The 122,917-nt window shown below is 46.4% G+C and overlaps 1 protein-coding gene, 1 long non-coding RNA gene and 1 pseudogene across 2 annotated transcripts; all 3 read left to right on the top strand.

The window, feature by feature from the left end:
* The first annotated feature begins 3,346 nt into the window (after window positions 1-3,346).
* Window positions 3,347-49,822, top strand: LOC119443449 (polyphosphoinositide phosphatase-like; annotated as a pseudogene).
* Window positions 49,823-58,265: 8,443 nt separating this feature from the next.
* LOC125942303 (uncharacterized) lies at window positions 58,266-61,816 on the top strand. Its single transcript, XR_007464984.1, has 3 exons — window positions 58,266-58,515; window positions 61,098-61,162; window positions 61,286-61,816. It is a non-coding gene; the product is annotated as an uncharacterized LOC125942303 (long non-coding RNA).
* A 42,298-nt stretch (window positions 61,817-104,114) lies between these two features.
* Window positions 104,115-106,155, top strand: LOC119443433 (uncharacterized). The gene has a single exon (XM_049660464.1). The coding sequence runs from the start codon at window positions 104,193-104,195 to the stop codon at window positions 106,008-106,010; it is 1,818 nt and encodes a 605-aa protein (XP_049516421.1). The 5' UTR covers window positions 104,115-104,192; the 3' UTR covers window positions 106,011-106,155.
* The last annotated feature ends 16,762 nt before the right edge of the window (window positions 106,156-122,917 follow it).

The raw sequence follows: 122,917 nt of genomic DNA, 5'->3' as shown, positions 1-122,917 counted from the left end.
CCAACGCAGATCGCTTTCAAGATACGGCCCGCGTGTACGCAGTTGATGCCAGAGTACAGTACAATGCAGCCCGCTACCCCCCTTCCCTCGCTCCCTCGCCGGTGCCTCGAGCGCAACGGAAGAAGGCGCGCTTCCTCCCTGCTTTTCTTTCGTGCGCGCGCGAGATTTAGACGCAGTCGTCAGCTCCCCTCGCACGTTTTCACTTGCACATACAGCATACGGCGCGCGGCGACTGTGTTATCGCCGCGCGCCGTATGCTGGATGTGCGTAAGTGCAACAAGCTTAAGTTCTTACAAGCTCTACTATTCGCTGCACGACTCCCGCCAACGGCGGCAGAGGAAGATATCGTTTGCACTAACGATCGACACACAGAATATCTTTGTGATCAGCACGTCGAGCTTACAAACGGCCGAAGCGTACGCTAAAGTACGACAAATTGTTCTCATGGAGCGAGTGCATCCAGTATCCGCTTACGTAGTCGCCTCTGGCACCACCAGCCGAGGCGTAGTCCGAGGGGTCGACGCTGACCTTCCAGACTCAGAGCTACAACGCCTGTTCGTCTCATCACACAACCCCACGTTAATGGGGGTACGACGAATCAAGGATACAACCACCATCATCATTCTCTTCGACGGACACAAAGTCCCCAACTATGTGCGCTGCGGCATGCTTCTGCTGCGTTGCACGCTCTACAAGCGACAGATCGACACCTGCCGCAACTGCGGCCGAGTCGGGCATCGACAAGACGTCTGCCCTACTCCATCTGAGAAAGTCTGCGGTATCAAACCCACCGGACCCGACCATGTGTGCGTTACACCCAAGTGCGCGTTGTGCGGCGAGGCCCATATTACGGGCGACCGCACATGCCGAAATCGCTATCAAATCCCTTACGTCGTTCGACGTCGACGCCGCCGCAGACGCCGGCGCAACAACAACCAACAGACCAAAGGAGGCTCGGCCAAGCAACAGCCGACGCCCAAGCAACCAGCCCCGAGTCAACCGACGAAGCACCTGCCTACCACCTTCAAGAGTCCGACTGGAACACCTACCTGGGCCGGCCGAGTCGCCGGTAAAGGTGAGACTCGCGGTTCCGCGCGCACGGGTAACTTGCCACAGCATGAGAAAGATGAGATTCAAGAGCTCAAACGCGAGCTAGCGTTTCTGCTCAAACAAAACGCAGAATTGAAAGCACTTATTCAAAACCTGCAGCAGCCGAGAGAACGCGTTGTCGAGGCACCGACGCCCGTCGCTCCGGCTGTTGAACCCGCCCCCACTACCTCGTCGAACGCCAATCGCGCCGCGAAGCGTCGCGCGGCCGAGGACCCGGCCGACGAGCCCGTTACTATGTCTAACTTCATGGAGGCACTCGCCCGCCTCCGCGCAGACATTGCGGCAGACTGAGCTGCCGATATGACTCCACACACCCTCCAGCTCACCGAGCTCCACGCGCGGTTACATATATTAGAAGGACAGCACGCGGCGGTTCGTGCGCCAACCCCTATGCAGTAATCATGGCTAACACAAGCAATCTTGTAATTTGGCAATGCAATTGCTTCAGCTTTCCCAAGCGGAAGGCAGCTTTGCAACAATTCATTCAATCTAGTACCAATCGGCCTGCCGTAATTCTCTTACAAGAAACGCTAACCGCCGACCCCGTTTTGCGTGCCTATCGCACCGAAGCGGACCATCGAGTGGGAACGCGAGGGATAGCGACGCTCATCTCCAAGAAGTACGCATATGTTCGCGACGAGGCCCGCCCCGATCTCAAGGACGAACACATTATGATAGAGTTAATCCCAAATTCAAAGCTTAAACAGTCAGTTTTTATTCTTAACGTATATAGTACACCCAGAAACACGCAAACTACATTTCAGGTTCTCTTTCAGCGCGCGAGCAAAATTGCAGGGGACCACATGCTCATAATCGGGGGAGACTTTAATGCCACGCATCCAGACTTTGGGTACCGCGGATCTTCCCGTAAGGGCACTGCCCTGGTATCACAAATGCACACACATAGACTCACGCTCCTAACAGATCCCACTTCAGCCACACGGGTAGGTAACTCGGTTACGCGCGATAGCACCCCGGACCTCACGATGGTTAGGCACGCAGGACAACCCACGTGGACTAACCTAGGTGAGAATCTGGGCAGTGATCATTACATTATACAGATGAACGTAAACGTCTCTACAAACAAAATCAGACAGTTTCGCATTACGGACTGGGATCGTTTTCGAGAGCTCAGGAAACGCGACGACACTCACTTCAAAACCCTAGCAGAACTCCTCGCACGACTCAAAGAGGACCTTGCAAACTCGACTCAGGATGTTGAAACCGAACTGGAGGTCGAGCGAATGGATAGCCGGCTAGCTCACCTACTCGAAGCTAAAAAATCACTGCACGCGAAATGGCGCACGCAGAAGCTCAATCGTAACCTTCGTAAAAAGATAGCTGAACTCAATCGTCAAATCGAGGCACATTGCCGTAACCTAGAGCGTCAGCACTGGGACGAAGTGTGTAACTCGGTTGATGGTCAAATGAGAAACGGGGCCACATGGAACCTGTTGAAACACTTACTAGGTGACAAACCGTCGACAGCATCCCAACAACTCACGATAGACAGACTAATCCACAAACTCAAAATCTCGGGTAAGACCGACACTGAAATCACCGACGAGCTAGCTGCGCGTTACCTATGTACCGAACCTAGCTCCCCATCCGATTAACCGCCTGCCCCGGACGCTACGGAGGAGGATCCACTAGGATCCCCATTCACTTTCGCCGAGGTTAAGGCAGTCCTCTCCGAACTCAACTGCCGCTCGGCCCCGTGTCCCGACGGTATACAGAATAAGCTTCTTAAAAATTTCGCCGAGGAGGACATACAACTTCACATCGAGCACATTAACAAAATCTGGGAGACAGGTAACGTCCCGCCTTCATGGCGCGAGGCAACCGTCATACTTATCCCCAAGCCGGGTAAACCCTTAGCGCTAGGCTCACTTTGTCCCATCTCGCTCACGTCCTGTATGGGTAAGGTGGCCGAACACGTAATCTTCAAGTGAGTCACGAAATTCGTAGAGGAGCGTCAGATTCTACCGATCAACCAAATTGGCTTTCGCCCGTCCACGCAGGACGTAATGCTGATGCTCAAATACGAGCTCATGGATAAGATCACCAGAGACACGTGACTAGAGCCATCCTAGCGCTCGACCTCGAGAAGGCGTTCGACCACGTAAACCACTCTCACATCCTCAACTCGATTCGCGAGGCAGGATTAGGTACTCGTTTCTGCAACTACGTTAGCTCTTTTCTACGCGACAGGACAGCTACAATCTAACTCGGCTCGATGGGCTCGAAGCAGTTCAACCTGGGACCGAGGGGCACACCCCAAGGGGCCGTGATCTCTTCGTTCCTGTTCAACCTCTCCATGCGCGCTCTGTCGCGACAACTCTCACAGATCGACGGCATCAGTCACGCCTTCTACGCAGACGATATCACCGTCTGGAGTACGAGCGGCAGTGACGGCCATATCGAGGAGCGACTGCAAGAAGCGGTCAACATGGTACAAACGTTCTTACGGCAGGCCGGTCTCTCGCTATCGGCAGAGAAATCAGAACTACTACTCTACCGCCCGAAATACAAGGCGCGCAGAGACGCATACGCGGAAATCAACGTCCTGACGACGGAGGGTACACCGATCCCCACAGTGGACCAAGTTCGCATTCTAGGCATGGTCATTCAAGCCAACGGCCATAACGACGCCAGTATCACTCACATTTCCAAGAAGGCCGAAGCAATGGCTAAATTAATTAACAGAGTAGCTAACAAGCGCGGGGGACTGTCTGAGGAGAATCTCCGCAGACTATTCCACGCGTTCCTCATGAGCTACATCAACTATGTGGCTCCCGCGCACCTGTGGCAAAAAGGAGATGTACGCCGTCTCGACGTGATCATCCGCTGGTGCGTTAAACAGGTACTCGGGTTACTGGGCAGCACCCGCACGACCAAGCTCAACGAGCTAGGCATTCATAACACATTCAAAGAAATCGTAGAAGCTCAAAAAGTCTCTCAAATTGTAAGGCTGTCTTCCACTGAAGCTGGGCGACGGTTGCTAGCATACCTCGGGCTCCAATCTCCCGTAACCCAAGAAAGCCCGCGACAGCTCCCCGAAGAGCTGCGCACAAAATTTACGGTATTACCGATACCCCGTAACATGCATCCCACACATAACGTGGGGAGACGTCAGGCACGGGCTCGAGCCCTACTCAGTACCGCAGCCGCCATGGAGGATAACGTGGCCTTCGTAGACGCAGCGCAGTACGGATATACGGACCACTTTGTCTCGGTAGTAACAACAATCAAAGGCGAACACTTGTCGTCTATGACTTTATTAAATTCAAACGCTGATCGTGCCGAGCAGGTCGCTGTGGCACTAGCTCTCGCTGCCACCGACCGCACCGCCATTTACACGGATTCGCGCGCAACCGCACGGGCCTTCATGACGGGCTCGGTTTGTCGGGAAGCCGCGTGCGTTCTCTATGCTCCTAATTGGTTATACAAAAAGCACATCATCTGGTTCCCGGCACACGTTGGCCGACACGTACACGGAACCATCCTTAATGCCAACGAGTTGGCTCATTCCCGGGCGCGAGGTCTCACATTCCGCGTCAGGGAGAACCACTCGGAGGCTGAGGACGTTACTAGGTACTTCAGAGATCCGTTGTTAACCTTTAATGAAATCTGCAAACATTACCAATTGGAGCGGCGGAAGTACCCACTCCCGCACCCAAACTTAAACAGAGCTCAGTCTATCACTCTACGTCTGTTACAGACGGAGGCGTATGCATCGCCTCTAAAATGTTCGAAATACATGGATGGCATAGAGCCGGGGTGCCCGCGCTGTGGCCACCCCAAATGTACCTTACAACACATGCTGTGGCAATGCCCTACGTTGCGCGAGATCAGTGAGTCTCCCTCTACGGAGGCGGACTGGAACTATCTTCTCACTAGCCAAGACAAAAGAGACCAGCTTAGGGCCATCCAGAGGGCCCGCGACATGGCCGTGGAGTTTAACCTCCCCGTCCAGTCGTGGGAGTGGCCCACCGGTGTCACCCCCTAATGGGGGTCGAGCGCCGCCTCCGGATAATAATAAAGTTCTTTGCCTGCCTGCCTGTGCCCGTTTCACATGGTGCAATTTTGTAGTGCGTTTTTCACAGCTGCGATTTCCACAGATGCGAAATTCGCAATCCCGTTTCACATGGATCTACGGCAGCTGCGTTTTTCGCATACTTGTTAAGCATTCTGACTGGCGATGACGTATGAGTGAGCCGCTTCCTATTGGTCGTCTGTTTCCAACGCTACAGTGGCTACCACCGCATCTGCGTTTTCACAGAGAAGCACGCCGAACATCAAAAAATTTCACGCACGAAAGGTCTGGCAGCCCATTTCCCACAGCTGCGAATTCACAAGTGCGAATTCGCAGACAAAATCGCACCATGTGAAACGAGCATAGTTAAATATTGTCTAATGTTAGTGTCTCGATGACTTATTTAACTGCACGAGGTTCGCTAGCATCGCGGTTCGTACCACCACATCTTGCATGTGTGAAGGGCATTGTTCGTGGGGTACCCACTAATAATCACTCCTGAGGCCTTCTTGAAGATGCTCTCTCTGGCTGGTGTTGTTTCTGTCTACAGATGCAATAGGTCAGTGGGTGATAGCCACGTGCCAACTGAGAGCGTTATTGTCTCGTTCGCCGGTCCGAGGTGAAGGCATGGCCATATTTATTCCGTGTGGAGAAATGGACACCTAGACCCCTGCAGCAGTGGTGCACCGACGAGGGGGGGAGGGGGAATCCGAGTGTTGTAACCCCCCCCTGAGGCCGAGTTAACCTCCCCCACCTGCCATTACAATTCAGGAGGTGGCTTGAAGTCGAATTTTCCTCATTAACAAAAAACACCCTATCACTGTCTTGTAAATTACTTTGAGTAAAACGCTCAATGAACATCGTCATCATCCTTGGTGTCATAATATTATTATAATTATTAGGAATTTTATTTGGTGTTGGATATCTCTGGCTAAATCAAGGAAATTACATATTATGCAAAGTGATTGCTTCCCCCCCTCACCACAAGAATGCATACCCCCCCCCCCTCTGGCAGAGATCCCTGCAGTGCCGAAACTGCTGGCCATGTGGACACAGTACGAATGCCTGCAGATCTTCAGTGAGATGCTGCAGCTGTGGCGGCTCTCATTCCGCATCAGCCTGTGACGTAGATGCACCGAGGTGTTGCTCGCGCGAGGGCGGGAGATTCAGGTGCTTGAGATTGCAGACAAATGCCACTGTTCCCGTGTGGAATCAATAGCAGAAATTAAAGAGCGTGATGTTGGATACGCAACTGCTGCATCCCGTTCGTCCACATATCTAGAAGCTACAGTTTTGACCGCCGTTTGACCAGTTTTGATCAGTCGTTAATACAGCAACGTCATTGTTTTCCGTAGTCCTTTGTTCTTTCAGTTCAGCTTTTCAAAACGCGTCTTACTTACATGACAACTGTGTGTTTGCATTGAAGCATCTGTCAACGAGAGTTCCTAATGTGTAGCTACTCACTCAAAGTTGTGAAGTGCACATTCTTAACTCTGTCGGGCACTGACATGCATAGCATTCACTCCCCTGACATGCACTCTCTGGTTTTTTACTACTTTACAGAAGTACTACCTCGTTGGCTCGAATAACACGCAGACCAAGTTTCGCGTATTAAAGATTGACCACCTGACGGAAATTAATTAGCTGCTTGTATTTGGTGACAAGGTCTTTACACCGTAAAACACGACCAAATAATTCTTACTTGCCTCGCTGTTCCCGACATGCTTCTAGGTTGAATACAACAATCGGGAAATACGAGAATTCCTCAATGAGATTAGTCAAGGAAAGAAGATGCCAAAAACTGGACAGGAAGGTAGCTCTGGCCCGAATAGGACTGTGTCTGCGTTTGGCATAATGCGTCAGGAGCTTGTTCTGCATAGCTTTGCTCTGGCTTCATTCATGTAACGACTGGTTGCAAAACAAGCGTATAATTTCTAGGTATTGTGAAGTTTTTGTAAGGATAATACATTATACTGATCACAAAGAGAAGACACATTGCTATTGTGGGGCATCATACAATTCACAAAGTGTAGGGCACTCGTATGGTCTACCTCCTAAACAACACTGACCACAATGTTCATCCAGATGAAAGCAGGTGGAGTGGCATTTTAAATTCATGCTATGCATTTTTTGTAGGACTCTGTCTCAGCTATATTTTTATTACATCTGTGCTTTATAGGTATGTGAAGATTTTCCAGAATGTCGACTTGTCCAGCAATTGCTACTTCAGGTAAGTACCTTACTTGATGCGCAAGTAAAGTCATAAGCGTGTGCTTATTTTCAACATTTTTCAAGCGTTCTAATTAGTTCAGTATCTATTTTTATAGTAATATTTACAATATCACTTGCTGGCTATAGCTTGTGCTTCATGCAAAGTGTTATGATATTTAATGACTGAAGGGGACAAATTTAAATAGTTACTCCTGTTAACCATGTAACTGCTCCCATGCGTCACCTGCGCCACTTTTAAGATAGAGGCAGACCATATACGTTTTTCACGTCCTCCTACTAACATAGAGATGACAACAAATGCCTAATTAGTATCATGGGCAAATGAAATGGAGTTTTGTAGTACTTCCACTTTCCACAACTCATTCTTTCCAAGGACTTCTGAGGAGTGGCACCACCTGCCTGCATTCACTGCAGTTATAATAGACCACCAACTTTTAACTAGCAGCAACTAATCGTAAAAATGTTTACTCTATTGGTTCTATGTTGTTTCATCTTGTATTTGTTTTTACCTGTGGTATTCTTTTGCAAATTTATATTATGGTCTGAGTTTTACATCATTTGGTGTATTTCTTGTTCGTTTTGTGCTATCTTTTTTATGTATTTGCTGTAATTCCATTCCCCTCTGTAATGATTCAGCCCTGAGGGTACAGTAACGAAATGTGATCTAGTTACGGCTGATGTATTTTTTGTTCCTACTTCTGACATTTTTTATGATGTTGGCAGAATTTCAGCTTGTATATTTTGTTTGGACTCTATACTGTCGCTGTTAACTAGATACCTAGCTGTGTGAATTCGTGCTCTCTGACTATTGCTGGTAAATAGGGTCCTGCTTTGCACTTTCCTGTTTGTGTTTCATTAGTCTATAACAGTTTACATGTGAGAAAGATAGTATGCACACATAGCGCTCTCAACGTAATTAATTGGACAGCTACACATATATGCAAAATGTATTGTAATCAACTCCATGCGAGGTGCCTGAAACTGTACTCTTTCACAGCATCATAGTGCCATCCAAAAGAAAGTGTGACAGGTGGCATGCACTTTGCACAACAGGTGTTAGCACACTGCCAAACTATTAAAGAGGCAATAAAGGCAATGTACTTATCAAGTCTTCTTAACCCTTTGATTCCTATGTTACTTTTCCCTCTCTTTTTTTCTTGTTTACCACTGTTATTAAAGAAAATGTTTCTTCTTCTTCTTTCTGGGGTTTTACGTGCCAAAACCAGTTCTGATTATGAGGCACGCCGTAGTGGAGGGCTCCGGATTAATTTTGACCACCTGGGGTTCTTTAACGTGCACTACAACGCAAGCACACGGGCGTTTTTGCATTTCGCCTCCATCGAAATGCGGCCGCCGGGGCCGGGATTCGATCCCGCGACCTCGAGCTCAGCAGCACAACGCCTTAGCTGACTGAGCCACCCCGACGGGTAAAAGAAAATGTTTCACTTTTACGGTTATTCATTTTTAATGGTTAATAATAAACACATCAATCTCAAGTGCCGCTTTCCCTCCAGTACATATGTGAGCTTTAACGACATCACTGCTTCAGGCTGTAAAATAGAGGCGCTGAAGCAGAACCTCTGTTATGCCATTAACTTCCATTTCTTATTGCAGTTATGACTTCACGCACACACTACAATACAACCTTACTCCACTTGCCTACATTATCATTTATGCCGAAGAAACCAACAACATTCAAGAGTGAGCCAGAAGACTCTCTGTCCTCGCCAAAGGTTTCTGAATTGAAAGTGGCAGACACCTGGGACTTGCTTCCTGTTGATGTGAGGCTGCGGTTTAGACTTGGAGGAATATTAAGGCAGGCCTACTTAAAGGGACCAATATTAAATTATTTTGCACTGGTGAAGTGGTTATTTAAAGCCCTATATTTATGTATTTGGTAAGAAGGGGTTCATTATAATAGGAAAAAATGAAGTCCAAACTTTCACAAATTACCTGCCAAAAGCTCTTGTCAGTGTGTACGAGTGTTTTCTGTCAAAATGATATAATGAACAAAGATATAACAAATTATTGGATATAGCAAAGCAAACCTAGAATGTTTCTCGCCAAATATCAGCATGCAATGAATATCTGATATATAATGAATGTACTTTCATGTTGGATGCAACTTTGTTATAGCGAGATTTGATTGTACTCGAGTATTTTCTCTTATTCGGGCAGCTTTGGCACATGAAAGGCTCTCGAAACTTACTAGGGTGAGTTATTGGCTTCTCTAAAATGCAACATAATCCGTATTTACCACTAAACAGTTAACTAGAGCCCAGCAGGCACTGTCATTATAACAATGAGCTGGCCCAAAGACTTGCGTGTGGCGTTACTGCTAGTCGCCTTTGCTTTTTTTTATGGCTTCTTTTCTGGTTTCTTTTCTTGATCAGAGTGGGCCTTACCCTATAGCAGAAGTGATATTTACTAATACAGCTTAATCTAATGTTCCTATTGAAAACTATAGAAGAAGACGAGGTTTGGAACGCAGGACAAGGGCTCGCGCCAGCCACCATCGTAGCAGTTGGTCCAATAAACCGCAACCGGCGGACGCGCAGTCGCTTCGTTCCTTACATTTATGGTGCCGTGAAACCCGGGAGACGACTGGCGTCCTGCACCGGACGAGGGACCGACTGCGACGCAGCAGAGGCGTACTTCGAGCCGCTGCTACAAGGCTCATCTCGTCCGCTACCAAAGCGCTACAAGCCGAGCATCCTTCGCCATCTGACCTGCAAGTTATTTTGGATTACCTGCAGGACAAGGACTCGGCGCTAGCAGCACTCAACGTGTGACGATTGCCGACCTCATGGACGACGGTGACGAGTATGAGGCGGAAGCCACCGTCGCTCTGGAGTACCACGACAAGATCCGCGACACCATGAGCCGGGTCTGGTTCATTCTCAATTCTGCTGCACAGAGTGTTCTGAGCGAAACCGCCATCCAAGGCGTCTTCACTCAAGCAAGTTCCCGAGCACCGTTACAGCGAGTTGCCCTACCGAAACTACAGGTACCCGTTATCTCCGGTGAACTTCGCGAGTGGCAGGGCTTCTGGGAACATTTCGAGGCCACGATCCATAACAACCGCGAGTTGTCCGACACCGAGAAATTTTTGTACTTAAGATCATACTTAACCAGAACAGCGAAGCGTGCTATCGAAGGTGTGCGTCTGGCGGAAGCGAACCACACTGTAGCAGTGAAAATGCTCCGAGAGAGGTTCGGCCGTCATACCGCCCTCGTTGACGACCACATCGACTGTTTACTTGCCATCACGCCCATTGATCACTCTTCTCAGGTGTCGCAGCTGCGGGAACTCTACGAAGAGGTGTGCTTTCGTACAAGCTGCCTCAACAGCCTCGGGGTTCCAGCGTCAGAATACGCGGTCATCCTTCATTGCGTCCTTATGCGATCGCTTCCCGAAGATATCGCCATTCTCTACCGTCAACGCATGAAGGAGACTGAGCCCGATGACGGGGCTACTCCGAGGTCGCGGCAAGAGGTGTGACAGGTCATGAAGTTCCTGCAGGTGCAAGTCGAGAGCAGAGAAGAGAATGCACCTCCGTTCAAGGTGCCTACCGAAAACTACCTCCGCGGAACAAGGGCGATGCCGACCTTGTCTACCACCGCCGGTACCGTCAGCATTAGCCTTGGCCGCAGGATCTGCATCGAACGAGCATCCCTGCTGTGTACTGTGCGATAACCGTGACCACACCATAAAGGACTGCCACGTCACATTGTCATCCCACGAGATCAGACACCGGCAAATCAGTGCTCGAAACAGTAGCCCCGAGACCAGCTACAGCACAAAGTCAGCGACCCGACCATACGTGAAAACCCCGACCCGATCGTATGCTACTGCACCGATTTTATCGGCCAAAAGGCTCACCTTCATCGACCAACAGGGCTGCATCGCGCTGACAACGGCAAGTCCACCACCGCCGGAGACGCCCGACGACTCGAACTTCTACTTCAGCCACGGTCAAGTGAAATTGTGCGACATTCTCAACACTGCGGCTCCGCCCATCGCTCGGACGCCGTCGGTTGATTCATGGGCTTCCGTTCCATCCTGGTGGGATGGCAGCAGCAACCGCAACCGCTGGCGCCGGAGCAGCCAGCTTGTTTGGTTGTTGTTGCACACTCGGAAAACGACAAGAGAATGCACCTGTTGCGCCAAAGAAAACATGCCACGAGCGCAACGAAAGTGCGCCCCAACGGCTTTTCTCGTCAAACCTTCAGCAACGAAGCTGGCCACTCCCAGACTACGGTAGCCTTCTGCTGAAGAGGCTCTTCGCGTCTAAAGATCCCACAGAGCCCTCATCGTAGTTCTCGCCGCGCGAGGTCCGTCCGCTGCTACCCTGGCTTATATGGCCAACTTGTTCAAGCGCTTCCTGACCATCTTCGGCTACAAGCTGGACCGCAAGTGAGGCAACTTCAAGGCTCGCGTCAAGAAGACCAACAAAGGCAGTGAGCCGACCTAGAGCAGCGTTCGCTTTCCCATCGATGACCTGCGTCGCAAGAAGAAGATTCGGCAAGTTGGACGACCGCAATGTCGTGCTCCAGGAGTAGCCAGCCTTCAGGGCTTACTGTAACTACTGGCAGGTCCACAGCCCTCCCTTTCGAAGCCTCAAGCCCTTCATCGAAAACCACGTTGCTGCCTTGTTACTGGAAAACCTACCTGTCCTTTCATCTCGCCGTCCTTCCTCGCCTTCCTTCAAGAACCACCCTTCTACCAAAGGACTTCGTACCACACTCCCGTTATACCGAAGTCCTCTTAAGCCCCTGAATTCAGCCAGTTGTTCGCTTACCATTCCTCAATACAGCGCCCGCATCTGTGAACGTCGTTGGATCTAATTCCGGGCACTGCTGTGCCTATGCCAACTCGAAGCGCCAGAAACCCCGACAGCAGCCGTCGTTCACTGCAAATGTGTTATCGTCTCTCTCCTACAAGACCGACTTCTATAACCTCCGCCACGTTCGACATGCTTCCAGCAAATCCAGCGTCGTCTGCTTACTCCAGTTTCTATGTGCCACCCCTCTTCACTGCACTGTGGACCAGGTGTTTTTAAGTGCTCAAAAAAGGTCGTTCCTGATACGTAGTACTGATGATCGACCCGCAGGACCGATGTCCTGTGCAGCGTATCTACCTTCTGAAAGCGCACATGCGCAACGCGGCCGCGGGAGTGTATTGAAAACTATAGAAGAAGAAGAGGCTCAGAACGCAGGGCAAGGGCTCGTGCCAGCCGCCATCGTAGCAGTTGGTCTAATAAACCGCAACCGGTGGACGCGCAGTCGCTTCGTTCCTTACATTCCTATTTAGTGTTCCTTTGATAAACAAAAACCCAACCTTCTAAATATGATGATGGATGCATTTTTAGAGCTGCACGACATAATGCAAAGTGCATACGTCTAGTCAGGTTGCATGTTTAGCCTGCTAGGAAACTCGGCCATTTTCGGGGCTTTACTATTTCAAAGCTTCTGTATTAGCTGCACACTTTACCTGGGCTTTGGAGTGCCTTAAAGGCATCCAACAAAACTGGTGTCATTGCAGAATGCTGACAAGCCTGCATACAAACTTCCTGGCAGACAGTTTCAAAGTGTCGGCAAGGAGGCCAGCATAGAAAATCCATCAAACATTGTGTTGAGTAATTTGTCTGATGGTGAGTACCAGTTCCCTCACATTTTTATTGCTTGTGCATTACCATGTGTACGTTTTTGTGTTAGCTCATTATTATTGCTTAGCCTACATCTATGTGTATGTACCCAAGGTTGCTGTTTAAATTTACTCAAATCACTTTGCTATCATTTGTGTAGCTTGCAACTTTTGCCATAAACTGAGGCAGGCTTTTCAATAAGGGGTGGTTCTGTTTTAAGTTAAAAAGCATGGTTCCTAACACAGATAGTGAGCTCCTTTGCTTTTCTGGCACATATAATGGGTGCACAAGGTACTTGAGGACATGTAATGCGTTCAGGGATGGCAATAATATTTCAGACAAGATTCTATGCATTTGTTCTAAATCTTTTCAGATTGTTTCTTTTACTGCTGTTTTCTACAGCTGTTGAACAAACCGATTCTAAAACCTCAATTATTGACTGAATTTGGCTTCAACAATGCCTGTAATCTTGGATTAGATGGTGTTGATATTGTACAGTGCTTCCACAATAGCAGCCTTTAGCAAGTCTTTAGCATTGTGTGGCTGCTTGTTAGTCTCCATCTCAGTGACACTTTCCATACCTAGAGGCATAGCAGGTTTAATTATCGGAAACTAGGATGACACATTGAGGGCGACATGGCCACAATTCACAGCCAGCCATTATTGGGCCATGCAGGCCGTGTGGGGTAGAGCAAATTCACGACTTAGCAGTGGCACTTAATAACCTCTTCTACAGAAAGCGTGACTGTTGACTCTGCCACCTGAAGCTGCTCGGTAATGGCCTTCATTGGCTCTTCGGGGTTCTTACGGTGGCCTGCACTTGCTGGAGAAACTCAACAACCTGAATGACGTCTGACCACTGTCAGCCCTTATTTCTCTATATCACAGATTGCAATAAGCCAGGGGTTCTCAGGTACGTTCATCCCAGGGAACCCTGCTAAGCTCCATAAAGTGCCAAGGAACCCCCCCCTCCCCCGATTTAACCGAATTATCGAGGGTATCAAGAAAACAAACAAATGCTGCACTACGTCAACACGCTTTTATTTACTCAATGAATCGTCAAATCTTGTTTCTATTTAGCACAAGACCAGTGCGGAAGCTGAAATTCTCTTTATCTCATGACTGATTAGCGCTAGCAGCGGCGAAGGCCTCGCGACATCCTTCGCGGCGCGCGTTTTCATCTGAGACGCGCTTTGCACCAACGGGCGCACATCCCGATTATTTTTTCGCCACTCAGCTGCTCGCCAACAAATTGTCCGTCCATCGCGATGTAGCCGGTGCTTTTTAACTTCGACAGCTTTGCACTGAGTAAAAGCGAAACTACTGCTTGCCGCAACCGCTGTCGACGAAACCGCGGCCGCTATATATCGACACGATCATGGACGGCGACCTTGCGGTTCAGAAGGCAGGCGGCTGATGCACGCGCCAAGTCAAAACGAAACTACCGTTCGCTGCAAGAAGTGTGGACGAAACCGCGGCCGCTATCGACGCGATCATGGACGGCCACTTTACGGTTCAGAAGGCAGGCGGCTGACAGACGCATCGAGTGAAACCGAAACTACCTTTCACTGCAAGAAGTGCGGACGAAACTGCGGTCGCTATCGACGCTGCCATCGGAGGCGACTACGCAGTTGTGAAGGCACGCAGCCGACGCGCGCATCGAGTGAAAACGAAACTACTATTTGCCGCAACCGCTGCGGACGAAGCTGTGGTGGTTATTGGTGGTTATCGACGCGATCAGAGATAGCGACTACGCACTTACGGAGGCACGCGGCTAGCCGCCAACGCGGTGTTACGCGCGGCGATAAACGCAAGAATAAAGGCTTTAAAGGCACAATTAGGCACGAAGTGCTTCGGCGTTGCTGTCAGTCACGTGCCGCGTACGATTGCCGCTGAGGACCACGGCGATGCGGACTGCGCCGCTTCGTTTCGGTTGGACGCTACGCCGTTCTTGCTCTTCTGCGGCGCGCGTTTGCGGTGCTCCGCGTTTTTTTTTTTCCCTCCAACGTATAGGTCAGTGCGCACGCTATCGGCACCTACCCTATCTACAAATAGGAGAAAGGCGCATGGTGGTAAGTTACGGCCTCCGAGATTCAAGTGCGAAAGCTTAGGCGCGTTGCCCGTTCTCAGAGGTTGGGTGGCTACAAGCTGCTTGCGTATTTATTGCGCAGTTCGCGCGTTGCTCTTACGCACTGTGATGTGCTTTTTGACACTCGGGCATGGGTATTGGAGGTTCTTTGGATCAAGCGCACCTCGTGTTCGCCGTTTTAGACACTTGTCGAGAGCGGGACCAGGGAAAATTTATCAGTGGCTCGCGGAACCCCGAGCAGGGGCCTGCGGAACCCGTAGGTTCCGCGGAACCCACTTTGAGAACCCATGAAGCCATTGACTTTTGTTTAAAATTTTTTAAAAAATTCTTAACATTCAAGAAAATGGTGATCTCCATGTTGCTGTGGTTGGTTTGTAAGGTGACTAAGACTGCGTGTATCTTAATTTCCTGTGTCAGACGGGAATTGCTACCCTAGACTAAATGTGCTAGATAGGCGACAGAAAAAGGTTCTTGAAGAAAGGTTGATGTCTGTGGCGATTTGAAGCGATATGCTCAAAAAGCTTGCCCACCTCGCATGTATTCGATCCCAGTAATAGCACTGAAATGTGTTGCATATGTTGCTTATAAGATCTTCACTCACTGAGACCACATGCTGGCCAGCTTATACGTCTAAACAAACTTTCTTATGTTGTATTATATACCCAATTGCAATCATCACTACTTCTACGGCTGTTGTCTGCTAAAGGGCGGGCCAGATTCAGAGCAGTGCAGCAGGGGCCGGTATTGTGTAGCGATGCCTTTTCCTGATGCCAGTGCCTTTCGACACTTTTCGTGTTCGTGAATTGCCGCTTTCGAAGCTCCACCCGAGGCAGAGAGTCGCTTGACCACTCATGAATGCAAAAAGCGCCGAAAGGAATTGTCATTAGGAAAAGGCATTGCTACAAAATATCGGCCCAGTTCTCATAGCCATGAGACAGCATCACAAGGCCAAATTTGCAAATGTGCAGATGTAGACTCTGCTTACACTTGTTTAATTTGCAGTGCAAGTAATACATCTGAAAAAGCATTTTTTGTATTACAAATATAATGGGCAGTAGTGACCAGTGTCATCATAGACATCATTACTTGTTATGCACATGAACATGTTGAGTAAGCTCACACTTTCACACCATTTATGAACTCTCTTGCAGTTTATGACTAAACTTCTCTCATTTAGGCACATGTTTTGCTGGATGCACAAAACCTAACTGGAGGTATGTGTGGAACTCTTACCTTCTAGAACCTGTGGAACTCCACAGACTGGCTTCTTTATGTTACACATGGCTTTGTTGGTCAGACAAGTATCCTTTTGTCTGCAAGGGCTGGAGGGAGAAAGCACTTGCAATCGAAAGTTTTGTAGCGAAAGCTACACTGGCCGCACTCTCGCCGTTTCGCTGTGGCTGGTGGCAGCACCGCGAGCTGAGCCGTTGCCTAGCAGCCGCTGCAGCTGGCTGGCAGCGTTTCTTTCTCTATGGTGTGACCACGCCGCAAGCGGTGTCTGACACGCGTCTTTCACCCGGCGAACTACTTCACTGAAGAGGGTCCGGAATGCCAAGCGCGCGAGGCTAGCGTCAGAGACTGAGGAAGAGCTAGCCGTTCGGCTCGCAAAATGCTTGGACTTGTCGGCTTATAATTTATATGTGGCTTATATCGATGAGTGTATACCTAAGTATAATAATTACAGCTAAATCAAAGGCTAACCAAGTGAAACCAAGACTTAACCAGGCTAAACCAAGCTTTCACTTTGCATATCCAGGATTAGCTGAGCTAAGCTGCAGCAATTTTTTTGAAATGTGGTTGCCACAGAATAGTTAAGTTCCTTCAGCTGTGTGTAGGTCTTTGTGACCTATTAAATGCATATCTCATCCCCAGCACAGTGTCGGTTTGGCAACAAAAATTTATTTATTTATTTATTGGTTTTGCATTGCAGGCAGGTATAACTGCGAGCTTTATGATGTAACTCATACGTCTAGTTGTAAGCCCTCTTGTTTTATTGTAAGCCCTCTAGACATTGTGTCCCTGATATTAGTGTGTACGGCCGTCCCATATATCTTACGCTTATTGCCTGCCATTCCCAGAAGTTTTCAGGTACAAGTTTTCTGGAGAGGGGTGCCAACTGTGAGGTTAGTAAGCCTATGTACCTGTACTTGCTTATTCAAAGCCTGCAAATCAACTGTCAATGCCTACATGATCGTGTGTACTGGGACGCATTTTATTGCACCGCATAACAATGGAAACAAGAAAACAAACATTATCTATTGCAGTGGCTAGGGCATACTGCAACAGAGCATAAGGCCACAGGTTTGATTCTCATCTGCAGAGGCTGCATACTAACGGGGTTGAAGTTTTATTGCATTAATTTAAACGTGTTTGACAGAACCATAAAAAAAGAATATACATTCGAACGAGGTCACTGTACAGTGATGACACCATTCATTGAAATAGTGGTGGCTGGAAATACAACTCCTTGAGGAACAGCACAACTAAAGGACAGCTGGCATACCATTCAGTGTTGGCTGTCTCCACAATTTTTGCATGTGCACCATTCAGTGTCTTAGTGTACTGCAGCTATGACATGTCATTAACTAACCCAGTTGTAAACACTACATATTAAGTAGCTCCAGATGGTCAAGATTAATTCAGCAATTCTCGCTATGCCCATCGACGCCGCAACGCGGGAACGCTAAGGTCGGCACTGCGAAAGACGACAGTTGTCACTCCGACTTAAGAGATGACCGACCCCAGCAACCTACCATCCTCAGGCAACGTTCTGCCTGACGCGGCCTCACGCCCACGAGACGTCACAGCTCTCCAGCTCCACCTGCCCACGTTCTGGCGCTCCACTTCGATCCCTCGGTTCCCGACAATACCTCTATTTAATTCAGGGTACGATGCTACATCGTGCACAGCTAAAGCATAAACTTGAAGCAGAAAAATTATGCTAATTTTATTATTTATTAGAAGAAACTTACGCACACAACACTGGGTCACAACTTTCTTAATCTATAATGTCTGAATAATATATAAGTAAGTATTATTGCTTTGTTTTCATCCAGCAGGGTCACATGGCATATGAAGTCGAAATGGAGCAAATTGTCCATGACTCCTCAGTTTCCTCCTTCACAATTAAGTGGCAATGTCACCTCGTTCATGCAAGTTCCGAGTTCAATTCCTTTAAGCTGGTCACAGGATGTCTAAAGAATGGTGCCTAAGCCAGCCAATAATGGTGCATCACAGTGTTCACTCATAGTATTGTAAGAGAGTCAAAGTGAAAAAATCTGTTATGAAATGACAGGAAGCAGCAATACCATTTTATGCTGTATTGGCAGCAGGTACTTTGACAAGCAGTGATCAGACTTATTCACAAAGTACTGCAGTGAAATTTTACCTTAGCTAAATTCGTTATGAGTATTACTATTGAACCAACTGCGGCAGAGCTGCAAGGCTAGTAATTGTATAATTTTATTGCGATAGCAATTATATGGACACTTCAACCGGATTTCTGCCGTCCCCGTCGCCTTGAGGTTCCCTATAGATAAAATCTTCGCCGCGCGCCGTATGCCCGAGCGGAAGCGTGCGGGGACGCGCGCTATCACGGAGAGCGAACGCACTCATCTCCCACGCGCAAGCAAGGAAGCAGGAAGCCACCCAGTGAACCACAAATATCCATTGGATGTACCACAAAAGACCAAATATCCAAGACATTTAACGACGTCCAGTTTACATCTATAGTATGTTCGACTAGTACGTGGCAGTCAAGGGTCATCCAGAGGACGTCGAATGTCCTTATGATTTGGACATCTCTTGCACATTCAAAGCTCTCGTGCATTGATCGTACATTGTGCGTTATGAGTCGATGCACGCACTATGCCGCAGAAATACAAGCAAATTGTCTCTAATGCCTAACAATGGGAAGCTAGGAGAGCAAAAGCATTAAATTAATTATTTTGCAATTTAGCACGACCTTTGCACGCACTGCTGGAGGTCTATAGTAACGTTGCTGCCGGACACCGCGCGCAAACGCCAATACTTTCGCCATTTTTTCGCTATGCTTTCGGTCTCGGTTACGTCATTTTCTTTCTCCATGCAAAGATGCTTTATTTTTCAGTTATATCTATTAGTACATTGTTGAAAATACGTAACCTTTAACTTGCTGATGTATTACGACATTTTATAAAGAAAAAAAGAAGTTTGAACTTGCAAAAGCTTTGACTTCGCATCGCCACTGATATCAATTCAGCAACACGCGCCTCGATGCAAGTGCGCAGCAATGTTAGGGTGGCTCGCAATGTTCCGGGCGCGAGTAGCGTGTGCTTTATTTGTGTCTTTTCGACTTTTGTGCGGTTGACCATGGCCCAAGTACGTATATACTCGGCAGAACTGTACAGTTGCGTGCTGAAATTTAGAGCTGTGCTTCTGACTGCTATTTGTGGTACGTTTGTTCGTCTAGCGAAGCGCTTACGGGAATGTTCTGGAGGCAATGTTTTGATGGTTAATTTTCGCGCATGTTTGTATCGCTTGGTTTCCAGCGTTCCTCTTCAAGTGTCAGGGATATTTCTCATTTGCAATGCCTATCTCTAAGCCTCTGGCAGCATTATGTTATTGGCACTTTTGTGATCTGAAAAGCTGCCTGACCAAGTTGCCTATCAAGATGAACATTCCATCTCTGGATTCTGCTTGCGTGGAATTTATTTTACCATATATTTTTCAATGCAGCTAGAAAGTACTTGCTTTCTATCTTGAATCCGGTGGCCCCAGAAGCAGGTGCTGGCAAGCAGGTCATGCACTTTTGGTCATTAATTAGTATGTGATACTACCTCTTACTAATCAGTTTTATTGTTAATTATAATTGTGGCACTGTGCCTACTAGTCATTTTCTCGTTACTTGTGTTTTAATAAAGTTCAATTTTCAAGAATCTGTTTTTGATTACGCTTTTTTTTAGATCCGCGTTTAACCTGTTTGTATACAGCGAGAACATGTAATGCATAATTTCATACATGTGCGTGGCTTGGGGCCGATCATTTTTGTAATAAAGCTTTATCAGTTGTATAAATAAAAAAGTAACATTGGTATGACATTGTGAGTTTCACTGGTGTGCTTTACCTAGTGCTTACTGAACTCACTATTTTTCATTTATCCATTGCAGGATTTGTAATGATGCATAATGATCAAAATGCGGATTTACGGTTTTCTTAGCACAGTTTTCGCATTTTAATGAGCGCTAGAACTATATATAAAAGTTGACAGTCACTTTAGCGAACACTGAAGAGAATGAAGGCGGAAGCCTGCGCACTCACGAAGCATTAATTAAATTATTTGTCATTCGCATGCGTTGTTACTTCTATTGTTTTCTCCTACCAAAGTTGTGGGCTTGAGTGCATAATTAACTTCGCCATAATTAACACCAATGGTTGCGGGCTCTACTCCCACCAAAGGTCGAGGGTTTGAGTGCCTTGATTGTATCTTAATGAACTTTGTCTTAATTAACACCAAAAGTCGTGGGTTCGACTTCCACCAAAGTTCGAGAGTTCGAGTGCCTTAATTAACTCTGCCATAATTAACTTGCCTTAAGTAACTTCGCTCTAATGAACACCCAAGGTAGTGGGTGTGACTCTACCTTCACCATGTCAATTGGAATCCAACTTGGAGATAATTTGGAGATGTGGCCGGTTCGCCCATATCTCCAAGTGGTTTCGACTCCCAACAAAGGCCGTTGGTTAGAGTGCCTCAATTAACTCTATCTTAATGAACTGTACCTTAATTTGCTTCGACCTAATTAACACCAAAGGTCGAAGGTTCAATCCCCAATTTTGGTGCTGCGACGCTGGACATCGGATTTTTCGACGATTGAGCCATCTAAGGATTTCACCTTAGTGTTGCAGTTTATATTTTCACATTCACACGTTTACACGTTAACAAAACATTCCAAGCAAAGTCACCAGCTACATGCCGACAATGGGGGTAACTGTGCCATTAGTGTGCCTCAGCAGATGTACCATCGAGGACAAATTAAATGCGAACAGCGGAGTGTGTGGCCTAAGCATAACTAAAGGTATACTGTGCATGTCGTCGGCCAGTCGTTGTGCACGTGCGTGGGGATGTAGTTCGCAAGGAAGAGTGCAGCGCTGCTCGCCCTATTGCGATAAACGTCACCCGTATTTTGTCCGAAAGTTGTTTTCTCATCTCTCCTCGGGCAGTGCCATACCCACCTGGCAGTACAGTGTTATGGTGAATAGCACCATCGCTACATCAGTAGCGTGATATAGCTGGCATGCACCCAGCTTGCTAACGTGCATTGCTTTGCTTTTGTTACCACCATCATAGCTGCCAGTGTCTAATCGTAATTTGAATAGTACGAAAAATGTATTGCATTGGATGCGCAACAACAGTGCTAGCCACCGATAGGAATCACAGATAATCACAGATAGGAATGGCACTGCAATGGCGGGGTGAGAATACAAGCTTCCAACAAAATACAGGTGACGTAATACGCACTAGGACAAGCAGCCCCGCACTCCGCATCGAAACCACATGCATGTGTACAATCATCGCTGGCCGACGCCACACACTGTGCTTTTAGTTACGTTTTGGCCACATTCGCATTTCATTTGTATTCAATAGTACATCTACTGTGGCACTCGCAGGTATACAGCTCATTATAGCGTCAGCAGGAAAGATCCACTAGATGTTCTATGGACCTCCTGCGTCCCCAAAAAGAACATTAGAGGTTACTTATGTCCAGCTGCAACATACTTTCAACGTTAGAGCAACGTGATCTGGATGGGACTTAGATTATCCATGGTACGTATTTGTAACGTTGTTTGGAGAAATATAGATATCTATAGGATGTGTGCAATGTCTCAAACATGACGTTCTATGGACATCTATGGTACATTAATGGTTCACTGGGCAGCGCCTGAGGGAGTGGGGGGGGGGCGCACTTCTACTCTTCCAACAGCCGCGCTCGTCGCTCGTCCGCACCGTCTCTTATCTCCACACGGCTCTGACCTTTATGCGCCGTGCATTCGCCGCTCAGTTTCCGTTGAAGCGATAGACCGCACGTACCTTCGCCCGCTGCGGCGTATGCTTGCTGCCAGCGTTTTGACAGTCGTCTGCAGTCATTCAGTGTGATCTATTCGTGTTTGTTTGTGCGCGCTCACACCACGCTTATTCATTCAGTTGGTAATAGTCGGGCCACATTTTCCAACGCACGCTACACATGCAATGCAGCGCGGATCGGCAGTGCAGCGCTACAGGTGTGTCCCTTCACACGCACTGCCCACGGGAAGCGCTTCTCATCAACACCACCGTTTCACACGCGCCTTCTCGTGGTCATCGAGTCTCTCTTCATGTCGGTCTACTTACGCCGCAGCACACCTGCTTACTTAATCAGCTCATATTTACTACAATTCATATTGCTACCAAAGCCGCTCACCTTACTTCGTATGACATTGCTGTGTTGCTATCGCATTCATTGCTTCGCCCTTAGGGCGAAACTGTGACATTTTTTTCTTATTAACAGCCTTTTACATAGCACCTAAGGAGACGATGCGTGCACCAGAAATAGGCAGATGGTGTTTAGCAGATACGACGCAAATCCCAGACATGGCTTCTGAGATTTTCGGTGCACAGCAAGTGTCGGCCGAATCTCGGGCATCATGCCGATAAGCCATGTGGGTTTTGAACGTTGTGGGTTCTGCATTATTTCCGGCAAGTGGCATCATTAATGGATATTTTTTCTAACTATTAGTGACTCATCCACTCCACTCGCATTTCAACCATAAGGTTTTGCATGAGTTGGCCTTTAACTGAGGTGTCTGCTTGGTGCACGTGCAGTGGACCTGGTGGACCCATACTGCTTTGCAGCGGGTCAGCAATTCAACCTGCTGCTGCGGCAGTATGGTGCACCTGTCGTCGTGCTCAACCTGGTGAAGAAGCGTGAGAAACGCGCCACGAGAGCCTCCTCAGTGACCGCTTTTTGGACAGCATTGGGCCTCTTCGATTATGCAATCCCGGACTGTCCGCAAACCGTCCGCGGCTTCCGGTCTGACTAGCCCTGACAAAAGAGCGCGTCACAGTCACGTGATCCAGCTGTCGGGGACTGTCCGAGATTTCGGTTGAAGCATCGCGACCGGAAGTCACTCTCCTGGCTGCTGTCGTCTGCTCTTTGCTACGCGTAGATAGCCCCCTACCCAGCGTTTTTATTAGCGTGGCCTCCGCAATGGTGCAGTCTCAGAGGCGTACGCGTCGCCGACGCAACCATGAAGCTAGCACAGTGTAATCGTAGCCTGGGCGCGTAGAACGTTTTCGCAAAGTGCAGTTTATTACGTCGATCGCGCTAGCCAGCTCACTGCCTGAGAAATTTAAGTGGAATTCCCACACGGACGTAAGAAAAATCGTGGTGGTGGTGAAATATATTTATTGGCCCCAAAATTGCTGTGGAGAGACTCCGAAATCATGGTCGTGCCACGTCACTGTTCATACAGAAAGCACCCGCCTACATCCTCAAAGCTCGCGAGACCGTCTGCTAATTAAAGGCCCGACGCGTGAGAGAGCGCGTGTACACCGTCTAATAATCCTGCACGTCAAAAATCAAACGCTCGAACTTGGTAGCAGAAGGGATCAACATGTCTGTTAACAGCAATCCGCGAATATCACCCCAGCTACCGGCATGAAATACGCTAGTTTCACTTACCTGAAAAGCAAAATTTACCTGCAATGAGCATGACAGATTTCGTGAAACACAGTAAGAAAAGCAAGCATGTGCACCTGATCGCTGTGCTTCTTTCTTTAAAAAAATGCGAAGACTAAAGCTACAGCAATTAGACGGCTCGTAAAAAACTTGCATGATGGCACACAAAGCACCGATGTAACAGAAGCGATAACTCAATGCACAGTAGTTGCCGTCTGGAGCGCGCAAAGTACGCAGAAGCACACGGAATCTTTCACAACATGGCGTCAAACACCACGCGCGCTGCCGTCGTCTGCTAGCTACTTGCGCTTGTCCGAGCAAACATCTGCTGACAGCTCCAACAGTCCGCGGGCAGTCCGGAACTTCCGGTCCGTCAACAAACGAACGCGCTTCTGACAACATTCGGACTAGTGGGCGGAGCTTCGGAAGCTGTCCGAGCAAAATCGAATGCGGCACAGCAGTCCCAAGCAGTCCGGGACTGTCAGGGACTGATAATCGAAGAGGCCCATTGACTTCCATAACCAGTTCCTCTCTCGTTCACAACCACATTGCCTTCGACATGGCTAGAAACAACAAATCGTTAGTATTCCTGCTGCACTTACCTGCCTCGTTTCTTTACTGAACCTAGTTGTAAAATTTTACCTGCAAAGCTTCATAAAATAAGTTCTTCACGGTGCATTATTGAGTCAGACACAGCTTAACATTTTCAGGGTTTAAAAAATTAACATCAAGTTTCGTAGGCCCTTCCATATTTCTTCAGTCGGTACTTATTAGATATACAAGTATAGTTGTAAGTATAATGTGCACAACACTCATAATCAGTCTTGGGCATTATAAGTAGGGTTGCAAAGGCCTTGAAGGCAGAATGACTGATCTTGATGTTGGTCAAAATGCACTACTGGAACTTCAGACACAGGAACAAAGGGCATTTCTCTGTCTTTGTTGTTCCAGTAGCATGTTTCAGTCAACAGTAACAATGAACTAGCCACAACCTTAGCTCATGTAATGCAATAGAGATCAAGGGAGGAGTGATGCTGATTCATACGAGGCAGCTTTAGTTGCATGTACTTAATGTGCAGAAGGCCTGATGGCATAAAAGGTTTGCATACAGTAGAGGTTAGCCTGCAGTGGGTTGGAAATCTTTTACACAAGCTAAGAATTTGGCGTACACCATTTTCAAAATTTTATCAGTGCCAGTAGGAGGCTGGTTACTTAAGATTTTTGCTGGACCAATACATGGCATTCGCCAATGCAAAAAAGCAGCCAATTTGATGGGTCGCCTGTCAGACATCACGCACCACATCCTGTGCAAGATGGGCATATTCCACACCCATGGCAGCCAGGTTGGTCCCCTGCCTACGCCCTGCACGCTTGGAGGTGCCATGGCCACCTACGGATCACGGCTGTAGACGGATGTTGCCCGTGTCATCGTGTTGACTGATTGGATAACACCAACACAGCCCAGTATGCCCTCGGCGAGTGTGCTTTGGCTTTTCAGGTAGATACTGCATGTACGACAACGGAGCACTGCTGCAAATAGCACACTCTCTTAAGAGGGCCTTGCAGAAATTATGTTCAATGAGTAAATAAATGAGCCCTCTCATCGCAGAAACCAGGGTGACATAGAAAAGAGATAACGTAAGTGCTCGATCTCAACAAAACATTCAAATTTTTTTGTCGCCTAATATTCCACACCCATGGCAGCCAGGCTGGTCCCGTGCCTGGAGGTGCCATGCTGGGAGGTGCCATGGCCACCTACGCACTGGGCCTGATTTTTGTTAGCCCCAACCATATAAGCCAAGGAAAGCATAGGGGGTAGTTATTTGTTGCTTTAATTGAAGTGTAGAAATTATAAAGTAGAGGGAAATGAAAGTGGAGGAAAAATTAACTTGCCGCCAGTGGGAGCTGAACCCGGAAGATGTGGGTTCGGCTTCTACTGGTGGCAAGTTGTTTTTTCGTCCAAGTTAATTTCTGACACAAGTTGAGAGTAAGTGCTTGTGGGAGCTCTTTCACGTTTGTCTATTGTGGTGCTACTTTTCACTCTGTCACCATATTGACCATCGTACCTTCTCAACAGCACATTTGCCTAGGCCCATAATGTGCCTTCACACACGGCAGCACACACAACATTCTACAGAAGTGGTGAATTGTTCTTTCCTGCAGTCATTTGAAATTGCAGCTATTTTAATGCGAAAGCATTATATGCCCCATTACATGAAAATCGTACCAAATTACGGTACCAAAAATGGCCTAATAATACCTTTGAAAAAAAAATTTGGTAAATTGCGATCTGGGTGGGAATCGAACCCAGGCCTCTGGGCTGCGAGATGAGCACACTTCCCCGACACCACAGCGGCTCCACGGTTCTGGTTGACCAAAGGTGTACCTAGTTCGTGCGTCATTGCCCATGTCACGTCATAGCTATCTGGCTGACTAAATGTGTGGCCTAGTGTGTGAGTCGTTGTGCACGCAGGCGAAAGCTCGTGTGCACAAGGAACGTGCGGAAAGGAACATTTCACCAAACGGTCTATAATGCTTTCGCATTCCCACACGTAAGCAGTCTTAAGTGTGCCTGTCGATTATTTTTTTTTTGTCGCGGTTTGGCACAAACCTCAAGTTAAGGCACTAAATTGTGCCTATTACTGAATATATTGTTTGTTAACATTGTAATGACTTTGTTTTAATGTTAGGTACTTGATATTACATATTGGTATCAGAAATTGATTTGTTGAATAGCTGATCATTAAAGGCAAACGAGTATTGTTTCCTGCACTTTCTTTTGAAGATTTTGTTTGTTTCCTTACGAGCAGTCCAGAGATAAACATATTTTATTTGAGCTATTGAAGTGTTCAACGTTTGTCCACAGATACATGTGTGTCTTGTGTGTGAACTTATGCATCTAACTATAATTGTCACATTTTGAAACTAATATTATGTAGTGAGGAAGAATACAGCGCATAGTTTGAATGTATGTTATCAAGCATGCTTGTTTCTTTGCATAATGATCTGTTATGTTTTGTGCAGCTGAATGGTCTTGGTGTCCTGCCAAAGCCTGACCTGTTCTTCGACACCGACAGTGTTCGGTACGGCATAAATTTAATGTTGAATTTGAATTGAAATATCTGAGCCGAACTGGTATGACTTCAGTTTCTCTTGCTGACGGCTGTAAAGCAGGTTTGGTTAGCAATGAACCATCAAAATACCAGCATTACACATTTGATTATCTTTGTTCTGCAATATGTTGGAGGTTCTCTATGTGGACCATGGGTGACACCCTGGCCTTGCAGTGTGGTGGTTCTCAGCTGGTCCACCGAGTCAAGAAATACCGGAAGATTTTGCCGCTATCTTCACACTCGAGGGACATAATGCAGACCTTCTCCCGGTACATCAGTAATACATAATACATTCTCAGGTTAGAACTCCTCATTGTGCACACAGTAATGCACAGTGCAGTTCACTGTCAAAAGGGAACACACAAATTTGCACCTCTCTTTGTTGGTGATCTAGCTACAAATTCCAGCAGAACCTATATCAATGCACAGCACAGGTGTGTAGAAAAGTGACAGTGCCCTAACCGCAATTTATTTACAGCAAAATCGGGCAATTCCCGCTTGCCAGAGGAGAACATTTACATGTGATCTGCACTCACGTGTTCCATTTTAACAGTGGACTACACAGTACAGTACTTACGGCTTATTCTAACTGGAAATAAAACCAATACAACTTGGCCATTTCTTAAATTTTACCAAAAAACAGTTGCTTATAAATGCAGACATCTGTGATTAAAAAATGCTGACTATACCAACTATACTGAAGTGCATAGTGTACCGATACATAATGCACCAGTTACAAGTTGCATGGAATGAGTGTAAGTATATTTATTTTTCGCAGCTCCCATGGTTCTTAATCTTTTGTCTATAATAGTACCTTATCTTAAAATGTGACAGATATTAGTATTAACAGCATGGTTAGTAGTGAACAACATACTTACTGCTGTTTCGTTACTTGGACTCAAATTAATTTGCATTGGCACTCTCCAGCGATAGCTTCCTGTGTGCTCATTCTAGTTACGTAGTCATCCATTGATGTACAGTAGCCGACCGATTTTCTAGACTTCGTGGGGACTGAAAAATATTACGAAAAATCGAACAGTCCCCCAAGAGAAAAAAAATTATGAGGCTTCGAGCGGCTTAAGCAAAATGTTGCAGTTTCGCCCACAAGGCAGAGCACCAATTGCGATAGCAACTTAATAGACAGCGATACGAAGTAAGGATGTTAGTTTATCGGCCGTATAAAGTTGTAAATATGCGCTTACTGACTAAATAAGCACGGTGTCACGCGCGCACAGGTTACATGAACACATCTCGCTCGATGACCGCGGAAACTCGTTAAAACGCTGGAGTGCAAAGTGCACCAAAAGCAGCGGGCAAATTGACCTTCGCGCTGTCTATTCTCTCGCTTCAACGCAAACGTCGAAAAAAAAAGAAAAACAGCGCATACGAAGCTGCTGGCACTCGGCGCACGCCCTTTGTACCCATCGCAGATTGCTTTGAAGATGAGTCCCCCACGGGCGCACACTTCGGCGGCACAGCAGATCGCTTTCAAGATACGGTGCCTTCGCGGCAGCTCCGTCGGCAGCAGCCGCAAGAGCTGAACGCAGCTCCCCACCGTCTCTGTCGCCTTCTCCCCGTGCCCCGCGAACGAACAAAGTCCGCGCGCCTCTTTCACCCGTGCACAGCGTACGGAGCATGTTGCAAGAAGATAGGTGCTCCAACTAGAGTTACTGTATATGCTACCAAAGGGAGCATCGGATCACCTTCCTTCTTGCACCGTGGGACGGAGCAACCGAAACTTGAAAAACAAAACAAAACTGATTCCACTTAAGTGATTATGGTGATAGTGCTGAGGTGACCGGGGAAAAAAAGCAAGTGCCGCTTTTTGGAACGTTTTGTTGACCAGATAGAGTGGGCATGGCCCGCTCTATACGCAGATAGCATGCGTACTGATCTTGAAGGCTATACAGGGGGCCACTGGAAGCCAAGCCAGCAGAAAATCCAACATGGCGGCCCCTAAGGTGGTTTTTTAAGATCGGGTAGCGTTACAGTGTACTACAAGGGGGCAGTGGGCTGAATCTCCGCCGGTTACGCTGGAGGTGGTGGATAAGTACAAATATCTTGTAGTGTGCATAAACAATGGGGCTGAGTACCTAACGGAACATGAAAAATATGTGACGGCTAAAGGTAGCAGAAATGCAGCTGTGATGAAAAATAGGGCACTGTGGAATTACAATAGGTACGAAGTGGTGAGAGGGATTTGGAAAAGGGTGATGGTCCCTAGTTTGACTTTCGGCAATGCGGTCCTGTGCATGAGATCAGAGGTTCGAGCAAGGTTGGAAGTTAAGCACCGAGGGGTAGGTAGACTGGCTCTGGGAGCACACGGAAATACACTAAATCAGGGGGTACAGGGTGACATGGGATGGACGTCATTCGAGGGCAGGGAAGCCAGCAGCAAGATAGAATTTGAGGAGCGATTGAGAGAAATGGCAGAAAAGCGGTGGGCAAGGAGAGTTTTCAGTTATTTGTACATGAGGAATGTTGATACAAAATGGAGGAAGCTGACCAGAAAACTGTCAATCAAATATTTGGACTGCAGGAGGGGTGCAAACCAGGAAACAGCGGTTAAGAAAAAGGTTAAGGAAACAGAGAGGGGTCTGTGGAAAATGGGGATGCAGACGAAATCAGCACTGGGAACATACCGAACTTTCAAGCAAGAAATTGCCAAAGAAAATATCTACGATAATTCTAGGGGAAGCTCTTTGTTGTTTGAAGCCCGGACGGGATTATTGCGGACTAAGATGTACCGAGTCAAGTACCAAGGTTGTGCTGTGCACGTTGTGCTGTGCGTGTGGAGAAGAAGAGGAAACGGCTGAACACCTCATACTTTTCTGTAAAGGGCTTAACCCTACAGTGCAAGGCAACGGGGCTGATATTTATTGCGATAGCAATTATATGGACACTTCCACCGGATTTCTGCCGTCGCCGTCGCCGTGAGGTTCCGTATAGATAAAATCTTCGCCGCGCGCCGTATGCCCGAGCGGAAGCGTGCGGGGATGCACGCTGTCACGGAGAGCGAACGCACTCTATCTTCCACGCGCAAGCAAGGAAGCGGGAAGCGAGCGCCGGAGGGAGCGGGGGGGGGGGCGCATTTCTACTCTGCCCACAACAGCGCTCGTCGCTCGCTCGCACCGTCTCTTATCTCCACACGGCTCTGACCTTTATGCGCTTTGCATTCGCCGCTCAGTTTCCGTTGAAGCGATAGACCGCACGTACCTTCGCCCGCTGCGGCGTATATGCACTTGCTGCCAGCGTTTTGACAGTCGTCTGCAGTCATTCAGTGTGATCTATTCATGCATGCTTGTGCGCGCTCACACCACAGTAAATAACCAAACAGAGGTTATCTGATTGGTGGATAAAATCAAGGCAGGGGTGAAATTTCACCCACCACAAAGTACAAAATAGGTTAATAGTCATGGCTAGGTGGCGTATGCCACCGCCCAGTTTAAAGGGTTCAGCCTCATCCATCTATCCAGCCGGGGGCTATGCGATGCAGCGGCTCCACGAATGTCGCCAATATGAGCTTCTCTGATAGGCCGAGCGGCGGCGCTGGCGTCGGTTTCAATGGAACGTGGGTGCGACGGCGCAACTGCCCAGTGCCCGATCATATTAGTTGGAGTTTCTGAGCTGCGTTGTTTTTCCTGTGGACGTCATCGCGTGGGGTTTTTTTTTCCTTCAGTGTTTTTTTCGCACATAGCCTGCAAGAGAGTAGTATGCCTTACATTAACTGAGCCATGCCGCGGCATCGACACAACCACTGTTACGCGCCTGGGTGCCACACAGGCTATGTTTATGTGAAGGATGGGCCAAAGGTGTCCTTGTTTGGCGTCCCAAAGGATAAAAATAGGCGGAAAGAGTGGGAAAAGAACTTCCATAGAGCTGACAAGCACCTGGACAACACGAGTGCAGTATGCAAGCTCCATTTCGAGCAAATTTTGTGCTCAACTCCAACGCAGTTCCTGATCACTGTGAATTGTCTTTCTTTTTATGGTCTAGTTAGGTCAGTTAGCGAAGGAAACTGCAAGGAAGGTACACTGGCCTCCTTAGTGGAAGTTGACTCTCTCGAAGCATCAGGTGACAGAAATGAGTGCAGTCAAATTGCTGCTAGCGCTACTGCCACAGAGGCCACACAAAACGTGGTACCCCAGCATTGCATGGGCCTGCGTGTTTCAAACGACCATATCCAGCACGTGGCCAGAATCGACTCGAGGCTCACTTACCACATTGCGGGCTATGTTGCGCGGAAGTGTATTGTCAATTCTAGCACAAAATGCCAAGAATGCATAAAGTTGCTTACTATGACGCCACCAGGCGAAAGTTTTCAACTTGTCTGGCTAACAAACTCCTGTGACCGAGGAGGCCTCCTTTATCCCTCCAGTCAGCTGTATGGCTTTGTGAAAAAGCTAGAGGATCTTTTCACAGAATGCTGCTGTCAGAGTGAGCTACACTCTGACTTCCCTCAAGCAGGTTGAGCTAACTTGAGGTAACTACCGTGAGCTTCGTTGCAGACGTTGGTTTAACGTCTCGTACGTCAACAAGTTCCTCGGAGTTCTGACGTGGCCAGGCGGCCCAGGCGATACTGGACAGCACTAGCCCCCCAACGGCTTCTCAGTAGCGCATAGGTTCAGCTTCTAGACTAAATAGCAAGGCCCAAAACCTGCGCTTAAATAGCCTCACCTTTCCCTAGTTCCCTATGTAGGGAAACTGCCGGTATGTAGAGTTCTCCTAATTCACGGCTCCTAGCTCCCAAAAGTCTTGGCCGCGGCCTTTTCACCATGGACGAAAAACGGCCGATTCTCATCTCTCCCCAGGTCAAGGGCCAAGGTCGATCCCTATCACGTGCTCTACCACGCGGACGCGCACGCACACCTCGGGGTCCGTAATCGGCGTGTCGCGTCTTGAATCGAGATCGCACCCTGTGAGGCCACGACGCTTTTGACACCCGTAATTCGGCGTGTCGATGTCGAGTAAATTATGCGCTGCACAGTCAGGAGCCCACGTTTTTGACGCCTGTAATTCGGCGTGTCGTTAATCAGCGTCAAAACCACTCGAAAATATGGCGCTCCGTGACAGCGAGTGTGGGCTCAAATGACCTACTTTTGTTCAGGCTTGTTTATAAAAAAGAAGGGAAACAGAGGCGTCCGATTTTTACAAGTTACAATCATATGAAGCCACCAAATAATGACACTAAGGAAAGCATAAGATGAATTACGTGTTTTAATTGAAATGTAGAAATAGCCATTTCATAAGTGAACCAACGTGCATTGTCTAATTTCATTAAAGGGGTCCTGAGCCACCCCTCGAGCTTGGTGAAATAACATAATAACATAACATAACATACGCTGCTGCGAACAGCTCAGCCAAGTTTTGCTGTCGTACGCAGTGCGTGGAGCTCGCAAGCGTAGCGTGGTCACCTTTCTCTCAAACGCTCTCTTTTCAACAGAAGCCATGTTCCTCACTGTTTTTTGGACGCTTTACTTCGTAATAAAGCAGATTCCCATATGCGACTGCTATTGGTAGCTGCGTTCAGCAACATAGCGTAGATACCACGACCGCCACGAAGTGCCGCCACGAGTCACTGGCTAAGCACACTGCGGCTCGCCGAGTAAAACCGCATTTGGCTTATGTTTAGCGCATCGTAGGCACCAAAATCAGAAGTCATGGCATCTATGTTAACATCCAAAATTAAAATTGAACTGCGTGCCATTGTGACATTTAGAAGGCAGAGCATTGTGGCCACGCTCCACTCCGCCGTAGCCTTCGCAGTGGAAGGCATTGAAGAAGGAACGGGAGCACAACGGAGGCCATGTTTGATTGCCAATAACTCCGCTTCTGCTGAACGCATGGAAGTACTTTTTGCAGCAAAGTATTTCTGAAATAGCCTATTTTCACTTCAAATGCCTTTCTCCACTTCGATAAAAAGTGGTTCAGGGCCCCTTTAATGAGCATTTCGCGCTTTGTTTTACGATAGCACAAGGTACTTACAAGCATGTGCTGTTAACCTTGCCATTCGTATCTTTTTTATCACTTTTAATGTGGAAGCATTTTACAGGAGGAGGTTTGTGGTTCACGATAGGGGCATGTTGAAAAAAACTTTTCCCCACCTTGGTATTGTGGAGGGGAGGCTGCGGGCACTGTTTAAGGAAGAGCACTGCCAGTGTGGATAGGGTTTTGTTGTGCCACTAGTTGACTGCAAGAAGAGGAATGAGGAGGGCAAACAGGGCATTGGAGCAGTGCTGATTGGGTCAAACACCACACTGACGCTGTGTGGAACGATGGGCTAGTGCTCCTTGGAATACTGTGTTGCTCGCTAAAAAAGTTGATTGAGGCAGACAGTGCAGCAGCATTGGAAGGGACACTGCGTAATAACCTGAACAGCTTGTCCTAAGAAGATTCTGACTGAAGCCGATGTGGTCAACCAACACAACCCTGTGGCGAAGCCTCGTCATGTGTCCCAGATTCCCAAGCAGTGGGCGACTTATTTGGTGGATAATTAAACATATGTACTTCCAAACACCACTGTGTAATAACCGTTTGAGTACAATCGAGCGCCGCTACAACAAAATGGCCTGCGTAACAAAGGGATACTTGTGTCCCGGTTCTATTGTGAGCGGTTCAGTGCATGAGCTTTACAACATATAAAAAGTGAATTCGGAGACCCCAAGCACTACTTTATAAAAGTGTTCACCGATACCTACGAATTCTCATGTCGGAGTACGTCATGCACGTAGCCAAGGGGTACACTGCTTCAGTACACATCTCACTCAACGTAACTCAAGGAGCCCCACAAATTCTTACACTTTAAGTTTGGAAAGAAGCCATGATGGTTTGGCAAAGGAGATTTGTATTAATGGCAGCATTGAAAATTTTTGTGTCCGTACTTGCCTAAACAAGTCTATCAAAGGTCTCTTTCATACATGATAGAAAATGTTGCCTAGTGCACCTACACTACTGTTAGCTTTTTAGTTCAAGATATTTGCTCATTTATGCGTAATGCAGATTTCTCTCCATTTTCAGTTACACTTGCTGGTTTGATGAAGTTTCCATGTCTCTGCCTTTTGCTGTTGAAGAAAGTTAATTATTAGACCTTCAGGCTGCCATTTTGTATCAAGACTTAAAGAAGGTGCAGAAGTTTCTTATACTTTACTCCTGAAATATATCAGGCTTAATTACAATTACCCAATGATGGCAGTGGACCATTGAATGCCACCATGTTGCAGTTGCTGAAAAGGTATAGCCTAATCACAGTTTGACATTGAGTGATACATGGGGCTGTTTTCAGGTTCTCTTAGCTCATTTCTTTTGACTGCTAATACGAATGTTGGGTGACAAATTTTCTGATGCTATTTTGCATTTCTTCTCAAACAGAGCTGAAGTACCACGGCAAATCACTTTTGGAAGTGATGAAACTGGAGGTCACCAGTGAGAAAGTAGATGGCTTTGTGGAGCTGTACAGGCCATATGAGATGTCAAGCCTCAACACAGGTTCATGCTTAACCTGAGCCATTCTGTCAGGTAGCGCATCCTTTCTGAACATGCTTACTTAGGCAGGCAGCTGCTTGCGTTTGTGTCGAGAATTACAGTATATAACTTAAAAATAATAAAAGTGTCTTGAATTTTAAGCCTTATACACCTTATAGCCCCATAGTTTATTCTTTCTCTGTGACTACAAATAATCTCTCTAGCTATTGCTTTTACTTAAAATTAGGGGCGTGCCATAATTCAAAACTTTCGAATAGTGAATCAAACAGTGTCTTATTCGATTGGCTTCGAATCGAATAATCACTATTCGTAAATGCGAATATTTTTCCAATACTTTTCGAATATTTCAAAATGTCAAGTGTGCCCAATTAAACATAAAGTTGGAGCAAAAGTACAGTAATTGTTCACCCCGCGGGCATGGCATATAGACATAAAACATGAGAACTTGCGTAGTGGAGCAGGCTACATTGCTTAGGTAGCCATACTTTACAGGGTATATATATATATATATATATATATATACAGCTATCATTTGCACTCTCTGAAGAGTCCTCTGCGCATGAAGGAACTACTTGTTTGCTCCTAATGCTCCATTTGTGCTTTTAATAAACAACACTTCTTAGCATACTATGTAATCACAGAAACTTGCTAACTTTAAGAATACAGTCAAACCTCTTTATTACGTAGTTGGCCGGGAACAACATTTAGGTATGCACGAAACAATGTATGAATTAACCACCACTGCCAGTTTAGCGGCCACTTACCGGCCGGAAAAGAACTACATCACGATGCTCTCAAACACACACACTCAGACAGGCTTTATTTGTGGGTAGGCAGCAAAAAATCGGTAATCTTCACTTGCCGCCATGGCAGCCTTGCCGCGACGACGTCATCATCGATCTCGGTAAGGCCGTGAGCCAGTTTGTCCATGAGGGTCCGATTACGAACTAAATTAACAAGCACGGTGTAACGCGGGCTCAGGTAAACATGAACACGTCTCGCTCGATGATCGTGGAAATTCACTCTCAAAACACTGGAGTGAGGAGGCACGGCAGCAGCAGCGAGCATGCTGCCTCTTGTTCAACGTGAATTAGACGTCGAAAGTACAGCGCATATGAAGCTACCGGCACTAGTTGCACTTTGTCTGCAGCACGATGGTAGAATCACCGTGGTCTGCAGATCGCTTTGAAGATGAGGCCCACGGGGCGTGCACTTTTTCCACGCCACAGATCGCTTTCGAGCCCACACTGCTGCCGCCGAAGTAAACCCCTCCCTTTCGCGCCTCCCCCTTCTTACTTCACGCGCAACAGAAGCAGCGCGCTTCCGCCCCGCCTTTCTCCCTTGCGCGCGCGAGATTGAGTTGGCTGACCCTCACAAGCTTTCACTCGCACATACTACATACGGTGCGCCGCAACGATGTTGCCATGTTTGGACTTTATACGGAACCTCAAAGCGACGTCCAAGGTGACAGCAGAAATGCGCTTCACAATAAAATGTGCTTCTGCGCAGTTACGACTTCAATTCGATGGCGAGAGCGAATTCACAGCTCCTACCGGCGGGTTCTTTGCGTTACCGGGAGCTAATCTCGAAGACCATGCTTCTGTGCGCGGCAATCGGCAGCAGCTGTATGAGTAGGAAATACGTCATGGTGGCCATGTTTCAAGTTCACTATAGCTGGCGACTGTCGTCCGGGCGTCTCAACTCGAGAATCAAACACATAAGATTTTGCCGATTTAGTGCCTGTGCGTGTAGATAAGAAACAAAAATAGTATGCACTAACCGTTTGGTGGGCAGTGAGTTACTACGGCTTACGTGGTCATCCAATACATGGGGTTCAATAGGGGCTGGGTGGGAGAATCTTAGCGACTACGTTTAAACCGCAATTACTCATTAAGCGGGTATGTATTAACGAGGTTTGACTGTACTAGGATGCGAACACTGTTTTATATTAATTGTGATAACGGCTGTTAAATATTCAAAAACTATTGGAAAACTATACGATATTCGATTCGCTTCTGGCACTTTTCGATTAGTAATCGATTCGGTCTCAAAAATCACTACAGTGCAGTCCACTTATAACGATATCGAGAACGAGAGATCCAATCGTTATAACCGATCATCGCTATATCTGGACTGCCAAAAATAAATGCCGAATATATCTTTGCAGTCCCGAAACCGAAACTGCCACTTGCGCTAAAAATCGACGTTGTAGAAAGTAGGCCGTGAAAAATAAAACTTTTATTTATACCTCTAAATAGTGTCTTAATCGTTAGGCACGCTGAAATAGAAATCTGCACTTGCTTTCGAAGAAATTGTGGATTCACAACCCCCGTGTGCATCGCGTCCATCTGCTGCGCGAACACTGGCAGCTATAATTTAGCATGCATGAGTTCAATGAGCGACTTGATCGACGACGTTGTACTTTGGTTGAACCTCGGGGTCGGTGTCAAAGACGGACCATTGTCAACCTCGTCGTCACTGCTGTTGCTGTCGTCGCCTCCGTCGCACAACGCTGCCGTCTGTCGCGACAACGATCGCTCCGTCGGACATCTCTTCGCAGAATGAGGCAGCACTTTTTGCACTCAGAAGCTCCTCCATCGAAGCATCGTCAGTAGCGACGTGCTCCCAGAGTTTGATAACAGAGTTTTAGATTAGGGGGGTGCAAGCATTGGGGCCCCCTAATCTAATACTCTCTAATGTCAGCGGCTTCCACCATGTTAGTTTCACCCATGGAGGTTTCCTCCTGGCGCACAAAGCCCGCCTTTTCGTTTGATCGACATGGCCACTGCTTTTAGCCTTCATGACCCTGGCGCTCCCGGTTTTCATAATCGTCGATATCATCGACTGCGCGACCTCACACTTCTTCGAGTCTTGCAAAATCAGTTTCGTCTCAAGGGGAGCACCTCTCGTTGCTTCCGCGGCACAATCCGCCTTTTTCACGGCCCGACGGCGCATGCGCCCTGCCCTGGCGGATTAGTCGCGAAACGTTTTGAAAGGGTCGCGCGCGCGGCCGTGCGGCCCCATCTCGGGGAAGCGTCCCCCGAAAAAAAAGCGCTCGGACGCGCGCTACTGACAACTCGTGCCGTGTACCGCGTTGAAACTCCACTGGTAGCTCGACGTCAGTGCAGTACTGAAAGTGTGCGTAGCGTAAGACTGACTTTGGTACTGCGACGGGCTTCTTGTCGACGGCACCGAGAAAATCACCGTGCCTATACCATCGTTCGACCGAAACCCGCGCGATAGGCCGTCGAACCGATAACGCGATAGCCGCAACGCCTTCGTTGGTATATATAAATAATCGCGCTCAAAGTGAGTCAAAACATGCCTACGAAGTTGAAAGGTTGAGAGAGAGAGAGAGAAAAACATTTATTTAGACCATTCAGATCGTTGATCTTGAGGACGAGTGGGTGGTGTCCTCATTCCAGGACTCCACTGGCCATGGCTGCTCGACGTACTTGCTGGACGAGAGCTTGTTGTCCCGCCAGGGTATCGCCGGTCAGCTGTACCTCCCACCGCTCAAATGACGTGTTAGGCGTCTTTAAATGTTGAGGTTTGCCCCCGCACCCCCACGAGATGTGAAAGAGTGTAGGGCGTGTGTCGCCGCACCAGGGGCAGATGCCGCGATATGTTTGTGGGTATATTTTGCTGTATCTGTGTAGGTTTGGGAATGTGTTTGTTTGGATAAGACTGAGGGCTATTGCCTCTTCAGTGCTGAGATTTTTGTGAGGGGGAGGATAAATCCTGCGGTTGAGTCGCTAGATTTCGAGTCGGTCGCAGTAATTTGATGGCAGGGTTGAAATGCGCAAGGCTTCGACCCTCTCAAGCCTTGCACATGAAGTTTGAGCCAATGTTGATCCTGTTCATCGAAGGTTAGGCCTGGCTCCGTTGAGTTCGTGCACCCGCTACCGGCGAACCTGTACTTTTGAAAAGTAAGCAAGTTAGGACGAAGGAAACTGCTTTTATAGTTCAGTTCTGGCCTTAGCGATTTGAAATAAACTACTCTTCGCTTCGCAGGGCGCGTACATAATAATCTGCAAGCGGCGACACAGCGCTGTGCCCAACGGCTGTGCCAACATCTGTAGGTCACCTTTCCCGTAGGCTGCCGCTTGTATTCGCAACGTAGATGGGTCGGTTTGTACGTGTTGGTATGCTCACGCATTTCTTAATTAATTCCTGAGATGTACTGTTTATCTCTGCGTCAAACGCGAAACAAGAGACGGTACATTCGGTACAGCAGCATAAACAGCCGCCTCGCTCATTTATATACCAACGACGTGTCAGCGATGGCATCCGCGTTTTTGCGGGAGAACAACACGGCCTTTAAATGAGCGCTTATGTGAGCACATTTTTCTCTAATAATGTTTTATGACACGCGCAAACTAAGTATGATGAAGTTAAAGAAAAGCGAGAATCAGTAATAAATTAACAGCCCGATATTTGTAACTGGATCACAGTCGCCGTTGAGTAGCTCAGGCGCTCATACTGACTCGTCTCACGGTGGAATAACGCGGCTGATATGAGCAGGTATGTGTGTTTTATTCGACATTTTGAAATTTTTTTTCATATGACCGATGCACCTTTTCCCAATGTTTGACGCTAACAACGATCTGTGGCTGTAGATGTCAATGTAAACAAGCGCACCGCTTTGCTAAATCCGACGCGGAAGGCTGCGCGCTCGAAAACTTCTTATTTATGCAAAATGTGTAAAGAATGTGCAAAAAGAATTGAAAGAAAAGCGAGGTGCAAGTGCAGGAGTCAGCGACAACAGCCAAAGCAGCCGCGCCGGCAGAGGGTACTCAGCGTACCTTTGTAGGCCACACTATATATAAACAAAACAGCGCTATCACGCCTGCTCACCCTATATATATAGTTAGTGAGTGCTACATGGCTTCCAGGAACGTCATGCTGCTCCGCGGAAGCCATTAATAATTATTCGCGATCCACGAAATGCACAACCGATGCGCACTCAACAAGGGCGCAGGTTCACAAATCCACCGGCGAAAGCCCCGGCACCCTACCAAAACGTTTCCGGTGGCGTGCGGCAGAGGGCAGCACAGGAAAATGAAAAAGGCGGCACTCGTTGAGAGAGAGTGCGTCAGGCAGCGCAGGCGCCCCTCGCCAGAGGAGGCGTTGCCCTCATATATCGCCTTTCTTCCGCCCCCTCCTCGCGCGACCGCCGGTGACGCGGGCGCAAAGCAGCTGGCGTCATCTGGGGCACGCTGCACCAACTTACGATGCTCTACATGGCTTTCACAATCGTCGCGCGGGCGGGATGCGCTGCGCGGTAATGGCGGCAGATACAAACTCGCGTAGGCTAACTTTTCGCCCCGTCTCGGTTAAGGGAACGCAATTTTCACACTTATTCTGCATGAAAAACACCGCCCAGAAGCAAAATTTCAATCGTTATATCCGATTTGCGGTGAATAACATATCGTTAGATATGTGTGTTTTTTTATGATAGCCCTAATACATAAGTTTATAGTCTTAGCTCGACTCTTCGTTCTAACCGAAATATCGTTATATGTGGTATCGTTATATGTGGACTGCACTGTATTCGTGTACCCCTACTTAAGAGGGTCAGAAAACACAAGTGAACAAGGATTAAAAGATGAATTTGTAAACATTTTTCATGTCAACTAGCACTTAAACATACATATAAATCCACAAGTTCTTCACACCTGTCATTTTTGTCTGTGAGGAGAAATTAAAATGTTGACAGTGCTTCAAGTGACATTTATTATTAATTTAATTAGTAACTGCAAATAAAAGGGTGGCTTTTAAATGACTGTGTTTCAGCAGCAGCAGTGGTGGTGTAGCAGTGTGTGCATGCTTGACTCTTCCGTCTCGGCTTCACAGGTTTGCGCTATCGGCCTGCCTAAACTACTCTTCAGCACCTACTCGCGACCCTGCACATGCAAGTAACTGGCCTAATCGCCAGCAGCGTGCGTCATCGGGCTCCCAGAATGATTTTGACAGCTCACTGCTGCCCTCGGATCTTTGCCTGCGCCTGGTTGCCAGCAGCTTGGCTATATAAACGTCCTACGGACCACTCAACTTCATTCACCAGCAGCAGTGGCGGTGTAGCAGTGTGTGCATGCTTGACTCTTCCGTCTCGGCTTCACAGGTTTGCGCTATCGGCGTGCCTAAACTACTCTTCAGCACCTACTCGCGACCCTGCACATGCAAGTAACTGGCCTAATCGCCAGCAGCGTGCGTCATCGGGCTCCCAGAATGATTTTGACAGCTCACTGCTGCCCTCGGATCTTTGCCTGCGCCTGGTTGCCAGCAGCTTGGCTATATAAACGTCCTACGGACCACTCAACTTCATTCACCAGCAGCAGTGGCGGTGTAGCAGTGTGTGCATGCTTTACTCTTCCGTCTCGGCTTCACAGGTTTGCGCTATCGGCCTGCCTAAACTACTCTTCAGCACCTACTCGCGACCCTGCACATGCAAGTAACTGGCCTAATCGCCAGCAGCGTGCGTCATCGGGCTCCCAGAATGATTTTGACAGCTCACTGCTGCCCTCGGATCTTTGCCTGCGCCTGGTTGCCAGCAGCTTGGCTATATAAACGTCCTACGGACCACTCAACTTCATTCACCAGCAGCAGTGGCGGTGTAGCAGTGTGTGCATGCTTGACTCTTCCGTCTCGGCTTCACAGGTTCATGCACATTTTCTCTGTCTGTATATTGCTATTCATTTAGTTTATAATTTATTGCCACTACTGCTGCTGCTTCCGCTGTTGTCTTTCAACCATGCCAACTGTCGCTAAACTGTCCAAATACGTGGAACAGCTAGAAAATACTTTCAAAGACAAACTTGATAACCTGCTTGACAAGATAACGACAACTGTAGTATCCAAGCTAGATTCCCAGCCTTCCTTGATCAATAAAGGTCTAAAAGATGAGATATAGGGACTAACAAGCAGTCTTGATTTTCTGAACAGAACTGTTGAATCCCTCAAAATAGAAAAGGAAGAACTAACTGCAATGAACAAATCCCTAATCACGCATAACGAATCTTTGGAAAGACGAATTATTGACATTTAACAGTACTCACGAAAAAACAACCTGGAAATCAAAGGTGTTCCATTTACCCAGGGTGAAGGCTGCATGACAATTCTTCAAACTATTGCCTCTAAAATAGAATGTCCTGTTTCTGGTAATGATATTGATGTCATTCATCGTGTTCCGTCTGCTTCTGATACAAAGCACTTGCTTGTCCGATTTCACTCTCGCGCCTTGAAAACCGAGTTCATAGGCAAAGCTGTTTTCGTCAATGACCACGTCACTCCACAGAATAAGCAATTATTCAGCAAGGCCTTGCAACTAAAAAAAGAGAAAAAGTGGCTTTTTTGTGCACTGATGACTGCATCAAGGCGAGGAAATCTACTGATAGCAAAGTTTTTCGCATAAAGAGAGACTCGGACCTTGCGATTTTTGGTTAAATTGACCAGGTTTTCTCTTTTTCTTTTGTTTGTTTTTTCGTTTTTTTTTTCTCGGTTCCTCGTATTTTGATCTGATCGCATGTCGTACATTTCCGTTAACGGTGTCCAAACCTACTTTTCGCATAACTATCATTCAGCGATTCATTTCAATTCACGTAGTCTTTGCAAACATTTTTGCGATTATCAGATACTATTGTGTTCTTCATTCTTTCTCAATTATATGTGTTTCTGAGACATGGCTGAGTGATTTCAATAAAAATCTTTGTGGTTTCCCATCATACAATGCAGAATATTGCAATCGCTTTTCATCGCAACATGGTGGCTCAGCCATGTTTATTCGGTCTGACATTAGATACAAGCGTAGGCTTGATCTTCACTTAAATATCTGTGATTGTGAGTCTGTGTGGATTGAGGTTTACCATTCTGTAATAGGCATTGATAACAATATTGTCTTTGGTACCATTTATCGATCACCACATTCACCAATTCCTGCTTTTTGTGAAGCACTTGATACTATTCTTGATATTCTTTCAAAGGAAAAAAAGTCCGTTATCATCTTGGGTGATATTAACATTAATTTACTTGATGCATCCTCCTCTTATCTAACTCAGTACGTCAGCTGTTTCCAAGGTTATGGTCTTGAATCTCTTCTCTCTCTTCCCACCCGTTGCACTAATAATGGTTTGGGAACACTTATTGACCATGCGCTTTCGAACCTTCTTCATCCTCCTCCGCATTCATTCTTCAAAATAATATTACAAATCATTTCCCAGTTGCACTTTGCTTTGAGAACAGTCCTCGCATTAATAGTGTAAGCTTTGTTAAGATTAAGTTTGATCGCGACAAATTTAAAGAAATGGTATCTAATTCTGATTGGTCTTGTGTCACTTTAATGAATAATGTTGAATCTGCATACACCACTTTCATCTCTGTGATATCCAATTGCGTATCTTTATTGACAACATGTGTACAGTGCCATAAACGTTATTCTTCCCCTATAAGCCCATGGTTAACAAAGAGACTACTTAATAGCCTGCGTAAGAAAGATAACTTATATAAAAAAACAAAAAGACAACCATTTAATGTGCATCTACTTGATCGTTATAAGCAGTATTGTAACACACTGAATGCTGTAATAAAGGATGCGAAAAAGCCATATTATCAAAATGAAATTATTGTACTGGTTCAGACATGAAAAAACAGTGGCGCTTGATCAATTCCTTTCTCAATAAAACCATTATTCCGCCTATAGCCAACATTCATCATGAAGGATCAGTAATATTGTCACAGTGCGTAAGGTGGAAAGAAGAAGACATGGTTGGTGCCCTGGGAGACGACAAAGAAGATTCTGGGTTTTCGCTTCTCTGCGTAGCCATTAAAACCCGTCTGTAAAACCAGTACGTTTCTTCCTTCCCGTAACATTATTGGTGGAGGTGCGGGGTACTCACTTGCGCAAGACGGAGCTCCGCAGCGGACGTAACCTGGCTGCCATGTCATCCGAAGGGGAGTCTTCAACCGCGGCCCCGTCGACGCCACCGACGGTCATCCTAACCCAGCCCCGCGACCCTGGCATGTTTTCTGGGATTGACAACGTTGACGTCGATGACTGGTTGGCAAATTACGAACGGGTCTGCGCCAGCAACAGGTGGGATAACACGCTTATGCTGGCCAACGTAATATACTACCTCAAAAAAACGGCACGAGTCTGGTTCGAGACACATGAAGAAGAGATTACCAGTTGGGAGCAATGCAAACAGAAGCTTCGTGATTTGTTCGGCAAGCCCATCGGCCGCCAACGTGCTGCTCAGAAGGACCTTGGGACCCGTGCACAGACGTCCACTGAATCTTACGTGGCGTACATCCAGGACGTTTTGGCTCTTTGCCGCAAGGTGGATAAGAACATGACAGAGGCAGACAAGGTCAGTCACGTTTTAAAAGGCATAGCGGACGACGCGTTTAACCTTCTCGTGTATAAGAACATCAACACAGTCAATGAGATCATTAACGAATGTCGCCGCTTTGAAGAAGCGAAAAGTCGCCGCATAGTTCAGCAGTTCACGCGCCTACCCAACACCGCTGCTTCATCGACGTGTGAAGACCTTTGTCTTCCGCGTGAGCCCACTCCCTCCGAGAACGTCGTACGTATAGTCCGGCGAGAAATTGAAGCAGCGTCTCCTGCCACACAAGTGACGCAGTGCTTTGACGATTCCCGGCCGCTCGTGTCCCTCATACAATCGGTCGTTCGCCAAGAACTTTCCAATGTGGGTCTGCAATCCATCTGCTCCGCCAACCGTCCTGACTTCGCTTCGTCTGCGGCCTCTGCCCCTGTTTACCGGAACCAGAGCGGTCCTTACCCGAGCTATCGCAACCCGGCCGAATGGCGCACACATGATGACCGACCCATCTGCTTCTATTGTGGACGTGTGGGCCACATCTCTCGCCATTGCCGAAGTTCCTGGCCGGCCCTCTCTCGACCAAGCTTTCCCGCCTACCGCCGCTCCCCACTGAATCCTCGCCCGCCTGCGCCCCCAACCGAGTTCGACGATGCACCTGACAACGCCCGAGTCACTGCGACTAACCGCTCATCGTCACCGCACAGTAGCCGCTCCCGTTCACCCCAGCTGCGTCGTTCCCCGTCCCCTGCTTACCGTCGCCGCTCTCCGACGGGAAACTGATTGGAGCAGCTCCGGGAGGTGACGCTGCTCTAGCACCCCGGCCTGAAATTCCTCTGTTGACCCTGCCTACTGATCGGAACCTTTTGGACGTGGATGTGGATGGTTTGCCTCTTACAGCACTCATCGACACTGGAGCGCAAGTTTCCATCATGAGCGCTGACCTTCGAACGCGCCTGAAGAAAGTCCTTACTCCTGCTCCGACTCGACTGCTACAGGTCGCCGACGGTGGAACTCCGGCTGTGCTCGGAATGTGTGCTGCACGTGTCAGTGTCGCCGGACGCCACACGTCCGTTTTGTTTAGTGTGCTCGAACGCTGCCCCCACGATGTGATCCTCGGCCTCGACTTTTTGACCACCCATTCTGCTCTGATTGACTGTTCAGCCGGTGTTGTCCAACTTGACCTACCCCTTTCCATTGACCTTCCTGCTCAAGCCCCAACTCAGCTTTGTTCTGCGGATTTTATTCGTCTTCTTCCCCAAGCAGCAACCTGCATCACCGTTTTCGCCTCTCCACCTGTTCCAGACGGAGACTATGTCCTCACTCCCGCGACTTCAGTCCTGCTTTCCCACAATGTCTCCTTCCCACACACCGTCATTTCTGTAGCGGCCAATCAGACCTGTCTTCCCATCCTCAATTTCGGCCAGTGCCCTCAGGTACTTCCTCGAGGGATGTCACTTGCCACGTTGTCACCGTCCCACGAGTGCTATATTTCAGTACTATCTCTTGCTACATCTTCGACCAGTGCTCGTTCTGCGCCTTCTGCATCTGCCCCGGCCGACGACATTGCCAAGATGATTGCGCCGGACCTCGACCCCCAATCCGCCGCAGAGCTCCATGACCTCCTCGAGTCCTTCGCCGACATTTTCGACCTGAACGATCGCTCTTTGGGTCAAACTACGGTTGTGAAGCATCGTATAAATACCGGCGATGCGGCACCTGTTCGCCGACGCCCATACCGGGTGTCGCCCTCTGAGCGACAAGTTATCCAGAGCGAAGTTGACAAAATGCTTGCCAAAGGGATTATTGAACACTCTTCCAGTCCGTGGGCTTCCCCTGTTGTGCTCGTCAAAAAGAAGGACAACAGCTGGCGATTCTGCGTGGACTATCGTCATCTAAACCAGATCACCAAGAAAGATGTATACCCGCTTCCACGGATCGACGATGCTCTGGACTGTCTTCACGGTGCCACTTATTTTTCATCAATAGACCTTCGCTCCGGATATTGGCAAATTGCCGTGGATGAAATGGACCGTGAGAAGACCGCATTCGTTACACCTGACGGCCTCTATCAGTTTAGGGTAATGCCTTTCGGCTTGTGCAATGCCCCGGCGACCTTTGAACGCATGATGGACATGCTCTTGCGTGGATTGAAATGGTCCATCTGCTTGTGTTACTTGGATGACGTCATCGTATTCTCTCCAACTTTTGCGGCCCATCTTGAACGACTTTCATCTGTGCTTTCCGTTTTTCGCGCCGCTGGCCTGCAGCTCAACTCGTCCAAGTGCCATTTCGGTCACCGCCAAATAACCATGCTCGGACATCTCGTCGATTCGTCAGGCATTCGCCCCGATCCCGCTAAAGTTCGTGCAGTGCAGAATTTCCCTGTACCGACCTCTGCCAAAGATGTTCGCAGCTTTATCGGTCTTTGTTCTTACTTCCGCCGGTTTGTGCAAAATTTCGCGCATGTTGCTCGTCCCCTGACTGACCTCCTCAAGAAAGATGTTCCTTTCTGCTGGGGCTCTGAACAAGCGACTTCTTTCTCGCGCCTCATCACGCTACTCACCACACCACCTGTTCTCGCCCATTTTGACGCTTCTGCTCCGACAGAAATTCGCACTGACGCCAGTGGATACGGCATCGGCGCAATTTTAGCCCAACGCCAACGTGGGCACAACCGCGTTATCGCCTACGCCAGCCGCCTCCTCTCCCCGTCTGAGCGCAATTATTCGATTACTGAGCGGGAATGTTTCGCCCTCGTTTGGGCTGTGGGCAAGTTCCGACCTTACATATATGGTCGACCATTTACGGTTATAACCGATCACCACGCCCTTTGTTGGCTTTCTTCCCTCAAGGATCCCACCGGACGCCTCGGTCGCTGGGCCCTACGCCTTCAGGAATACACATACACTGTAGTCTACAAGTCGGGTCGTTTACATCAGGACGCCGACTGCCTGTCTCGTCACCCCGTCGACGCACCGAACGATTTAGTGGATGCCGCACCGATCTGCGTCCTCTCGCTTTCCGCCTTGACAGACATAGGGGCTGAACAGCGACGCGATGAATCGTTACGGCAGCTTATCGAACGCCTGCTCTCTGACCCGTCTGACCCATCCCTTCACATGTTCGTACTACAAAATGACACCCTGTATCGCCGCAACATGCACCCAGACGGGCCCGAGCTGCTAATCGTCATTCCGTCTCATCTTCAGCAGACTGTACTCCAGCAACTGCACGACGTTCCCACTGCTGGACACCTTGGCGTCTCTCGGACCTATGACCGAATTCGGCAACGATTTTTCTGGCCCCGTCTCAACCGCTCCGTCCGTCGCTATGTCGCCGCGTGTGAGTCGTGTCAACGCCGAAAACGACCTGCTGTACATCCCGCTGGTCTGCTGCAGCCTCTGGATATACCGACCGACCCTTTTTTTCGCGTTGGCGTTGATCTTCTCGGACCATTCCCTATATCAAACGACGGAAATAAGTGGATTGCCGTCGCTACGGACTATACCACCCGCTATGCCATTACAAGAGCCCTTCCCACCAGTTGCGCTACAGACGTCGCTGACTTCTTGCTTCACGACGTTATCTTACACCACGGCGCACCTCGTCAACTTCTCACCGATCGCGGGCGATACTTTCTTGCCAAAGTCATCGACGACTTACTTCGATCCTGTGCTACTAAACACAAGCTTACTACAGCCTACCATCCTCAAACTAACGGTCTTACTGAACGCCTGAACCGGACAATAACTGACATGCTCGCGATGTATGTTTCCTCCGATCATCGCGACTGGGACACTGCTTTACCATTTGTCACGTTTGCGTACAATTCCTCGCGCCACGACACAGCTGGTTATTCGCCCTTTTACCTTCTATATGGCCGTGAACCGACCTTGCCTTTCGAGACTCTTCTTTCGACCACACTCGACTCGGAGAGGAGGTAAGAAGAACAATTACTAGTGTAAAATCCTCTAGCGCAGGTATCGATAATATTTCTGCTAACCATGTCAAAATGATTGCTGATGATATTGCCGATGTGCTCACCTACATAATCAATCTAATTTTTGAAACCGGTGTATTTTCCCGGGAGTTAAAGATGAGTTAATGTATTCCGGTATTTAAAAAAGGTGACAGGTGCTTAATTTCTAATTATAGGCCGATATCCGTTCTCCCCCTTTTTAGCAAAGTAATTGAAAAACTAATACATGTTTGCCTGTCTAGCTAACTAACAAAATTTAAGCTATTTCATCCGAAACAATTTAGGTTTAGACAAGGATACTCGACTAACCTAGCCCTCATTTACTTCACAGAAAAATGAAAACTAGACATTGACAATGGTAACTTCGTTGGTTCTGTTTTCTTAGATTTTGTGAAAGCCTTTGATACACTTAATCATGACATTCTTTTTTCTAAACTTGCATTTTATGGCATTAGTGGCGCTCTCTCAATCTTTTCCACAGTTACTTATGTGATCGTGAGCAATTAATGTCCATCTCCAGCATCTATGCCACCAAAAAAATAATTTACATCGGCGTTCTACAAGGCTCAATTCTGGGTCCGCTTTTATTTCTACTATACATTAATGACCTTCCACAGTGTCTAACCACACTATCAGAATGCATCTTATATGCTAACAACACGACTTTTTTATGTTCGAGTAATTCTCTAAGCAGCCTTACAACAACCCTTCATGCAGAACTTATTAATGTTAGTGCATGGTATGCTAAAAATAAGCTTTTGATAAATCCCTCCAAAAGTAAGTTTTTAATTTTTAATTCCAGGTCGATAAATAACGCGCAAGTCATGCCCCTCTTTATAAACAAACATCCAATTCATCTATCAGATCATTGTTCCTTCCTTGGTATCGAGCTTGATTCCCGCTTAAAATTTAATTTGCATATTAATGAGCTGCAGCGGAAAACTTCTTATGCTATTAGGGTATTACTAAAAGCTAGATGTTACTTTAACTTGACTACTTTGATCACCTTATATTATGCATTCATTCACAGTCATCTAAAGTATTGTATTGCCTCCTGGGGTCAAACATATCATTGCCACCTTTCTTCCCTTCAACATGTGTAGAATGAAGCCATTCGCATTCTCACCTGGAGAAACCGACGTTCACATGTTACTGATCTATACTGGGAACTGCACATACTGAGTATTGACAATCTAATCAAATTTAATGTCTGCACATTTGCTTATCAAGCAGGGAAAACCATAGTCTTCTGAAATTTGTTCTTATCCAACACCTTACTAATTCAAATATTACGCGCTTTTCCTCCAATAACAATTTTTTACGCCCCAAAATACGAACTAACTATGGTTCTCAAAGAGTAACATTTATTTTAATCAAACTTTGGAATTATTCGCCTTATAACATTAAGTGTGCCTTTTCTATATCGTCATTCAAACATCAGTTTCCCAATTTCATGTTTAACCTATAGCACCGTTTATTGAATAGGTCTTTTAAACTCAACTTCAACTCTGTTGTTTTGTATTTTTAAATTTCGCTGCTTTTCTGCTTTTAAGTAGTATTTGTGTTTTTTTAACATTATAAAAGGTCCCCCTACAGTGTTTACACTATGGGACCTTTTTCTGTACTAAATATCTATACTTTTGTATCTGCACTTAGTATTCAATAAAGACTTGTAATCGACTTGTGTTGCTGTCTGCATGTCAACAACAGGTAGACAAGTAGTAACTCTTTTTTCCCCTTTTTAAGTGGTTGTTTGGTGTATTTGTGTTACTCGTCTAATGTTACATGACTCTACTTTGTATAGGGACATTATGCCAAATTTGGCCAAGGACTACTGCCCCTTTTCAGTGAGGATTAGGCCCTCAAAGCACCAAGAAAGTGCTGGTGGCAACAAACTGCCCAACCCTTCTGTGACTGGCATCTCTTCTACCATGTCCACTTCCAGTGGTGCTAGTGACTCGGACAGCGCCGTTTCGAGCGAGGCAGACCCTGAGTTTATGGTGAAGGGTGACAAGTCATCCTCAAATGATCTGTTGCAAAAGCCTGTCACGTTCGAGGTTGGTTATAGTAAGAGCTCTATCTGGAGTGAAAAGAGATAGGGAAAAGTGTCTCAACTATTTTAAGTATTCTTTACAAAACCTTTGGTCATCATCATCATTAGCCTATATTTATGTCCACTGCAGGACGAAGGCCTCTTCCTGTGATCTCCAATTACCCCTGTCTTGTGCTAGCTGATTCCAACATGCGCCTGCAAATTTCCTAACTTCATCACTCCACCTAGTTTTCTGCCGTCCTCGACTGCGCTTCCCTTCTCTTGGTATCCATTCTGTAACTGTAATGGTCCACCGGTTATCCATCCTATGCATTACATGGCCTGAGCAGCTCCACTTTTTCCGCTTAATTTCAACTAGAATATCGGCTAAGCCTGTTTGTTCTCTGATCCACATCGCTCTCTTCCCGTCTCTTAACATTAGACCTAGCATTTTTCATTTCAAATCTCTTTGTGCAGTCCTTAACTTGTTCTCGAGCTTCTTTGTTAACCTCCAAGTTTCTGCCTCATATGTTAGCACCATTAGAATGCAATGATTGTACACTTTTCTTTTCAACGACAGTGGTAATCTCCCAGACAGGATTTGGTAATGCCTGCCGTATGCACTCCAGCCCAATTTTATTCTTCTATAAATTTCTTTCTCATGATCAGGGTCCCCTGTGAGTAATTGACTTTGATAAACGTACTCCTTTGCAGACTCTAGATACTGACTGGCGATCCTGAATTTTTGTTTCCTTGCCAGGCTATTGAACATTATCTTTGTCTTCTGCATATTAATCTTCAACCCCACTCTTACACTTTCTTGGTTAATGTCCTCAATCATTTGTTGCAATTCGTCCCTGTTGTTGCTGAACAGGACAATGTGAAGGTTGCCGAGATATTCGCCATTGATCCTCACTCCTAAGCCTTCCCAGTCCAAGAGCTTGAATACTTCTTCTAAGCAAGCAGTGAATAGCTTTGGAGAGATTGTGTCTCCTTGCCTGACCCCTTTCTTGATAGGCAATTTTCTACTTTTCTTGTGGAGAACCAGAGTAGCTGTGGAATTCTAGATATTTCCCAAGATATTCACGTATGTCTCCTGTACTTGATTACGCAATGCCTCTATGACTGCTCGTATCTCTATTGAATCAAATGCCTTCTCATAATTTATGAAAGCCATATAGAGAGGTTGATTGTACTCCACAGATTCTCTATTACCTTGTTGATGACATGGATATGATCCATCGTAGAATATCCCTTCCTGAAGCCAGCCTGTTCTCTTGGTTGGCTGAAGTCAAGTGTTGCCCTGATTCTATTTGAAATTATCTTGGTGAATATTTTATACAATACCAGTTTTGCCAGATTTGGCTATATATAGCCAAATTGGGCTACGTGAAAATTTTTTTGGTGCCGACTTGGACGAGTTGGCTATGTGGCTATATTTGGGCTACCGAAAATCTGCGACTTGGCTGTGTTTGGGCTATACATGGCGCCCTAATCTAAGCCCCAGAGATGGCTCTGATCGGGTAGGAGCAAATCTCGAAGGTTGTGTTTTAGCGGGCTGAGCCGGCCGCGTGGCTGTGCGTGTGTGCGTGCGTGAAATGACCCCCCCCCCCACCTTTCCTTCCCTCTCTGCGCGGTTGTCTCAGCCGGTGACTTTGATCTTTCATGCACTTAAACTTACACCCTGCTTGATCGTTAGGCACCCGATTCACCAGCATTGGGATGAACCTGGGGAGTAGTGGGTCTTTCACAGTACACTGTACAAACATGGTTATACTCACGAAGGGAGAGCCGTAACATAGGGTCGGGCGATCGTGGCGCAGACAGGAAAGAACGGGTGGATGACACGCTCCAGTGTGTTCATGGCCATGTCTTCTGGGTGAAGTATCGCGCCGGGCAGCTTCGACCTCCTCCACGTTTCTCGTGCGAAGCTTTACTGCCATTTTCCTTCTCCTGCTAGGTAAATTTTTGTTTGTGCTTACATTCGAGATAAATTTCGATATAGGTTGGACCTAAGATCGGATCCTCCTCAGAGAGGAGAATCCAAGCATGTGGCAGTGGGCCAAGTATGCAAGAACGTATAAAAAAGAATTTGAGTTTTAGAATAGGGGCCTCAAATGTAGTGGCACCCCAAAGAAATAGCGTTGAAGCCACTGCACATGCACAAGACGGTAACTGTGTTTTGGTTTTGCGTGGGGCACGCTATTTAATCGATTAAGTGGAATCCCCAAAAGTTACCCAAAAGCTTTCGTCAGCAAACCTGGCGGCGCCGATCGAAGCGACGGCTCTAACCTAACACAAAACTGGGCTCGATTCGTGGTAACGCGTGAAGTTTGTAAGCTAGAAGAAGTGATTGCGGTTATCGCTTTCCCTCAACTAACATGTGTAATAAAGATTGATTCATTATACGCCGTTGATTCCGAATTCAGTTGTCGATTTTATGGCTCGTACGCCTATCACGGATTGACTTTGCTGGGTGAAGGTGCGTAAAGTTGGTTACTCAAAACTAAGCGCAACAAGCTGCATGCTACAAATAGAATTGGTTCTAAATTGTAATTAAAGACGAAAACACGAAAGTGTAAATTAGTTTTCTTATCATAAAATGATATATTTTCTTTTAATATTTATAACAGCTTTCGTTTGACGCCGTAGTGATGCTGCAAACACAACACGCTATCCGCAACCGCAAAACGCCTATTCCAAAACTCTTCATTCCTCCATGCCCCAATCCAAACACCCGCAAAGCTCTGCGGGGCCCCAAACTTTAGGAGCCCCTATTCTAAAAATTGATTACCCATCAACATGGTTTGCTTTTTGACAGTAACCGGTGTTCACAGCATTACCACTGTTATCAATTTGTTGTTTACCATTGCTCTTTGTGCGCCATCGCGGCTTTTACCATTTCGAGTGAGTTAGTTCGGGACGTGCTCGTCGCCGAAAACGACTGCGCACTTCTTACACTAGTGGGCCGGTTTGCGCAGAAATCTTTTAAAGCTCCGCTTACTCTCATTCAGACAGTGAGTGGCATCTGTTGTCTGTCTGTTTTCTTAACGCATGTTCTTGGCGTGCTAGAGACCTAAGATGGCAGCCACGTTGATGTAAATTGACACTATATAGATAGTGTGTATCCCAGCTAATCCGGGCCAAGCTAATTGAAAAAAAACTAACACATGAGAAAACAAGATAGGATGATGCGACAAATAGCGCGAGATATCATAGCGCGAAAGATTTGTTTTAGCTCATCAAAAAAAGCCGTGAGCATGTCGCCGTCGCAGATCGCTGGACAGCTGAGCATCTACGTCGTAGGCAGGATAACGTGAGAGATCGATGACGCTGAACGTTAATTTGTGTTCACAACAGCTAAAAAGCAGAGTTTGTAGTTATTATTACTATAAATAACTAAAATTATAACTTAGCACTATCTGTCATAAAATAAAAGCACCGATTTCGCCATCTGCAGCGATTCTCTGGAACTTAAGACCTCCCGGGGCCAACCAAAAAGTGTTCTGTGCAAGCAAGATGTCGCTGTTGTTGATGTAAAGGGCCGACCGTCACGGCCGCACGGACATTTTGTTACGACGGGTTGTGCAAAAAAGGACTGCCGTAGTCGAATGTGAAAATGCGTACACACACAAAAAATTGCAAATAAAAAAAGCTATATTCGGCTACGAAATATTTTGCACTTTTTTTCTCTTTGGCTACATTTGGGCTACAACTTCTCTAGCTTTTGTCTACGCCACCTCGTTGGACCTGGCAACACTGTACAATACTGAGAGCAAACTAATGGGTTTATAATTCTTCAATTCTTCAACCTCTCCCTTCTTATGGATGAGTATAATGTTGGCATTCTTCCAGCTTTCTGGTACACTTGAAGTCGTGAGGCATTGCGTATAAAGGTCTGCAAGCTTTTCAAGTATGATATCTCCTCCATCCTTGATTAAATCGACTGTTATTCCATCTCCAGCAGCTTTTCCCTGGTCATGTCTTTCAAGGCCCTTCTAACTTCATCACTAATTATAGAAGGGGCCTCTGTATCCTGTTCATCACTACTTCGAATGAAAGTAGCTTGGCTGCTCTGGGAACTGTACAGGTCAGTATAGAATTCCTCTGCTGGTTTTACTATGTCATCGAAATTGCTGATGATATTACCCTGCTTATCTTTCAGTGCATACATTTTGCCTTGTCCTATGCCTTGTTTTCTTCTCACTGATTTCATGCCGTGTTCTTATTTAACTACTTCCTCAATCTCTTCCATATTATAATTTCGGATACCCCTCACTTTTTTCTTGTTGATCAGTTTCTACAGTTCAGCGAATTCTATCTGACCTCTCGAGTTTGACACTTTCATGTCAATCGCACAAAGAGAACGACTCAGCGCCACACACCAGGGCAGAAAACTACTGCAAAGACAGGGATACCCGCTCACCCCCAATACTGCGGAGACGACACGGTCATCGTACCGATGCACGTACGGGCTGGCATTATTGTGGAACCGGTCCCCAAGAACATGCATCCGCTATACAACCAAAAGAGCCGGCAAGCGCAAGCACAAAAACTCCTCCAGAGAAGGAACGATCCTGCTACGCCAACGCTAACACCACAAGGCCCCAGAAAACTGGCATACGCAACGGCAGTAACTAACAAAAACAAAGTGGTGCCTTCGCATCTATATGCACCAGATCAAGCACCACCGCGGAGGCAGCAGCCATAGCCCTCGCAATCAATGAAGCAGAACGAAGAGGTCGCTCCGCATATATCCCGACGGATTCACAGGCCGCCTGTCGGTTATATCTTAGAGGCACACTTGCCAGGTGCGTCACCGATATCCTGGGCCCCACGCTGACTGAGAACCATGTTGTCGTCTGGTGCCCAGGGCACACAGGCCTGGAAGGCAACGAGGAGGCCTACTGCGTAGCTCGCGGACTTGCTGGCCGAGCCGCACGAGACTCTTCGAGGCCCCTCGCAAACCACCATGAAGATCTCATCCCGAGCAGGCAGATTTTGGAGGACCAACGCCTGACCAGACGGAAGTTTGCTCCTCCACATTTCAAGTTAAGCAGCCAACAAGCCAGTGACTGGCGCCGCCTTCAAACCAACACTTACCCGCATATATCGAGATTGCACGCAATGTTTCCAGAGGTATGCACAACCAGGGTATCATAGGCGTATCTACCGGGGGGGGGGGGGGGGGGCAGGGGGGGCACTTGCCCCCCCACTGTCAGAAGTGGGGGGGGGGCAAAGTATGCCATTTGCCCCCCCCCCCCACTTTTGAAAGCCGACACTTTCGAACAAAACACAGCTGAAGCAAAATTTAATTTCTTCTTTTCGGTGACCGAAGCCGATTGCCAATCTATACTGTATTTTTTCGCGATGCTCCGCCAGTGCGCTTGACACCGTGTACCCTTTGGCTACATCATTGCGGTGCTGTTGTAGGCTTGTTTTTAAGTTCCCAGTTCAGCCTTATAGCACACCTGGCAGTTGGCACGAATTTTTGTAGAACGATGCCAGGGTAATTTCTTTTTTGAGGTGGTCTTTGCATCTGACGAATTGCTGCGTTATTTGCTTGTAGAGATGGGGCAGATTCGCACTTCGTAACCTTCGAAAATCCTTAAAATGACTCGCTCACCTCTCGTGCCTAAGGAAGTGAAGCACGCTTCCTTGTTGTCCTTGCTCTGACAGGAGGGTTAGCAGCACGCCTTTTTTCCGTCGTTATAGGCTGGTCGGGATAGCCATTGTCGAGGAAGTCTTCAGCTCAAGTTTTCGTGTGACAGCAGTGGAGTATAAAAGCGGAATGCGAAATATAAAGGCGAAACTGGGAACTTAAAAGGGAAAACTACAACAGCACCACAATGATGTAACCAAGTGGCACACTGTGTCAAACGCACTGCCAGAGCGTCACGAAAAAACAGGACACGGTATTGATTGGAAATCGACTTTCGTCATCGAAAAGGAGAAGAAATTATCTTTCCGCTTGTTCCTTGAATCATTTTGCATATAATCTACGGCACACGATTGACCGGACACGGGGACTCCCCCTGAGCTATACACAAACGCATTACGTCATTCGGCATGTATATAATAAAGACCGTCATGGTACCTCGTTCATTGTGAACAAGGCATTGGGTATTGGGTGCAAGGTATTGGGTGCAAAAACGCCAAAAACATTATCGTTTTTCTTTTTGTTTTTCGGTTGGCGAGTGCTCGTTTTCTTCAACCATCTCGTAATTTTTATGCGTTACACACAGTATTTAGGTGTTTTTTCCCGGTATCCTCAGCAAACTATGCGAGGAACATTGCTTATATTTCTTTGAAGTATGAAGCAATGTTCTGAGTGAAGAGCGATCAATGTTTATTCTGTGTAGGTTCATTACAGAGTTTGTAGAAAGTTACTCATTCAAGCATTCCAGGGTGCTATACTCCCACAAATGTAAATGTTTTCCAGACTCATAAAACAACTGCACGTTATAAGAACCTGAAATTTTGTCAGAATATGTAGAATGTTGAGCGAGATGTGTTGCTGAACATTCACGTTCCTGCTTTAAATGGAATTACTGCAGATAATTACTAAACCCTTATTTTTCCATGTGCTTCTCATGCATCATATGAGATTCGTAATGTGTTTCACCGGTAGCCTCGGTGAGCTAAACAAGGCATCTTGTTTATATGTGGGGAAATCTAGGGGCATGGTATGGGTAATGTGTAGGGGATGTTTCAAATGAGTAGGTTAAATGCGCATTTTCCAGTAAGTTACGTATGCAAGTGGTCCATAGCGTTATTAGTGTGTTTTACGAGTGGTGTTAAACTTATACTGCTGCACTGGCATAACTACAACCGAGGTCTAATTTTGCGAACATAAGGGGAGCAACACGCCAAGTTTATGTACGATGGTAAATGCGTGTTGATCAAACACAGTTTTGAAACATCGCAAGCAAGCATTTGAAAATATCACAGTACTGTTATTGGAGCAATACCTCTACTACTCCAGGTACAAACCCAGGAAACGCCTGGTTCCACAAATATGACCTTCAAGCTCAGCAAAGGTCAAACTGGGACTACCGGCAGCGGCTGCGTACGCCGCGCCCATATCTTGAAAGCGATGTGGACAAAGTGCGCCGAGTGCTGGTAGCTTCGTATGCGCTCTGCTTTCGACGCTTAGTTCGCGTTGAAGCGAGACGCAGCATGGTCAATTCGCTCGCTGCTGCTGCCGCACCGAGCAGCGGCAGCGTCTGTGTGTTGTATTGTGGTGCAAATACAAATGCAGTAGTTGCTGACCGCGCTGAGCGGTGTGGTTTAACTTGCTTTAACTGCGTTGAACCACGGAAAATCTTTACCCAGGTTTCCCAATGTCCCAAGAGAACTCTGCGTTTCAGAAATTTTATACTTTGAAGGAATAAGCAGCATATTAAATGCAATGTGTCACGAAGTTCTAACGTGAGTGGCTTATTTAGAAGCATTACGAATAATTCTTGAGCTCTCTTCTTTTTCTTGCGTGATATATTAGGCTCGCCTGGTGTTTTCACTGAACTAATTAAGGCAGCTTCTTTATGTTTGGTAACTGTAAGGATCAGGTAATGGGTGATGTGTAGGTAAAGCGTAAAATAGATAGGTAATCAATAAATTTCCTATGCAAGTGCTCTAAAGCGTTACGAGCTTATATAACGAGCGGGGCAGAATTGAGACAGCTACCCTGGCACACTATGGTAAATGTTCTGGCGAAGTCACATGTGTGTTGATGAATTACTGGCCTTTTAAAAATTTACCCCAACACGAAGAGCTCCAAAACATTACACGTGGGCATGATTTCAAACAGAACAGTCATATACGGGCAACGTTTTCAAGCATGCGATTACAGGAAACAGGATTACGCAAGTATAATTACAGGAAACTTAAACTTTTATTGCAACTTCTCGAAAGAAACAGCTTCGCTGGAAATGGGTAGTAATTCTCCAAGGTCGCACACATCTGCTGTCTTTTTCTCTTGTGAATATTGCAAGTAATTTATGTGTATTGTATTTTGTTGCGTATGACCTCAACAATAATATTACGTTAACTAGCCATACATTCGTGCTGTAGACTTCGACACCAAATAGAATTCTTTGTCTAGTTAATAAAATTGTTTGTAGGAAATGTGCTTTTTATTATTGCGCACCGTACTGCTGCTACAGTGCGCGTTCAGAGACCTCTGTGAGGCACTCATTGCCTTAGTACCTGCATCATCTTGAAATTTTGTATAGTTCCGAGAAATAAATGCAAACTAAAATAATTTCTTGGGCCCTCTTGGTTCACCATGTGTGATTGAAAAATACGCCATGTAAAAATAACCAACACACCTTTTCCAGGCTCTATCAGATTATAAAATAGTAATTCGCAATTATAATATATATATATATATAGAGAGAGAGAGGAGCAGGTGGTTTGCGGTTTGCCCCCCCACTCGAGAAATAGTTGGTACGCCACTGCAGGGTATGCCCCTGGTGCAACGACCACACTGACACACATTACCAGTGTACGGAGCACCCAGCCCAGGCAGTATCCAGGCTGGTGAGCTTATCACAGAGACATCGCCGAGCTGGCACTGGGGAAGCCAACTGGCGACATTGGACCACGCCCGGCGAGCCGCCGTGGCCAGTGGGGCTCGACCCGAGATTAACCACACCACTCTTCGTACAATAAAGTTTATTCATCATCATCATGTGGTTACCCCCCCCCTGCACGGCTGGCGCCGCGGATACATGTAGGCGAGCGCCATCTGGTAGTGCTGTAAGGAACTATTTATGTATTCATCATCATCTATGTAAAAAGGTCTCGGGGCATATTCTGCACTAAAATGGCCTGTCGCCTGTATGAGTGTGCATGTGTCTCTTCAGACTACTCTTATGTGGGAAGCTTTGAGGGCATGAAGGGCACTGAAATGGCCTCTCCCCTGTGTGAGTGCGCATGTGTATCTTGACATTACTCGTGCTTATGAACCTCCGAGAGCATGAAGGGCACTGATATGGCCTCTCCCCTGTGTGAGTGCGCAGATGTCTGTTCATATTACTTTTATCTGGGAAACTCTGAGGGCATGATGGGCACTGAAATGGCCTCTCCCCTGTGTGAGTTCGCAGGTGTAGCTTGAGATTACTCGTGCTTATGAAGCTCTGAGGGCATGAAGGGCACTGAAATGGCCTCTTCCCTGTGTGAGTGAGCAGGTGTCTTTTTAGATTACTCTTATCTTGGAATCTCTGAGGGCATGAAGGGCACTGAAATGGCCTCTCCCTTGTGTGAGTACGCAGGTGAACATTAAGTGTGCGCTTTGCAGAGAATGTCTGAGGACACAAATGGCATTCAAATGGCTGCTCGCCCGTATGAACCGTGGTGTGTGCTTTGAGATCAGACATTATATCAGTCTTATAGTCACAGAAGTTACAGTGGTGGCGTCGTCCCTGATATGCACTTTTTTTAGTTGCACCTTGATGGCTGGAAGGCTTCGATACTGCAAAAACAAATTAATACAGGTTAAGAAATTACGAAATGTCAATGAGATAACACAACATAGGTACTAATGCTAACAATCGCTTTTTCCTTCATTCAAGAAGCATTCAGCGGAATTTTGGGTCAGACCAAACAAAGTACGGCTGGTCGATCATTTTTGGTTTGCCTAATATATTTATATACGATGACGCAGTGACCTAGTTGGTGAAATTCACACACATTATTGCAAAGAAAAAAAATTAATAGCAAGAAGATCATAAAGTGAGAGGAAGGGTAGTGCAGTATTAGTACAAGCTGCTGATGCAGGGTTTTGAGTTATGAGAAACCTGACGTTCAATGCCAATTCAAGTAGTCCGGTAGATAAGCCCCTCAGTAAAAAACACAGCTGCTAACTTCACAAAAACACACACTTGGTGTCCCCTTTCTATTGACCGTACAAGAGCAACAACTGCTTCTTAATGGAAGATGTAACGCAGTGTAAGGTTCCTCAGGTGATGAGAATGCTAGCACGATGCAGCTTTGAACCGACACCAGTTACTTTTGGTTGAGTGCACTAAGCTATTACCACTATTGTGGTGGTTTAATGGCAGGTATTTATTCTCTCCATTATTATTGCATAAAACTCTGTAAAATAAAATTTCTGTTGGTAGAATGTGCATCATGACGTGGCTGCTGTTAGACACATTACAACAAGTTGCTATAGTAAATTGTACACACCTCTGCTTGACATCTAGAGCATTTAGAAAACACACCAACATTCATTACAGCTGCATACATAGTCTAGATGTTGCTCTAGCAATGCTCTTGTTCACATATAAAGTGTGCAATGAAGAAAACACTGCTGCTAACTTCACAAGGAGACTGACCCGGATATACTTTTGCTGTGCAAGACAAGCAGTGCACAAAATGAGCACACAAATCAGAAGCTTGCAGTACTTTCATTGCTAATGAGCAGCAATGAGCCATGCACAGGTATGCGTGTACAAAAAAACGATACCACACTAATTATGCAAGACACCATTAATGAGGACAAAGTTTGAAAAATCCTGCCTCACTGACTGCTGTGCAAGAACATGGCTGTTTTGTAGCAACAAACGCAATAAAATTTCAAATTGCAACACCAGAACAGAAAAGGTAATCTATGGAAAAAAGAAACACATTTGGCATAAAAATGTTTTGCTGCCATAGCCTCAGCACTGTTGTCTCGACAATAAATATTGTTTACGTACGCCCATTTTTGGTATATATTTATATAAACATGGCCCATAAAAAAACAATATCAGAACATACTACATCCTGTACAACATAACGTAGAATAAACACTGTCTTGAATCTGCAATTAATGCTTAACCAATGAAAATGGAGAAACGGGGGATGATTCTTTGAAAGGTACCAAAAAAGACAAGCTGTAAAAAGAAGATTAAGAAGAACAAACAGCATTAAAATACCTACCAGGAAACAGAATAATTAAAAAAACACCGCTTCGGAAGGTACCAGTCACAAAGACACACGAAACTTTACAATGTATAGCCACGAATAAAAAGTAACATTGCATATTATCTAGACAGTAGACGGTGGGGGTCACAACATGATGCTCTTCGTCCACCCATGACACACACCTAGAGAGAGAGAAAGAGGGCAACAAAGTGTTATCAACAATGAACAGAATCTCATACATAGTTACCAGCCCCACAAACATTGCAGTTTTGAACTAGTTCAACTAGTTCATGATTTAATGGTGGTTAGTTTTCTGTGTTATTTACTGTATAACACGCAGCATAGTAATATTAGTGCGTGCAGCATATGCACCTTGACATTGTACCAGTTGGTGTTTTTCTGAAACTGGTTTGTTTCCATACATGGTGCAGATCTCTGCCTCAAATCTACACAGACAACCAAGCTTAATGGCGAGATGCTGCTACAGCATTAATCTGTAAATTTTCACAATTTGAGCTGTATCACTATAACACATTTTGTTTTGCTAAGCACAAAAGATGTCAATGACCTTAACAAATGCATTCATAAATAATGTAAACAGCAGAAAACAGTTATGCAGTGCAAGAGCTGGCTCATCTCAACGCAAGTACCACACCCAGTCATTTCTGGAGAATGCCACTAATTCGTTCCATCGACATCACTCCAACACTACATCGTCATCATATGGTCATTGTAATGCCATGATGGTCATGGCTGATACTAGCGAGCGAGTTTCATAGTAAAGAGGGCCGATCCAGAAGACAGTGTATGTCACACATAGCTAAAGCAATGAAACTTTCAAAATGACCACTACAGATTCTAAATAAAGCTGTTTCAGCAATACTAGGTGTCGCTACGTTTATTCAAACCTAATAGCATTAACATTGACAGATGGGAATGCTATTATGTCAGAATACATTACATGGCTTATTTACAGGCATATCAAAATATATGTAATATTGTTTGCAAATGAACGTACGATCAACTGAGGAGCTTGCAAATGAAGAACTGCTTTCAGTTGTCTTGTGCACCATGACAATGACTGTAATGAACAAAGGAACAGCGTGTCCTCAGATGCGCATAGCGTCAAGTTATAGTTCAATTTGCTGATGATAAATGTGGTTTTGTGGTGCAAGGGCCATTGATGGTCCAAGACCAATAAAACATGATATCATGCAGTCTACGAAACGATCAGTGACAAATGGTAGATGTAAATGTACCACGACTGTATAGTGGCCTAAAAATATTCGCTGTAGTGTATCAAATATATTGTATATGTAATAAAAGTATGATAATGGCATCAGAAATGTGCTATAAATAAAAAAGAAACGAAGAATTTTCATCACCACTTTCTCACGTTCATCAGTTTAGTGCCACCTATTTATAAATAAGGTTTAAAACGTGGGCAGCTTGCACTAGTGGTGCAAGGCTGGAGTAATCAGTGGAGCTGGTGATCGACCTAGCTTCTTCCAGGTTTTACTAGGCTTGGCTAAGTTTTGCTTTGAAATGAAAAGTGCTGCTAGGCACGGTATTCTGAATCGGCTCGCCGCCGACGCGGAGATTCCCGCTTGGCTGCGCGACACGCTTCAAGATGAGCGCCTTCATCTTCGGGTGTCCGTATCTTTTTTGGTCGTCCTATGTCAAAGGTACATGTACTCGCCATAGAGTCGACAAGAGTTCTGCCGCTGTCGCGGCGGCTCCAAGCTTCATTTCTCCGGTGACGTCACGGCCAAACTGCGCCTCCACACTTGCCGGGGCGTGGCTGGTCGAAACCTCCCGAGGCTAAGAGCAGGACACCGGTATCGACGAACACAGATCGTTCGAATGCACCACCGTTCGCGTGACTGGAGCTACCGCCAGAGGCACCTGCTGCAGTCACGGACACCACGCGCATTCGGCGCGAACGGGGGGAAACGCGGACGGCGTCGGCAGCAACTCTGCGCGTTGCCTTGTTGGTGCTGCTTCAATCTCTTTCTCTCTCTCGCTGTCATTTTCTCTTTCTCTCTCCCAAGCATAGTGGGCGACGCACACATGCTCTTCTTCCCTCTCCTTAACGTCCCATGTTAAGGCAGTATACGAACGGCATGGAGAGAAGGCGAAGCACACGCCGCTCCGCGAGGTCGTTGCTAGGCAACCCAGGTGACTTATCGCTCAACAATGTTTTTTGATCGAGGAGCACGGTTTTACGGATAGCTTAAACAGCCTCGCTGTTAATATACAACACCAAGTCAAATCATTATGTAGCGTCTATTTTGGGACCACGGAGCCCGGGGAGGGGGGGGGGGCAACTTTCATGTCTGTTTGGGTGGATGTAGAGCTTTTAATTGGCCCCCACAGGTAAAATAACATTTTACCCCCCTAATCACTCCGTCGACCAAGTCGCAGCAGTAATTAGGCGGGTAAAATGTCGGCAAAGTCGCAGCAGTCTCGTGTGATGACTGCGGTAGTGAGAAGACTCTTGAACACCTTCTCTGCGACTGTTCTCAATCGCTACAATTTCCAGAGACGATCGCTTGCAATCGCAATAGTGCGCTTGTACCAAAGACCTTAAACAGAGGAAACCATTTTAGAATACCGACATCACAAAATTAACACATCGCAGCGGAGGGCGACCAGAGCTCTCTTGCAGTTTTCAAAGACTACAGAATTGGACAAGCGGCTGTAGCCTGAACTGATGCTTAGTGCCACAAGTGCTACTGCACTGTGCAGTGATTGTATGCGGTGACAGTGACCGACTGTGGTTGTGTGTCTGGGCTCGCTTTCTTTATCAATACATTCCTGTCACTTTACCTCCCCCACCCCTCTCTCCCCAGCATAGGGTAGAAAACCGGACCTTCCGCTCTGGTTAACCTCCCTGCCTTTCCCTTTCCTCTGTCTCTTAAGTCGCAGCATTGGCGGGGCGGACACTCCCGTAGGACCCTATGGCCGAGCTACTGCATCTACTAAGTGGTTCGTTATGAGAAAAGAAAAGGTTCTTTTCCTGGAAAGGAAAAAGGAAATGAAAAGGTACTGCATTGTAGCTCTAGTGTTCGTGTATATGCTCCCACAGGGAGCTGTTCCCTGTGGGAGCATATACAGGGACCCTACGTAGCTCTGCCCCGCCAGTGCCCCGAGCGGGTGGTCAGACCGCTAATTGTGTCTTCTGAGATTGTAGAGAGGTGGTTTATCTTTGTTTTGGTTTCAATAGCAATGCTTTCAATTCTGGTTTACCTTCGGCTATTAAAAGTTCTTCTACGTCATCTACAGCAGAGCGCAACAGCTTTAATATTTCATTTTAAGCATGCCGTGCACGGAATAAACTTGCGGATCACAACTTATTTACTGGAAAGACCGCCAAGCATTTCTCGATGAACCTAAGCAAGGCTGAATTAGGTCATGCAGATTGGGAAATAATGCTACCAGAGCTGTTCTTATTGCAATTTCTTTCTGTTCTTGAGCCGCTTTTCTCAGTTGCACAAAGTAGGAAGCAATGGTCCCATACAAAAAAAGTATTTTTGTCCTTTACATTAGGAACTACACAGAAACAATCCTGGATCACACACTTGATAAAAACACACACACAGAGACCAAAGACACAGCCCACAACAAGAATGTTTTAGCCATGACAAGCAAAGTGTCAAGTGAAACTTGCACTTGCAAACCGGCCCTGGCACATGCATCATGCATATATAGTGAGGTAAACAGCCTTTACAAAACGATCCCAAATGCATATTACACTGCTCGAGCTGCACCAAATAAAACGTTTGTGCGATGATACGAGCAAACCACAGATAACAAATTCTGTGTGTTAAACCGAATGTGTTAGCGCGACTTTTGGAAAATTACGTGCTGGAAGCACATGCTCTTCCGCAAAAGGAGGGGGCAATAACAAATGGGCGGCTGCACGGTAAACGGACGCAATGACTCATTCTATGCTACACATGCAAAATACACACACCCATTCATAACATACGTCTTGCTAACAATGTTCTTGACACAAGAAACATCAAAATTAAGAATACGTTTGCGATATAGTGGCACTGGTGAACATATCTGCAACCAAATGCTAACCCTAGGAACTTTTTTCTGTTAAGCTGAAGATGGCACGAGTTTCTGTTGTGCACAAAGGAGGTGATCGCAATTCATTTACGAAATATTGTCCCATCTCTGTTTTGTCCGTTTGCTCCAAGGTTGCTGAAAATATTATAAACACACGTTTAGTTTCTTTCCTTGAGAAAATAAATGCAATATCAACCCATCAGTACAGTTTTTCAAAGGGAAAATAAACAGAAAAGGGCGTCATTTGCATGAGGGATGAAATAATTAACAATTTAGAAGACAAACATTTTACAGTGAGATTGTTCTTTGACCTAAAAAAGGCTTTTTCTTCTGTTAATCATTAGGTTCCCTTACTTAAATTACTATACTAGAGAATAAGAGGTGAATAATACTAGAGAATAGTCTTGATTAGGAGCTACTTATCTAGGACACCATGTAGCAGTATTAACGGCGTTTTTTCTAGCTACATGGATATACGTACTGGCATTCTGCAGGATTAAGTTTCAGGACTGCTATTGTTTCTACTGCATATTTACTGCATAGTCAGCATTCCTTGCAGTCTCTCAATGGTGATGTAGGCAGATGACACAAATATTTTCTTTTCTGGGTCTAAATTACACTCTGTAGCGAGAGATGCAAACATGTGGCAGGCTGAACTGTCGAAATGCCTGACAGCAAATTAAATGGAACTTAATGTACACGAGACAAAGTTTCTATTATTCCGACTAAAAAACAAGATCACAGAAAGTGAGCTTACCACTACTTTTCACAATAGTACTCTTTCGTGCATGTTCTCCATTCAACATTTGCTATTAGTTTTAATAAAAAGTTGACATAGACAGATCATGTTAATCATGTATGCTCTAAGGTCTCTAGTTCAGTTGGCATAATGTACAAAATGATAAATTTCTTGCCATTACGGTTAAAGAAGCAAGTGTATTATGCCCTTGTGCAGTCATACCTACATTATTGTTTATTGGTCTGAGGAAGCACAACTCAAGCCAACTGGCAATAACTACATATTTTACAAAAGAAAAAAAGATATTAGAGCCATTCCTAATATTACGTATCAGGCCAGCGCAGAATACTGGAAGAAACTGGGCATACTATACATACATATTTTAAAGACTAAGGTTAGCTCTGGAGAACCATCATTTACTTAACAATGACTGCCTTTTCAACCCCAGAAATAAATTCAATTAAATGCACTTGAATAAAGTCAAAGTATAAAAAGATTCTCACTTTCATTGGTGGTGGAAATGGTGCCTCATGAGCTAGGAGTGGCCTCGGGGAGTGAAAGGAACTGAAATGGCCTCTCGCTGGTGTGCATGCGCAGGTGTACCTTGAGATGACTCTTTCGTGGGAAGCTCCGAGGGCATGAAGGGCACTGAAATGGCCTCTCCCCTGTGTGAGTTCGCAGGTGTAGCTTGAGATTACTCGTGCTTATGAAGCTTTGAGGGCATAAGGGCACTGAAATGGCCTCTCCCCTGTGTGAGTGAGCAGGTGTCTTTTTAGATTACTCTTATCTCGGAAGCTCTGAGGGCATGAAGGGCATTGAAATGGCCTCTCCCCTGTGTGAGTGTGCAGGTGAACATTCAGTGTGCACTTTACAGAGAATTTCTTAGGGCTCAAATGGCACTCAAACGGCCGCTCGCCCGTATGAACCATGGTGTGTGCTTTGAGATTAGACATTATATCAGTCTTATAGTCACAGAAGTTACAGTGTTGGCGTCGTCCCTGATATGCACTTTTTAGTTGCACCTTGATGGCTGGAAGGCTTCGATACTGCAAAAACAAATTAAAACAGGTTAAGAAATTATGAAATGTCAATGAGATAACACAGCATTGATACTAATGCTAACAATCGTTATTTTCATCATTCAACAAGCATTCCGGGTAATTTTGGGTCAGACCAAACAAAGCATGGCTGGTCAATCATTTTTGGCTTGCCTAATATATTCTTATATGCGATTACGCAATGACCTAGTTGGTGAAATTCACACATATTGTTGTGAAGAAAAAATTATAGCAAGAAGATCGTAAATTAGGGGACGAGCAGTGCAGTAATAGGGTTTTGAGTTATGAGAAACCTGAAGTTCAATGCCAATACAAGTAGTCTGGTAGATAAGCCCCTCAGTAAAAACATACCTGCTAACTTCACCGTACAAGAGCAACAACTGCTTTTTAATGGAAGATGCAACACAGTGTAAGGTTCCTCAGGTGAAGAGAATGCCAGCACCATGCAGCTTTGAACCGAGACTGGTTAGTTTTGGTTGAGTGCACTAGCTATTACCACTATTGTGTTGGTTTATTGATAGGTATATTTATTCTCTCTATTATTACTTCATAAAACTCAGTAACATAAAATTTCCGTTGGTAGAATGTGCATCATGACGTGGCGGCTGTTAGACATATAACAGGGTGCTACAGGAGATTGTACACACCTCTGCTTGACATCTAGAACATTTAGAAAACATGCCAACGTCCATTACAGCTGCATAAATAGTCGAGATGTTACTCTAGCAATGCCCTTGTTCACATATAAAAGTGTACAATGAGGAAAAAACTGATGCTAACTTTACAAGGAGGCTGACCCGGCTATACTTTTGCTGTGCAAGACAAGCAGTGCACAAGATGAGCACACAAATCAGAAGCTTGCAGTACTTTCATTGCTAATGAGCAGCAATGAACCATGCACATGTATGTGTGTACAAAACGATACCGCACTAATTATGCAACACACCAATAATGAAGACAAATTTTGAAAAACCCTGCCTCAGTAACTGTTGTGTTGCCTCAGTTACATAGCTGCTGTGCAGCAACGAATGCAATAAAATTTCCAATTGCAACACCAGCACAGAAAAGGTAATCTACGGAAAAAAGAAACACATTTGGCATAAGCATGCTTTGCTGCCATAGCCCCAGTACTGTTGTCTTGACAATAAATATTGTTTATGTACGCCCATTTTTTGTATATATTTTATAAACATGTCTCATAAAAAAACAATATCAGAACATACTACATCCTGTACAACAAAACGTAGAATAAACAGTCTTGAATCTGGAATTAATGCTTAACCAATGAAAATGCAGAAACGAGGGATGATTCTTTGAAAGGTACCAAAAAAGACAAGCTGTAAAAAAAGATTAAGAAGAAAAAACAGCATTATAATACCTAGCAGGATCACAGCCCAATTTTCAGTGATTTCGTTTCTTTTAAGCAGTTTTATAATTAATATTTATTGTTTGTGACACATCAACATCCGAGCGTGATCCCTCAAATTCTCTTTGGGTACCAAGCACAATAAGATGCTAATGATACCGAAACACTACAAACTACAAGTGCAAGGATGAAAATATCATTAAGAATCAAGAATGCATAAGCATTCACTAAACACTGTAATTTATGCAATGAAACAGACTTAATGAACTGCATTCTTAGTCATCATCAAGTAATCAATTACTACTATAAAGGAATGATTACATCAAACACAATGAAAAGGCTAAAACAGAATAATTAAAAAAACACCGCTTCGGAAGGTACCAGTCACAAAGACACATGAAACTTTACAATGTATAGCCACGAATAAAAAGTAACATTGCATATTATCAAGACAGTAGACGGTGAGGGTCATAACATGATGCTCTTCGTCCACCCGTGACACACACCTAGAGAGAGAGAAAGAGGGCAACAAAGTGTTATCAACAATGAACAGAATCTCAAGCATAGTTGCCAGCCCCACAAACATTGCAGTTTTGAAATGAGTTTTAATTTTGAGCGAGAAACTTCGTTGCAACTAGGTCATGATTTAATGGTGGTTAGTTTTCTGTGTTATTTAGTGTATAACACACAGCATAGTAATATTAGTGCGTGCAGCATATGCACCTTGACATTGTACCAGTTGGTGTTTTTCTGAAACTGGTTTGTTTCCATGCATGGTGCAGATCTCTGCCTCAAATCTACACAGACAACCAAGCTTAATGGTGAGATGCTGCTACAGCATTAATCGTGTAAGTTTTCACAATTTGAGCTGTTTCACAACAACGCATTTTGTTTTGCTAAGCACAAAAGATGACCTTTTGATGAACAATGACCTTAACAAACGCATTCATAAATTATGTAAACTGAAGAAAAAGGTTGTACTAACTTTGCAAAGGCTCGAGCTAAACAAAAAATTTTGTCTTGCAGTGTAAGAGCTGGCTCATCTCAGCGCAAACACCACACCCAGTTAGTTTTGGATAATGCCACTAATTCGTTCCATCGACTTCACTCCTTCCTCACTGCGTCATCATACGATCATTGTAATGCCATAATGGTCATGGCTGATACTAGCGAGCGAGTTTCATAGCAAAGAGGGCCGATCCAGGAGACAGTGTATGTACATATAGCTAAAGCAATGAAACTTTAAAAGTTACCACTGCATATCCTAACTAAAGCCGTCTTCAGCAATACGAGGTGTCACTACGTTACACGTTGCTTCAATCCTAATTGCATTAACACCAACAGTCATCGTGAGATGGGAATTGTGTAGGAATTTTTTACATGGCTTATTTACGGGCATATCAAAATGCATGTAATATTGTTTGCAAATGAACATATCATCAACTGAGGAGCTTACAAATGAAGAACAACTACTTTCAGTTGTCTTGTGTACCATGAAAATGACAGTAATGATTAAAGGGACAGTGTGTCCCCAGATGCATGAGAACTGCGATACTACAGCCACGCACATTGCTGATGATGATATATGAGGCATAATGACGCAAGGGCCAATGACAGTAAGAGAGCGCTAAAGCATATCAAGTAGTCTATGATGCGACTAGTGACAAATGGTAGATGTAAATGTACCATGGCTGTATAGTGGCCTAAAAATATTTCCTGTAGAGTGTATCAAATAAATTGTATATGCAATAAAACTATGATAATGGCATCAGAGATGTGCTATGAATACATAATATATGTTGCAAGGCAATTGCAAGATAAAACTGTAAGAATATTCAGGTCACACTAATTGTGTCACCTGGGCCCTTGCAGGAAGCACATGCTTTAAATGCTACAATCACAGCAGCCACCTCCTACAAAGGCTATCCGGGGGTAGGGGCCTTGTCAGCTGGCGTCTGGCCTGGTGTGGCCAACCAGTCCAAGGCCGGGAGGTGGGGCAGGGCTGAAGGGCCTGCGGTGAAAGGAGCCAGCACACATGGATAGTCAAACGGCGCTCGAGCGGCCGGCGCTTTTCCCTCTCCCTATTGGTCGTTTCCACCGAGAGATGGCGCCACCGACGTAGACTAGTTCCTGACTCCTGCCTCTACTCCTGCCGCATGCCCGCGTCTCCGTTACGGTGTCTAGCATGGAGAAAGCCACCTACCCAAGGTCCTACCCATCTAGCCACCTCCATGGTGGCTAGATGGGTAGGTGTGCCGTCCGCCAGGCACGAAGAGTAGTTCAGCGCTTCTCCGCATCATGACATCATTGGCGCTGCGGTCGGCGGTCTATCGCAGGCGGCGCGCGTCGTCTGCTGCTACGGCCACGTTACATTGCAACTGCGGCATATTTGCCATCATATTTAAACTGAAAACCACATTCACAGTGGCATCATAGACAGTTACAAATTTCTGAACGCAGCAGAGCTCTGTCACTTGCGAAGTTAATGGGACACTGAGACTTCCGCCCAAATGTAGCAATTTGCTACAATGGAAACCAACCGGGTTCCTCGAAAGAAAGCCTCGCAGTTGAAGAAAAATTCGTCCTGGTCCGGGACTCGAACCCGGGACCACCGCCTTTTCTTTTTCTTCAACTGCGAGGCTTTCTTTCGAGGAACCCGGTTGGGTTTCACTTGTAGCAAATTGCTACATTTGGGTAGAAGTCTCAGTTTCCCTTTAATTACTTATCTCCACCTAGCGGATTTCCGCTGAACTATTACATCATACACTTGCATTTGCTTCGAGTTGTCGACAAATTCGACTTCGCCCTGCCATCTGCTAGCCGCCTGGTTAGCTCAGATGGTAGAGCGGCTGTCCCGGAAAGGCGGTGGTCCCGGGTTCGAGTCCCGGACCAGGACGAATTTTTCTTCAACTGCGAGGCTTTCTTTCGAGGAACCCGGTTGGGTTTCCATTGTAGCAAATTGCTACATTTGGGTGGAAGTCTCAGTTTCCCTTTAATTGCTTATCTCCACCTAGCGGATTTCCGCTGAACTATTACATCAAGTCACTTGCGAAGGTAACATACTTGCCTTTTCCGTCACCTGTTTGTTTCGCCGTTTGACATTCAAGAATATAATAGCTATTAACGCTGTTTAGTTCGGTAAACACGTTAAACTTGAGTCCACGAGGAGAAGCACAAATTTTGCATGGACGAAATAGCCCTTCATCAGTTCTTCTGAAGCGAGAAAGGCGAAGTTTGCTTTGCAGAATAGATGTAGTATGTAGGGGCTCTACACGAACGTGCAGGGCGTATTCGTCTACCACGGAATGTGCAAGAGAAATGCTTTGGCTTGAAGGGATGTAAAACACAATGGAATAAATATTCATATTCGTACAACTAAAATCCTTTTATTCGATAGCAAATGCGTCAGGAACGCGCTTGGAACGCCGTCGCGCGTGCCAGCCGACGGCGCGTTCCATCGCCGATGACTAGCGCCGTTCGGCCCAGCCCAGCGGCCGACAATGCAACTACGGCTGTCACATTCGCTCCCATTACAACGCGCCCGACGCGGCAGGCCGCACCTTTTTTTATTGCGATAGCAATTATATGGACACTCCAAAGCAGATTTCTGCCGTCGGCGTTGCCGTCGCCGTGAGGTTCCGTATGACGTCAATGGAGATGAAATCGTCGCCGTGCGCCGAACGCTGTATGTGCGCGTGAAAGGGCGCGAGGGACGCACGCTTTCACGGGGAGTGAACCCACGGCGGAGAACAAACGCGCGTTCTGCGCCTTGCTCCCTTAAGGGCTGCAGAAGTAGGCGTCTCTTTCCTCCTTTACAATCACCATATATGTAGAGCAAACGCGCCTTCTTCCGACGCGCGAAAGGCCGTGGGGGGGGGGGGGGGGGGGGAGGAGACGTTTAGCTGCGGCACCAAGTGCCTGTTTATATCAGAGGCTCCGGCAACCGTCACCAACGCCGCACGCATTTTGTGCGAACGCGGGCAAAACGCCGACGGCGTCGACAACAGTTCTGCGCGTTGCTGGTGCTGCTGCATGTCCAAATTTATACAGCTGATAAAACTACTATCCTTACTACGTATAGCTCTCTACAAATTTGCTATCGCAATTGATGCTTCGCCTTTCAGGTGAAACTGCGACAACTTTTTTTTATCCAGCGGCCGTGCTTGTAGCATGAAAAATCATAGTTTGGACTCGTGAAGATGGTATGTATGTATGTATACTTGAATACAATAATAATTTAGGTAATTCTTCGGTCACAGACGCAAACCATGCAGCAACACCAAGCTTTTATTTCAACTATAGCTTTAAATGAAACACTTCACTGCACCACAGCGCTCAAAATGCACGTAGAGTAGCCGCAGCGTAAGGTGCTTTTTATTTTCTGTAGTACGCTCAGGAGCTAAGTTTTGGTCGTCACAAGGAAGTGCAGGCTAGCAATATATTAGCTCGATGATGCTGTTCGTAATTTCGATTTTATGCTATTCACAACCCATGACTCCTGAACGCTTCAGCTGGCGAAAGGAAAAGAAAAGATGCCAGCGGCAGGGCATATCTGCCAGTCGTTGCGTTGTAAACCGCGGCCGCTGCACTTGAAGCTGAATCTTTTGCACACACAAACATTTCGTCGGCCGTCTTTGAGCAGGTTCATGTCTTCACTTGTCTACAAATACTCATTCTTCACCACGCGAACACGCGATATTAATTTGCATTCGCATCCTATTTGCTTGGAGCGTGTGTAAGTTTGGCCAATGTCTCCAGAGGAGTTGCTCGCTGTCTCTTCCGGATTATTTCAACGGCCGACATGCCGTTGGAGCCTCGCTTGTTGTTTTTCTAGAAATGGTCTTCAATATGTAAGGCGCAGCGTCGGGCAGCACCGAAGGAACAGCGTCACTCTAACCGCACATACGCCATCGGAATCTGCACAATCTTCCTGCCGGTCATACGCTCGATGACATGCTCCTTAAAGTGGCGCTGGCCGATGACTAATGCGGTTGAAACATTTTATTGCGATAGCAATTATATGGACACTCAAAAGCAGATTTCTGCCGTCGGCGTCGCCGTCGCCGTCGCCGTTGCCGTCGCCGTCGCCGTCGCCGTCGCCGTGAGGTTCCGTATGACGTCAATGGAGATGAAATCGTCGCCGCGCGCCGCCGAACGCTGTATGTGCGAGTGAAAGGGCACGATGGACGCGCGCTTTCACGGGGAGTGAACGCACGGCGGAGAACAAACGCGCGTTCTGTGCTGTGCTCCCTTAAGGGCTGCAGAAGTAGGCGTCTCTTTCCTCCTTTACCAACACCATATATGTAGAGCAAACGCGCCTTCTTCTGACGCACGAAAGGCCGTGGGGGGGAGGGGGAGGGAAGGGAGGCGACGTTTAGCTGCGGCACCAAGTGCCTATTTATATCAGAGGCTCCGGCAACAGTCACCAACGCCGCACGAATTTTGTGCGAACGCGGGCAAAACGCCGAGGGCGTCGACAACAGTTCTGCGTGTTGCCGGTGCTGCTGCATGTCCAAGTTTATACAGCTGATAAAGCTACTATCATTACTCCGCATAGCTCTCTACAAATTTGCTATCGCAATTGATGCTTCGCCTTTCAGGTGAAACTGCGACAACTTTTTTTTCAGCACGGCGAAGGGCAAGCTGACGTCTCTCGGAAAGTTCGGGCTCTCAGCGCATCGAAACCAATGATTCTTTAGCGCGTGGTTTGCATGTTTGTAGCCGAACTTAAGGCCCAACCGCATGCACGCGATATTCAAGCGACAGCGACAAGCGACGCGACAGGCACACCCTGTCGCGCTGTCGTGTCGCGGCGTGGAGCAACCACATGAACGCGACATCGCGAAAAAGAGTAGCGACGGATTTACATTGTTGTGCGAATAAATGTTATCGTGCGCGCGTAAAGAAATCTCAATTTTATCAAAAGGTCAATGTTTCATGTAGACCTAGCTAAAATATGCTATCATCCCCAGTGAAAATCTGTCCCATGCCGCCAGCGTAAGGTGCCGTGGCGCCATCTGTTGAGTAAAACTTAAAACACTTTCTCGGCTCTCGGTGGCGTCTCAGGCCTAACAGCGTCAAAACAAAACAACCGATCTCAATAATAACGACAAGAGAGCGCCAATACTTTCTCTTCAGCCAGCGATGAGATGAAGCGATGACTGATTGTACTATTTATTTTTTGCTGTCACAGCAGAGAGCAAGTTGCAAGAGCGAATTCAGATCGAAGCGGGCAGAATGATTGCTGCCATGTTGTTGTGCAATCGCTGTCTCCAGCGGATGTCGTCGCGCTGACTTCCGGGCGACAAGCGATATTTTCTGGCTGGCCAGAAACCGGCGACACGACCAGCGACGGATAGCCCTCCGCGACGGCAAAACCTGTCGCTCGTCGCCGTCGCTTGTCGCTGTCGCTCGAAAATCGCGTGCATGCGGTTGGGCCTTTACAGTTTGGCACGGAGCAAGTGGTGCACTTCTGGCTTGTTTTCTTCTGTGCAGGAACACTTTCACTCTGTCCCGGAGTCTCGCGAGCTTGGTATTCACGAATATCACCCACATTCTTCACTTCGCTCCTTAAACGTCCAAGGAAATTGCAAGAATTCGGAGAACTATCATGACTGCGACGCAGCGCTCCGTGCCCTGAGCGTGTTAACAGACGATATAAATGACTGATTTTCAAAATTACTCATTGCAACAAGAAACATCGCACTGTTTCTCTCAGCATAATTTAACCATTTTGTTTCAGGTTTTACTGAGAAAAACCAATTATATTAAATATAACAGGCGCGCAATAACAACACTCTCAGTAGCAGACGACGCGCGCTTCACGGCAAACCTCTGACTGCAGCGCCACTCCTGCTGTCATGATGCGGAGAAGCAGTCAGCTACGCCGGTCGGCACACCTACCAATCTAGCCACCGTATCTCCGTTTCTACGGTACTTCCGCTTGTTCACGTTCAGCAAACGTGAAGTTGTTCACGTTGAGCAACATTGAGCAAAGCATATAGTGACAAAGCATATAGACGGTTTGGACGGTTTCATCCAGCGCCACTGCGCTCTGGCAACGCTGTGCGCCGGCATCCGGCGCCCCTAGGATACTTCCGGTAGCCGTTCCTTTTCTCGTTTTTGCTGGTATTTGTTGGGAGTAGAGTGTACTAGACAATGGTCGAGTGGGCCGAACGGCGCTCTGCCGCTGAGGCTCCGCGTGTGGAAAAATAGTGCGAGGGCGCAGCGAGCGAACTGGATTGGGGCAGAGACGCGCTCCGCGGCATATTCAACGTATTTTCGCTGCGGGCGCCGAGGCCGATTGCGCATAGTACGCTCTTAAAGTAGCGCTTTATTTCAACTGCAACTTTATGTTTGCACCATTTTGCCAAACATATATATTTGAGGCATAGATTTTACAACGCGACGTCTTCAGTTTTGCTGTCGTTGTCAAGCGCGTCGTCTGCTAGCGAACGCGCGTTCGCTACGCGGCCGCTGGCGGACGCCCAGTTTTTCTCGCATAACCTCTGTGCAGTACATTTTTTTAATGGTTTGGTTACTTCGGTGCGCCCATGACTCTTTACAGCCAGTGCCAAATGTAGTTTTAGCCAGGTGAACTGCTGTTTTTACCACTGTCCTCTAAAGGTAACTGGTATCTCCGCACCATGAAGGCTACGTAAGAAAATTTCATTATTGATATCGTGTCATTTTGCACGCGCTTCTTGTTGGTGGATATTGATCAGGGACAGTGATCGAAGAAAACAATCTTAGAGTGAAATAAACCAGGTTTATTAACTGCGTGGCGCGAAGAATGACCAATGTATTCTAGGTAATGAAATCAGAGGGTATATATATATATATATATATATATATATATATATATATATATATATATATATATAAGAAAAAAATACCAGGTATTCTAAATGCAATAATTCAAAAAGTGAGAACTCCCGACCGGAATAAGCGCACGTGTTTGCAGTAACAAACACACTTATTAGTGAATACTGGAAATAAAACTCTCATTCGCAGAAATAATATTCATAGCAGGCAAAACCATCTTATATGTAATGTGTATGTGTGTGCGTAGACCCGCCGGGGTGGCTCAGTGAGCTAAGGCGTTGCGCTGCTGAGCACGAAGTCGCGGGATCGAATCCCGGCCTCGGCAGTCGCATTTCGATGGAGGCGAAATGCAAAAACGCCCGTGTGCTTGCGTTGTAGTGCACGTTAAAGAACCCCAGGTGGTCAAAATTACTCCGGAGCCCTCCACTATGGCGTGCCTCATAATCAGAACTGGTTTTGGCACGTAAAACCCCAGAAAGAAGAAAGATGTGTGTGCGTGCGTGCAAGTGTTATTGATATACTGTACGACGCCGACCATTGAAATCTCAAAGGTGAGTGACTGCATGCAAGTGAGGACTGTTATTCCGAATGATTTTTTGCTGCCGGAGAGTCGTGGCTGTTGCGCAGAGGCGCAGTTCCTGAGAGAATTAACGCACGAGTGTTAATAAGTCCTGCTCAACAAGTTCCTAGCTCTCATTCAATATAAACGCCCCGTTTTGGGGCAGCCTGTAAATCTGATAACTTGATTCAGACAAGAATTTTTGACAGTCTCACCATGTTTGCAACCCATTAAAACTGAGTGCCCCATGTGGTACCACACTTATCTTCTTCAACGAACGCAACAGATCTGCACATATCTCTACCCGTATGTGGGACATGCCGTTCCTTCAATTGTTTCATTATGGTCGTTATGATAGTGCACCGGATAACTGAACGCAGCCGTTTATAATATACAAGCTGCAGAGCATGAGCGGTTATACATTTGGGAACGGCATTACATTTACGCATGAAATATACGATAAGGATAACATGTTTTGCTCGGAAAACAGACTCGAGAATAATTGATGTTGTTTACATCCCCAGAAATAAGCCGAAGAACGCAGCCACCTGCTTTTTCCTTTTTTAATATGAGCAAATTCCTGAGTTTTAGGTGGCAAAACCACGATATGATTATGAGGCACCCGGTTTAGTTTTTGCCACCTGGGGTTCTTTAACGCGCACCTAAATAGAAGTGCACGAGCCTTTTTCCATTTCGTTCCACCCGCATTCCGCGACCTGGATTGAACCCGCGAGCTCCAGTTTAACGGCGCAACGCCGTATCCACGATATAGGCACTAATTAGGCTACCGCGCAGCCTTTCTTTCTTTGTTTTCTTTTTTGAAGTATTGACTGGAAAAAAAATTCCACGTATGGCTAACTAAAACCGTTTTCGGCGCTCGAAGTCCGACTGCAATAAATGACCCAGTACCAATTACTCCGCATTCTGTTAAGCAACAAAGGCGGAAACTTGAATGGAATGTTGCAGTGCAGTTTACTCTTTTTTTTTTTAAATCTATACCAATGCTTCCCGTAAATCTAAGTACAAGGCGCCGGATGGGCCAGATATGCCTTACAATTGTTTGAAGCGGTAAGCAGGAAGGTTACATATGTTGCTTCGTCTGCGTTTCACAAGACCTGATAGAAAACTATATGCGCAACAATACACACGAGAGATACATGCTGCTTGAAGAAGGAGAAAAGTATTTTTTCTCCAAAGGGAACCGTACAATAACATAGTAGAATGAAAGCCGACACTGCGGCCGCAATACACGCGCAATCACCGAGCGGCATTAGAAAATAATAAAAAATAAATAAATAAGAGAAAGAAAAGGAATTTATTCTTAAGGCATATCTGCATGTCATATGCAATTATGAACCCCATTTTATTGGTCTGAACGCAAATGCCAGCGCACGAAGTTGTACGAATGACCCTGCCGAGCAGTATCGCCAGCAGTTTCCAACGGCGTGACCTTGATGTGGCCCAATCCACTTCGACCGCAGCGCCGCCCCAGTATTTTTCCACGTCGGGCGCCTCAGCTGCAAAGCATGCGCCGCCCCAGCCGCTCGTCCCACTCGACCATATTCTACTAGTACACTCTAGTTGGGAGCATGGAGGAAGGAAACAAAACCTCCATGGTTGGGAGTAGAGTGTACTAGACAATGGTCGAGTGGGCCGAATGGCGCTCTGCCGCTGAGGCGCCGCGTGTGGAAAAATAGTGCGAGGGCGCTGCGAGCGAACTGGATTGGGGCGGAGACGCGCTCCGCGGAATATTCAACGTACTTTCGCTGCGGGCGCCGAGGCCTATTGCGCATAGTACGCTCTTAAAATAGCGCTTTATTTCAACTGCAAATGTATGTTTAAACCATTTTGCCAAACATATATATTTGAGGCATAGATTATACAACGCGACGTCTTCAATTTTGCTGTCGTTATCAAGCGCGTCGTCTGCTAGCGATCGCGCGTTCGCTACGCGGACGCTGGCGGCCGCCCAGTTTTTCTCTCAGAACCTCTGTGCAGTACATTTTTTAATGGTTTAGTTGCTTCGGTGCGCCCATGACTCTTCACGGCCGGTGCCAAATGTAGTTTTAGCCAGGTGAACTGCTGTTCTTACCACTGTCCTCTAAAAGTAACTGGTATCTCTGCACCATGAAGGCTACGTAAGAAAATTCTTCTTGTTGGTGGATATTGATCAGGGCCAATGATCGAAGAAAACAATATTAGAGTGAAATAAACCAGATTTATTAACTGCATGGCGCGAAGAATGACCAATGTATTTCTAGGTAATTAAGTCAAAGGGTACATAGACATATATATTTACGATATATATATAGGTAAGGGAAAAATAACAAATATTCTAAATGCAATAATTGAAATGAAAAAGTGAGAACTCGCGACCGGAATAAGCGCACGTGTTTGCAGTAACAAACACACTTATTAGTGAATACTGGAAATAAAACTCTCATTCGCAGCAATAATATTCATAGCAGGCAAAACCATCGTGTGTGTGTGTGTGTGTGTGTGTGTGTGTGTGTGTGTGTGTGTGTGTGTGTGTGTGTGTGTGTGTGTGTGTGTGTGTGTGTGTGTGTGTGTGTGTGTGTGTGTGTGTGTGTGTGTGTGTGTGGTGTGTGTGTGTGTGTGTGTGTGTGTGTGTGTGTGGTGTGTGTGTGTGTGTGTGTGTGTGTGTGTGTGTGTGTGTGTGTGTGTGTGTGTGTGTGTGTGTGTGTGTGTGTGTGTGTGTGTGTGTGTGTGTGTGTGTGTGTGTGTGTGTGTGTGTGTGTGTGTGTGTGTGTGTGTGTGTGTGTGTGTGTGTGTGTGTGTGTGTGTGTGTGTGTGCGTGTGCGTGTGCGTGTGCGTGTGTGTGTGTGTGTGTGACGGGTGTGTGTGACGGGTGTTAATAAGTCCTGCTTAACCAGTTCCTAGCTCTCATTCAATATACACGCCCCGTTTTGGGGCAGGCTGTAAATCTGCTAACTTGATTCAGACAAGGAAAACTTTGTTTGACAGTCTCAACATGTTTGCAACCCATTAAAACTGGGTGCCCCATGCGGTAGGTAAACTTATCTTCTTCAACGAAAGCAACAGATCTGCACATATCTCTACGTGTGTGTGAGACATGCCGTTCCTTTAATTGTTTCATTAGGGTAGTTACGATAGTGCACCGGATAATTGAACGCAGCCGTTTATAATATACAAGCTGCAGAGTTGAGCGGTCATACATTTGGGAACGGCATTACATTTATGCATGCATGCATAAATGTATAATGCCGTTCCCAAATGTATGGCCGCTCAACTCTGCAGCTTGTATATTATAAACATGTAATATAGGATAAGCGTAACATGTTTTTCTCGGAAATCAGACTCGAGAATAATTTACGTTGTTTACACCCCCAGAAATATGCCGAAGAACGCAGCCACCTGCTTTTTTTCTTTTATTAATATAAGCAAATTCTTCGGTTTTATGTGACAAAACCACGATATGATTATGAGGCGCCCGGTTTAGTTTTTGCCACCTGGGGTTATTTAAAGCGCACCTAAATAGAAGTACACGAGTGTTTTCCCATTTCGTTCCCACCTGGATTGAACCCGCGAGCTCCAGTTTAGCAGCGCAAAGCCGTATCCACGATATAGGCACTAATTAGGCTACCGCGCAGGCTTTCTTTCTTTTTTTCTCTTTTTTGAAGTATCGACTGGAAAAAAAATCCACGTACAGCTTATGGCCAAAGATTAGCATATAGAATGGCTAACTATAAAACCGTTTTCGGCGCTCGAGGTCCGACTGCAATAAATAACCCCGTACCAATTACTCCGCGTTCTGTTAAGCGAGAAAGGCGGAAACTTGAATGGAATGTTGCACTGCAGTTTACTCATTTTTTTATCTATATCAATGCTTCCTGTAAATGTACAAGGCGCCGGATGGGGCAGATATGCTTTACTTCTTTGAAGCGGCAAGCAGGAAGGTTACATATGTTGCTTCGTCTGCGTTACGCAAGACCTACTGATAGAAAACTATATGCGTAACAATACACACGAGAGATACATGCTGCTTGAAGAACGAGAAAAGTATTTTTTCTCCAAAGGGAACCGTAAAATAACATAGTAGCATGAAAGCCGACACTGCGGCCGCAATGCACCCGCAATCATCGAGCGGCATTAGAAAATAATAAAAAAATAAATAAAAGAAAGAAAACGAATTTATTCTTAAGGCATAACTACATGTCATATGCAATTATGAACCCCATTTGATCGGTCTGAACGCAAATACCAGCGCGCGAAGTTGTACGAATGACCCTGCCGAGTAGTATCGCCAGCAGTTTCCAACGGCGCGACCTTGATGCGCCCAATCCACTTCGACCGCAGCGCCGCCCCAGTATTTTTCCACGTCGGGCGCCTCACTGCAAAGCATGCGCCGCCCCAGCCGCTCGTCCCACTCGACCATATTCTAGTACACTAGTTGGGAGCGACTAAATCCCCACCAGAACGCACCAGTGTTGCCAGATCTCGTCTTGTGCGGTTCCCTAGATTTGCGTGGCGGAGATGTCCCTAGTGAAGTCACGCGACTGCGTGCCGCGCTCGCCTTCTAATCGCCTCCCCCTTCTCGTACGTGCGTGCGCCAGATTTTAACGTGTGTACACGCAGGAGCTGAACGTGGGCGCAAGGTTTACACTTGCAGCTTATTCTGAAGAGAAATGCTATGTTTCATTTACTTATGAGAAATCTAAGGTGAGCCTCAGCTAGGCGACTGGCCACGGCCGTCTGGTATTGAGCGATCGGGCAGTGACGAGACGCTCTCTCGACTCGTTCTTGACACCTTTTTTGCGCCCCCCCCCCCCCCACCCCCCATTCTTAAAATTATTTTCTGTTACGTTAGTCACTGTTGCACTAAACATTCACCTGAATGTTTAACGGCGTGGCGGCGCCTAGCATTCCGATATTGGTTTCTGTCTGGACTTCGAGGCCATTCACCTACCTGCCCTCCCACCTGTTTGCTGTGGCGGTTTCTTGAGCCGTGCTCCCTATAAGGGCTGCAGAAATATGCATCTTTTCCCACCCCGAACCTCTACTACTACTACTCCCTGGCCCAGCACACCCGTCCTTGACATATCTTGCCGTGCGCAAATCAGCGTTCTGTAAGTCATTCGATCTTGACGGTGCTCAACAAATTTAGCAAATGTAATGCTATCTATTCCGCAAGGCAGTTGCTAAACTTATGGTGGTGCAGTTTATTTTGCAATCAGCATGTCATCAGCACTGCATGGTTCTAGCTAGCAGGCTGACCTGAACCAATTATTGTAAAAATTTTGCAAGTCTGAGAAAACTCGATCTCGGTTCCGTTCGTGCCTTTGCATATTCTGCATCTCATAGCAGCGCACATTGCGTGACTTATCGATTCACAAGTTCAAATAAAGTCAGCCTATAACCTGCGTTGACAAACGCGCTGACGATCTACAGGTGCATTGCAACAGTCGCCTTACTTTTTCGACCTGCCACGCGGACTTCCCGTAGCTCTAACCGGCAACAGCTCACTGGTTTACGAAAAGGGAAAGATCATGTTTCTGACGTGACTTTTTGGAATCATGAGGTTAGTGGGCGCACAGATGTGAACAGATTGTGCAATTTGAGAACACAGAAAGAGCCTGAAAGGGGTTGAGACATCAAATTTCTGGCTTGCGCGTTGTTTGTTTCAAACGTTTCTTATTGCCCCAGAAAGCATGATACGCGCTGGAAGGTTGATATATTCTCGGTAAATAATTTAATATCGCATTATTTATGTGCACCATTTGCGCGCGGTTTCGGTTTCTCGGCGCCGAGTTGGACAGTGACGTCACTGGCTAGGAAGCTTGGTCACGTGGGCCCACAAGGCACGCACTGCTGCATCGTCTGCTCTCGCACACACGTTTTGTACCAGCGCAGGCAAACAAACCCACGCCGACAGTTGCCATCGCTAGCTGCGGCAGCTCCGATTCCGACTGCGTCTGAGTCCGATGCAGCTTATACTGCACTCTAGACTCAAGGCTCTCGAGGCTTGCCCCGTGCTGTGGGTCACCGCTCATTGTACGTCACTCTAATGTGGTATGACGTCACTAAAATGCGTTACGCTTGCAACACAGTGACGTCGATGTTAATCGCGCTAGCGATGGGTTTCGATCGCGACAACGAGCATTAGAGAGTTTTAGCTTGTCCGGTAATCGGGTAGAAGCGGGCGGTCGGGGCGTTGGGGCGTGTTAGCGGAACCGTAAAAGTGAGCGGCCTGTATGGTGCTGTCACCTGGTGGCGCAGAGCTCAAACTAACAAAAAAAGCTAATATTGCAGTAACCAAGCGTATTCTACTTCGCTGCTGGTGTAAATTTTCGGCAGTGGCGTAATCGTGTTGCTGCCGAAAATTTACATCAGCAGCGAAGTAGAATACACTTGGTTACTGCAATATTAGCTGTTTTTGTCAGTTTGAGCTCTGCGCCACCAGGTGACAGCACCATACAGGCCGCTCACTTTTACGGTTCCGCTAACACGCCCCAACGGTTATGGCCCATACGCGCTCAATCCGCACGCCCGCTCCGCACGCCTCCGCCCTCTTGCGGACCAGGGCGGAAGGCCAAAAGGCGGATCGTGTCGAAAAAGTCGTCGTTCGCTGCATCCGCACTAGACTGATCCGCACGAGCGGATTGCACGCGCACTCCGATTGGACGACGCGGTCTGTTGACAGCTGGCAACCATTCGGCGGAGCAAAGTGTTCAAGGTTGGCAACTACCTTTGACAGCAGACGACACTGGCATATTTTTGCAGATGCGACTTCAAGTTTCCGCGTCACGGTGAAAATGCGACTCTAGGCTGTCACATTCTGTTCTGCAGCCGCATGTGTTGCATTGGCGCCGTCATCCAAACACCGCATAATCATCCTATCTGCGCCACCTTTTTAAATATGTATTTTGCAATCGCATCATGTCGCAACATGGGACGTATTCTCGCACTATCACTTTCAGGCCACGCTGCCTTGGCTGGTTGAGCAAAACCTCTAGAATCATCCAACGTGCCGCGTTCTACGTTACGCGAAAGCGATAGTATCGCCGAGCGATTCGACCAAAATCCCCGTGTTCGGTGCGATGGCGCTGTTTCTGTAGTGCTAGTGACAGTTTGCAAGAAAACAGAACACACGCACAACTGTCACGGAATACAGCTGCGTAGTCGACACGACACCCCTCTTTACTATTCAGCACGCGTCTGAGGCTCCGAGTACACTTTGCTGATATTGACACGTGTACGTGTTTATCTTTCACCGGTGACCGCTTTTCACCGACTACCAAATGTTAAACGTTATAGCTAGGCGCAGGACGCGCCTGCATGTTTCCGAAGTTTCTCGAACGTTATCGATGCTTCTATCCGTTGTCTGTTGTCACCGACGCTTACGTAATGTGATTGCATGACGGATGCGAATTGTCTAGAACTTCCTGGAAGACAAGCGGGCACCAGGGAATAATCTGGAACCTTCGATGACTCATGCGTAAAAGCCGACGCGTTTCGCCGCTGATCAGATTTTCGACGATCGCCGAGTGTGTTCGCCGCTATCGTTGTGCTTCGAGTGTAAATACTTGCGTTTGTGGGCATAGGTTCGCCCAATAAAGAATCAGTTTCGTCATACAGTTTTACGACTGTGCAAGCAAATGCTTGCATCTGCTTGTTCATGCTTTTTTTTTTTTGCATATATAAAACCACCGAAGACGAAGCGCGGCATAAAACGTGCCTCTCAGAAATTGAATACTTGCTGCTTGTAAGCTTTCCAAACAAAATAAAACCTTAGATGGGCTCAGTCATGGATGAAGTTCTCACAGTGTGTAAAAAGGTTGTGCATAAGTGCTTAACTTGACGCAGCAAGGAATTGAAGGTTAAGCAGCAAGTGTACAATTCATTACGACAGGCATAAAAGCAATATGTAGTCCGTTTCACACTTAGGGGGAAAACGGGCGCTCCAAGTTTTCCCTTAAGTGTGAAACAGACTGTACGTATAGTGGTCACCTTATGCAGACACATACTCATGAGATGTTTTCAAGCAGAATATTTATTTGAAAGCTAATAATAATTTATATTGCTGATAAGACAACTTATTTCGAGTGAAATCAAATAATTACATTCTTTCTTGTCAGCCTGGGTGGCCAATCTGTTGCCCCTTTACTATTTAGAGAGAGAGAGAAAGCTCTTTATTGAAAATTCAGAGTGTTCAGCAAGAATATTTTTGCCTACATGCTACTCTGCAGCGAATGGGACGAAGAAGTAAGGCCGTAGAAAAGGGTAAGCAGAAGAAAAATGAAAAAAAAAAAACATGCAGCTCGTGTCATGTTAGCAGTAGAGTAAGTGTTCGAGGTGATGAAGGTAGACGGCCAATGCAAAAGAAAATAAGATAACAGTCCTGATGAGAGATGCGCATGAGTCTTAGTATATACAGCAAACCTTAATACATTAAAGCAATAAGTCCAGGGCTTAGTGCTGTTTTGATAGGCAAAGCCAGGAACCCAACACCCATGTCAATGGGCCTTGGTCGAGCTTTTCTATGTTCATTTTATATCAATGTCGCTCGTCTCTTTAAGCTGGGCACTCCAGCAAGATGTGCTCTAGAGATTGCAGGGTGCCACATGTAGTTGTCACAACATGGGTTTGTGGACTGGCCATTGCAAAAAAGATTGTTCATGTATGCAACATTCAGTTGAAGCCGGTGAAACAAGGTCTCCAGATGCCGTGGTAGACATTGTGGTAGCCTTGATTGGAGTTCTGTGTTGATGTAGAACAAAAACTTGCAATTACCTGAAGTTGAAGACCATCTTCTATGCCGTTCATTAAGTACATATCGGCTCGCCAAAGCTGAAGCCTCACTTTTAGTGAAAAACACTTTTATAAATTTTATGTGATCATGTCCTTTGCGGGCTAACTCATCCACCTTTTCATTACCTATTATACTGCACTTATACTAATTCAGCATTTACACAATGTAAAACACATTACCAAAGTGCACAAAAATTAAGCAGTACCATGATAGTACCAACAGTACCATGAAAAAAATGCATACCATAACAAACAGTTGGCCAGTACCTGTATTTTATTTGACAGCAAACCAAGATTATTAAATGACTTAGCTTCGCAGTGAGCTCAGTGATCACTCGTGGTGTGAAAAGGTATTGATGTAGTAAGTGGTTTTGTTTTTGTCTTTCTTAATTAGTAGCTGCTTTAACATGCACATGACAATGAATTGAAGCAATTTAACATGCACATGACAATTTAACATGCACATGACAATCATATGGTGGAAGACAGGCCCGCACAAAAAGTGAGGAAACATTTATTGCCAATTTTTAGTTTCATAACAAACCAACGAATAGTTATTTTGGTTCAGCTTTGTGAATAATGCGCGACGTGTTCTGCCTAAAAGTGCAAGATTGGTGCGCTCCATTATCTATCTATTCACTATTCAAGTAGCCAAATGAATGGTACCCCCATGAACACCGTGAAAGAGATCACTGAAATTTGTAGTCAGGAGGCCACAGTGGCTCAGCCTCTGTACAAAACATAAAATCGTTCCAGAAGAAAACAATACTGGTGAATTGGGTATGCATTCACATGTACTATTCAAATCCGCACATCACAAGTAATCTTTCATTGCTTGCTGCATTGCTCACCATTGTACAGACTTTATTGCAGCGCTGTGTGTTTGTGCAGTAAAATAACTTGACAAATCAAAGCTGTGGCTTTTCAGTACACTGAAAGCAACTTTGCGTGTGGCTTAGGTAATATAATGCTCCTACATATGGGTCAGCTTAGTATCAGTCGATTTCTTTACTAGTTGTTCACTATTACGCTTGGAACTATACGGTGCCACCAGGCACGCGAGAACTGCTTGGCTATGCACAAACATCCCTTTCCATCACACTTAAATTAAGGTGGTGCAGATTTGCTGGCAAAATGTGCTTATCATCATAACTGCCTAGCATTCAAAAATGCCTTTGAAATGTAAGGGTGATTGCTGGTGTCACATTTCACATTTATAGTGCAAAACCACATCACTGAACAGGAAGGACACCACACAAATACTCGTGTTGTGACCTCTCAGTCATAATGCAAGTAGTTTCCCGAGGTTTCCTCTGTGTTTTTTAGCTGTAAACATGTGAAGCAATCTGTAAATTCGAAAGTGTATTAAGTAAACTAAGACACTATGAAATGCACCATAGCACTGCACGACAAGCAATATAACACTCAGGTGTACACAATTTTTTGTCACATCAGCTCTTTGTGGTGCATATATATATATGCACTATTTGTAGCTGAAAACAGCATGCATTTCACATTTAGAGCTCAAAATGATCAGTGCAAAAGATTTTTAGTGCGTCAGACATTGACACAGTCACTTGTCCATTGCTTTGCAAATTGATAGCTGTGTTTGGTGCAACTTGAGTAGCATACATATAATGGACTGCTACATACAACACCCGTTTTTCACTTCTACTTTGACATTCTACCCTGCGACACAGAAAACAAAAGTAGACTGGAATTTTTATTCACATCAATATTCAAAAGGCAAGCAGGTTTTCGGCACCATACGTCTCCATTTTTCTCACATGGCACTTATTGCATGTTCTGAATGTGCATACATTGCCGGTGGAATATCTTCTAATGTGTTCTTTGTTTGACGTATTTACACCTGTATATTTTTTTACTTACCCATAAATTCTCTCTGCTCTACATGTACAGATACCTCCTTCAGTAGGGGTACGTGTGCAGTGCCTTCATTAGTGCAGTAACCGTTATGAAAGCTGTGAATTCATAACATAGAAAGGCTATTAAATATAAACAAGAAACCAACAGGCAAGAGCATCATGACAAGCCAGCTGAGATGGTGGCACTATTGTACAGCTTATTTCCCCCTTGTGCTGTCATACGGTTGCAATCCGATAAGCTCACAAAGGTTTGGGTCATTCCCATTTCAAGTGATGAGTGACAGTTGCATAAGTACATCTACATCTGCCTATATCAATGACTTAACTATATGTAGCAGCTTCAGCTGTGTGATTATTGGTGTAGCTGAAGTGATGTATCATACATAGTTTCCGCACACAATCTGATTGGATAAAATCATGCAGGAATTCGTCTTGGAGCTATTGGTTCAGTGGTAGCTTTCCACTAAATTCGCTGTTGGATAGATTTCACTTCATCGAAAGGCCCAAGTGAAAATGAGCCTAGAAGTCATGACACCAAATGCAGTCACCATTTATGATTGAAGAACAACATGTGACAGAACGATGATCAGTGGAAATATCTCACTAGTGTGCAAAGTAGTGCAGCTGTGTTCAGTATTTCAGTGCTGGTATACTAAACACAGAACTTTATACGAGTTGTTTAGACGGCATAATCAACAAGACCCCTCTAATAAGTGATGGCAAAGGATAAATAAAAAGCTGCTGCCTCAGGTACTGTCACTGGCCAAAAATATGCATTCTCACATGCAGCAGATACAGTTCATAAACTGGTTTACATACAGGTAAGAAATGTAACCGCATCACGTGATAAAATTTAAATAAGACCAGCTGAGTACCATATAGAGCATCTTTCATGGGGTCAAGTTGTAGTGACAGGTCTTGATATTAGAAGTTGTGCTGTTTTATTCACACGCAAGCATGTAAACGCAATAAACGCATGCAATTTGTGTTTACGTGTTACTGTGTGCATAAAATGAACAGCACAATTTACACAATCAATACGTAAATACGAATAAGTTTTTTTTACTGGATTAATCACTATTAGTTTCGCAATGATTTCTCACATGCAGCAACTCAACTGCATGCATACGTTAAGCTGATGTTGCTAATATATGCTGGGCTTGGCTACCATTTCCAAAATATGACAAAATAAAGAAATGCCCATGTGTATGACTAAAATTGATGGTTTGACAATATCTTATCTGCCTGGGTAGTAAACTTGTGCAAAAAAAATGCAGCACACTGACCAAAACATTGCGGCTAATATAACATAGGGAGCAAATATTCTGCCGGCAGAGTCACTTAGAAAATTTTGCCACCAATTCATTCTCATTGGCTCTCTTCAATCACATATCTAGTGCTGACATAATTGTGAAATTTCTGTTTAGAATATTCTCATGACAGCCAATAGGCACCCTTTTTATTGTGATAGCAGCTTAATTCTCAGGTGCAATGCACTGTGGCCATGAAAATGCTTAAGAATGATGAGGTGAGGCACTTCTTTCCATAGTCTGGCAGCGCAGCTGAAGAATGTTCAGTTAATGAGTAGAAGCATGGCCTGTGCAAAATAAAGATCACCGAGATGGCCACTCATAGTGTCCAACATCCTACATCCACGAATAATAGGTAGCAGTACACTTACAGCTAGATGAAAATGCACCGGAAAAACACCTAATGGACATACTTTGCAGGCTCAAGTCAGTTTAACACACATTGTTTGGTAATGACTGTGGGCAGAACGAACAACAGGATAAAAAATATAGCACTTCCTAGTCAGATAATGCTGGTCCCTGTGATAAATAATGTTTGCATTAAACTGAAGGCTTGTGCCAAAACAGGTGACACGAACCAGAGAACGAAATAGGGTGGATGCACACAGTAACGGCAAACTTTCGTTTAGCTTATTCTGCCTGCATTACTAACGTGACCATAGCTAGCCAGTGAGGAAGAACTCTGGGCAAAATTTCTTGCATGCGGTTCTGCTGGCTGCTAGCAGAATATATCACCACACCTGTGTTGTCTTATTTTTTTTTTTACATGCATATTGCTTTTTGTCAGGGAACGTAAATTTGTACTTAATCATAAGGAAGTATCCAATACTCATTTATACCATATTCATCTACAATACCACTGGTTTCTTCACAGACTCCGCTTAGTCACCAGCAAAAACCAAGCAGTTAGCATTCTTGGGTATGCAAGCCACTTGCATCACAAAATATAAAGCTATTTCCTTCGTGCAATCTAGAAATACCTGATATTCACAACACTGCCTACATGATACAAATCAAGGCTGCTAGAAATTTGCATTCACAGCATTAGTGCTCAGGCGCATCCACATTTCAGGACAGCACAGTATGTCTTGACGTATGTAACTATTATGATGTTCCCTATATTACCCTCACCGATAGAAGCATCTTCAAAAGTGCCGTAACAACTTTTGCAACAAACGACACATGTACGAAGCAGAAAGGTCGGTGTGATAGGGCTTCTCTTTCGGGGTACTACGTAAGAAAACGCGATCGGCAACACTTATGCACAGTTCACTTCTTAGCATACGCACATCACATAAAACGAGCACATTTACGCCTATAGTACCACTGCGGAACATATATATCCCTGATTTGTATCTTGCGAACACTTCGTAACAGCAACAACAGAGCTCGAACGTCGCGGTCACCACGGCGCATCGCAGGCGGCAAAACGGCTCACGCAGTATAGCACACGAGGAATGACAGCGATAACGAGGCAACAAATCTTATCGCTACTGATCTTGTCATCACTTCTAAAGGTTGTAAAGGTCTGGCGTTTACCACTGCGCGGCAACAAACTGCATACACAGAACACATACAAGTCGCGTACGCTGTGTGCCGATCGGACACTTTTCACTTCGCCACGCCCTGAATATGTGTTGTATACTCAGAACACACGGGTATGTGATGGCCTTCTCGTTTGCAATTCACACGCGAAGCACGGCACAAGAAATCACGAAGTCGACGGCTTGAAATATTTCTTCCGACGCTCGCGCAAACACAACACACTTCCTCCGCTCCGTCTGATTCTGTCGGCGATCGCCCGCACTGATGAAGCCTGGGAGGGTACACCGGCTTGCTGCCTTCAACGACTATCTTCGTGGGTGCTGGATAACTCTAGTAAGAATCACAAGAACGAGCTAAAATAGACTGTTTCTGACGCGGCTGTAGCCTAGGCCTCGCGTCACCGCTTCGCTTCGCTTCGAGCAAGCGCCATGTTTGCCGTGATGACGACCTACGCCGTCCGCCTCGTACCAGCCAATGAGAGACGAGCAGGCATGCGGATGGAAAAGTGCGTCCGCATGCCTGCTCGTCTCTCATTGGCTGGTACGAGGCGGACGGCGGAGGACGTCATCACGGCAAACATGGCGCTTGCTCGAAGCGAAGCTAGAGTAGGGTGGCTAGAAGGGGAGGTGTGAATACCGGCGGCGCTTTCCTGCAGGCGCGCGTGACCCCCTTGCGCACCGATGCCACCAGGAGAAATATGGCGCTACCGCTCGCGGCGCGGGAAGCATAGCCGCGCCGGCCTGCCGGCCTCGCCTCGCCTCCGTGCCTTCGCCGTCAGTTTTGGTCTCGTCGCCTGTTTTGTGGTGTTTCTCGCGATACATAGCGTGTTGCACAGCGTCGTCGTGGCATTTCCAATTACCATCCTAGTATTATTCACGAGGCCTTTCACGCTAGCTCAATCTGATCACCACCGCCTTTTCTTCTTCTTTTTTTTTTTCCTGTTTCCTTAGGTTTATCGTTCGTGACTTTAGTAATGGAACTGCAGTCTTGATACCACGTCACATTCCTGCCCTCTCAGAAGATGCCGTGCCCACAGTACTTCCGAACTTGCCAAACTACATTAGAAGGACTCTGACGAAAGAAAGAAAACGAAGAGATGTCTCACACGCTCCACGGGTCCCAGGTTCGGCACGCAAACCACTCCGGTATAGGCAGTTCCGCCTACTATGACCCTGTATGCCTGGACTACATATTCGACTCTCTGAGTACGAATAAAGTATTATTATTATTATTATTATTATCTTACAAGAGAAGCGGCGCTTGTCTATTGACAAGACGGGGGAATACATGCCCACCGGCAGACGTGGAGGCTGTAAATATACAGCGGGATGGAATGCCCAGTCCAGTCGCAGAAGAATTGTTCATTGTCGAGCTTAAGCGACCTTTGGAACTGTGGTCAGTGCAAAAGTTTAAACAAAACATTGCTCGTTACTGGACTGCAGAGTTTGCATTGGACGAAATGCTGCGCCTGTTGTGTTAACCAAAATGGTAGTGTTCTTCATTGGAGAAGGACTTGCCAGGGCCGCTATTTTGTAGCGATGACTTTAAAGTAATAATGCCTTTTCGCGCTTTGTCAGTGGTCAGAGCGACGGTCCGCTCGCGTTATCAACGGGATCAGCCGGCCGTGAGCGGTGGATGATAAGACTATTCCAAAATAAGTCATAAGACATCGCTACAAAATCGCGGCCCAGCTGTAGCATCTACTTGGCTGGGCAGCTTCACAACGAAACCTTTGTGGAATCTAAAGAACAAACAGAAGGGACCTTGGGGGCCTTTTATATCTATCAGAACCATTCTACAAGCTGGTCAATTAATGCCCTTATTGAAAGAAAAGAAAGTCAAACTCACTCGTTTAATTGCATGCCAAAGCTGTGGCAAAGTTTATGCAGTTGATCAATTGGTGATGTGCCAAAAATTGGTTGCCTAGAGCATTCTGCTGCCCTGACAGCATCAGTTGTACGTTTTTATTGCGTAACAAGGATTCATTTTTTGCTTAAAGGTGTCATTCAGCAGGGCACTGAGAATAAACTAAAAGCACTGAAATATTGCGTATTGTAGATCAAATTTTCCCATAGTTGTTTTCCTCACTTAAATAAACTATTTTATGACCAGATCTGTTGCTGTCTGAAATCATAGTAAATTGCATATTTGAGCGTCGAAAGGACATGCTACACGTCTTCAAGCGCTGTCACAAAGTGGTTTGTACGTCGAGAAGTAATCGGGTAATGACTGCAGTTTACAGGTCGTACGTACGGCACGCTTAGGGTGATTACTGCTGACCTCGACGACGACGGTCGCATTTTGAGGGAGTCGAAATGCAAGGCACCTGTGTGCCGTAAGGTGTGAGTGCGCGTTAAAGAAACCGAAGTGGTCGAAATTATTCCAGAGCCCCCAGCCCCTATGATCCTGATCCGGAGGAAAAAAAAAAAAAAAAAAAACGCGTTTGAATCTATCGACGCAATGCGAACTGGGCCCGTAAAATCTCACAGGAGTAGTGATGTGGGCTCATAAAACGTTGATTTCATGGATAAAGACGTATATTCCATGACGCTCGCAGACAACGCGCGATACCCGAGGCTGGCGATGCGCTGATTTCGGATGCGTGCCTTCCCGCGCCTCGGTCAACAGCGCCGCCCTGCGGCATCGGTGCGCTGAGGGGTCACGCTTGCGCCGCCGGTATTCACACCTCCCCTTCTAGCCACCCTAGCTAGAGTGTACTAGAACATCCAGTTCTAGGTCACTCTAGCGAAGCGAAGCGGTGACGCGAGGCCTAGGCAACAGCCGCGGCAGAAACAGTCGATTTTTTCTCGTTCTTGTGATTTTTACTAGAGTTATCCAGCACCCACGGAGATAGTCATCGAAGGCAGCAAGCCGGTGTACCCTCCTAGGCCTCATCAGTGCTGGCGATCGCCGACAGAAACAGACGGAGCGGAGGAAGTGTGTTGTGTTTGCGCGAGCGTCGGAAGAAATATTTCAAGCCGTCGACTTCGTGATTTCTTGTGCCGTGCTTCGCGTGTGCATTGCAAACGAGAAGGCCATCACGTACCCGTGTATTCTGAGTATACGACACATGTTCAGGGCGGTGGCGAAGTTAAAAGTGTCCGATCGGCGTACCCAGCGTACGCGACTTGTATGTGTTCTCTGTATGCAGTTTGTTGCCGCGAAGTGGTGAACGCCAGTCCTTTACAACCTTTAGAAGTGATGACAAGATCAGTAGCGATAAGATTTGTTGCTTCGGTATCGCTGTCATTCCTCGTGTGCTATACTGCGTGAGCCGTATTGCCACGTGCGATGCGCCGTGGTGACCGCCACGTTCGAGCTGTGTTGTTGCTGTTACGGAGTGTTCGCAAGATACCAATCGGGATATTCATGTGTCGCAGCTGTACTAGGCGTAAAAGTGCCCGTTTTAAGTGCGCGTTTTATACTCAGAAGTAGACTGTGCATATGTGTTTCCGATCGCATTTTCTTGTGTAGTACCCCGATAGAGAAGCCCTATCACACCGCTCTTTCAGCTTCGTACATGTGTCGTTTGTTTCAAAAGTTCTTACTGCACTTTTGAAGATGCTTCTATCGGTGAGGGTAATTTAGGGAACATCATAATAGTTACATACGTCAAGACATACTGCACTGTCCTGAAATGTGGACACGCCTGGGCACTAATGCCATGAATGCAAATTTCGGGCAGCCTTGATTTTTTTATTATGTGGACAGTAGTGTCAATAGCAGGAATTTATACATTGCACGAAGTAAGTAGCTTTATATTTGGGGGATACAAGTGTGTTGCATACACTAGATCCTAAACTGTCTGGCTTTGCTGGTACCCAAGCACAGAGTCCCTTTGTGAAGAAACCAGTGGCATGGTAGATGAATATATTATAGTTAAGAAGCGCATGCTTCCTTCTGATTATGTACAAATTTACGTTTCCTGACAAAAAGCAACATACATCTAAAAATAAACAAGTAGGTCTGAGCAAAGGTGTGGTGATATATAATATATTCTGCCAGCAGCCAGCAGAATCGCATGAAAGAAATTTTGCCGACAGTTCTTTCTCAGCCGTAGTCCCGGTACTAATGCAGGCAGTAAAATCTAAAGTAAAGTTCGCTGTTACTTTGTAGATCCACTCTAGTTCTTTCTGTAGTTCGTGTCGTCCCTTTTGGCATGGGCCTTCAGTGTAATGCGAACAAAATTCATTACTAGTTCCAGCATAATCTGCCTGGGAAGTGCTGTAGGTTCTATCCTCTTGATGATTCTGCCAACAGTCACTGCCAACTAATGTGCCTTAAACTGACTCGCGCCTGCAATGTATGTCTATTGGTGTTTTTTCTGGTGCAATTTTATGTAGCTGTAAGCACACTGCTACCTATTATTCGTGGGTGTAGGATGTTGGATGCTATAAGTGGCCATCTCGCTGATCTTTATTTTGTACAGGCCATGATTCCACTCATTAACTGAACTGTTTTCAGCTGCGCTGCCAGATAGTGGAAAGAGGTGCCTCGCTTATTGTCATTCTTTAGGTTGTTCATGGCCACAGTGCATTGCACGTGAGAATTCAGCTGTTATAATAAAATATAAGGTGCCTATTGGCTGTCATGAGAATATTCTGAACAAAAATTTTCACAATTATGTCGGCATTAGTTACGTGATCGAAGCCAGTTAATGAGGACAAACTACTGGCAAGAATGTGACTTTGCCTGCATGTCTTCTCCCCATATTATATTAGCCACACTGTTTTAGTCAGTGGCCTGCATATTTCTTTTTACATGAATCCCAGCCAGATAAGATATTTAAAACCATCAATTTCAGGCTCATACACATGGACACTTCCATATTTAATCATATTCTGGAAATGATACCCAAGCCCAGCTTAGATTAGCAACATGAGCTTAACTTAAGCATGCAATCAATAAAGAAAGAAGAAAGAAAGTTGCTGCATGTTAGAAAAAGAAATAATTCCACAGTTAGTAGGAAATAGTCCGGTGGAAAAAAATGACATGTATTGATGTCTTGATTGTGTGTATATATATATATATATATATATATATATAGAAACTTTACTTGACAGGAAAACATTTTAAGAAGTGGTAGTTGGAGCCCCTGAGTCCAGGGCCCCACTGGCCTCTGCTGCCTGCCTGACCTGGCTAATTAAGGACTTTTGTCCTGCCAAGTCGGAACGGACGAGCTGTGCCTCCCACTGCTCCATTGTGATAGTGTTAGTTGGCCTATGAGGGTGCTTAGCGTACTCTCAGGTTACATGTATTAGGGTAGGTATGCCACCGCACCAAGGGCACTTGGCCCGATAGCGAGTGGGATACATGCGTTTAGCATATTTAGATGGGAGAATACTCCGGTCTGTATTTTGTGCCAATTGGTGGCCTCTTCCATGCTAAGTTGTGGGTGAGGAGGCGGGTATATTCTGCAGACTCTGCGCTGATGAGGAATGATATCTTAGGCATTTAAATTCATGGGAATTTGTGAGGGATAGTGTGAGGGGTTGGGGTTAGAAGAGGACGACATCCCTCGGTTAGTAGACCCTTGAGCTAACGTGTTAGCCTGTACCCCCGTGTGTCCCAGGCACCAGAGTAGGCGATGGCGGTAGTTGAGCGATTTAGGGATTATATCACGAGGCTAGCCGCTGTCATGTGCCCCTTGAACAACATGCGACATGTCTCCCAGCAGTCCCTGACTACGACAGAGTCCCTTTCCAAATGCTCCGTGTGAGCGAGGGCGATCGCCACTGCTAACATTTCGGCCGAGGCGGGGGAGCCTGCTGTGTTCGACATGGTTAATAAGTGCTGGCAGATCACGTTCACGACTGCCAAGGCGTACCTGCTTTGGTAGTGCTGCCCTGTCGCCTCTGCATATGCAGCTGCGTTCGTGTAGTACGTATTGTATGTAGTGTTGTTGGAGCACATCGATTGAATATGTTGTGTGCATGCTTTGCACCTTTCCTTGTTGTACTCCAGTTGCATGTTCATGGGAATGGGAGCTACTGTAATTTGGATCTCATTGAAGGAGGGAGAGGTACGGCCTGTTTGGTGAGATAAATGGGGTATGCTGGGCTATTGAGTCGAGCCAATATTGCCCTACCTGTTTTTGTGAAGCTGAGGCGCTCCCTCTGTCACATCAGAGTGGTCTGCCTCAGTTCGTCGAAAGTATTGTTTACTGCCAAGGGCTAGCATGCACTCCGTGGAGGTACATTTAGGCAGGCCCAGAGCCGCCTTGAAAGCTGTTTGAATTATTGTGTTGGCTTGCCTTTCGTCTTCCCTTTTCAGGATTTCGTATGGCAAGCCATATGTGATTCGACTAATCACTACGGCCTGTACGAGCCTTAGGGTATCAATTTCTCGCATTCCCGCCTTTCTATACGTCACTCGACGTATCATGTGGGCTATGTTGTGGGTTGCAGATTTGAGGGTTTTGAGCGTCCGTGCTACTCTCCCATCGCTCTGAAGCCACAAACCCAGGACTCGCGTCGTGGGTACCTCTTGGACAGTTTGGCCCTCAACCACAATGTTTATCGACCCTATGGATTTGTAACCTTTTGCATGTATCCGGATGACTTCAGATTTTGTGGGCGCGCACTTTAGCCCACCCTTTGGGAAACTTCTCCACCGCTATACCACGGTTTGGAGCGTATATTCTTTATCCCCTAGGGAACCTCTGCTCGCCCACAGCGATATATATATATAACGTCCGCATAGAGCGTGTAACCTAGATCGGATCATCTGATCCAGATTGCGCACGAGGCGATACATCACCATGTTGAACAGCAGAAGAGATGATATCGCTCCTTCAGGGGTTATAAGGTGTGCTGTTCATTTCACGCACACAGTAACATGTAAACACAAATTGTGTACGTACCTTGCGTTTACATGCATGTGTGTGTAAATAAAACAGCACAACTTCTCCTATCAAGACATGTAATACCAGCTAGACCCCATGTAAGGTGTTCTGTGCAGTGTTCAGCTAATCTTATTTAAATTTTTATCACTTGGTGCAGTTACAACATTTCATACCTGCATGTAAACCAATTTATGGAGTACCAATAATCCCCTGCATGTGAGAATGCATATTTTAGACCAATGACAGTACCTGAGGCAGCAGCTTTTTATTTAGCCTTTGACCCACAAACTAAAGTCCTTTCTGATATGCTTAAACTCGTACAAAACCACGCAGCTCGATTTGTTTCTACTAATTATAACTTTACTTCTAGGTGTCACTACCCCTATGGATGGGCTGGGAATGTAATTATTAAGCAGGCACAGAAAAAAAAGCGATTAGAAATGCTTTCCAAATTTTATTGGGGCATGGTTAAAGTCGGCAGGGAAACATACCTTTTGCTCCCTCACTTTACATCTCAAAGAGGTAATCATCAATGAAAAATAAGGGAAATTAATTTTAGAATGAATGTCTTTAATGGCTCATTTTTTCCATACACCATAAGTCAGTGGAATCAACTGCCAGAACAAATTACTGAATGCCGAACTGAAGTGGCTTTTCGAGCTTTGTTGTTAGATGTATAACAGTGTGCGTGGTTATTTCTGTTTTCACCCGCCATGGTGGATCAGTCAGCTAAGGCATTGCGCTGCTGAGCACGAGATCGCGGGATCGAATCCTGGCCGTGGCGGTCGCATTTCGATAGAGGCGCAACGCAAAAACGCCCGTGTGCTTGCGTTGTAATGCCCGTTAAAGAACCCCAGGTGGCCAAAATTAATCCAGAGCCCTCCACTACGGCGTGCCTCATAATCAGAACTGGTTTTGGCGCATAAAACCGCAGAAAGAAAGAAAGAAAAAACAAAAGAAAGTTATTCTTGTTGGTGTGTAATAGCGCATGCAGTAGTTTGTTTGCTTCATGCCGGCCTCGTGCAAATACTATGTATTCTTCCCCCAGCAATAATGTCTTCAGGCGGTGCAGGTATTAAAAAAAAAAAAAGTGTGGAACCCAAAGAACCATCTGTTGGTTTGTTATGAAAATAAAAAATGGCAACAATTGTTTCCTCACTTTTTTGAGCTGTCCTGTCTTGTGCCATATGACCCTTCACTACATTGTCATGCAGCCAATAATTAAGAAAGACAAACACAAACCCACTTACTACATTAACCTTTTCACACAACGTGAGGTCACTGCACTCACTGCGAAGCTTAGTCACTTGATAATCTAGCTTTGCTTTCGGATGGAAAACAGGTACTGGCCAGCTGTCTGTTATGCTATGGATTTTTTCATTTTCTTAAAATATGGCTGTGAATGAGCTAGCTAGGTTGTTACTACATAACATGCAGCCCATGCCCAACTCACTCAAATAACCTGAGTATAGCTTGCAATAGTTCAATGATCATGTGCATCCTATGCAAGCTTATTTTTTTTTTTTGATATAGGGTAAAATAATAAAAATAGAACACCCATGTATGATGCTGACAGCATCAAACGGTGTCAAGTCGATCATGCTTGTTTGATGCCATGGCTGAGAGAAGGAGCATGCCTGTCATGGTACTGCTTAATCTTTGTGCACTTTTCATGTGCACACTCTTAAAATTGGCAGAGTAAAAAAAAAAAAGCATGAACAAGCAAATGCAAGCATATGAGCAAGCTGTACTCGGAGCCTCACGCGAGCTCATTGGTAAAGAGGGGTGTCTTGTCGACCTACGCAGCTGTATTCCGCGACGGTCGTGCGTGTGTTCCGTGTTCTTGCGAAATGTCACTAGCACTACAAAAACTGCGGCAACGCGGCGAACACGGGGATTTCGGTAGACTCGCTCGGCGATACTATCGCTTTCGCGTAACGTAGAGCGCGGCACGTTGGATGATTCGAGAGGTTTTGCTCAATACGAAGGCAGCGTGCACTGAAAGTGATAGTGCGAGAATACGTCCCATGTTGCGACATGATGCGATTGCAAATACATATTTAAAAGGTGGCGCAGATAGGATGATTGTGCGGTGTTTCGAACAACGATGACGGCGCCAATGCAACACATGCGGATGCAGAACAGAATGTACAGCCTAAAGTCGCATTTTCACTGTGACGCGGAAACTTGAAGTCGCATCTGCAAAAATATGCCAGTGTCGTCTGCTGTCAAAGGTAGTTGCCAACCTTGAACACTTTGCTCCGCTGAATGGTTGCCAGCTGTCAAGAGACCGCGTGGTCCAGTCGGAGTGCGCGTGCAATCCGCTCGTGCGGATGCAGCGAACGACGACTTTCTCGACACGATCCGCCTTTTGGCCTTCCGCCCTCGTCCGCAAGAGGGCGGAGGCGTGCGGAGCGGGCTAGAGTTACTGTATATGCTACCAAAGGTAGCAGAGTTGCGCGTCTGATTTATGAACGCCGATCGTGCCTCCATTGGCCGAACGCCATCACGTGGGTTCCAAGCAACCGTGCACTGAGGAGAAGCTGATGCTCCGGCCAGTTTCTTGTATTTCCCGACGCCGCCGCTGCAGCGAACTGGATTGACGCAAGTTAACGCTAGCCAAGTTCAAATCGAATCTGGTCGATCTTGGCGTTCGCTGTTACGTGCGTGTCAGCTGCGGAACAACACAACGTGCGCAGCTGATCTCACAGGTGTTCAATCGTAGTTCCATCGAAATTCCACCGTAATCAGACAAAAACAGCTAATATTGCAGTAACCAAGTGATTTCTACTTCGCTGCTGGTGTAAATTTTCGGCAGTGGCGTAATCGTGTTGCTGCCGAAAACTTACGCCAGCAGCGAAGTAAAATACACTTGGTTACTGCCGTATTAGCTGTTTTTGTCTGTTTGCGCTCTGCGCCACCAGATGGCAGCACCATACAGGCCGCTCACGTTTACGGTTCCGCCAACAGGCCCCAACGCTCGGTCCGCCTGCGTTTACCCGATAACCGGACAAGCTAAACCTCTCTAATTGACCGGGTGCTCTGCTCCCAACTGCACCAATCGCTCGGAAAGCGGAAAGTTCCGAGAAGGTGCACAGGTAAACGCACAAGTCCAAAAAACAACTAATATTATTCGCGCTCCATCTCACGCCGCGCCTTAAAAATCAGCAGTGCCTTTTTTCTTCTTGACTATTTTATCTAGTGAGCTGTTTCCATGCGCTTTGTTTACGATTAGACGGAAAAGCGGTCCACACGCGATGGAAAAGCGCCCATGGTCGACCGACGACACGGTAGGCATGTCGCCTGCAAAAACGGAGTTCGGCTTCACCACATAGGTTTGGTTGCTTGCCAGGCAAGATGGCGGACCTACGCGCAACTCTGCTCCCGTAGGGAGCATATACAGTAACTCTAGAGCGGGCGTGCGGATTGAGCGCGTATGGGCCATAATCGGGTAGAAGCGGGCGGTCGGGGCGACCGCCCGCTTCTACCCGATTACCGGACAAGCTAAAACTCTCTATTTAGGCACTCTTTGGAAGCGAATTAAAATATATTTTAAACGTTTGCTGTGTCCAGCACTTCATGTTGAGTGTCCTTTCATATAGAGGAAGCCTACAGCAGGCCTTTTATACCCTCAAAATTTGGTGTCTCAACCCCTTGAAGCTTTACCGCGGAGCGAACTAAATTTCTTGTCAAATAAACACACAGGTTAATGCGAATAACCGATTGCTTATCGCGCACAATCGACCACTTACATACACAAAAAGGGTCAACAATCGTCGCCACCAAGACGATTCGTCCAAATGATCGCGCATGCCACACAAGACATAAGGCATTGCCGAAGATGAAGTTGTTGACAGTCCTAATAATCTTCCCGTGAATTCATGTGAGCGCTCGCGAGATAGCGCAATTCTGGCTAAAACAAACAAACACAGAAAATATTATAAACAGAACAATGCGCATAGGCGGGTCCATTATTAATTATATGGGCAGCAGCGAAAAAAATATGCACAGCGAGTTTCATTTCGCCTTTTCAACTGATCGACTTGGCTAGAGAATTTCGGCCTCTAATCTGGGTACATCAAAGAGCTAGTTTTTGTGAGCAGCCCAGAGTTGCCAGAATGATGTTTTCTATACCGCTAACCTTGGGCGATGTTGCGGTCGGTATTTAGTCTCGCGCGTATTTGTTCGCTCGCACGCTCGTCCTGTGCATACTCTTGTGTTATTTTTCGGGTATATCGATATAAGTGCGACTTGTGGCATTCAGTGTGTTGCGTGACGGCGAGTAGCTCTTGGAGCATCGACTGTTTTCATTACGTTTACTCGTCGACGGTGTTTTTCAAATCTGGGAGCATACCAAGAGCTCCCAGATTTGCTCTGCTCACTTCAGCCAAGGTACGTTACTACGTGGAGTAGCCGGACTGCTATAATGCTGAATAATAAAAGTGCTACTGCGCGATTGTTCTGGCCGTATGTCGTGTAACTCACGCGAGAGCAGCTCGACTCTCGCCCCGAGTTTGCCCGCTCGTCCAGTTTCTTGCCTCGGCGTGGATCGCCTTGCTACGAACATGAGTTAAAATTATTGTTTAGCGGGTGCCATGCTGCCGCCGTTTTATTTTAATGTTTTTCGTATCTGGAGCACAAGTGCACTTCTGCAGCTTTACTACCTAGGTACATGTGCGCATTGGTTTATCATGTTTAACGTCCCAAAGCGACTCGGGCTATGACTGACGCCGCAGTGGAGGGCTCCGGATAATTTCGACCACCTGTGGTTCTTTAACGTGCACTGACATCGCACAGTACGCGGACCTCTAGCATTTCGCATCGATCGAAATGCGACAGCCGGGGCCCAAACGTCGTCTTTCGGATCAGCAACCGGGCACCGTAACCGCTGAGCCACCGCGGCGGCGTGTGAGCATTCGTATCGGTATCGCAGGGCAGAATCGCAGAAAAGTTAGCGATTTCCGTGCATGCATGTAGGAAGTTTCAGCAACATTCTAAAAGCATTTACGAATTAACGCAGGCCAATTATGGATTGCAATCTCGTGCTCAACACTACAGGTTTCATTTTGTTAGAAGTGTGGTAAATTCTGAGCATTTAAGTTAGTCCCATTTCAGTCGACCTAGGCTTCTTGCACTAAATGACTTTTGAGAATGTACAGTTATTTGTGAATGCATATTGAAAAGCAGAAACAAGGCATATGACGCCGAAAACGTGCGTGTGTACACGCACAGATTACCCCTTCATCCTCCATTTTGCAGCAATAAAAGTGGCATTGCGAAATGCAAAAACGCTCGTGTGCTTGTGTTGTAGGGCACGTTAAAGAACCCCAGGTGGTCAAAATTAATCCGGAACCCTCCACTACGGTTAGCCTTATAATCAGAACTGGTTTTGGCACGTAAAACCCCAGAAAGAAGAAAGTTTTTCTAGTTTTCGGCAGTCCCATTACCTGCCTTGAAGACAACAGTCTGAATTCATTGCATGTCCTCACTAATAAGATGCTCCGCTTGTTGCTCCGGGGTTGTAACTGAGGGAAGGTGTTTGGTGCCCGGCGAAAACGAAAATCGCACGACATCATCCTCCAGCGGATCGGGCAGCTCTCTGCCTCTAAACAACAGCTTTTGGCGATACCGATCTTTTGCTTCGGTGCTAAGCTCCCTAAAGTAGTCGATCGTCATCTCGACAATATTCACGATGTAGAATCAGCTCATTACAGATTCCACCAAGCATTGCAACTATCGACGGGAGCGACGAAATCCCCACCAGAACACACCAGTGTTGCCAGATCTCGTCTTGTGCGGTTCCCTAGATTTGCGTGGCGGAGATGTCCCTAGTGAAGTCACGCGACTGCGTGCCGCGCTCGCCTTCTAATCGCCTCCCCCTTCTCGTACGTGCGTGCGCCAGATTTCAACGTGTGTGCACGCAGGAGATGAACGTGGGCGCAAGGAGGGCGCACTTGCAGCTTATTCTGAAGAGAAATGAAACTATGTTGCATTTATTTATGAGAAATCTAAGTTAGCACGTGTTACGACAGGGTAGGTGAGCCTCAGCTAGGCGACTGGCCACGGCCGTCTGGTGTTGAGCGATCGGGCAGTGACGAGATGCTCTCTCGACTCGTTCTTGACGCCTTTTATGCGGTCCCCCCTCCCCATTCTTAAAATTATTTTCTGTTACGTTAGTCACTGTCGCACTCTTCAACATTCACCTGATTTTTGAACGGCGTGGCGGCGCCTAGCATTCCTATATTTGTTTCTGCGTAGACTTCAAAGCCATTCACCTACCTGCCCTCCCACCTGTTTGTTGTGGCGGTTTCTTAGCTTCCCTGGCCCAGCACACCCGTCCTTGACATATCTTGCTGTGCGTAAATCAGCGTTCTGTAGGTCGTTCGATCTTGTCGATTCTGAACACATTTAGCAAATGTAATGCTATCTATTCCGCGAGGCAGTTGCTAAGCTTATGGTGGGGCAGTTATTTTGCAATCAGCATGTCATCAGCACTGCATGGTTCCAGCTAGCAGGCTGACCCGAACCGATTATTGTAAAAATATTGCAAGTCTGAGAAAACTCGATCTCGGTTCCGTTTGTGCCTTTGCATATTCTGCATCTCATAGCAGCACACACTGCGCCACTTATCGATTCACAAGTTTAAATAAAGTCAGCCTATAACCTGCGTTGACAAACGCGCTGACGATCTACAGGTGCATTGCAACAGTCGCCTTACTTTTTCGACCTGCCACGCGGACTTCCCGTAGCTCTAACCGGCAACAGCTTACTGGTTCGAGAAAACGGAAAGATCATGTTTCTAACGTGACTTTTTGGAATCATGAGGTTAATGGGCGCACAGATGTGAACAGATTGTGCAATTTGAGAACATAGAAAGAGCCTGAAGCTTTACCGCGGAGCGAACTAAATTTCTGGTCAAATAAACACACACACAGGTTAATGCGACTAACCGATTCCTTATCACTCACAATCGACCACTTACATACACAAAAACGGTCAACAATCGTCGCCACTAAGACGATTCATCCAAATGATCGCACATGCCACACACGACATAAGGCATCGCCGAAGATGAAGTTGTTGACAGTCCTAATAATCTTCCCGTGAATTCATGTGAGCGCTCGCGAGATAACGCAATCCTGGCTAAAACAAACAAACAAACAAACACAGAAAATATTATAAACAGAACAATGCGCATAGGCGGGTCCATTATTAATTATATGGGCAGCAGCGAAAAAAAATATGCACAGCGAGTTTCAGCCCTGCGCCACCAGGGGGCGAACCGGAGCGAACGTACCTCGCATGAGCTCCGTGAACAACCAATTTTGGTGGCGTGCAAACTACGTTCCGACCAATATTCCTACGGTGTCAGGTCCCTGAAGCTACAGGCTCTCGCTGGACACCAGTTTCATCACCATCGGCCCACCGGGAGGACCATTACGGCCCAAAACCCGTTCGGGCACACCGAACGACAGCCAGCCCTAACCAAGACTACGGCATCATCGCCTCGCCGCGCCGCAGTTGCACGATGCCGGACGACGCGGAGCCCCAAGGCCGCACCGAGGGCGGGTCAGCCACCCCACCGACCCACCGGGTAAGCTCTTTTCAAGGCATGGACGTCGTTGAAGTAGAGGGAGAAACTATTGCACCTGAAGAAGTAACTAAAGAAGCGGGCTGGCTTACCAGCCACCGCAATAGGAGCCGTAGAGCTATAGAGCAGTTCAGCATAATGGCTGATGAAACAAGCAAAACAACTGGCACTGGCGAAGCGCGTTCTGGTGCGTGCCAGAGCGCAGCGCGTACCACCAAGAAACCGAAGCCGCCGCGACAGCCACAACTTCCAAGGGAAGATATAAAGATCATCGTACGGCCCCGCGACGGGCTAAATGTCTCAAAACTAAGTGATGCGCAAATTCGAGATGAAGTATTGCGAGCCGCAGCAGTACCGATTGCAGAGGCGGAAGATGACATATATCGCTCCTGCTTGGAAAAAAATGTCATAGTAATCAGCACTCCGCGAATGGCAAATGCTGAGAAATACAACCACATCAGGGAACTCCAAATTGGAGACACGCACTACGAAGCCACAGCCTACGCCGCCCCACCGGCAGACACCTACAAAGGCGTAATCCACAACATTCCGGACTACGACATTGCGGAGGACATCACCAAAAGTCTCATCTACAAGAAGAACCCCACCATCCTGCAGGCCCGTCGCATGGGCAACACCAACTCAGCCATCATCATCTTTGAAGGCCCAAATGTACCCTTCTACGTCTACTACAGAGGCGCCGAGTACCGCTGCTACCTCCACAAGAAAAAAGTCGAAGTGTGCGGAGCCTGCGGCCGGATCGGTCATCGCGCGGACGTGTGCCCTACCCCCGACAAGAAACAGTGCAAAGACTGTGGTGCCCAAAACCCCGCGGACAATCACAGCTGCAACCCTAAGTGCGCGCTGTGCGGTAAAGGTCACCCCACGGGAGACAAGAGCTGCCAGAGACGCTTTCAGACGCCTTTCCTCATCAAACAGCGCCAGTGGGAAAAACAGCGACAACAACAACAACAAACCTTGCACAACCACAGCGGCGGCGGCGGCAGAGACCCATCGTTGCCACGTCAAGCAGACAAGCAGACAACGGCAGCCCAACGCCCATCCCGATCAAAATCGAGGGACACTGCTGCCGATCGCAAGGCATCCAGATCAAGATCCCCATCGGGACATAGACCCCAAGCTAAACAAGAAAGCAAGACCTCAACCAATAACAACAAGGTGAGCTGGGCAAATGTAGTCTCCCAGTCCGAACCCACTAAGATAGAAAACCCCACGCTCCCCTCTTCTCACGACAGCGAGCTAACTAAAATCAAACAAATGCTCGAAATTCTACTAGCAGAGAATAAGGCCCTCAAGGCCGAGGTAGCCCAACTGAAGGCGACACCGCCGAAAGAAGTTGTACCCGCAGAACCAGAAACTGTCCATATAGAGATAGATGCACCTCCGGCAGTTGCAGAACCTACCACACAATACGCGCAGCCAGATTCCGATACCGAGAGCCTACCCGCGAAGCGCAGAGCGGTAGAACAATCCCCTCCTTCCCAAGGGACAACCGCCCACTCTGGCACCTCTAAGCGTAACATCAGGGAAGAGACGATCATAGAGGAAATCACCAGGGCCATTGATATCAAATTCGAGATAATGCATAAAACATTCCACACCATGATAACAAACCTTGCCGAAAGTTATAATGCCAGAATCGCGGTCCTCGAAAACGCCCAACAAAGGCCTAGCGTAGGGCCCATTAAAGTAACTAAGCCTTACAACCGTCCGACCAACGATGGCCTGGAATAGCGGTAAAAGCGCTATGTACGTCATATGGCAATGGAACTGCCGGGGATTCCGCCGCAAGCGAGGGAATCTCCAGCAGTTCCTACAAACTAAGGATTCCGAAGCTCCAGACATAATTGCCCTCCAAGAGACGGGGGGTCAGGCCATATTATCAGGCTATGCGTCCTTCTGCTCCGATGTATCGGGCACAGGCAAAGCGCCAATCGCTACGCTAATCAAACGAAACATACCGGCACTCATACACGAGACCGGCATTGTGTCCGTAGAACACGTCCTAGTGGAAATTATTCCTACGGCAAAGCGAGGAACTGGCAGCCTGTTTGTGCTCAACGTATACAGCAAGCCTAAACAGCAACACAGATTCCTCAATCTATTCCGGAAAGCAGCACACATTGCAAACAAACAACCACTTGTCATACTAGGCGACTTCAATGCACACTCATCGGCATGGGGCTATCGCACCGATCACCGCAAAGGCCGTCAATTGTGGCTAGACGCGCAGCAGGAGCAACTCACGCTGCTCACAGATCCGACACAACCCACGCGCACAGGAAATAACGTCTGCGTGGACACTACACCAGACCTAACCTTCACCAAAAACGTGTCAGGCGCCACATGGTTCAACACGCAAGAAAACTTGGGAAGTGACCACTTCATAGTGGCCACCAAAATCCAAACGGGACCCGCCAAACCTATCGGCAAACGAATCCACATCACGGACTGGTACAATTTTAGGCAACTACAAACAAACAAAAACGAACCTGCCGTTCCTGAGATTATAGACATTAAGGCATGGGTCGACAACTTACAACAAACCGTTAAGCAGGCGACCATAACCATACCAGAAGAAGCTAATATCCAGGCGGCAGATGCCAAGCTCCTCCACATGTGGGAAGCAAAAGCTAGCTTGGAAAGACGACAAAAACAACAGAAACTGAATAGATCCCTACGCAAACGCATATCGATCTTAAACAAACAAATTGAGGAATATGCTCACCAGCTAACCCGCCAAAGCTGGCACAGTGCATGTGATGGAATGGAAGCGCAAATAGGCATGGCCAAAACATGGCGCATACTTAGATGTCTACTCGATCCCGAGAGCAGTAAAACTATGCAGGGGCATAATCTCAGCAAAATAATCCCTAATTACCCGGGATCAGACACAGACTTAATTAACGAACTCAAGAATATATACATCGGAAACCATTCCAAAATGCCCTTACCCGCATACACGGGAGATCCACACCCAATAATCGACGAACCAATCACGGAAGCTGAAGTCCGTGAGGCCATACACGGTCTACGAACGCACTCCGCTCCGGGTCCGGACGGCGTAACAAACAAAACTATACGGAACCTGGACGATGACTCTATAGAAGCACTAACTAAGTATCTGAATAAGTGTTGGGAGACTGGCCACATCCCTCAACAGTGGAAGGAAGCTAAAATTGTCATGATACCAAAGCCGGGCAAGAGGTTGCAGCTACAGAACCTAAGACCCATCTCGCTCACCTCCTGCCTAGGGAAACTTCTGGAACACATCATCCTTACTCGCCTAAACAAACACATGGAAGCGCACGACCTGTACCCTCACACGATGATTGGATTCAGACCCAAGCTTTCCACGCAGGACATTATGCTTCAGATTAAGCACCAAATAATAGACGGTGATCAGAGCTCAGAACTTGATACCCGGGCCATTCTTGGCCTTGATCTAACCAAAGCCTTCGACAATGTTCATCACGAAGCCATCCTAACCCAGATAAACAAACTAGGAGTTGGCTCCAGAGCATACAATTATATAAAAGACTTTCTTACAGACAGGACAGCCACAATCACCGTCGGTGGGGTAACCTCGGAGAGCATTTCGCTCGGGAATCGAGGGACACCCCAGGGCTCGGTCCTGTCTCCCTACCTCTTCAACATGGCCATGCTAGAATTACCAAGCAAGCTAGCTAAAATCCCTAAACTACAGCATAGCTTATATGCAGACGACGTGACACTCTGGGTAACCGGAGGGAGTGACGGAGAAATCCAAGAAACTTTGCAAAGCGCGATCGAAGTCGTCACAGAATACGTAACACCTAAAGGACTCTCCTGCTCCCCGCAAAAGTCCGAGTTACTTCTGTATAGACCCACTTGCAGAGGCAGGAAAACTGTCACCACACCCCCTCAAATCATGCTCAAAGCTAACGACCAGGACATCCCAATAGTTCCGAGCATCAGGATCCTTGGACTCAGAATACAGGCCAATGGACACAACAACGAAGTGATAAAGGCACTAGACTCGCACGTACATCAAACAACAAGACTCATTTCGCGCATCGCCAACAGACACCATGGCATGAAAGAAACTAATTTACTCAGATTGGTACAGGCTTTTGTAATAAGCAGAATAGTGTACGCTAGCCCATTCCTGCAACTAAAGAATGATGAACGCTCCAAAATTAACCTCATGATCAGGAGAGCATACAAGCAGGCTCTACACCTACCAATTACGACCGCAAACGAAAAGTTTGAGGCTCTAGGAGTACACAATACTCTTGACGAGCTCATGGAAGCCCAAAGAATTGCCCAACTGGAGAGACTCTCGCGTTCTCCGACGGGGCGACACATTCTCCAATCACTCGGGATTACATACAACACCCAATTCGGACCAAAGCGGGACATTCCCACAGAGTTAAGAAAACACATACACGTCCCACCATTACCTAAGAACACTCACCCTCTGCATAACGAAGAGCGCAGGCAGGAAAGAGCCAAATCCTTACAAAAACGCTTTGCAAACTCTCAGGACGTGGCCTATGTAGACGCTGCCCAGTATCGTGACCGAGACGTTATGACAGCGGCTGTACTAGATCAGCAAAATCAAATCATCGCTGCAAGCTCAGTTATTACAACCTCGCCGGAGGTCGGGGAGGAAGTCGCAATCGCCTTGGCGTGCGCTTCCTCCGCAGCCAAATTCATAGTCAGCGACTCAAAGACAGCTATACTAAATTTCGCGAAAGGGCGCATTTCGCCTGAAGCCCTCAAAATTCTGGCTAGGGTACCCGAGACCCGGCGCAGATGGACGCAACTCGTTTGGGCACCGGCGCACTCCGGTCTTCCGGGAAACGAAGCTGCTCACAGTGCGGCGCGAGAACTGGCAATCCGCGGCTGCACGACAACCTCTTGCGAGGAGCAGTTCGAATCCCTCCGCCGTTCAGGCAGGGACCGGATGGTATCCTACAAGGAAATTCTACAATTCTACCGCCAGGGCAGGAGGCATTACCCTGCCGCTCACAAAAATTTAGATAAAAAGCAATCAGTTACCTGGCGCCTTTTACAGACGCACACTTTCCCAAACCCAGTGACGTACAGTCACCTCTATCCTGGGCTATATACAGCAGATTGCAAATTATGCGCTGGTAGAGCCGATCTTCATCACATCATGTGGGCATGTCCCCTGATAAGGTACAAAAAACCCACTAGCTTATTGCCTCCCCTTCCCATCACTACCCTAGAGCAGTGGGAGACTGCACTGCTCAGCTCAGACCTGGATCTCCAACTCCGTGTCATCCAGACGGCCGAAGACGCCGCCAAAGCACAAGGCCTGGCCGCCGCCTGAGGAAGAAGAGGAAGGGCCCTCCCACTCCCCTCCTCCCTAAACTCCATCTCGGACAAAATAAAGTTTATACTACTACTACAGCGAGTTTCACTTCGCCTGTTCAACTGGTCGACTTGACTAGGGAATTTCGGCCTCCATTCTGGGTACATGAAAGAGCTAGTTTTGGTGAGCAGCCCAGAGTTGCCAGCATGTTTTCTATACCGCTAACCTTGGGCGATGTTCCGGTCGGTATTTAGCTCGCGCACCATCGACACGCCGGCCTCACGTCGTGCATGCCTTCAAACAACATAGCCGGAAGTGCTTCTAGCTCTCCTGCTGGAAGTTCCGATGGGGCAACCAATCAGCGGCAAGCGAGGTGTGTTTGTAAACACTGAAACCGTCTATAGTGACAGAAAATCACTCGGGATTTTGTATGTCCGAACAGTATACATCTTGGGATTTTGTATGTCTGAGCTGCATGCATCTTTCACCAAAGCGTTTACAATATATATATATATATATATATATATATATATATATATATATATATATATATATGTGTGTGTGTGTGTGTGTGTGTGTGTGTGTGTGTGTGTGTGTGTGTGTGTGTGTGTGTGTGTGTGTGTGTGTGTGTGTGTGTGTGTGTGTGTATTTGCTCGCATCTTGCTTATTCAAGGCATGCGGCGCTTTTTCTTGGTCCTTAAATATATGTTTCTATTTTTCCTGGTCGCCAAGGTACACGGACGTGGTAGAAGGTGCAAAGGTTTCTGGGTATGAATATTCGCGTCGGCCACAACGCTCATCTGATGCAAATGAAAGTGGGAAAAACTTGTGTGAAAGTCGTAAAAATAGTATGCTACTAACCTGCGCCGAGGCCCGAAGGAAGGCTCAATCCCAATCTTTATTTCGCATTCATTCATTTAGAAAAATGAACGCTGGAAAAAGAACTAAAAGCTGCTTGTTTGCAGCTTGACAAGGTTCTTGCCGCTATGGACATAATAAAACAAAGTTCGTACACTTAGTGTGTGCAGTGTACAATCAATGACAGAGTGTAGGTGAAAATCTGTAAGGTGAAATGTACAATCAGTGTTGCAAAGCGGTTTATTTAGTCAGTACAAATGGCATGTATGGATATACAGTATATAAGAGACATGCATCATTATTTTCATTTGCTGAAGGTAAAAAATTATCATATTACATTCCATTGACATATGAAAACACAGACAGAAAATAAAGGTGTCTATAGATGTCTTGCAGGTTACATATATCTTATGCGCGAAAATGTTACACATGGTAAAAAAAAGTTTTAAAAATATTTTTTGTTGAGGTACAGATGTATAATTTCATACAAGTACTCGTATTCTAGCTTGTATGTTACTGAAACGCAAAAACACTTAATTAAAGGAAGGAAGTAAGTATAGTGACTTCCCATAGCCAAAGGTATTTTATGAAAATAATTCCTCAGTTTGAATTAGGAAGTCTAGTATCGTTTTCCTAGTAATGTCAGTTATCTCGATACCATTTTCATGTAGTTTATTTAATAAGGATGAGACGCGATTGGGATGGGACGCTCACTATAAGAATGAAGCAAGAAGAATACTAATATAAGCAGGACGGCTCACTATAGAGCAGCTTCACAAGCAGTTTTTGACGAGATATAGCTGCAAGAACGCTTGCCGACTTCCGTATTCTCTGCACTTTACTACGGTAACTAATGGCGTATTAACCGCAATGAACAAACTCGCGTTTGTTTTTTGAAAAACCTGCGAAACCCAATCCGCTTTGACGCTACAGTTGTTGCAAGCGCGATCGCACTTTCACAGACTGCATTCGAGACACTACTATTGTGCTCTACAGCGTTATAAACAAGACTATGGTCACCCAGAGGATAGTTATTCCACCATCTCGGCAATTAAAGCAGCCGGCGTCCTGCCGCCGCGCAGACGGGATCGAGTCGCGGCGGCACTCTACGTCGGTGGCGCCCTCAGTGAAGTGAGCGGCGGCAATTTGCAACTCTGCCGACGGCGCCTCCCTATTGCTGTCTCGGCGTCTTGACAGGCACAGAGTTTATCGAGGAGGCTATGACTGTACTCGCATGTGCTTGGATCTATCGCGCTTCGCAGCGAGCCTTCCCCCACTTCCCTTCCCCACCGGCCTCCAGCGTTCCATGACGGCGGCAATAAATAGTTAGGCAATCCCTCCTTTAATAGATGTGTAAGTGGTTCATGTGGAAAGGGAAAGGTTGACGCTATCTTCTGCAGCCCCTGAGGGAGCACGGCTCAGCGCCAATTACTAGATGCCTGCCGCGTGGTCTGGTAAACCCGGTTTCGTGCTCTCTCCCTTTTTCTTCTCCGATGATGATGATGGTGATTTATTGGCATCCCCTTTGAAACGGGGCGGCGACAAATAGTCACCTAGACTGCTTGATTTAATCAGGTATACTATACATGTTGTTTATCTAGCATTTTTGTATAACTCTCATTATTATTTTTCTTTTTTTTTAAATTTACCTTGTGCCGCTGCCTATGATTTTAAGAGATAAGGTCGTATCCATCTTTTCCCTGCTTTTTTTCCACCAGTACTCCAATCGTCTCTTGCTGATCTCTGCGGCTGATCTGTTTATGTTTCCTTCCACTTTGAAACCAAGCGCTTCTGGGAGTTGCACGTTACCTACGGTTCTCGCTGGGTGGATCCCGTCGCATTCCATCAGGATGTGCTGAGTGGTTTCTGGATCTTTACTGCAGCATGCACATGTCTCATCTAGTTCCGAATATTTGTTCCGATATGTTTTCGTCCTTAGGCAACCGGCTCGAGCCTCAAATAGCAAGGCACTGCCCTTTGTGTTATCGTACAGATTTTCTCTTCTAATTTCTTTCTTCTCATTCTTGTAAATCTCCATTGTCTTTTTTGTTTCCATTCTTTGCATCCAATTCACGGTCTCTATTTCTCTCACTTTCTTTCTGATGACTCCTGGTTGTCTATTTGCAGTTACGCGAAAAGGCAACGAGCGCTGCTTGTGGCGCATGTCTGCAACCTAGATCACGTGCTGCGGCCTCTGAGATTACCGTAGCATCTGTTACCGTGTCTGAATCGGCAGGCGCTATCGAAGCGCTGGCGGAAGTCTTCGGCCGCCGCTGCCATCGCCGCCGGAAGTTGAAAAGGCAACGAGCGCCGCCTCACGGAATTTATGCTGAACTAAGGGAACCGCCGCCCCAATAGGCACCGGGCGGCCTTCGTAAATCGCCAGCGGTAGAGTGACCTAGAATATGGGAGAGTGTCCAAAGCACGGTGTGAGAAGAACAGGTGATCCGACGACACGGCGACCGCTGCTGCGCAACGCGTCTCACTAATGGTGGAGTTTCACGTCTGCACCGCTGCACGGCAGCACATGTCAGGAGGCTGAAAAAGCGGGAAATTCGAACGTCTAAACAATTGTAACTGTACGTAAAGCGCCTTTACAATAATTAAAACTAACTTTTTTACTGTTTCTGTGTGCCACTATACTAATTGAAATCGCTCAGGCGCCGAAACAGATGATAATTACTCCGGCATTGCGGTCGCGTCGCTGGATCCAGCAAATGGCGTTTGACAATGCCTGGAAGCAGTCGCAGAAAAGTGGTGCGGGCAGACGATAAGTTATCTTTTCTTAATATTTTGCAACGTTTGCTTTACCGTTGAGCAATCAGTCACCCTTGTTCTCGGTAAGCGCTTAATAAAGTGTTCCCGTGGTATACATAATGGAAAAGGATGAATCCGTTTAAACAATCGCAAGAAAGGGAAGAAGAGAGATTTGCCGTTTGAGCCGCGACGTTGCCTGGCGGAGACGGATCCAGCCTGTGTTTCCAAGAAGTGTTTCGTTCCAAACTGCAAGAGTGAATATGACTCGTGCAAAGACAAAGTATGTATGTTCAGTGTCCCTAAAGAGACGAGTCGACTGCAAGCATGGCGGGATGCCATACAACGTGAAGACCGAGTTTTGCGGCCAGAGGACTACGTGTGCGAAAAGCACTTCGACCCAATGTACATGTCAAAAACATGGACGGCAATGCACAACGGAGTTGTTTTAGCCAGCACGACCCGAAGAGTTTATCTAGCTAGAGATGCTGTGCCGACTCATTTTCCGGCTACTTCACACTACACTTTCAAAGAGCTGTGTTCCGTGACAACTGACGCCTGCGAAGCGCTACCGAAAGAAAGAGCAATATAGGCAGAAAGCACAAGCGAAAAAGAAGAAACAGAAAGCCAAATGTAGTGAATCACGAGTTACTGGAGCTAGCAACTGACGTGCCAATAGAAGACGGCCAGAACCAGAATAGCGAAGCCAACACCGAACAGACTCCAGCTGACGGCAAGCGCAAATCAAAACCTGAAGGCAGTGAACTACAAGAACCGCAGGCAAAAGTATATGTGATGCAAGAGACAAGAGCTCAAGAGACTTCTCGTGTGGACAAGAAAACGTTAGCCATAGCAGCTCAGCAGTCTACAAGACCTCACAAAATTCAGGACTTCAGGGCAGCATCACATGACGGTAACACCGACAGCATCAACTTCAACACGCTCTTTAAAAATCCGTCTCGCCAGGAATAATGTCACAGCTGGGTATGTATATTCTACATCGCTGGACTTCCTTTCTGTTGGTTTGCAAGTGGCTTTCATTTGTTTTTCTGCTGCCTCGTAATTTTGAATAAAAAAATCAAGAACGATCGGCGTCTTCTATCATGAATATTTTATTAAGGAGCATGCGTATAAGGATATACGCATGCAAGGTGCCGCATGCTTCATAATAAACAAACAGCCTTTAAATTGGTGCTTTTTGGACCCAATACTATGCACGGAGCCTGTATGGGAAACGCGCAAACTAAATTTTCGTTTGAGTCTACAGAACAATGATAGCACAGTTCACCGCATTACGCGAAAGCGCTTATATATACACTCAGGAGGACATGGTACGCGGTACTCCCCTACGCACTGTTTTCGCATGAGAAATGAAAACGGGGACGCAGCGTATAGTGACGACAGATAGCAACTCGTCATCGAAACGTAACTTGCAAAATGAATTGTCAGCTGCTCCAACAAAAATGCGGAATGTTAGCGCCGCTTTGAGCGAAATATATGCTTTTGATTTTAAAATGCAGCAAGCCTAGCGACACTCACAAAAAACTCTTTAAGCTATCGGAAAATTGAGATGATAACCTCAATATGAGAGCGTTAACACTAACAGGCGCTCTGAAAAACGCAGGCTGAAACAGCTGAAACGCGCGCGCTCAGGGTATGTTTGCCCACGGCCCCCAACGCCCAGACTCCTAGTCGCGTGCGCCACCTAGCGGCATCCCAACATTAGTGAGACACGCCGCGCGCTTCCGTCGGATCACCTGTTCTTCTTACACCGTGGTCCAAAGCGCCGTGCGAATGCATGGGAGGAGCGAGGACCTCTTTGTGGGAACTCCCGCGCAGCGGCGCCACTGTACCGGACCCGTGGGCTCTAGCCACCGTACGCGGGCTTTCTCCGCTGCGGAAGCCGCGCCAAGGAGGCGGGCGTCTGCTACGAGCCTGGTATTTTGGTTGCTATTAGCCAACATCGCGATAATTTGGGAGATATTAAGTACCACGTCACCGCAAGGTAATACCGCAGTGACTCACCACACAGAGAACGCGTTTGCCGGCTGTGAATACGGGTATTTTGTCTATTTCCTTCTAGCTCGCTTGGTCCGCGCTTACGCGGCTGTTTGAGTAACGCATTCCGCGCGCTTACTTCATTTAGTTATGCGTGGAATGAGCAACGTGAACGTGCTGTAGAAGAAAATAAGCTGGATACCACGATAATAACCAAGAGAACGCAGCAGATATGGCTAGCTCGTGCTAACGCTTTTACACCCTATCGTTTCCTTTCTTTTATTTCATGTACTCGGTTTGCTTTACAAGACTGCATCCCAGGCTCTGTTGTTTCTTTATTAAGGCGAAATCCTTAACTGGGCTCTTGGGAAGCGGAATGTAACTGTTGGCCGATGCGGCGGTACCAAAAATAAACACAAACAGCCTAACTCTCGCGGCTCGTTCACTTAATTGGTATATATACCAAAGTATAGTGTGGAAAGGCACAAATGTGTGACTAAGATGACTGATGGGTCATGGAATTAGTAACTTGACATGCTTACACTCACGTCACGATTAACGATAACAATATGACGTGTGCTCATATGACGACGGCGAGAAATCCCTCTGATGCTGTGGTTGTGACGAGAAAACGTGTTGAATGCCAATCTCGATCTCAACGTGTCGAACTTACCCATATATCATGAATAACTGAGAGCACAGGTAAAGGGTAATAATAGTAATGATAATTTCTAGGGTTTTACGCCCAAAAATCACAATATGGCTATGAGAGACGCCGCAGTGGAGGGCTCCGTTAATTTCGACCACCTGAGGTTCTTTAACATGCACCTAAATCTATGTACACGGGTGTTTTATGCATTTCGCCTCCATCGAAATGTAAGCCGCTGTGGCCGGGAATCGAACCCGCGTCCTCGAGCTTATCAGTACAACCTACCAAAGCCACTAAGCTATAGTACGGCGTGTACGTATAGGTAAAAAGTTGTCGCAGTTTCGCCTGAAAGGCGAAGCATCAATTGCGATAGCAAACTTGTAGAGAGCTATACGGAGTAATGATATTAGCTTTATCAGCTGTATAAACTTGGACATGCAGCAGCATCGGCAACACGCAGAACTGTTGTCGACGCCATCGGCGTTTTGCCCGCGTTCGCTCAAAATGCGTGCGGCGTTGGTGACTGTTGCCGGAGCCTTTGATATAAATAGGCACTTCGTGCCGCAGCTAAACGTCGCCTCCCTTCCCTCCCCCTCCCCCACGGCCTCTCGCGCGTCCGAAGAAGGCGCGTTTGCTCTACATATATGGTGATTGTAAAGGAGAAAAGAGACGCCTACTTCTGCAGCCCTTAAGCGAGCACGGCGCAGAACGCGCGTTTGTTCTCCGCCGTGCGTTCACTCCCCGTGAAAGACGCGCCCCTCGCGCCCTTTCACTCGCACATACAGCGTTCGGCGCGCGGCGACGATTTCATCTCCAAATGACGTCATACGGAACCTCACGGCGACGGCGACGGCGACGGCGACGGCGACGCCGACGGCAGAAATCTGCTTTTGAGTGTCCATATAATTGCTATCGCAATAAAAGTACGCGAGAAATATACGCGGCAAAAAAAGACAGACCAAAATAAATGAAACGCTAACAGTGCAACATTGTATACGTATGCCTCATTTCATAATTACGAGCAAGCGTCAGAAAACGAACATGATGGATTATGTATGTGCAACTCATCTTCCATCTTCAATTGTGTTACAATAGCGCAAACACTAAGCGAATTTTAACATGAAAGTAACTTTGGGAATTTGTATTGCGTATGCTCGCTCGTTCGTACACAGCAAATATATACTTACTGTTCAATAACTACGTACTCGTAATTACGTAATGAAAGAGGCAACAAATCACCAGGAGGCAACAAATCACCAGAACTCAAACTTAACATTTTTTGCTGTTATTGAAGGTAACTATTTTAGGGATATGTAGAATCAATAGCGATATTTGTAGTGCGTCAAAGACAGTAATTTTCAAGACGATTTTCCACTCAATATAATGCAAGCACAAACGTCGTCACGCGCCATGAATGCTTCTTAGTTTACGTAAAAACTCACACGTTACGCAATAACATGATATAATGAGAAGTTACATGTTGGTAATATCAGAGAGGATTCACGGATTATTAAAACAAGGCTATTGCAGTAATAACTTTTACATACCAAATTAGTAAATGGCTAGGCCACTACTAGCTATCTATTCATTTCAATGTAGAAAAAATTTATATTTGTTTAGCTATATTGGCTGGATCGAAAGGCTTTTCTTTCGAATGTTTGAATTTGAAGAAAGCTTGGCTCACGGTGAATCTTAAGGTACATCATGCGCGAAGTTTGTATTGAAGAGATAGCGTACAGCAAGAATTGTTCGTGTACGCAATCTCTGAAGCGAAATAAGCCAACAATATTGCGGCGTTAGGGCCGTCTTTGCTCTTTCTCTTGCTTCCCTTACACCTTCTCACTCTGCTCTGTTCATAATAAAATATTGTCGTGGCTAAAAAATATTCGAATAAATACATATGCATATAGCTGTAAACCACTACTGACCGTGAGCGAAAAGCGCGTAATGGTGAGCGAAGCGGTCACTGCACGCACGTAAGTATTTATTTCACTTGACTGCGCGAGTAATTTACCTTTTTCGTTACTCTTATTCTTGCAAGCATGGTGCTATTGCCCGCGCACTCATGCGAATAACGTTTCTTTTTTACGTTCTTTCCTTGTGCGGGCTTATTTAGCGCGTTTCTACGCACGCACAGTTACCGTAATACCGTTCCCGAACTCTACCACTGGAGCTAGGCCGCGCTGACGAGTTTGATACGTTAGTTTTTGCACTATCGTGCTGCCCAAGCACAAAGAAACGCTCAAAGATGGGTAAGCTCCATGCAGCACCACACTGTTGAAGTTAAATAGAGTTTAAGTGCTTTGCGTGGAAAATGAACGCAAAAAAACTACAGCGCGTAGCAGACGACCCTCGCTTCCCGCGCGCTTCGCGAGCCCGAAAAGCCCACGGGTCCGGAGCAGCAGCGGCGCGGCGCGGCAGTTCACACAAATAGGCCCTCGCCGGAGCCGGCGCTTTGGACACTCTCCCATATTCTAGGTCACTCTACCAGCGGCGCGCCGGCGATGGATGGATGGATGAGGCTGAACCTTTTAAACCGGGCGGTGGCATACGCCACCTAGCCAAGACTATTAATATATTTTGTACCTTCTGGTGGGTGAAATTTCACCCCTGCCTTGATTTTATCCACCAATCAGATAGCCTCTGTTTGGTTATTTCTACCCGCTTAAAGTCTATTTTGCCTTCACTGTCCCTAAACCCCAATGCTTTGAAAAAATCAGCCCCGTTGCTTTGCACTGTAGGGTTAAGCCCTTTACAGAAACGTATGAGGTGTTCAGCCGTTTCCTCTTCTCCACACGCACAGCACAACGTGTCTACACCTTGGTACTTGACTCGGTACATCTTAGTCCGCAATACTCCCGTCCTGGCTTCAAACAACAAAGAGCTTCCCCTAGAATTATCGTAGATATTTTCTTTGGCAATTTCTTGCTTGAAAGTTCGGTATGTTCCCAGTGCTGATTTCGTCTGCATCCCTGTTTTCCACAGACCCCTCTCTGTTTCCTTAACCTTTTTCTTAACCACTGTTTCCTGGTTTGCACCCCTCCTGCAGTCCAAATATTTGATTGACAGTTTTCTGGTCAGCTTCCTCCATTTTGTATCAACATTTCTCATGTACAAATAACTGAAAACTCTCCTTGCCTACCGCTTTTCTGCCATTTCTCTCAATCGCTCCTCAAATTCTATCTTGCTGCTGGCTTTCCTGCCCTCGAATGACGTCCATCCCATGTCACCCTGTAGCCCCTGATTTGGTGTATTTCCGTGTGCTCCCAGAGCCAGTCTACCTACCCCTCGCTGCTTAACTTCCAACCTTGCTCGAACCTCTGATCTCATGCACAGGACCGCATTGCCGAAAGTCAAACTAGGGATCATCACCCCTTTCCAAATCCCTCTCACCACTTCGTACCTATTGTAATTCCACAGTGCCCTATTTTTCATCACAGCTGCATTTCTGCTACCTTTAGCCGTCACATATTTTTCATGTTCCGTTAGGTACTCAGCCCCATTGTTTATCCACACTCCAAGATATTTGTACTTATCCACCACCTCCAGCGTAACCTCCTGTATCCTATGCTCGCTGCCCTGATTATCATTAAAAGTCATGACTGCCGATTTTTCTTTACTAAACTTCAAACCTAAGCTATCTCCCTCTTTACCACAGGTGTCCATTAATCTCTGCAAGTCTTCCTTGCTGTCAGCCATAAGTACAATGTCATCCGCATACATCACTCCTGGTAACGACTGTTTAATCCATTCTCCTTGCTTGAAATAGGAAAGGTTGAAGCCAAGTCCACTCCTCTCTAATTTTTTCTCTAATCCTTGTAAATACAGCATGAACAACAGAGGTGACAGAGGGCACCCCTGCCTAAGCCCCTGCTGTATCTCTATAGGCCCAGATACCTTGTTTTCCCATTTTATAAGCACCTTGTTACTTTTATAGATATATTTTAAAAGATTTCTTACTCCATCTTCCACATCTAGAGTGCCCAGTATGTCCCACAAATCCTTACACTGTCATAGGCTCCCTTGATATCCAGAAATGCAAGCCATAGGGGCCTGTGTTCCTTTTCTGCTATTTCTATACACTGTGTCAATGAGAACAGATTATCTTCTAACCTTCTTTGTTTCCGGAACCCATTTTGTAGTTCCCCCAGCACCTCCTCGCTCTCCACCTATGCCTGCAGTCTGTCCTTTATAATCTGCATCACCACCCTGTAAACCACTGACGTCACTGTTATGGGACGGTAGTTGTTTATGTCGGCTTTGTCCCCATTTCCCTTATATATCATGCTCATCCTGCTCAGTCTCCACCCGTCGGGGGCTTTACCGTCCATTATCATTTTCCTCATTGCCTCTCTTAATGCTTTCTTAGATTTTGGGCCCAATGTCTTTATCAACATAATTGGGATGCCATCAGGACCTGTCGACGTGCTACTAGGGACCCTCTTCTCTGCCCTTTCCCACTCGCTTTGTGCCAGTGGAGCCACTGCACTGACAGTCCATCCTCACCTGATTGAGCACATGCTATGTTTCGTTCTTTAAATTTTTCTGTCATCATTGTTCTTATATGTTCCATTGCCTCATCTCCCTCTAGTCGACCACCTTGAGCTGTAACTATAAACCTCTGCTCTAGGCTAGTCTTATTACTCAAAGAGTTGAGATGTTTCCAAAATTTCTTCGCGGCTTTTCTATCCTTTTTGTTTACTCCTGACAACCATTGGCTCCCCTTTCTTCTTATCTTCTCATTGATCAAATGGGATGCTTCCCTTCTACAGTTTAAAAAGTTATTCCATTTTCTGCCTACATCAGCTTCTGGTTCACCCCTCTGCTTTGAATATCTGTGTTCCCTGGATGCTTCCTGACGTTTCTCTATGGCCTTCTTAACCTCCTCATCCCACCAGCTCTTGGGTTTACGTCTTCTGTTCCCTTTTGTACTGACTCGTACCTTAGTAAGCTCTAGCTCAAATAGCCCTGTTAAATTTGCATATGTCCATTCTGTTTTTGTATCCTCTGAAATTACTTCCTCAATTTGCTGGGTTGCTATTTCAAGCTGCTTTTCCGAGTAAAATATCCCACCTGGTTGTTCATCTTGCCTCCTACCTACTTTCATTTCCCTTCTAAAACTCACCTTAATACGTTTGTGATCACTACCTAGACTTCTGGAGCCATATTCATCTATGATCATTACATTTAGCCTATCGTGCATCCTATGTGACATTAGTGTGTAGTCTATCGTCGACTGCAGGCTCCCTACCTCCCATGTTATGTGCCCTTCACACTTCTCAGTACTATTGATACAACTAAGTCATGCATTTCACACATATCCAGCATCATGTTGCCTGTTGAGTCTGTGTACCCGTCCATGTCTCCTATGTGTGCGTTCATATCTCCTAGTATAATAATCTCGCACCCTTCTCCTAGCTCATTAATGTCACTTGATATGCATTCCAGCATTTTTTTGTTTTCCTCTTTGGCATTTGCTCCTGTCCACAGGTATACAAAGCCAAGGAGTGTCTGCTCTCCTGCAACTTTCCCTTTTAGCCATAAATGCTCCTTGCATTCCTGTTTGACCCTTTGCCAGTTCATACTTTTATGAATGAATGCACCAATTCCACCCCCTTTTCTGCTGCCCTCTGTTCTATTGCAATATTCCCATGCATAGTCAGGATTACAGGGAGGTTGCTGCATGTCCCTAAGATGTGTCTCCTGGCGATATGCTGGGGAAAAGCGCCGCGAACGGCAGCTGTCAAAGCACTGGCATGTGAAGCAGACGACGGGACGAAGGCGTTCGGTGCTTCCAGTGATTTGGCACTGCGGGTTTTAAGGGCTGAGGCACCGGAAAACGCATTTTCGTGTGTCTGCTTTTGAGAAAGGTCGTCACTTGTACGAGGCAGATCACATTCGTGGCATCAGGTAGTATATAAAGCAGAAAACGAGCGCAAATTGCGATGCAAATGCACCACGCGAACGGAGCTCACCGCGGCAAGCTAAGACGTGGAACTCCAGCAGTTATATTCTAGATGTTATTTTGGCTGTGCGCGTTGACATTCTCGCGTATTTAATCATGTAAATAGGCGAAGAACACAAAAATTACGGACAGCAACAAAGGAGGCATACGCCTTCCTTATTCTGTTTCTTGAGCTGCTTCGCCGATCGCACATGTGTCAGTAAGTTCCCATTCTGTGTCCGTTGTAGTTCTTTTATCTTTGCAATGCTGCCCCATTCTTAATTGCTTATAAACTAGCCCAGTCTTCAGTCACGGCCCATTTTATATAGCTTAGCGCGACGGGAGCCATCGGTGGCGGCGAGTGTGAACACGCCACTGCGTTGGCGTTCGCCGTCGATGGGCACAGTCATGTCCCGGACGCAACCAGAGTTGAGAATTGCTAGGAAGGAAAATGTATATTAAAAGGAGGACTGATACACTGATAAGACGATGTCGCACCTGAGTGTTCGCCTTCGGTGCCCAAGCTCTGGAGCCGTTACACTGCGGTGGCGAAGACAGACAAGTGTAGTGTCCAGCGATTGAAGCGCTGGCAGCGCGCGGCTGCCGCCGTTTCTTTTTTTTTTCGCGCAACAGGTGAGCGCCGTGGGACCAAATGCAGTCATAATGCGTTAAGAAGGTTCACGCTTTCACTCTACACCACAATGCATCAGTTTCGTGTCTCCAGCGCTTACAGTCAGTGCAAAAAGCGCTGGCGACCATGCGATTCGAGTATCGCGTTTCAATTGCTGAGCACTGTGCGCGCTGTTGCCTATACAGACCGCACATATACAGACTTTCCGCCTGAAAAACGCGATGCCGCGATGAACAACGATTGAATTGAATGGCATAGCCAGCTTCAGTCATGTTTCAGTAACTTTTGGTGAACCAAAAAACAGCAACATGTTTGATCGGACTTGGTTTCACGGCAGCGCCTGCTGCGCCCGGCCCGGCCACCACATGCCATTACATTCACAGCGCCGCCGCATGAAGGCGCCACCGCTCCAAATTCATCCCGCGCCCGGTGCCGACGCAGCGGGCATCTAGTAAAGGAGGCATTGAGTTAGGGAAACGCCAAACAG

Source organism: Dermacentor silvarum, chromosome 1 (genome assembly GCF_013339745.2).
Source record: "Dermacentor silvarum isolate Dsil-2018 chromosome 1, BIME_Dsil_1.4, whole genome shotgun sequence".
In the NCBI taxonomy this organism is placed as follows: Eukaryota; Metazoa; Arthropoda; class Arachnida; order Ixodida; family Ixodidae; genus Dermacentor; species Dermacentor silvarum.
The sequence above is the reverse complement of the archived record's forward strand: the minus strand, read 5'-3'. Positions and strand labels throughout refer to the sequence as shown.

What these genes read in the sequence shown, in the direction of transcription:
- LOC119443433 (XM_049660464.1), top strand. Translation starts at nt 104,193, where the DNA reads ATGCCGGACGACGCGGAGCCCCAAGGCCGCACCGAGGGCGGGTCAGCC.